Consider the following 144,179-nt stretch of genomic DNA (forward strand, 5'->3'; position numbering starts at 1 on the left):
TTTTCATCCTTAATTATCCACATTACTCATGTCGGTTTTAGAATTAATTTGGTTTTCTGATTTAATTCAGAATTAGAGTTTGTTTATGACAAAGGAACAACTCAGGGTTCCATATGTGAATGATCTGAAAATAAAAAGGCACTGTTCTGCTGAAGGGGAAAGAAGACCTATCTTGCTTGTCCGTTACAATCTGCCTGCCTATGGAAAGTCGTCACAAATGCCCTGTTATAACATTCTGTCACTGCTGATAAGCACAAAGGGACTTCGGCTTCAAAGAAAATATTAAAGAATCTATTAAGAAACAGCTCCTTTTTCTTTTGCAGCGATACAGCTGTAGATTCTTGACAGAAAGTTTAAAGACTAGTAGACAAAACAAATCAAGGATGAGTGCTGAAAGAACTCCTATTCCTGAGTGACTTTGTGTTATTATTTTATTCTGTTTAAGGATGGCCAACAGCCCTAACCGTACCAGGACTTAACAGAATGCTAATAGATGTAGCACTAAATTATTCTCCTCTTTAAAAGAGTTGTGTTAGTGACATTTTGTTTTTATCAAGAAATGCAATTAGGCTTCAGCCTTAATATCTCTGAGGCTGTCACATCCCTGGACTGCACAGCAGAGCTTGCCAGCCGCAATCAGAAATAACTCTGTCCCTTCAACTTAATGAAAAAGAAGTACTTGGCCATAAACTTGTAGTCATCCTCTATCCAATCACATTGTCTTGAGTAATTAAAATGATTAGCTTAATTAGCTTAATTAACTAAATTTGACTACAGGACATGGCCATATGGTGAAGCAAAACAAAGATGGGAGCTAATTAAAGTTAAAATAATGCAGGTTTTAATTAACTCAACCCCTAGGCATCAACATTTTCAAATTTATCCAAGCTGATAATTAAAAAGTCCTCTTGCCCAAGCAACATTTCTTCTCTGAGCTAATTAAATCTGGAAATGAATTAGCAACATGAAGCTCCAAATATTAATTCCTGCTAGAAGATGACTTCACTTCCTAATGAAATTAATTAGCTGCACTGGACCTTCAATCAGACGCCAAATGCTGTCCATGAACATAGACCTCATGTAATCTAGCACTGGGCTAAGGGCCCTGGGGCTGGAATTTACAATTGTAATGAACACTCTTTAACTATGTGCCTCTCTTAATATACCAAATGAACATGTAGATCTATTTGCGCCAAGGGCTTCTCATTTAAACCAGGCTAGTATGAGCGGCTAGTTAAAACAGTACGAGTGCACAGTGCGTATTAACTGTCTTGCTGCTGAAACCCCCAGTTAAGCACTCACCGGCCTGGGTAATTTTCCATGGTGAGGGCAAGTGCGCTGATTGCTTTCTGCCCTCTGGTTTTGCATTCTCTCTCCTTGCTTTGCAGCTCCAGGGCCAGGGTAGTTCCATCCAGAAGCATGGCGCTGTTAGCAGAACAATAAGCAAGGAAATCAACAACATCCCATAGAAATTCTGCTTTCATTTGCTCCCTCACTATACCTGCATATTTAATTCCCATAATCAAGCCTTACAGGAAAACAAACTTCATTAGCTCCCCAGTTAAAAGGTTAATTAAAAATAGGCTACAATGCTGTGTAGTTGTTGTTGTTTTTTTTAAATTATCACGCAAGAATGGGTTGTTGCACTGGAGTAACTGGATAAGTAAGGTTGGTATCAGACACTTTCCCAAACCAGATTTGAACAAAACTGCAGGGTCTTCTAATAACTTAAAGTCATCATGTTCCAAAACATTGACACTTACAGTATATCCTCTTTGTGCAATGTGAGCTATTATAGACCTGGATATCAGGTTGTGGTTAACATTGTTCTATGTGTCGTATATCAGGATCTAGGAAACATGAAATTCACACCACTTCAAGGAAAGAAGGGAGCTTTCTGAGACCTTCTTATCAGAATATCATGTCTCTTGGCTGAAACAAAGTGGATAAACCTATTTTCTATGATTTTTCAGCTTTATTGTGAAACTAGTAACAGCACCACACAATTATGCTATTGTGTGTGATGTAAGAAAAGCACAGCATTTGTAAAAAATGGGAATGATTCTGTTTACTGTGCTGGATTTGTTTCTGCAATTAATCTTTTTGTTTATTTTTAGTTAATAGTGGCATAAAACCACAAAGAGAAAGCTTGCCTTTTGATTTTGTAGAATGTCAAAATTGAACATTTTCTCCTTCTTACATCTTTGATCCAATACAGTATATAATTAGTGGTCAATCCCATTATATAGCATACCATCAGAAATTGCAGAACTGATGGTCAAGCTCACTATAAAAACTGTTCTAACCCCTCCCCCCAAAAAAAATCACACAGTGCACTAATAAGCTGAAACTTTAAAGAGATCTCCACTGCAACATTAGTGCATCAAGCATTAAAGGTACTGCTGGCATAACCTACTAAATAAGAATGCTCCAATAAAGGGAATAAACACATCAGTCAGTCTGTATACAAAAACTAGCCAAAGCTAGTTAGGCCTCACATCAAAGAGACGTCAACATGCCCAAGAGCTATACTTGCCATTTATGTCCCAAGTCTATCCTTTTTACATTTTGCAGTATGTTATTTGGAAGCTTTGCTTATTTAATGCTCATTAAAATGGAAAATATAATGTGCTTTTCCCTTTTCGCTGGCTTACAATATTTAAGAGTCCCTCTCTTAAAGGAGCCCATTTTGGTAAATGGAGCATAATTACCAGGTTCTTCAAATGGGCAGCTTCCCCAGTGGCAGTGCAGTGAGAGAGACAGGCCTCCGATACGTCCACCTGTCTGAGATTCCTCCAGGAGCCACCAAGGTAGCCCCACACCCTCGGAAACACAGCTCCACACAGCTCCACAGCTCATTACATGCAACTTTGAAATGGTTTACAAAAGGCGTGTTGAATGCATATTTATGTGTGATTAGAGCAGTGTGGGTATGAGTGTTGACTTCTCACACAGAGATTCTTCTGAAGGAATCGTAAAGCGTGGGGATTCCTGCTGTTGTAAAGCATTGGTACTAAAGCATTAATAACATTTAAAGAGAAAGAAATATAGATTAAAGTAGGAAATTCAGGCTTGTTTAATTAAATATTTAATATTGCTTAATTTGAACTAGAAGAAAAGCGCATTGAATTGGGTTAATGAGCACAAAGGACAGTTAAGCTGCAGATTAAGTGCATTGTTTAAAGGCTGTGTTGTTGTTGCTCTGTGCTTTAGATAGTTAGTTCATATTTAGGGGACGCTGGGTGCCAGATACCAAGCTCTTTCAATGTACTCCTCCACTTGTACAGTAAACAGCAGGAATAAAGGAAGGAGTCCCTTGCCACAGCCATTATTTGAGTTATTTCAATACAGTATTATTGCACTGAACTTTAAAACAGCATTCAAAATGCCTTTTCTCTCCCCCATGGAGAGTACATGTTAAATATTTCCAAGTGACGCACTTGGATCTACGAGGACTGCAGAGAGTTTGTTCACTGACCCCAAAAGACTCATCTCAGCTTTGAGGAACTTTGATTGGGAGGTGCTGTTCCACTTGAGCCTGTGGCCCACAGACCTGTCCAGACTGAGCACTGTTCAAGTTGTTGTCATTTCAAAATTGAATGAACTCTGGCTGCACAATTCCAACTGAAGGAACCTGTTTTTTTCTCCCTCTTCATTGTTTTGAGCTTTACAGTATCACACTATAAAAATGAATCAAAGAACTCCATTAACTTACATGCTTTGTACATAACTTTTAATGTCAGTCAATTAATCTTCTTGTTCATTTTCAGGCATAACACAGGCTATTTGAAGCATCGAGATAAATCACTGTACATCAAACATTCCTTTATGCTCCCTGTATGAGTTCAGTCACTATGACTGTCTGTTGTGATGTCCTCTCACCTCACTAATGCCTGCACTACAGAGTTGATCATGAGAAACATCCCTGGATCTCCACTCACACACAAAAAACATTGAAATAGCCAAGCAGAAAAATGTCTCAATTGCTGAGAGCTTACACAGTCACTCAGAGATGCTTCTGCTCTCGCTTTGCCCTGTTCCTGCTGTACAGGCCTGGAGTCTACTGCATGCAGACAACAGCAGGGTTAAAATACTACAGGGTCTGTCTGCTGCTCTTGAAAAAAAAACACACAGAGTCCTCCTAATTACTATCCAAGCTGTAGAAAAATACTACACATAAAAGTCTGTCTCAAAGTAAAAGATAAGTTCTTATCTTAATCTAATGACTCCATAGGCTTAATTTGTCAGACTGGGCTAGTTGATAAAAAACAGGTTTCTGGTTCCCAGTGTTAATAGGAACATCTTTCAAGTGTTAGAGTTGGCTGGCAGAGGAGGAAGGATCATCCTGCAAACATTTTGTGACTAAGCCAATTTGATTTTTTGTTCTTCACTACTAGTATTGCAGCTAAGAGAAGCTCATTAGCAGTTCATAATCTGCCAAATTGCTTGATAGATAGAGCGACACAGTTTCTGTGTATTCTTTAATCCCAAACTCATGATTATGTGAGCATTCCCTTCTTAAGAAGTGCTGTAAATGGTCTGAGAACAGTTCCTCAATGTAATGAGCACAAACCCATGACCTAATGATGCAGACATCTTATACCTCAGCCAAGAGTGACAAAAGCTATCCCTGCTTTTAATTCCAGTTTTCTATGTTTCAAATACTAGATGGTTCCAAACGCTTAAATTGAATTTTTATATATCTTTTGATTGTGGTGTGTTTGGAAGGTGAAAATATTTTAAAGACTGCGTTTTTTTATTTGTATTTTAACATGCATGAAAAGCTCACAACCTGCTAGTGCTCTGATGGGAGGCTGCTGATCTTTAAAATGCTGTTTATTGTAGATCAGGCAAAAGCATGATGCAACTGCTGAGAGAAATAAAACAATTAGAAAGCCAGCTTTTCAAAGCGATAAAAATGGCTGTTTGTTTTTCACAGTGAAATTCCATTAGGTTATAATGAGAATCAGTGATTGACGAAGAAGCAAGGATTCCTTGACCTTTAATCTCCACACAGAGCACTGTGCAAAGCAACCAATTAAACTTAAACAAAAGGCGAGGTTTATGAGGCTTCGGTTTCCCTTACAAGAGACGTTAAACTACAAGTAAATAATGTAACATCATGGCTTTGTCGGGTACTAAAGCACAGCTTCACAAATGCGCTCACTGCTCTTTGGGATGGTAAAATTCCTGTACTGCTTAATGACCCGTCCTTTTCTTGAAACTGATCTTATCAGGGTAGCTTTGCACACATCTTTCATTTTACAAGGCTGTGAATGATATTAAAGTGACATTATGAGCACTTCTATGTAAATACCCAGCTCATAATGCTTGCTTGCTACAGTATGTGAGTGTCCATAGTCGCTTTGACTGCTCCGCCAAAATAAACTAATATAAAGCACACCACGACGCACAGGAATGTGAGCCATGTTTTTGATGAGATAAAAAAATGTAAGTGTAAGCGCAGCACTAGAGTAAGTCTCAACAGATTAATTTGAAGTGTTCACTGAATTATGATTCCTTTTTAATTAATTATAGAATTAACTGCTTTGTTAATGCATTCCTGAAGGAATTGAGCTGCTGGCATATCCACAGTGAAGGAAAATAGAACATGATACATTTTTTTGTGACATTCACTTAACTTTCTATCCATCACACTCAGGGAAGGACTCCCTGTGTGTGGTGGAATATATCTGCTGAGAATACTGGGTTACACGCTTTACATCCCATTTTGACTAAATAGGAAATAGAATCCAAGGTGGGAGTAGGACAGGTTAAACACTAGTGGTGTTAAAAAGGGCTGGAATCATTTCCTCAACCTACCTTAGGATGAACTCCTCACTTCTAATAAGGTGAATTATGTTAAAGAAATGGCAATGAGATCAGACTGCAATCAGCAACTAGCCCTGCAGTGGATGTAGCCAGGATCACATGGTCCTTCCTGAGGTGTGGGCCTAACAAGAGCTGCCAGTGGCTGAGAAGTGACCTGCATTGAGGCAGATGTGGTACGACAAGCAGCAAAGACTTTTGTTGTGCTTATGGCCGTGCTTTCTCTGACCGGCCGCGTGCCGGCAGAGCTCTGAGATGTCCACGCTTGGAACGCGAGCCGGCTGACATCACATTCACCCCTCGGACACAGAAACACCGGAGCTGCACCTCCAAGCTGCCATCATCCACCCAGGAGGGACAGAGAGAGGAGCGGATGGGGATGGGGAGGCCACTCCAGAATCCATGCTTTCCTCTTTGGGGAGGGGTTGCCTTTAAACACGTTTGCACCTAACCTAAACCACCCTGAAGTGGGTTAGCTGGGGGCTCAGAGGCGCTGCAATGTCACTCCGAGGCGTGGCAGGACGGTGGGGAGGTCAGGGCCGTCTGCTTGTGCTCTCACTGCCCTGAGCCGTCACAGAGACACCCTTTAAGCTGCAGCTTGCCGCCCATGAAAGACGGACCTCATCCGGGGGAGTGGACGGACTCCCCTCCGTGCTCAAGTTGAGCGAACCAACACAGGATTCTCAACACTACGAGAACGAGGAGCAGCAATAACTCATTGGAGGTGCGGCTGACTTTTCACAAGGCAGGAAAATTACCGTAAACATCTGTCTTTGAAAAGGGGTTCTTTATCCCACATACCTCAGGCTGGATTAGTGACGAGAACAGGAAATGTTAGAGTGCCTCTCAAGAGGTGAAACATTGGTCTGCAAGAGAGAATGTAAAGCAATAAAATAACTGCTTTTAACACAGAGCCAGCAGGTCTGATATATGTCATCAGTTTCCCACCCTGCCATGCGTGTCAGACAGATCTTAATATGTGCAAATTTATTTCGGGGAAAAAGAAAACAAAATAGAGCACAGAATCTAAAGCCAACGAGCTACTTACCAGGACTGTCTTATATGATGTACGGAACAGGGCAGTATCTCTTCCCGCAGAATCCTGATTGTTTTGATATTTTTATTAACATGTCCCGAAACATAAATCATCCGAGGACTGGAGCTGATCCTTCTTCCCATCGCTCTCCTGTATCAGATTAGAGGGAGAAGACCAACCTGCCTCCAGAGTGCCGTGCTTCCGGTGTTGGAATGCAGTGTGCTGCTCCAGCTCCTCGCGCTGTCTTTCGGAATTGAGCTGCCCAGCTCTCTGGGTCTGCGAACGTGCAAGACGTTCGGAGGTGTGCTGTCTGTGCAAAAGGAAAGTGAGGTCTTGTTTGCAGAGCAGCAGCAGCCATACACACTAGCTGGAATCCACAGACATACACATTCGGTTTACGACTTCTCTATGGCTGCACTTTCTTTAATGCTCAAACAGAGGTCTGATTCTTTAGTAGATTTAAGGAAGAAAATGAGACCCTTATGCTTTCATAAAGCAGATTCAAACTGCGGGTCCTTACTCACTCAGAGAAAACACCCGGAAGAGGCAGTCAGCTTCACCGTCCTGTAATTTCCATCTTTGGGGGGTCCGGCACCTTCTGGGAAATATAAAACTGTGCTAGTGTTAGTTTTACAGTGATAGAGGCATTTCAGTACTGTCATTCTCAGCATTTCTGGTGATTCAGTTTTGTTTGCAGGACACTGTATTGACCTGTCTTTTGTTTGCAGGGCTCAATGGGTGAAAGGCTTCCTGTTCTTCACACCCTTTTCGTTTGCTTTCTTCCTGCTACTGGAAAAAACAATTACACAAATCAAAGCAGTGCATCCCAGCTAATGATAATGTTCTGATACATGCACTATTGTGGTCATGACAGTATGCAATGAACAGTATACAGTAGCAAGTGTTTAGTTCTTGTATACACTTTTTATAATGAATGAATAGCAACTATTTTATATTTGTAAAATGCAATAGATTGTTTTGCATTATTTATTCGCAATATTTTGCAAGCTTGAAAAGTTTTAAACATCATTATTTTGCTGACTGTTGTTCATCTTTGCACCGTACATCAACAGCTACACAAGCATGTGGAAATGCGGAATAATCCAGTGTAGCTAATTTAATAATTTGACGTTAACCGCCAGTTGCTGTTGCTACAACAGGATAACCCGTCAGCATCGGTGCTGTGATGCAGTGAGTCATGGGCACCACTGGGCTGCGTCGGTGTGCCGAAGGCCAGGGCTGCAGCTCTCCCAGCGGCTTTCTGACACCCTCACCTTTCAAGGGTTCCAGTAACTCCACAGCACAGCGGAGGGATTCCTGGGAAAGGCCTTTGACTTTGATATGTGTGATAAAACGCAGATGACAGGCTCTAGGGGCTCCTTCTCTATTTCTAACATTCCTTCCCCAGCGGACAGGACATCTTTTTTTCCCTTTCTTGGGCATCTTCAATCCTTATCTTGTTGGACAGTAAAAATGATTATACCGTTAACCGCAACATGAAGACAATTTACATTACAATAGGGCTGCATCCTTCAATTAGTAATAGCCTGCAGTCTGCTATACAGCACAATGAAGGGACATTGCATTTATGAGCTGCTATGCTGCCACACACATTTCCATGTCAGAATAGCTTGCCACAGTGCTCCCAACTGTCACATTATCTTAAACGGCACAAATGCAATGCTGAATTCCTTTAACATGCAAATACACAGATATTGCTATCATTGCTATAATGATCTCTGCATGCCGCCTCACATCCACAGAGTTTAAATGAGGAAAATAATTCATTTAATTTGTGATTTATACATATTTCAATGTGCACATTTTTTATTCAATTTATATGTCTAAATCTGGGGAGAGATGCAAAATGATTTTTGATAGTTTCTCATTTTATTTTTATACTGAAAATGTGGCCTCCGACATCAGCAAGCAGATGATACAACAAGCACTCCCAACAGAAGGCACCAGCTTCACCCTCCAGTAACGAATCACACAACTTTCTTATAACGCCGGTCCTCCACTCACATACTGTATGGTGTCCCCTCATGGGTGAAACATGAAACCTTTGAACCACCTGATATTCCTTCTCTTCCAAGAAGATTAATTGCACTTCCTTTTGACTCATATTCAGACATCTGAAGAGAGTGCCTCGCAAAGCTTGGTCATCTGTTTTTCTGTGGGAACAAAGTCCTCACGTTTGTACTCTTCTGTGTAAATTGAAGGGAGATTGTAACTTGAACCAAGGGGCTGGGATCAGTTATTGTTAAAGAATTCTATTTTTTTTTCAAAAAGGCTCAGGCCCAGTGAAATGGTCTTTCACAAGCTAAAGCCTTGGCTGGTTTTGCCTAATATTTAGACCGTATGTATGATTAATGTATCACATTACAGTGTCTCTTTCATCTAATTCCGAAGGGTAAAATTTACCTTGTGAAACAATAATAAAAGTTCAATTATATCACTGACCAGAATCTGTTTCCCTTAGCCCTATAGGTCTGATTTAATCATGTGGGCCACAAAACTAAACATCTGCAATTTTCCACCAAGTCTCCATAAATCCTATATACTGTAGGTGCTGGATCAAGAACATAGGCTTGCAAACACCATCCCACCTCGGGCACTGAAGGGAAGCCAGTCCTGTTAAAGTTCAGCCTCTCCTGTGGAGAGGGAGGGGGAGCCAGAGGGGCGAGGGGGAATTTTTACTTTGTCTTGTGCATAAAAAAAGAGGAGACTCAATCTAATCTATAGCGCCCTTCCTGAGGTTCACCCTAGAACACTGCGTCACAGGCATCAGAGCTGTTTATTTTATTTTTGTTGAAGTTTTGTTGAAGCATCACAAGGTTCAGACAAAATAGGCCTGTGTGCACAGCCTGCCGAAAACAAGACTGAACAGCTAAAGGTAGGTAAAAAACAGATTTTGCCACTGAAGTCAGGTTAGAGCAAGCTGATGGGCCTGGCTCAGTTCTGATGTCCAGCAGCCTTCGCTGGGCTCTCTGGGGCCGTGGCTGAATGGCTCAGGCATGGTTTGCACAAGGGAGAGTCACAAAGCAGGTTTGCAGGGCTCTCCCTGAATCTGCCAGGCTCTCACTTTGTTTGGTGACTGTTTTTGAAGGCACTCTGTTCTCCCACTTTCATCAGTGCCAGCTTGTTGTTTATAAAATGCTAATGTTGCTGGACCAGTGCTTAATCTGCTCAACAGGTAGCGGAACGGGAGATCATTGGAGCTGGAGATCAAAAACCTCCCACAACTGGGACATTTGGAGCAACAGACCTGACCGCCAAATTTGTGTTGGTTCATCAAAGATACCTGCTATTTCACATCTGATTAAAGCACAGCAGGCCCGTCCACCTGGGCCACAGGGAGGAAGAAAAGAGAGACATACTGAATATAAAAATCATGTACCCTGATGTACGACTAATTTTTTTTTTCTTTTTTTTCTTGCAAAGGTTGACTTTGACTTATTTTAATATTTTAGCTTTGTAGCCCGTATATACATACATACTGCTGTTTAACTTTTAATGACAGTAACTGTTTAATTCCATTTTGTCATCACACTATTCTTCATTTCATTGTGATACTTATGATGTTGTCATTAACAACGGATTGTTAAGTGGTACTTTAAATGACACTACGTGTATGAGAGAGTGGACATAAATTATGTTCTTTCCACCATATAAAGACCATGCGTTCATCCGTCCACTGTCTAAGCACTTCTTCCAGTTCAGGGCAGGGTCAAGGTGGAGATAGAGACTATCCCGGCAAGCAAAGGACACAAGGCAGGACATCAGTCCATCACAGGGCACACACTCACAGCAGGGGCAGTTAACCTGCTCATTGTGGGAGGAGACCAGTGCACCCAGGAAGACCCAAGTGAAAACGGTGCACACGCAGTACAAACACCATGCAGTTAGCAACCTGGGTCAGGAATGGAACCCAAGGCAGCCATGCTAAACACTGTGCCTCCATGCCAACCATGCCCTGTTACAAAAACACAGTACTTGGGAACATATTAACTTTCTGAATAGTAATTGTAATAGTAATAGTAATTACTCAAACAGCAATAATGCAACATACAATATTTAAGAATAAAGGGCTCTTAAAAAACATCCCAATCCCAAATGCTTTTTTTTCCAAAGAAAAGCTAAGGGAGCTCACCTCCTGCAAGAATAAAAAAGAGCAGGCGTGGCTTATTCTAGTCATGGTCAGAGGAGTGGAGTCCTCTCCTGCACTAAAAGAAACAGAAGCAAGATAATCATCGCTGGGTCAACTGCCTGACCAGGAGAGATTACAGACTTGACTTTGCAGTTAAACAATGAAAGCATTTTTGTTATGTTTCCAAGGGGTAAAGGGAGAATGTGTCCTGAAATGCACACATTATTTCTGAACTAAGAGCCACGTTGCTCATATAAAACATTACATGTCTCACTGAAAACAGAGCCCTGGCAATGCAGCTCATGTAGCTGAGATACAGTGAGGCAGGGGAGTGTTTGGGTTGTCCACTCACAGTAAGAATGCTCCCCGCTAAAACAAATTAAATTAGAAAAATCAAAGTGATCGCTGGCTTTTGGATACCAACACAGCAGCACAGGTTTTGTAAGTACCTCTGCAACTGCAGTGAAAGATTTACAAGAAGGCTTTCAAAACATTTAGCTCCAGCACACAATTTGATCTTGCTTTGCACACTCCAAACAGAGGCCAAATGGGCGCAAGGCAGGGTACACCCTGGACGAGACACCAGTCCACTGTGGGGCAGACTCACACTAGGGCCAGTTAACCCATCACAGGTCACCTGTATCTGTCAGAAGCAGAGACAAGATTTATCCATAGAAAACATGGTGTTTAGAGAAGAATAGCATGACTGAACTCTCCTCATCTCATGATATTTTCAAGGCACTGGTCTTTGATGACTTCAGCAGCATGAGGCCAGTCTGTTGCAGAGATCGGTGGGAAGCTGTGTGTACAGCACTGCTTGCCAATCCAACACTGACAAACCACTTTTCTGTCACAAAGCCACTTTACACCAGTGCATGTCGGAGAATGACATTATTTACATTTCTCCTTTTTAAGGGACCTCCTTAGAAACCAGCTGAAAAAGAGCTTCAAGTTGGGATGGAAATAGTTATCTCCCGAGCACAAGGAAAAGAAAGTCACTTACACATCTGGAGTTTCACCTGATTCACACAGGTCACTTGACTTTTATTTACAAAGCAACAACCATAGAAAAAACACTACAAAACACAGAAATGAAAAGACAAGTTTATGACAGCTAGGTTACTGCCACAGAGCACTCCAGTCAGTTCTGTGGAAAACTCAAAGCAGTTTCACATGAAAGCAGACCGGAATTTGTCGGATTTTGATAAAATTTCAAAACTAAAGTACAATCAACGGGGGGGGACAAAATACACAAAACAAGCAAAGACCGTGCTGTTGGAGTACCAGGCGCGGCTTGCCTGGAGCTGCGGCTGGACACTGCTAGAATTTCAAGCAGCGATATTTCAGGAACATTTGTCTTGTGCCGGAGCCCAGGCACGTAACCTTTCGGATGCCATTTGTGCCAGCGCCTCTGCCTCACTCCGAGATCAAGAGAGCTCCCCGGCGAAGGTACGCTCCCCCAGCCGGCAGCCTGCATAGCTCTCCAGCAGCATTCTGTGTCGCCATGTGGAGTCCCAGATGTAGGAAATGAAATAATCCACGCTCATACAGTCATGAAAGTGCCCATCTGGCACATCAGAATATTAAGCCTTGAAATCACACAGGCGTGGGCTCTCTTTTTGCTATGGCATTTCATAACAGCTATGGAGTGCGTTAGCCCTGTGATCCATCCTGGAGATAATACTGATGCTCTCAAACGTACAGCGGCTGTTAAAAAGAGAGAAGCTTGCTGCGAACGAGAAGATGAATACTGCAAAATGGAGCGCATTAAAAATCCTAAATTTATGATACATGCGGTAGTGGTATGAGAATAATAAGAATGGCACAAGTTTTCATGTTTATGTCGACTTAAGCATGGTACAAAACAATAAAGTGCTTTTCTGGGAGTCATCATAAGAAAAATACACCAACACTTTTCATTCCAGTTCAACGAAGGTGCAACTGCTGCGAGGAAGTCAAGCTCACAGCAGGAAAGTCCAGCGGAATTAAGTGACATTTCCTCAGTTTTTCGCCTTTTTCATTATCTGTGTTTTTGTTTACCGGCTTTATCTAAATGAGCACCCCTCCCCCCTCCTCCGCCCTTTCCCATTCCTCTCCCCTCTGCAGCCCCTTTTGGTTAATCTCAGCTTAAAGGATGATTCAACAGAGCCACAGATGTGACCAGTGCCCCCTCTCACTGCCTCTTCATGGGCTATTTAATTAAAAAAAATGCACTGAAGCTAATGGCTCTAATGAGATGCACAAGGCCGAGTGAACCTAATTAGGGAAGCAGAGGACTGTCCGTTTCCATCCGTCACAGACGAACAGGATGGGAGCTGTTTTACAAACTTTGCTTTCTGAGATGGTTCGCCACTCATCGTCCCCGCAGGTGTGATATTTAGGTGAAGCGCCAGTTCATTTTCCGTTGTTTTCTGTCACCCTGTAACTAATGCTACATCTGCGTCTGGTCTCCCAGGTTTTAGAAACGATTCCTCTTCAGGTCTTGGCAGCTCAGACATGACTTTGCATGGTGTCTGTAAGCAAGTGTTCGTGGAGAACACTCTCGTCTGCTTCTGAATCTTCCTCTGATCTGACCTTCTCTCATTCTTTTCCATGCACACTCACTCGGTCTATGACTCCAGCAAGCAGTAGCTCTTTAAGGGGCTGAAGGCTGCTTTGCTGAAGGTACAGTATGTAAACATTGTACAACTGGATCAACTGCCTGGCCTTCTCCTGTCGAGTTAGTTAGCTTAGCAAATAATCTGGACTAATAAATTAAATTTATAGTGCAGAAATAAAGGAGCAGAAAGGTGCTGATCACGTCACTTAGAAATGAAGAACCTATCAGCATTATGACATTCTCGGGTCTTGTCACGAGTCTTTTGGTTTACACACAACATTGTCAAAACACAATGACAATGCAAATAAAAGAAGCACAGAATATCCTGAATTGCCTGCCTGCCTATTGCTGCTATCCCAAAAAAGAAACAGGGCAGTGTTTTACATTTTTCACCGTGGTAAAATCATCACATCCACCCAGTTCGGTTGAGAACACCTCCATGAAAATCCTGCAGGAAGGTGCCTTCTTCAGCTTAGGCATGCAGAAACACATTCCTCTGTGCAGTGTATTGTTTATGGCTACAGCAACTGGTATTTTCCTGATATAAATCTAAATTCTGAACAGAGAAGGACAATGGATCCCATGGAAGTTACTGGGCAGAGAAACTCATTCTTCTGCTAGAACGTCCGGTCAGCCATTGTGGTCCTGGAAGTTTCCAGACAAAACTCTGACTGAAAAGATGGACTCGGGTATTGTAGCACTGAGTAGTCCTGTTCTCTGGCTCATGTTTGTCACTTTGGTTTAGCTCTTCTGGTGACACGGGGAACCGGTGGCTCAATAAATCAACAAGCACAGCATCCCTCAGTCTAGCGCACATTCCTAATGGCTACAGAAAAGGTCAGTCTGTACCCAGGCAAAAGTACAGTCTGGAACACAGGAAGATATAAACCAGGATAATGAGGGACTTGTGAGAATGCTGATAGGCTAATTAGAGGCAAAGCATTTCATATTGGCTGGGACCACCCTAGTAGCAAAATAGACCTCCTGTCTTTTCCAAGTAAAATCAAAGGGCAATCTAGAAAGTTAATCTATATTCATAGGCAACGCCAAAATCATTCCCTCCACGGCTTCTCAACTGCTATGCCAATTAAGAGGAAAATAGGGGTTTGCTGAGCTGTAAAAAAGGCACTGTTATGTCAGGTGCTGGTGTTTTTTTTAAAGGGACTGTAAAAACACCTGCATCCTATTCACAGACAAAGGGAGGTGTCCTTTTTCTTTAAGTAAACCAGACTCCTGATAAACACACTGCCGGCTTGATAAGCAGTTCCCTCCCACTTCTGAAACCTAGTCCCATTTTTTTTGCTGTTAATGTGTCACAAATAAGATGGGAAGGGAGAGGAGTTTGGACTGAAGGCAGTTTCTAATAATGATAGTGGTGCTAAAACATACTGCACTAACAGAGCAGCACTTGGAGCTGACTGTCTGAAGCACTCGCAGTTTCAGCTCCATACCTTGTGCCAAAAGTGTGTAGGAAGCAGGGAATAGTTGATCTGATTTTATTCTTACCCTTCACAATACCTCTAGCCCATATGCTGTCTCTGAAACACTGTGGTCGATTTTTGCGCAACTCTGACTGTTGAATCTGGGTTGAGATTCTCAGGCAGAGAGGAGCAGACGCTTGAAGACTTGCTCTAAGGTTGTTTAAGAGGCTCTATGCAAAATGGAGCAAGAGCTTGCTATTTCTGATGTGACAGTACTGCCTGTTGTGTTCTAGGCTTTACCAGAGCTCTGTGAAAGGGTAGCTACAAGCACAAATGTATCATGAAGCAAACAACTAAGCCATGGTGAAGCTGGCACCCTGGTTTCTTCTCATTCAAGAAATGACTGGATGAGATCTTTGGATCAGGTAGCTACTAACCATCCAACAGACTAGATGAACCAAATGAAACCTTCCTTGTGTTCGTGTTCTCCAAACTCACCACACTGCTCTGCACACTGCAGGACTAGTGCAGACTCACTAAGGTGAGCTTTAGAGGCAGGCAAGGGTTAACATATTCTCAACATTAGAATGATTCCAGAGCTACAGAGGGAACTGCTCCCTTATTTTACTTTGGCAATATACTCATACAATGGCTCTGGGCCTTAGTGTGCTGCTGTCAAATGATAATGGAGTCTTGAATCACCACCTGACACCGACTAAGGAGAGATATCATTCATTTCTCAAGCTGATATGAACAAAAAAAAATAAATAAGTGAAGGCAAAGAGGTCTTTAATTGTAAGCTTTTAAAGGCTTTTAAATGTAAGGAACAGGAAAAAGCAATTTAGTCCACTAAAGGCTGCTCTGTTGTTGGAATGACCCCAGTGTTCTTGCAGCAACTTCACCTGACGCGCTATCAGTGGAAGAGTGCATCCTTCCCTTTTTACCCATCAAATAGTAAATCTTTATAATTAATGAGCAATTGCACGGTTTATAGCATTTCAGACATGCTTAGCTTAAATAATGTCCTCCTTTCTTTCCTTCCCATCCAATCCCTTTGCTAACACATTATTTTGTTCTTCTGTTTCGGCAGAAACCCAACAAACCCTGATTCCAGGAACCCACCCTTATTTTCATTTCAGACTTACCAAAAAATGTTTTTTTCATAGCTGAATATGTCTACTTGAATTCCAGATGGTACTGAACACTGTGAAAAGGACAAGGCAAGAAGAGAGCTGGTGGCGTGTGGAGCAGGGCGAGGTCGTCTTCCCAGATCGGGACCTTTTCGGACCTCCTGAGTGGGGCTGGGAGCAAGACTGAGACCTCATGCCCTCAGCGCGGTACTCTGCCAACTTTCAGGCTGGTTCGGAAAACTCAGCCGTGCAGATGTGGATCAGGCTGTGAGGGGAAACATCCGTTTCCAATCGGCGTGGAAGGCGGTGTTTTCAGCAACAGTCAAGCTTGTCGTCACACACTCCTCACTGCCACCTGACTGACCTGCGGCAGACGGAGGCTCACTTCACTCAACAAACCTACCTACGCTAAAACCACTTCACTAATCACAAACTGCTCCGTCTTATTACCAGCAGCCTAATGTTGCCTTTAATTTAATCTCACCGAAAAAAAAAGAAAATCCACCCTTCCTTCTCTGCAGCCTCCCCCCTCTCCAGCCTCTCCAAAAGCCAACAACATAATTTTCATAAGCCACCTCTCCTCTTGGTGGTGTCTGTCCCGTTGACACATGGCCAAAGTCGCCAGCAGGAGCGAAATCTGTCCAATCCAGAAGCTAAATGAGTCACTGAGAGTCAATCTGTTTTTCCTCCACGCGCTGCCGGGCTCTCCAAGGGGTCGGTCCGCAGTGCGCCGGCTCCTGCTCAGAGCTTGCGGCCCCAGCTCCCACTGGCTTTGGCGCTCTCCTGCTTCCTCCCGCCTGCGCAGCTCGCCGCGGCCGCGGATGGGTGCCCTCGGGGGCCCGGGCCGGCGTCGCGCTGCTCTGCCGACCGCTCCAGCACGGAGAAGGAGGACGCCTTGGCCGCGCTGTACCGGCTGCTGCAGTAGCTCACCAAGCATCTGAGGGAAACAAAAGGCCGGAAAAAGCGATTTTTCAGTCACAATAAGTCAGTTTTATCACCGCTCTGCAGTGCCATCTCGGCCTCTCACCTTGTTTATCTTTCCCTTTCTGCTGTTTGTAAAACCTGGGCACATCACGTGTGTGTCTACTGTGATGTGAGCTTCACCCATTGCTGGACTGTCCATCTGTGTCCACAATCCCCTTGCTGGGCACAGAGAACTTACCTGGAATCTACTGACGACTCCAGCGAGATAACCGGTACCCCTGTAGCAGGCTGTGTCAGGAGGAGATGTGTCAGTAAGTCTGTGTGCAGGTTTATCTGGGGCACCCATGAGCGGAGGCGAATCGTCCAAAAGAATTATATCCACTGTAGCTACAAACAGGGTCTAAATGCCACCAAATGCTTAAACTGAAGCTCAAATAATGAAGGTCTTTTTAGATTAATAATCCGAGACATGTATAAAATGATACTTCTAACTCCAAATATTTTATAGAGAGCTTTTCATACTAAAAGATCCCCAAGCGTTTTACATATGAAATGCTTCATCCGCCACTGATATGCAGCCCCACCTGGGTGACACACAGAGGGCACTCTGCACCTGCACAGCAGGTCAGGGGGAGGAGGGAGAAACTCATCCACTCATTGATTTTAGCAGCCCAGAGTGGAAATTAGTCAGGAGTTAACACACAGAAGAGAAGAAAGTAAACAAGAACTCAGAGATCACGGAATCTTTTTTTTTAATATTCCAAAGTGCAGAGACAGGCACTTTGAAACAAATTGAAACAAATTTAAAAATTTTTCTGATAAAATTATATTTTCATTATTTAAGCATGCTTCAATTATTTAAGCTTCATTATTTAAGCAAGGTCTTCAATTTCACAATAGTAAATTGTGAATTTTTGCCATGTATACAGGAGCGGTTATACACATTAAATGTCAGGTATGTAAATACACCTATTGCAATGCAATTGTACACCATAACTATATACATCTTCAATCTGGTTTTTACATACAGCTGCAGATAATACCAGCTTTCAGTGAAGTTCTGGCAATTGTAGTGCAGTTACAAAATCACTCAAGGTTACACTTTGATTAATTCAGTAATAAAATTCAGAAGCACCATGTAAAAAACTCACTCAAGTGTCTTTCGATTCAAATATTCTTGCATTTCAAACCGTCTGTTCTAACAGTGACACTTCTCTTTTGTCCAGGACGTTACATTTCATGCTCTTGTAGGGCTCAATCTAACAAACACAAATTCGAGACCACTGACATAAAATGCATGCATGCCATATTATTTAACTCCTAAAACAGAGCCACAAACTAAACACTTTGACAACAGCCCATGCGCACAACCACATCAGTTAAATTCCTAAACATATTCTTTCTTAAATCTGAGCAGTTTCACTTTTTATTGAAATTGAGCTTGTAAAACCTGCTTTACATATGCAGAAAATCCCTACAAAAAAACTGAACTGAACTGAAGTAATGCCCTGGGTTTCTGAAGACTACACGTATCTCCATATTCTACACTATAAACATGAAGGCACTGAGAAGACACATAAGATCAGGTCAGTCACTATGACTCATCTGGGTCACTCCGCAATTGCGGCCACAAGCTCCTTCTGTCCAGTTCAGTTTAAACTACAGCATAACCCCTGCCTTCCCTCCTTATTCCCACAATTCTCAGCAATCTGCAGGAAGGGAAGCAATCCATCTGAACCTAATTCCTTGATTCCACAGCGGCCTCGGTGACTGTGACACTGCAACCTTTCAACCATGTCAAGAGGTTGCAGTTGCAACAGGACAACATCTGGCAGTAATTGGTATGGAACTTCATAGGAAGAGAGATTTCCAGTGGTCAACAGAGCTGTAATCATGAAACACACCACAGAAAATGATTGTATTGACTGGAGGACAGCACACAAGTCTTCTCGTAAAGAAAGAAGAAAGTCCTAGGGCAGTCAGCACCTGCAAACAGCAAAAAAAAAGCCCTTGTAGTGCACAAAGAACTGAGACCATATGTCAATCAGGGCAAACAGGTTATCTACCAAAGCAAAAACATTTCTATAAAAGTAAGAAGCAATTCAATAAATTAGATAAGCGCACCTCTACTCCGGAATGTGGGCTGTATGAATTTGCCGTACACAGAGCTTCAAGAAAATTCTTGACCAGCCAGGTTTTGTCCACAGATTATTCTTTATAATAAATTTAGCAACACTTCATAAAAGACTTTAGAGGATAAACTCAACATGGGCTTATCTTTCCAAGGAATTAGACTGGCGCTCCAAATAGTTCATCAAGTATGAAAAACAAAGGCAGTTCATGACTGCAATTCCACAGTCACTCACCACAATCAAGAGGTGCTTGATGTAAAGTGTCAGGACATTGTCAAGGACCCTTCAGGTTGCTCAGCAACCTCCAACTCGAGTGGACATGTCTAGAATGAACACTATCTTTGTGAACTTTTCACTTCTGGGTTCCTGTAATAACCGTATTTTCATGGTTTCCCCGGCGATCGTCTCGATTGATAATGCGATTACAAATAGCCAATGCTTTTCAGTGGCATGACATTGCACAATAGCCGGAAACATCCACTCTCAAAAATAACTAGGTGTCCCTCTTCTTCATGTTTAAGATTGATCCCATTACGAAATCAATCTGTGATTGGGAAATGCTTAAGAATGAACTTCATGCCGTGACAAATCATTAACACAGCAAAACCTTTCCTTGACAGTGTTGCAAACGAACAGCTGGCCTGAAGCTGTCAGATTCATATTCTTTCTGAAATTGGTGAGCACCTCTCAGACACCACTAGGTCTTTGCCGCCAAGATACCATCTGAGCTGAGATCCCAGAGCAGTGTGAGGGGTCAGCATCTGGGTCTCCCACCAACAACTTGCTGTGGCTTGGAAGTGCTGATTGGAAGAGAAGAGCCCCTCCTATCGGTCCAGCAGCCACTTACAGCAGAAGCTAGTTTTCATTTTCTAGGCTTTCCTCCCCAGCACTGACCAGCTCCAGCCTCTGCCTGGCTTAGCGTCTGACTCCTGGCATCTGAGGCCACAAGGAGGTAACGCAGTCGCCATTACAGAGAAAGGGAAACCGATACTGTATCAGTGCTGAGGACCTGGAGGACAGAAGGAACATCTGAGACTGGGACAAAAACACAACTACTGGCAATATACTGACATTATTAATATTTATGAGAAGTCATCTGGATTTTGAATCTATTTCCATTTTCTTCTGTTATCATTACCTTTACAGAGAATGTGTCTAATTTTCAACATATGCACAGACATCTCTTTCTCTATATGTGTGTCCTTTAAACACTGTCTTCCACATTAGTGTATAAACCTTAGATTAGGGTGATCAGTTTTTAAAGGATTTTTATGTAAATATAACAGGATCATTGTGTTAATGACACTTGTCAGTGTGGCTTTTCAATTCTAGTCACAATAATTGCAATGAAATGCATCGAAATTGACTAAGTGATCTGAATTGACGCTATTTCTGTCACCATATTCCTGCTCTACAACCATGGCTACTTATAATTGTCAGGAATTATCAGAATCATTTGCAGTCCATAATTCAGGTTGGCAGAACAAAGCTCTATTTTTAGTGAAGTCAAAAACACACTTCCTGTGCTTAACAGTAGCTAACCTGTCGACAGATAAAAGCTCATAAAGGAAGTTCACAGTATCAGCTCAGTTATAAGCCATCGCAAGAATGGTCTATTGTATTTTTCAAACAGCTTGGAAATATGGTTTGAGGCCTTAACCCAAATGTCACTCCAAATGTTTCTTCCAAATGCTCAAGGAATAAAAGATTTTGAAGTCATGAATGTGTTACTAAGTCAGTAATGGAACAATTGAACAAAATGTTCTGCCAGTTTTCCAATGGTGCTACTCAGTGAAGAGGGCCTGTATGTTAACCAATATTCATGAGGAAATGTTATTTTTCCAGTTCAAGATTTTATAAAGAAACTGAAATACTTCTGAGTGTTGGCTTTAACTCCTGAAAAATCTGTACAATACTGAACTCATATCTCTGATTTATTTGTTACTTCCTGGTACAAGTAATGTTTTCAGTATTTGGACGGAAACCAGTCTCCATCCACTTAAGACAAGTCACACAAGGTCTGGAGAGATGCAATATAGACCAGAGAGCAAACACTTAAAAATCCTTCATGAAGTTTCTGTCTTCATTACTGCCTGTGGTTTATACTGCATTTCACTGTCACCAATTATTTCCATTTAACCACACAGAGAGCTTGAACTTTTCCTCATACACATAGCCTTATCTGTCAATGCTACTTAAATAATGTAATTAATGACTTAATTAACATTTCCATAATCTATTTTAATAAATCTCACGCAGCGTAATGAGAGTTTCTAACCTCGAGGCAGGGATATATAAAAATTCACAGCGTATACTTGTTTCGAGCAGGGCTGCCACAGTTCTGCTCATGACAGGGGAGAGGAAGTTTGGTCACAAGGCATTCAGAAGGAGCTGGATACTGACGACCGGCCTCACGACCGGCAGTAGAAACGGACCTGCAGCAAGACAGTAGTCTAGCTGAAAGTTAGCTGAAAATTAGACCAGTTTCAGTGTAAAACACAGTGCTGCAGTGCTGCCTTCTTTGGACATTTATTCCTATCAAACTGATTTTCTTTTGTCTTGACTCCTGCCTTACCTCCTGTCATTGCACTAATAAGCTCATTACTCCTATACAGATAGATATATATATATATCCTGTTTTTCTTTAATGGAAACTTGTAACAAATCATGCTCATCGTTTCCTTGAACTGTCTTTCGATATATGATGAAGTAAAACAATTGGTTTCTCTCCACACAGAATTACTTTGTGATAGGAACCAAATGCATAAACACCAAAGTTGTGCAGTGACTGTGCATTCACTCTAAGGAATATGCAGCTAAAAAAATTTCAGCCTGCTTCTCTATGAGATATCCATGATTGAAAATAAGTATGGGGCAGTGGATGGGGCATACCTTTAAGGCATCGCAGAGAAATCATAAATAAATGTTATTACCTTATAGTAATTGTTTGCATACATATAAGAGTACACAGAATGTTAGTGGCTGGCCAGCAAGAAGGTATGTGTCCAGGTATGTGTATTTTTGTGACAGTCATGGGTGGCATGGTGGCACAGTGGTTAGCAATGGTGCCTTGCGGCACTGTGGCCCTGGGCTGAATTCTCGACCTGCGGTGCTGTCTGCATGGAGTGTGCTTCTGTTTCTTCCCACAGTCCAAAAACATACTGGCACGTTAATTGGCGTCTGTGAAAATCAGCCCTGGTGTGGGTGTGAGTGTGTGTGTGTGTGTGTGTGTGTGTGTGTGTGTGTGTTGTGTCTGTGTGTTTGTGTCTGTGTGTGCCCTGTGGTGGACTGGCGCCCTGTCCAGGGTGTACCTTGCCTTGTGTCCACTACTTGCCAGGTCAGGCTCTGGCTCTGGGTCGCCTGCAAACCTGAATCGGATAAAATGGTTAGAAAATGGATGGATGAGTGAAAGAGGGCTCAATGTTGCCAAATCAACCCTTAGAAACCAGGATACTGTTAAATTCTCCTGTGGCAGGAGACCTGGTCTTTGGCAGAAGCAGTGCTGAGTGGTACCGAAACCAAACTCCAGTGGAGAAGAGCTGCACTCGTCACAGTTAGTTGGAAATCAAGGCAGCGATGCTTGAAAGGCAGGTGGGGGAAGCTACGCCGATCTGCTCAATCTAACTACATCTAAAGGGTAACCAAGTATTCCCAGATAGGAGGCAGCGTGCGCAACACCACCACTGCAAACTGTAAACTGACTACAGCCGGAACAAAATGAATTTAAACTCTAACCAGAAAGACACACAAATCACACAACAAGGCTACTGTGTTATAAACAGTCATTTTACTGCTGAGGCTACGGTAGAAAAACAAATGGATCAGCAGCTACAGACAGGTGGTTCTTAACATGTTTAAATGAATACAGAAAGCCTGTTGCGGAGCAAACCAGATGATAATTTTCATGGACAAATTCATAAATCCAGCACAGTCTGTTCATCACAGAGGGTCACTACCTCCTAATCACTTTTATGTTAATCCAGAATGGGCAGTTGGAGAGGAGTGGAGGGTCGCCTTCGACTGCTCCAGTTCTGCCTGACTCGCTGGTACAACACACACAGAGAAAGAGACACCTATAAAACCTGAGTCAGCTGAGCTCACAGCTTGGTTTTTCACATCTTACTCTTTGTTGTTGGTTTTGAAGGCTGAGCATGCATTTGACCAAAAAAACATTTCCTTAAACAAAATTTAATACTTTTACCCATGTGAAACAATATTGCAGAAATATACATGCACGTTGATCTAAAAAACAATGTCTTTTTGCACGCTGCATAAGGAAATGAAATAAACCTATGACTGCAAGCGGAACTCTCGAATGCAGAAAATTAAAATGATCCAGGCACCAGAAGTGTTTGGACAATCCCTGTCTGTTGAAGAATGCAAGGAACCTTCTCAGATTTCAGCCTGCGTATAAGCAGCTGAGGCTCGCTGTCTGCAGCTGCAGGTAACGGTAGAGATGCAAAAGATGAACTGTTTTTATGCATTGGTTAAATTAATAAATCCACTGAATATGAAAGTGGAAATACACTTACTTGAAAGAGAAAATCTAAAATAGCATGAGGTGCTTGTTAACAAAAAATATTTTTAAAGATCTCTCTTGATCCACGGATTCCCTGACTCTGAGAGATCTTTGAAGCTGTGAATGTCTTGTCACCAGTAGAACTGCTGGTTACCCTTCATGGCACAGCTAATGGCCTCCATGGGTGCAGCCTGGGGGAAGAGACCAGCACCCTCACAGGTAAGGCCTATGGCTATAGTGTGCAGACAAACAGCAGCAATAACGCTCATGGCAGGGCTTGGGCAGATGGAGAGTAACATTAACCCTCGCAGTGTTGATCAAGGGCTGGCAGAAACAAAGGATCAAACACAAATAAAGAGAACAACACAGATCCCTTTCTATAGAGTCTCATCTATATATGCAGGCTGCGACGGAGATAAAGGAAGATGAAAGCACGTTGTTTATGTTGTTACAGCACTTGGGTGTCATTAGTCCCCCAGTGCTGTCTTTGATTAAAAAGCAACTTTAAAGTATGCTGCTATAAATGTGTATGGAGATGCTAAAATGCACACCTAAGAACATTCATTATTAATTGATAGAACTACAGTGAATGTAGAAATAAGGGATAAGGGTTGTGGGAGTCTGGAACAAGATACCCAGCCATGTTGTTAAAGCTGGATGAGATCATGGGATCAATTAACTACTAACTACCAAATGTCTAGATGGCCTGAATGACCTCATCTTGTTTGTAATGTTTCCTATAAAACATTATAAAAACAAGAATCAACTTGTGCAGCAAGCAAATGCTAGAAGAATAAATGGGGATCTTCTGGACTTTGGAACCTGCTGGGTACCAAACTGAAGCTCTCTATTTATCTGCAGCTACAGGCTGCAGAGAAGAACAACTTATTTTTGTAGTGTCAATTAAAATAAATAAAACAAAACAACAGAAAAACAACAGCAAAAGGTCAGGAAGGATTTGGGTGTTTTTAAAATGCTGTCTGGGAGCAGTTTTCAAAGGTTAGGATGTCATGTAGTCTCAGAGCTGGTGTGCAGCTGCTCCTCGGGGTGCAGTCTGACTGAGACGTGCTGTGACAGGGGCGGCGGGGCGCCGGCGTGCCAGGGGCCATCGTGCTCAGGCACCTCGCACCCCTGCACCCTAGGGCCCCTCAGCCCGCTGAGGACCGCCGTGCAGAAACACCCCTTCTTCTCCCGCAGCGCTGCAGCAGAGGCAGAGCTCACTGGCATCGATGTTTTTGGGCGGGAGATAAAAGACTCCATTGTAATCAACAAGAGGAGGAATACGTTATGCAAACGCACCACAGTCATTTGCTAGTGGTTTGCATTGAATCTGCCTGAGGTATAATGTATCAAAAGCCACTTCTGCCTGCGACACTAGGCTATTGTTCACACACACATGGGCTATCTTGCCAAGCTTAAATATATCTTGACTCTCAATAATGAGCAAGAAATCTTAGGGGGTTTTGGCTTCACCTAAAGTGAGAGAAAGTACGTCCATAGTATAGAATGTCACAATCTCCCGATCAGCTGTTGTTAGTTCTATAAAACACTAGAGACCTGCCTTGCAATTGGCCTCTGGTCTAGCCGGGTGAAACCCTCTGCAGAGAGCGGTGGGAGGGAGTCGCTGGTCTCGCACAGCGGATCAGGATGTGAATGCGCTGAGTGCTGGCAAGAGCAATCGGAGGACATGCCGAGGCTGTTGAACTCCGAAGGCAAGGAGACAGACCTTCCGGTGATGGAGTTTCCAGCTCCACTGCTGCCTGATACCGACAACAACAACCAATGGCTGTTGAGCAAGCTACAGTCACTGGTACAGTGTCCGCTACAGACACCTCCAGTCTCGACACTGCTGGAGTCTCTGGATCGCTAGTTCCATATGCTTACGGATCGGGAGAAAGCCCTGCCTTCATCCGGGAACCAGTCTCCACTCCGACAAAATAGACCAACAAGTTTGGAATGACGTGCTGAACGATTCCTTTTTTCTTTTCTTTAAACCCAACCTGATTTCTTGATACAGTAGGTACATCGCCTGTGCCTTGTGACATTATACTTTACTGAGTGAATTATACAGGCATCTTAATTAAATAGCCTCACAAGAGAAGTCAAAGATATTTCTTCACCCTTTAGTTTTCTGTGCCTCAGAAATTTACTTGAACAGGACATTTAGCTAGATGGGAGAATAAGCAGTATAGCAGTATGGTGGACTTTGCTACTTCTTTTCTGCGATTTGAAAGAGGTCTATTTTCCTGACACCGATGGTAAAGGGTCAGGTGGTGTATTTTTAATAAGTAATTGAAATAATTCTAAAGAAAGCATAGTGACTGGGGACCAGAGTGTGGTTTTCACCAGTTACAGTCAGGGTCTGCCTTCTCCGTAATATCGGGATCACGAGTACATGACAGCAAGCTCAGCCCCACTATCGCAGCAGAAACTAATATGACACAGGCCAGATTCATCTTGCCTCCATTGCAGATATTGTTCAGTACCATAATTCACTTTAAATAAGCATATAAGTCCTTGGTTTCCTAGATACTGTTACTCAAAAGCACTTTTAATAACAGCAAGCTTGAACCAAGTAATTAAGGAAGAACACAGCCTTCAGTCCACATGATGTCCCTCTCCAGATACAGTCACACCTCAGCTCTGGGACAGACAGCTCTTCTGGACACTCACCTCTGTGGTGAAGCTACTAGATGTTTTTCATGGGGAGACAGACACACAGATTGTCCCTCAGTGAGTTTAAAGTGTCAGGCCCTTGCGATTCATGCACAAATGTTCTAACTGCTGTATTCAAAAAGGTTTCTTGGGGAGCCGGAGTGCATCCCGCTAAGCAAAGGGTGCGAGGCAGGATACACACTGGATGGGACACCAGTCCATCACAGGGCAGACACGCAGCAGCTCTACATTTCAGTTTCGACTTCACCTTGGCACGTGAAGAGAACTACAGGTCATTGGGAAATACATTAAGAGCTTCTGTGAATCAGTCTCTTTCTTTTTGAACGAATGCATTTAAAAAATAATCTTTGGCCACGTGATGAACCTTGTGCTTTTTGTGCAAAAATTTGTTGAAGCTAACAAAACTGCCTTGTGTGTGCTTTAAACTCACATTATCTTGGCACATCCTGCTCTTGAACACAACCAGGACAAATAACTTGTGCAGAAAATCCCCATTTCTGAGAGCCAGCTAGCCACAACACTGCAGTATGAGAGTCTTGAGGGAGTTCTGCCTTTTACATAAACCTTTTTAGATAAGAAGAAATGACACCTTTGCCAAGGAAGCTTTTAATTGGGAAGAAACGACCCTTTAAAAACAGTTGATAGTAGACCCACTATGTCTCTGCACAGATAAGAGATTGAGCCTGCAGATTCTCGCTGGGACATGAGCAGCAATTCTATCTGTCCTGGACCAGTCCAACAGTTACTCTCAGACCCTCGTTCTCTGTACCCAAAACAGCAAGAGTCCCCTTAAGTCAGGCCTAGCGGGGGCCTCTCTTGCTATTTAATGTGTTGTTTAAACATAAACCAATTTCCTACCATAAAATTACAGCTCATTACCACGGAGAATAAAGGTTTTGAATAACAGCATAATAGCACGTTTGCAAATTACCAGCACAGCCACTATATTAATTAGATGTACGTGTTTCACATTCCTCTCAGACTGGTTTAATGGGGAAACCTGTGAACCGTAATGCTTTGAATACAAACAGTCTTCTTTTCTTTGTGGCACTTTTGAGCAACTTTAACAAAGGGGGGCAGGCAAGGAAGAAACACAGTACATGTTATAAAATTTTAATTTCCATTGTTAGCATGGAAAACTGCTCCAGGTGATTTATAATTGTATCACCATTTCCACAAATATCATCTGTCACATTGAATCTGTTAGAATTACTTCAGTAGAGAAGTCGAACAACATATTTTTTTCATTATGAATACAGCGCAGAGTTGATAATGTTTAGGCCAGGCATTTAATGCATTATTTACAAGTTGGATGCTAATAAAAACAGACTGTTCATTTACTAATGATTTAAAGTACCTCAGGCGTTATTCCAATTAGTTATATTAAAACTGAAAAACACTCAAATAAAATGAAGAAAAGCAAAAAATGAAGGATTATAAAAAGAAAAGCAAGCTTTTGTTTTGCTTTTCAATTTAATTGAAATTGTTGGGAGAGAGTCTTTCTCTTCTGCAGCATTTTCAAACACCAAACTCTCCATTCCCCTGGTGGGATGCTGCTGGAACGAGACAGAAAGGAAGCCTGTTTTTCCACATGCACACATCAGTCCAGAGGAAATACATTGATCCACAGCAATCCACAGGAAAAGAGTCTTAGTGTCTTCTATCAGAAGACCACATGCTCTCCAGGGGTATACTGTAGGGTTCCAATGTCAATGGAACAGTTCAGGCAGCTCTGTACCTGTAAGAGTCTGCAGTCAGTGCCAGGAAGCAGAGCATTCTGACCGGAGGAGCAAGTTCGCTAAGAAGCTTGCTGGAAAAGGTTTAATCAAAACCGAGGGTGGCTTGGAAGATGGACAGCTCTCTGCAGAGGCTTCCTTTACTGCAGTTCTAAAAAAAAGTCCTCAGAAGCAAATTTCAAAAAGTCACCTTTGGTTTTGGAGGAGAGGTTTCTCAGATCACTCCCAGGATCCCGTCCTTCCCTGTCTGAGAGCATTCTGTCGTCCCCAGGGAAGCCAAGGGCTCAAAGAGGGACTGTGCGAGTGTGAGAGACACAAAAGCACGACTTTCACGTTTTTGCTGACCCTTTATCCTGTTGGCTGCAGCCAAATCCTTCCGTTTTCACTCATGAAAATACACTTTATAGCACTGATGGAAATGGCCCAAGTGGGCCGAATGGCTTCCTGTTTGTAACCTTCCTTATGACAGAAAAACACCAGTGGCCACTTGCAAAGCTGAAGGGGCTTGGTGCTCAACTCTGTCACAGATGCTGTCTGCTGAGAATCAACAGATGTAAAGTAATTACCATTAAACAAGTACATTACTACGCTTTCTGCTAAACTCTTAATGGGAAAGTTACGTCAGCCTGAATACTCTGTCTATGGTCTTTATATTTCATGTTAGCAGCTCATTTCTTTTCCAGACCTGCGTTTGAGATTAGATAGCAGTGCCTTTCTACAGGCCTTTGGGATGAGTAAGGTTGTCTCAGCTGCTTGAAGTATGAAGTGAATGACAGTAAATATGTCTGACTTATCACCAGACTAATGGGCATTCCTCATCTACCACAGCCATCTTCTCCCAACGACAGCCCCTGCAGACCAGCTGATTTACTGTTGCAGACTCAAGCTCATGCGGTCCAGCCCAACCTCTACAGGAGACGCTGCCTGGCCATGAGGAGCAGGCACAGGTGCACTCTGCCTCACGTGTGGTGTGTGACTCTGCTGTGCCCTTCTGCCATGGAGCCAAGCCTCAAAACTCAGCAATGGTTCAAAAAACGTATTTGTCTGTCTCTTGCAGTTCATCACAAGGCAGGACAGAACCCTGGACAGGACACCAGTCCATCACAGGGCACAATACAGGACCACACCCTGGACAGGACACCAGTCCATCACAGGACACAATATAGGACCACACCCTGGACAGGACACCAGTCCATCACAGGACACAATACAGGACCACACCCTGGAAAGGACACCAGTCCATCACAGGGCACAATACAGGACCACACCCTGGAGAGGACACCAGTCCATCACAGGATACAAGGGAGGACATAACCCTGGACTGGGTACCATTCAAACATGATATGGACAAGATTTGTCTAGAACCAAAACCTTTCTCTCAGAGAAATCCCCTAAACCAAACAGCCCGAACTGAGCTCATCTTAAACCCTTGGTTACCTGTAAGGGTCTTACTGTGGTGAGGCAATGAGAACAACATGTGAGCGATCCGAGAGTCACAAACCAGTGGGCTCAGTACTGTTGTTGGATGTGGTCACGTACAGTAGCCCTGGTTTCCCACTTGAAGGTGACTGGGTTTTTTTGCACAGTAATTGTAATCGAATGGATGGCATACGAGTGTTTTTCTCTACTCAATCAATCAACTCGTCAATGGATCAATTCATCAAATTATTGAATGGACCGTTAAAAAACATGAGCTCTCATTTCTACTGTTTGAATGGGGCATTGCTTACTTCCAAAAGCATTAAAAATGAGGAGGTAATAATAATGATAAAATGATGGATCAAAAAAGAAAAACACAAAACCTACTGTGTATGGGATTTATTATAGATTTCAAAGAATGGACTGAAAAACATTAATATAGAGCATGCAGAGCTTCAGATGAAATTTCAGTGTTGTGAGCATGGGTTAGGCAAAGCAGTATTGCTGCAGTACATCTGTATCTAGATCTGTATTAGGACTTTCACTCTTCCTGATCTACATCACTGACCTTGACTCTGGTACAGCTACTACACTTGAGGGATTTGAAGATGACACACAATCGGGGGAAATACTGCAAATCCTGCAGACGAAGTAAAGGGAATTCAAAAAGATTTAGACACTACATTGCAGTGAGAGTGTGAGCTACCACAGCCTCTCATTTTTAACCCCTCTTATATTTTTCTAAACACACAGTTGGGATGTTAGAGCATCTGGGTTCTTTTCCAGATGCTCTAACTTTCTATACATGATGGAAGACGGCTCTGGTTTAACACCGATTGCCGAATACCTTTAACACTGCTGCTCAGCTCACACAGTGGCAGACTTGCCTGTGGTTGACCATGTCACTTGCACAGTCACAGAGGAGGACACAACACACAGGAGTTGTGCAACAACAAGCAGAGCTGTGACCATTCTTAAAACTCCCAGCTTCAGTCTTCATTGCACAATAAAACCATTCAAGTCACCTGTCAGGCTCCAGCCAGATACATTCTTCCACTCATCCTAAGGCACTGGAGGGAGTTCAGCTGTATTCACATTGCCTCCCAGCTATCTGCTGATAAGTATTGAAAGAAGTGTCTGCCAGAGATAGATCTGCCCTCTGGGATCAGTTAAACAGATACTTAAGGTCTGCACAGGTATGCTGATGACAAAAGGACAAGTGGTCTCTCAAGGCAAGCCGGAGACATTACAGTTTCTGTGTTTTCTAAACATATATAATATAATTCCAACATTCAAAATCAAGCAAAAATACAACTTTTGATTTTGTAGGACCGTCGTTTCAACACCCGCTGCTGCCAGAACAGAATCTAAATTCTGGGTTTTGAAACTAAATGTGCTTTTCTGTGGCTTTGCAAACAGCCAGATTGAGTCATTATTATGCACAGAAATGAACAACGACCAACTTAAGTAAGGTACTGATGCATTTAATTGCATATTATGCGTTTTTTAATTTTCAGACTTTTTTGTGCATTATTAGCACATTCTGTTCATTAGGTGCCAAGCCAGGCATGGCTGCCGACTCCGGCAGCGGCCCGCCCAAGGCCCCCTCCCCTCCCCTCCTCCCCAGGTGTGTGGAGCTTAGCAGCGCAGCCCCGAGAGGCGGGGAGCCTGGGGAGGGGAGAGGCCCAGGCTGAGCTGAGTGTGCAGAGCTGCCTCTGCAAGGGACAGACTTCATCGATTTCATGCTCTTTCCCAGGAAGAAATGCACGGGCAACATTCCTTTTTAATTTTAGAGCCACGGTTTTTGTTGAAGTGGGAAAAGAATAATGTTAGCAAGTAAATGTCATTTGTACTGTAAATGCAGGTCTGCAATTTCTCCTCACCCCACCCAAGTCTTCCACCGCTAGCCGATCACATCTGCTTGTCCCCTGACAGCAGTGCTGGGCATTTTGGAAGTCACCCTCGAGAGAAACCCTGAGATTATATGGTCTTGAGGAAAAAAGCAACTGTTCATCACCTGTCAATGTGTCACTATAAGAATTATGTTTTCACATCCATATGAAAGCTATGCAGCATGTCCCAGAGTAAGTCCAGCTTAGCTGGTTTTTTCCTAGGCTACAGAATTTTAAGTCTTTCAACTTCAAAAAGATTAAAATTAAAAATAAACCAATAAACGACATTTTAATATGACGGATAGTTTATTTGCACAAAAAGCTGTGCTCAGTGCTTTAAATAGTGTTTCTAATAAACACATTAATAAACTAATTAGCACATTTTCAATCAGAGAAATGCTGGCTGTTGGAAAATCTTGATAGGCAGGTTGCAAAAATTAAAAATGGAATATCTAAAAGAAGGATCAGGAGATCTGCAGTTCACCAGTTTCAGAGCTGGATTGTTTGAAGAGAAGATTGAAGTGGAGGTTTTATTTTAAAAGACCACCAGACAATCAGTGTGTTTCTTGTGTGTGGGTCTGTGCTTTGTCCCCTTCAAAACATTTCATTGAGCATAAGTGCCTTTGTGTTCTATTACGTTAACATCCATTTAATTAGCCTGTATTATCAATTTAAAAATAAAAATTAAGTATGCTCAAAAGTGACAGACATTAAATTACTTCAGTGGGCAAAACGGGAAAAAAAATCAATAGAGCATTTAATTTTACTCATGATTGATTATGCCAATACTGTGCACACCTCTTTCAATCAAAAACAGGCTCCTTTTATATAATACATTTACCACATCTGTTTGTGTAATGTATCAGAACGTTCGACTGGCCTGGATTGACTATAAACAGAACCCGCACAGCTCCTGCAGGCGGAGGGTGGGGACTGGAAAAATAGTAAACAGGATGATGTATAAGCTCCAGCCACTGAGTGTTTAAAATCAAAAATAATTCTCTTCATGTGCACTTATCTTCGAGTAGCTCGCTGATTGCTACTGAGCCCTTAATAAGCAAAGAGGTTTTAAGAGACACACAGAAATCACATCGCAGTCCCCACTGTCACTGCTTTAATGGGACTCCTTGATCAACACAAACATTGCCGAAGCAGACGGGACGCAGGCTGTAATTGATTCAAACTGGGTTTCATTTCTTAGGATAAATGAGAGTGAAGAGTTTTTAATATTGCCCATGGTGTTTTCATTATTTCATCCCAAATAATTTGCGAAGGAACAGCAGACAGAAGAATAGGGTGCGTATCTGTGTGCTTGCTTATGTGTGTGTTCGTGTGTGTATTTGTGTGTGTCGGGGGGGGGTTGTCTCAGACTGCACTGGGGTGAAATGTTTAAAAATGATTTAAAAAATCAAATTCAGCTTAATCAAGCCCCTCTGAAGACTGGAGAGTGCAGATTCCTATATAAACAAATACTCAGACAAATTGCAGAGCCATATGGTGCCAGAGAGTGTCAAAGCTCCACTTTTCTCATATTGCTATTATCCCTCATCATCAATTTGTTTTCCCTTCATTAACTTCTGAAGGGGTTGAGGGGTGTTTTCTGCAGTCTGGCAGTAGGGAATAGGCTTAAGAAAACACACACACACACCTTTTTAACATCTGGCCATCACAGGTACCGTGAGTGTCCCACACTTACAGCTGTGACAATGGAGCAGGTCCCTTTCCCCCGACTCTGAACAGGGTCAGATGCTTAATGAAGTCGCTGCAATTAGACAAGTGCAGACGTGCAAGCCCCTAGTAACACCGAAGTAACGACTCCTAAATTAATTTCTGGAGCCTCCTTTCTCCAACAGGTTGAAGGGCTCCCCTGGGTGCCTTCCAGGTGTTTTAGCAGTAAAAGAGTTAATTGAGTACAAGACACCTGACAATACTCACTTAATTAGGAGCGTCTCTGCAAGCAGCCCGAAACAGATTGCCGCCGCCTTGAATACGGAGTGGGGAGGGGGGTCCTGGAACGCTGTCATCATCCGGAACACCACGAAGGGCACCAGGGCCAGCAGGGCGAGGACGGCTGCGGAAACCAGCCAGGCCTGCCACTGGCACGCCACCCGCCTCCACGCCGAGGACCTCCGCAGCTCATACTGTCGGGAGAAGCACACACAGCGCTGCCTGAGCATCCTTCGGCACCGGTTGAGGGTTTCCAGACACCGCGCTGGAGAGCGGTCAGCGGAAAGGAAAGGCTCAGCTAGACCCATCGGGCGACAGCACACCAAGCACCACCGCGAGCCCGTGCTGTGGACCAGCCTGGTCCATTTGGGTCTGTCCAGACTCACCCTGTGTTGGAATAATCTCTAATCGTGTCTTTTTTAGAAATCACGATCTGGGCTGACTAATGTCGTACTTCCTGCTACCGAGATGAGCTGTAAAAATTGTTTTTAGTTGTGTCTGAACCTGAGGGAAATGTGTTTCTTCATGCTGTAGGTGGTGTTGTACACCCTCTACCGAGTTCAGCAGCTGTGGCTTAAAAGGAGGGAAGAATGAGCCCATCTTTGGATGTGGTTAAATGAGATGCCTGACATTCAGAGACATAACAATTTTTGAGGGACGAGCAAGGAGTCCACATTCACCGCAAACAGGAGTCGGTCAAATCTCACATTTAACAGACACATTTCGGATGAGCATGCTGCAGGTCCTCCCGACTCACATTGCTGTGCACCTTGACTCAGAATGACGCTGCACAGGAGGGGAAAGAAAAACTAAGAAAACCTCCTGTGAAAACTCTCAGAGCACCGCTCCTGTGCTCTCCATCAGGGAAACCAAACAGCTTCTGCGTGATATTTGAACAGCGTATAATTGGTGCCCAGGATTCATCTGCAAATGCACACTGCTCGTTTTCTTTCAGGCTGCTGTTCATTAATTAGATTCTTTGTGGCAAGTGCCATCGAGCTATCTGCGATGTTTAAGGTTACATCAAGCCTCAGTAAATGGCTGCATGATAACAGGATGCATCCATCTTCATTACTTAGCCATCGCTGTCTGTGCCTGCTCCGCCGCAAGTAAGGGTGATGTCAGTGGGAGCTGAAGAATTAAACGTTTTATTCCAACCAGATTCTGAACTTTCGCCTCTTTTTATTTCATGAGTAGTTCTAATTAATTTGTGGGGAAAGCCGTGCCAGCTCACATAGAACATTCCTTTTGAATGCAGGGCTGCCAATAATGATTTGAGCTCTTAATGTCTTACATACTCAGCTCAGTGTGGTTTTGCGCTGCTTTAAATGTTGAATTAACTCAGTGTAACTACAGGACAGCTATTCCACTTCACTCTTATCTTATCTAAATCACACCCTGCCTACTGGCTGCTAAAAACGGCCAGATACCAGACTTAACCAAAACACAAGCCCACTTCACACTGGCTTCTTCCCTGCCCTTCAGACAGCGCTCCCTCCAAAGTGAGAGAACAAAACCTCATCATGAACCACCCTTTTGTGCATTCTTTATCCTGAGAAATGACAGCATGGATCCCCTCTCTGTTTCTCCCCCAAACCTCTCACTCCTGTTTTCCCCCGCCCCAGGGTCCTGGATTTCTGGATGTGGCCATGTGGCTGCAGGCTGTCCAGACACACCAGTCTGAATGCTACTTTCCACACCACAGTACCTTTTACCAGAACAGGGGGAAGCCCCCACTGTATCAGCAAGGCAAGGGTGTCTATTCTTGTGGCCCAGTACCCTGGAAGAGAAGGACATGTCCACTCTGCAGGTCCCCAGAGCAACTGCAGTAACAAGGCACACGGAATAGGGGAGCTTCCTGACAGCATGTTTACTGGTGATTTCATGGTGCTGTTGTTTGAACTAGGGAAACGGGGTCGGCACTCAGGGTAGGGGCAACTGGTGACCTCAAAAGACACTTGTGTTTTGAGCACACCAGGTGGTGTTTACACTAACTCTTAAATGTGGGGTTTCAAGGGGGGCATACTGGTATTGCGGTCCATTAAGACCACTAATCCTTTGTATTTCCAGTTGACAGTTTTCAACTCTTCATCACCATTGCCCTGCCTCACTCATCCCTGCTGCCCCGGGGGGGAGAGATCTCTGGCAGGCTCGGCAGACAAGCTGGGCCCAAAGCACACCTCTGTGCTGCAGACTGTGTGAATCCATTGAGGAACTGAAACTGAGATCTGAAACTAACCTTCACCATTGCTATTTCAAAATCAATCCAGAAATTAAACAAATGATGGTAGTGTTGTTCAGCAGTAGGGTGGTTAGAGTTAGAGCAAAAAGGCCAATCTTCCACCTACTACATCCCCCAGAAGCCCAAGGAAGGTTACCAGCTGACCTATCTTGACCCATCTCCTATTCTGTCCTGCTCCTAGTTTCTCTGTACTTTTCTTGTCCTTCTGGTGTGTCTTTGTGTGGGGCTATATATTTCCTGGTCACCTTTTCCTCCTGGCTCAGCATTGAGGGTTCGGGTATCTTCAGACCAGCTTAGGACCAGGTCCTCTCCTCCATGGCCTGAGGCCATAGGTTTCTACCCGACATCGCCTGACCTCCTGACCCGGGTTAAACCCTGTTTTGCCGCTACACATGGGGTCTTTTTTTTGCTCTCCTGGCCATTCCACGGCATGCCTCTCCGACATCCATGACATATCTGGCAGTGATGATTGGTCAGCTGACTATATAACCAGGAAACAGACACTTTTCGGGAGCTCTAATTCCAGAGATCCATGCCCCGTCAGTGTCACTAAAACACCAACATTTATGATAATCTTTTGTTACTTTTTGCTGCTTTGGCAACTTTGCAATTCATCAGTCATGACAATATAGCTCTTTGAATATTTAATCTGGCATTTGATAAACTAATTTAAGAATTTCCAAATCTCTAGATAGGCGGGGAGGGGGGGGGGGGTGAGTGTGGCTGAATGAACTGTTAAAGGACTGTTTTCCTGTTTTATTTTGTCAAATGGCCATGATAACTGAGGGACCAGAAAGAGTTTCATCTTGAATTCATCTTGAATGTTTTGTTATAGCACAGTACATAAAAAAATACTGGATGCTGGGGCTGAAACTATTTTGCCTGCCTGTGGTGGCATTACAGCAGCATTTTGGCAGTGCATGACAGAAGTTTGGGAAGTCCAGTTGCCTCTGAGTAACTTCATGAAAAACAGGACAGCAACTGACAGACTAGATAACTGTCTTCTCTGAGCGAGAAATAATAAACCTCCACCTCATGGAAACTCTCTCTTTCTTTCTGTAGATACCTTTTTTTACGAGGAGGTCAAAGTTCATAACACTTAATGACCTGAAGCCTTACCAAGGCTGGGAAACCAGAGACATTTTTTAAGCCTCACAGAGATTAGAGTTATCCATATTTCCCCTTTTTCTTGCAAAATGAAGTGAAGCAACATGAAAAATTGGTTATTGGCTTGTGTTGGAGCCCTCAGCAGGGAAAGCATGGAGAAGTTCATTAAGACTCAGTGCTGAGAACAGGACCTCAGGAATTCATATTGTGTGATGCTCATGGCTAAGTGTGGGAAGAATTTTATTATGTAAGGGAGACGGGACAGCTGGCCGAGTGAGGAGGAGGAATATATATGATTAGAAAAAAAACTAGAAACAAACCAATATCAGGGGCTTAATATTAAGAGCTACAGAATATGACAGAATGTATAGAAACACTTGTTGATCTAAGGCAGAGGATGTTCACCTAGGCCACTGTGTGAGAACGTAGATATCACACATCTTCACGAGAAAGTGTTACAGTACTTTACTGTCTTTATTTCTGAGGTCCCACTGGACAATCTCTGGAGACCATCGAAGACATTAAGTCCATGCTCTGAAAGCACAGATGCAACAAATATAACATCAGCTCAACTCTCTTATACAGCACTATCCCTGTACACACCAGCATCAATGCACGGGCCAGTGGGTGGGGATTCTGAACTGGATGACTTTCTCTCTCATTTCTGCTCACAGGGTAGTTCTACACTCGCAATCACAGACCCAAAACCACCTTTTAGCAGGTCTGTACATATTGTACCAAAACAGGGCATTCGCACCCCCCAGCTATACTACTTAATATCATTCCGGTGTGCATACACCTGCCCTGTGCTTTCTGCTCTTTGCTCTTGGAATTCAGTGCCGCTTCTTGCCCAGTCGTGTGAAGATCAATGTGTAATAAAACATGAACAAGCATGTGGGAGACGAGTGCGTTGCTGTCCCAGGATAACTCGTGGTGCTTTAATAAGTGCACTGCAGAAGTCTCTTCGCCCAGTGCCTGTGTGAGTGCAGTCCAGGAACTTCATGGAGCTGGCACATGCACTGTGCTTGAGGTCTTGTGCTTCTGAAGGGTTAGCATTGTAAAGTGACAAGGAAATATGCCTATTGATGGGTACCACCTTGTACCCTTCCTGTCTGTGCCTTTACCATGATTTCACCAGACTTTATCGCACTTCACTGCTTTCTGTCACAGTGCTCCACAGGGAGCTTTTTCAAGGTACTGCCAGTTAAAATAAAATACTCTTTCAAGGGTATTATCAATGAATGAGCATACAGATGTATGAATTATAATCTGGACAGTGAGGAAACCTGCATACCTACAAAGAGAGACACGTTCATTTTGACTGAATGCTTACTGGAACCTGTGAAATGAAATAAATCTCCAGTGTCAACTGTCCTCTGTTCCCTGTGTGTTCTTTCATTGATGTATTTTCAGTCGGGCTTTCAGTCATCAATAATGCACTTTCAAATGCTTTTGTCATGCATTTGACTCTTGAAGGTGGGAGTTTTAATTTCTGTATTACAATTCCTCTTAAAACAGTCACATGTGCTTTAAAGGCACTGGGAATTTCATTGTTGTATTCCTGAGTGGCCACAGGATGTGGAGAAATGTCTTTGTTAGCAGCAACATACACTAAGTCTCTCATGTCCCTGAACAATGAACTGAGCTCCCAGGGATCTAGTTTTAAGATCTAATGTGTCACAGTACAATGGAGGTGTTTTTATTCAGAAACTGTTAAACTGTTGTGAGATGGGAAAAATGGACATGAAGAGTCTTAGTCAGATTGAAAGGTCTTAAATAATCAAGGGTAGTTGGTAGCTTACAGAAGATTTACTAACATTTAATTTTCTTGCAAACTGTATTTCTCATGCATCCAGTCATTTTCAGATTGCATCACATCTTAAACCATGGGCTTGTCAGGGTGAAGACGACTCTTCAGAGGTTAAAGCAGTACAAAAGGTTACTGTACCCTCAAGGAGAATTAGATTACCGCAAAGGACCGGACAGAAAAGCAACATAATTGAGACAAACCATTGTGACCTGAGTAGAATCTCTCTCTCTCCCCCTCTCTTTTTGTAAAAAAAAGGAAGAAAGTACAGTAGTCTGGTATTTATATCAGGCAAATTGAAAAGGTCTAAAATGGTTTAGTTGAGAGTATCACATAATGACCAATTTTATCAGCTGAAGAGGCCATCAGAACAAAGGTACTGAGGGTTTTCTATAAGGATCATGGTCTGCGTGGACATCTGAATGAATCTGTGAGGTTTTCTGAAGCAAAAGACATAGACATGCTTCTGTTTAAAAGTGAAACAATTCCTGTAATTGTGCACGAGGACTGAAATGTGACCCCAGTCTGCACAAGTGCTTTTTCACGCTCAGCCACCGAGAACCTCACCAGTCTTAGACTTTGAACCACCATCATGGTCTCTGCTGCTAATTCCAATTTACAAAAACCTCCATCACTTTACAAGTTAAATCAAGGTTTGAATAAATGAACAACTGAGTTTCCCTTGTAAAGAAAAAAAGAGTGATTAACCATTATTTTTTAATCTTGAAAATGTTTATTGTCGAATAATGGTGTCAAGTCAGGGTAAAGGTGGAAAAGCAGTTTTAAGTCAGCACGTGAGTGTGTGCAGTAATACATTTTGATGGGAAAACCAGTGTGAAACTGCCTTATTTCAACAGCTCTCTTACATCTGAGGGAAAAAAGATGGGCTACATCCATCCATTACTAGAAAGCTGCATATTCCTAGGAAGAGTCACCACACCATCACACTGGCCCCCTGCCACCAGCTTCGCTTTGCCTATTTACAGAATACTTCTTAATAACCAATTAAAACGCTTATTTTTTTAACAAAACAATATTCTGTGGCAGCCATATTTCTTAAAAAAGCATATGGAACAGCAAATTCTAATTCAATTCTCTCAAAAGCCGAAACCCCTTCTGAAGATTACCCACCCTAGAATGCTATGCTTTTTGAAGTATTAATTCAGCTGTCTATTCATTTCATACAGCAGGCTCTTTGGCAGCTGACAAGGCCTCTAAGCCTGTTTCATTCATCTAAAAAGACTCGGGACAATTTGATGCGGCAACAGTCCTTCTCTCCTGTCCGTGATCCTCACACAATCCCACTCTGCCGCCTGGCCTCCCTCTCGTGTGACAGGCACGCACGCCTCTGTTTCCTTCTCCCATTCACGTCTTTACCAATACAAAACTTGTCCAAGACACAACAGGGTATAAACGAATGCCCACACCAGATGGAATTCCTCTCCATTCAAGTCAGAAAAGACACCGGCAGAGCTCTGCGCTCCCACTGGACAGAGAGCCGCTCTCCAGGGTGGGAAAGATCTGAGAAATCGGCAGACTCGAGTGACCTGCGCAGGGCCCCCAGCGCACCCCAGCTCTGACGCACTGCGAGCTCCTTCAGTTCATCAATCTGCTCCGCGGCCCAGCCCCGGCCTGCGCGCCTTCACTCCTCCGCGCCGCAGTCATCTGGCGGACTGCATTAACAGGCCCATTGTGCAAATTGGTTATCTCCTGACCCAGGCAGCCAGATGTATCCTGTCATGATTTTCATCACGGACGCAGGCGAACGGGTCTGAGGTTAATACAATATCTGCAATACCCGAACCACTGTCCCTCTGCAGCTGAAGCTTGCCAGCACATTCACTGTCAAAGGCATGATCGAGAAACTTACATCGGTGTACACTCCTGCAGTCTTTTCTTCTCGTAATTACCTTTCCCCCTTCACATCTCATCTTCTGTTTCTCTCCCTCTCATTTTTTTGCAAAGCACACGCCACACAGAGACTACAATTATTAGGGAGAGCAGAAAGTAGAAATATATTTAAACTTCAGTATGCAGGCTCAAAACCCATTATTGATTTAAAATCCGTTTTGTTCCTCAATACATAAAATTAAAGACAGATTCTAGTCTTACTTTTTAACTTGTTTTAGTGCCTTTTACTTTAGTCTTACTGTCTTGGCTTCTCCTTTGTAACTACTTATGCATTTGCAGGAAGCCGACTGCGCTCAAATAAACGCAAGCAATTGAAATTAAATACTATGAAGCATTCGGAAAATGTCTTTATATTGCCTTCCTTCATTTCAAACATGGCACAGGCTGTTTTGTCTGTGAACTCAAGTGGAACAGAAAGCTACAGAATGCAATTTATGTCAGGAGCTCGGCTACAGAAGGACAACTAATTCTAATTAGTCAAAATTCCCCACAGGCCAAAAGGAGGCCTACTGAGGGAGCCCACAGCCTCACACTCCCCCTGTCTTCCAACAGGTGGGTAGAGGCCTACCCCACGTTGTCATGGCGATATCTCCTGCTAGGCCTTTAGCTGGACACAAGCAATTAATTGACTGCGTGTCCACTCTTTAAATGTGATACTTTCAATGTACTTCTGAAGCAAGACAAATTAATTCTTCTAATTGGATGTAATTAAAAATAGCAGAATGGTTTCCAAGGCCCATAGTCATTGGATATCTTTGCATATCTGCGTTGTTTTTCTCTATCCTTCTCAAGGCCTGCTGTATTCAGTTACAGTGTTATCTCCTCTTTGTCCCCATCATTCTGCTTGAGGACGCAGCATTGCTAATTAAACCTCCGAGAGGGACAGGCTGCTTTGATTGCAAATCAGATAACTATATGTGCTGCTATATATATTGAGAGGCATTAAACACACAACAAATGAGAACTGAAACACCAGTAACATTTGTAGCATTTTTAAGGCCTTTCAGTATATATATATTTAGCAGAGCATATCTATACACACAGTGTCCATAGTGTATATATAAATTATAGTGCATACATAATACATACATAATTACATAATGCACTTGATTTTGAATTTGACATTGTAAACTTTTACACATTGTTAAATTTTTTTAGCATTTAATTTTTTATTTTTTTCCAACAATGTACTGCATGCATATCTGTAGAATAAGCGTATTATTAAACACTGTGGTTGGCCCAGCTCTCCTCTTCCATCATGCAGAAGCTTTCTGTACATAATGGCAATGTTTCTCATTTATTTTCTCTTAATTATATATAGCGAATTGCAATATGTTTTATTGCAGCCTTGCTGTATGTGTATTATTATATTTTATGTATGAAGGAACTAATCTAGAGTACATATATAATTAAGCCACAGGGAAGCACATCTACTTGCACATGAAGCTAATAGGAAATGCCCCAGTTTGCGCTCTGCCTCCTGTGAAGTCCCGACACAGCACAGCAACACGAGCCCACAGAACCTCATCAGAGCCTTGCGGACACCAAAGTGTTAACGATGTGCTAATGTTTTATGAATATGACCTTTAGGGACCATTCCAATCAATCAATAAAGTGAAAAAAAGCCTATTGGGATTATTTAAAGTCCAACATACAAAATGTAGGGCACCATTTATCTTCATACAATCATTATTAATGAGTGTTCAGTTAACCCAAATACGTTTCCTACAGCTGTGTAGCGTATATGCAGTGTTTATGTTTCTCAAATTTCCCTTCCAGCTCACAAAAAAAGTTATCCGCCGTACTGCCGCAACTCAGGAAAGTACCTAAGTCATCACAAAGTTCTGGAAAGAGGGTTAAAAAAGCTGTGGAATCGAAGAGCATCTGCACCTTCTATCCACGATCCTGACGACATGAAAGAGATGTTGCACTAATGATTTATTCCTGAAAGGTACCAGAACATACGGTGAAATATATTTCTCCTGTCTTTTACTCTGCATGCAAATGCACTGATGTGTAATACAAGCACACGCACGTATTAAAAATAATCAGTCCTGAACACTTAATACCGTAAGAACACCATGCATACCTTACCCTGCTCCTGTCTGAAGTACAGGAAGATATTCTTCACATTCCAGACATTATTCTGGAAAGATGTAAAATACTGTACTCCTTTTTCACTAGGCTAACCTATCCATCCTACAGCAGCATGCCTCGTGCCAATACTGTGGTGAAAGTGTTGAGCTGTGTCGGATGAATCCCGTTGTTCCCCATGGATTCCCAAAGACATCACCCCCGAGTGGTCCGCATGAGTCCTGCAGCCTCCCCCGACACCGCAGGGGCCAGGGGACACACACAGGGGCACTCGCCGTGACCTACCGCGCCCCCCGCTCCTGGAAGGCTGGCTTTCTCAACACGCCGCGGAGCGTAGCACGATGGCGACAGAGAGAGAAAACAACTCGGGAAACAAGAATCGGGCCTGAACCAAACCCACAGCCCCCTGTCTGGGCACCGGCTGCTGCTAGAGGAGCACGAGAGAAAAGCCACATCCCTAGCGAGGGGCTTGCACGCTGCAGATTCCTGGGGCTGGGCCTCCAGCAGCACTGGCACCAGGGCTTCACATGGCAGCAGGCAGCACGGGCGGCTGGGACCCTGCAGATGATCGCTGTGCAGTAAAACAGTAACCATGAATAATGGTCTGCGGCGATGAGCAGGGGGGTGCCATCATACAGGGAAGAGGGGAAATTCAATTTCCACCTCCTGACAATCTGGAATATTGAAGTATGACCATTATTTTTTATTTTCCACAATTTTGGTCAAAAGACAGTTCTGAGTAATTGATTCCCATAATGAGCTATGGTTCGTTAGTCAATTTAATTTATAATTGAATTGGATGGATGTAACTCTGTAAAGCTGTCTCGGAAGGATCTGTTGTGTTCTTTACTGCGTTTGCAGCAGGGGCTCCTACTAACAGAAAGCACCATGCTGGGGTTTTGAGTGGGGAGGGGGTCATTTCCAGAGTCTGCTTTCTGTTAATGAAATACTTTAGAATACTTTAGAAAGTGGTTAAAGAGTACGGCGAAAAAACTAAATGTCAAAGAAGAGTGCTTATTTGTAAAAAAAAACAGGCTGAATGAAATTCCTACTGAAAAAGCTTTTACAAGATTTAAATGTTTAGAAGCTTAGAGCCATTCCGGTCTGAGTTAGGATAAAGGTAGTGCATATACCTATCCTCCTATCCTTGCTGGTTAATAGTTGTTAATAGCAATACAAATTTACAGTATTCATTTACTTCCTTCCTTTTGTAATACATTTTTATGTAGACCATAAGCTACATTTTCATTGTGCTTTTGAATCTCACTTTTCTTGTTTGTAAAACACGCAATGACTGTTCTGAGCCCTGTTTCTAGGTGAATGGATTTTATAAGGATGTGGCTCCAAAAGGCCATACTGGCAAACACTTTAACCCATAAAGATTAGAGCCCTGAGCCCTGACTCAAATGCAACTTTACCCCCTTAGATTTCTGTCACTGTGGGAGCTGGGAGGTGATTGATGAAGCCCATCAGTCAGACGGAATCTCCTCCTTTAATCTTTAATAAACGTTCTTTATGTCCTGCTTTACCATAGAAAAACAAAATGAGAGAGTCCCTTAAAAGATAAACATACAAACTAAAATGTTTACCCTGTATAGTAATCTCTCAGAAATTTAATTTTGCCTTTAATTTTTGAGAAAGAGAAAAATCGCCTTGCTGAATTGAATCAGAGAGCACAAAGCATTTCTGTGCTCTAATCTTCACACTCAGTAAGCTCGTTCGCTCATGGGACTCGCTGGATTAATGATCCCAGAGGAATGGTGTTTTGGGAGCTGCATTAAGTCCTATCACAGACTCAGGCAGCTCACTGTACACAGGCTCAGGCATATGGGCTTAATTGCTGCTGATGGTTTGCGGACCATAGTGGAAGAGGCTGCACGCTTGGGCCTGGTGCCAGCAGACAGCGATTGTGTCTCTCCACACTCTTCAGCCCTCCCCCAGACGTGAGCGGCCTGGAGGGGGGCGACTCAGGAGCGCAAGGGGACAGAGTTACCCCGCGAAGGGGGGGGGCCTCACTGACAGGGCAATCGGGCAAAAACGGATCTGAGCGCCTCACCATCCCTGCACTGTTGCCGCTCGCCCTGATGAGCTTTTGAAAAATGAAGTGCGAAAGAAATTGGTTTCTGTGCGAGAGGCTTCAGATGTGTCGCTTATTGGGATTATTGCCACCTGTCTTCATTGGCTGCAGAGCTGCGTTTATTAATCTGACTCACCTTGCGGCGCCGAAGAAGAGGCCCTCTGGTGCCACCACTGATGCAGCTGGCGCTGGCAGTACCAGGCCAATCCGGTCAGCAGAGTTCAGCTGTGGATCTGGAGGCCGACCTGCTCGTCACAGCCCGCCAGATACCACATTTAGGACAAATCTGGAGCTCCAGGAAAATCACCAAGCCATATTAGAAAAACCTCATCTGTTCATCCCTTTCAAATTAATAACAGCACTCTGCAATAGAACAAACCTCCCTAATCAGATAAGTTACTCAATCCAGATAATGACAGCCAGAACCTTTGTTTTTTGAGACAGTGATATCACTCGCAATCAATCACTGAGTAGCCAGTGCGAGTTAAAGATTTACTCCAGTCTCTTCATTTCTACAGCAATAACACAGAAACTATTGTTTTAAGCTGTAGGACGAGATCAATAGATTTGATCAATAGACATCTTCTCTAACTATGCCACATTTACAATGTGGATCGAGGGATCAAGGGTATTGGTTTCAGTAAAGTAGCTGCACTGCACATTTCTGTGCCTGCTGAGAAATATGTGGAACATGTCCATTTCCAAGAAAAAGAAACAGAGAGGGGGAGAGAGTATTCATGCTAAATGGTGAAACTGGAAATGAAAGACCAATTGAAAATGCCCATTTCCATCTGCGTCTGGACTGGAGACATGCAAAGGGAAAAGAGAAGGAGATGCCTATGGTGAGTATCAACATTTTGCACAAAAGGGTCCCATTATGTTAAAACGTACAACAATAAGAACACAAGGAAGATTACAAATGAAAAGAGGTTATTTGGTCCATTCAGCCCTTGTGTTACTTAATGGCTTCAAGGATCATATGCAGACGCTTCCTGAAAGAGTCCACGGCTGGGTAGCTTGCTGCGTACTCCCACAACCCTTGGCATAAAGAAATGCCCCCTGTGTCCTGTTACAGAGGCATTTCTATGTAGTTTCCAACTGGGTCTTGAACAACCTCAGATGTTCCACCTCAATTCAATTGGAGAAGAAGTTCTTCGCTCTCCCCTCTGCTGTGCCGCGGGGGTGTACTACCCAGGCGGGGCTGCATCTACGGGTGAGGCGAGGTCCTTCCTGTATGTAAAAGGGTCTTTTTGGGTTCCTTCAGGGTGAAAAGAAGTTTGGAAATGTAGGGAATTACATCAATTAAAATAATGTGTTACCATACAACTGGAGGCCCAGCAACCAGAGCAGCTCTATCGCAATCCGAAATCTAAGCCAAAGAGTGCACTAGTACTTAAACTGTGTGTCACAAGACAGCATTGGTATCAGCTTGGTTTTACTGTGAAAACTGGTCTTGACTCCTTCTCACTGCTTCTGTTTCAGTTTGCTAAAATTCCCTGCATTGGCAACATCAGCTTCAAAAACAGATGTCTCAAATTAGCTGCCAGGAAGTGCATGGGGGAAGGAAAACAGTGTTACACTGAGACCCCAAGTCGCATGTGTCTGTCATGTGTGGCACCCAATTTCTTCCCACAGGTATTTTCTTTCTTTGGGTTCTAGAAGTGCAGTTTCTCCTTGAGCACAATGAGAAAGTCCAACAGGAAGCACAGAAAGTGAAGCTGGAGTACAGATGTGCTCTGTGCCCCACCACAGGAAGCACAGCCAGAGACAGAATTTCTGAAGACAGGGAGAATCCGCGTGTGCAGCACTGACAGTCACCTGTGCCGAAACCTGAATCCTATTGACATGTCAGGAGCGAATCTAGAGAAAGACTTGGCTGCCAAGAAGGCCACAGATTTAAATATGCCCAAAGCTCCTGGCATCGAACAATAGCAGAAAAGAAATCACAGGACAGATGCCGACAACTCATCCACAGCCACAATAAACATTTGCATGACAAGGCACTGCAGAAATTCAATTTCTTGTGTATTGTATTGTACGGTCTGTTGCAAATTTAAGAGGATAAATACACTAGATCACATTAATAAAAGGATAAGGCTGATGATAAATGATCATCAAAATTACTAGTGGACTCAAACATCAAATCTCTGATCTCCAAGCATATCACATCTTCACTGTTAGACTCTTTGTATTTACAATTTCTGTAAACCCACATTACATTAGGTGCAAAACAGGTCCTCTGAACTGCAGGCAGGCGGGGATGCACAAAAGATGGATTAAGAGAAGTGAATTAAAACATGACAAGGGAAGGGAGAGGGAAATCAAGGGGATACAGTACAGCATTCCTTGATTCCATGCTTAACAATTAACGGGACTGTGGTCAGATTCACCTGGCTTCTGTCTTTGATTCACAGTCCTTGTTCATTTAGTCAGGTAAAAAGGAATTGTACTCGAATAACTAAAATTAAAGTAGGACTTTGGTTATATGTTGTATTGGGTTTAAGCAACAAAAGTATGTAGACCTGTATTTAATACTGGTGTTTTTTTCAAAGCGATTAAGCTTATTTGGAAAGAGATTGCATAGACTTTTTTCAATTAAATGTTGTTAATATTTGCTCAGTATATTTATGAACATGAAGAAGGTCAAGAGAGTATTAAAAAACAAAAATTAAAAACATCATTTAGCAGGACTAGAGGATGGTTGCTGTGATTTTATTTCAAACCACCACAAGGGCCATTTCTGAGATGTTATCTATTTTGCAAGTGCACCTTAACTTCTTTGAGTCTTTATTTCTAATTGATCTGGCCTAACATTAGTTACTGAATGGCACCACTGATTTAAAGGCAGCAGTAGATTGCTTTCTTATTTCATTAAATCTTATTAAAAAATGAAATTGATTTTAGAAGCTTCTGTGTTATAATAACATATGGATTTATGAGTCTAAGTAAGGTGGTGCATTAAGAGTTATGTACAGCGCAGAGGTAAGGAATGATGGGAACTGAAATTGCCCGTGCATACAAACCATTTTATCAAATGAGACATACAAGTGCGTTCATGTTTTATGACAAACTGTTGAGTAAAAAAAAAGAAAAAGAACAATTCTGGTTACTTTTCAAACGCAGCTTATTTCCCAGTGCAAACTTTACACAAAATAAGTAATTATGTTCATAAATAGCAAAGCAAATAATATTTAACACGAATTTCCCCAAAGGACGTGAGTGCCCTTAATCAAACTCTTTTAAGTATAAGTTGATTAAAGTAAAAATTAGTTGTTGTTTCCTAAGGGACATTTTTCTTATGAAGCTGTTTTTCTGAGCCGTTTCTATTCAGAGCTTGTTGCCGCCCACAGGTATAATCATCGAGAAAATTAATAATAATTTTCAGGATGACTATAAATCATTGTGCTTTGGACAATTAATGTCTATGGAGAAGTGCAAGATCTATAATCACAAAACTCATGGTGCATATCATCAAAATCTAAATCCAGCACGCTCCCGTTTAATACAGGTTACTGCCCATTTGAGGACTTTATAGCTAATGCTGGGTGTTAAACATTATTGCTGTTTTTACCATATGAGGGGAAGCAGTTTCACCCAGGGACAAAGATAGCTGGATTGGTTTTGCAGTAAATTCACACAGCCCAATCTGGAGAATCATTGCTCACTTTGGAGCTATCTGCCAGTTTATTTAGTAGCTCAAATTACACACCCACATGTAAATGATTCAAAAGGTCCAAAGGCCTTAATTTAGAGGTGCAGGTTTTTTAATACAAAGGGATGTGTAAGATTTGTAAGCATTGCTCTGTTATCAGGGAAGGGAGCGATTTAAAGTAATTTCAAAGTCAACAGGTTAATGTTTTAACAAAGTTTATACTTGTTTACATTTGCAAGTAGAAATCTTGGTAATGCAGGAGTAAAAAGCTCTCACCTCTCCTTAAAACATGAACTCTTATCTACTTGACAGCTTTGTTGTTGTCACAGGACTCTGGTATAATAATGCACACATAATTCTGAATAAAGCTGCCTCACACACAGACAGACACAATTGGCACATCTTAAAACGTCTTTTTAAAGTAATAGTTACCACAGTGTACAGAACTGATTTTGCCCTTGACCTTCATCTTCATCTTCATTCTAACCTTCAACCCAGAAGCAGCCTCAGCAGAACTCTTCACCTGACTAACCCTTTCAGAACTGGAACTCGAAACCTTTTCTTCACCTTTCACCTTTCACATTCATGCCATAGACAAAACAAGAGGACTATTAGTTCTTTAATTCCAGAGTACTCAAATACAAATACTCAGACTAGGGACCACACTAATTCAGGGCTCTAGAACCTGTAACTACCTGACTGCCCGACTTCTTGCTACACCAACAGCAAACAAGCAAGCTGGACTAGAGAATCCTCCTGTGCGATACAATGAATAGTCCAAGCCTAGGTGATAAACGGTGCACTGAAAGTGTTTGAGAACAGCTGCCACAATCTTTACAGACATACCTTCTGGGGTTCTCCTGCATGTTATCAGCTGGTATAGCAGGAGAAAAGGCACAGGATCAGAGCTTACTGTTGCCTATTGAGAGGACTGTCATGAAACACCACATATCAGGAGATTTCTTCTCTACAGTATGGGAGAGATCTCTTAATTAAAAAAAATGTTTGTTGTTTGTTGTTCCTTTCTCAACCAAAAGCAGAATAAATGGAATCACTTATATCTACAGAAGGCTTGTTGCAGCTTGACCTGCGTTGTTCATTATTACAGAGATTATCCTTTGTAAAGCCCTAACCAACCTCTAGTACAGCACAAAACATCTGTGGTTCAATAAAACAGAATGCCACTTAAAAAGAGACAGCATGTCGAGCAAGCAGATATTTTCATTTCCACTCATCAGACATCATCAAGCTGATATTTCAAATCACGTCATTAGGCCATCATGCTGGATTTCTATCGTTTTATCTCAGAGATGGCCAGCAGTAAACATAAACATTAGAATATCTCTTTTTAAAACAAATGTGGAAGAAACAATAAGTACATCTAGTCCAGTGAGGTTCCTTTATTACCATTTAATAATTTTATAAGAAATAAATAAAAAACTATCCTCAGCCTGACAAACTCTAGCATACAGAGGGTGTGCAGGAATGTCTGGGATATTTATTAGCAACAGATAGTATCTGTGCACAAACCAACATCCATACTCACCACAGCACAGACAACAATTGAAGTATTTGTCCTGGTCTCATTTGAAGCAGTTACAGTAGTGTGGGGCACTATCTGTATGACCTGACACCATGTGTGTATAATATTTAAACCATTTTTCCAGCTAGTGAGACAAGTAGAATCATCTAAGCATTAGAGACAGTACATAATAATTGTAAAAATAATTGTTCATCTGGCTTCTCAGACCATGGAACAACCTGCTCAACTCCAATCTGTCTGCCTGAAGTCATCAAACTGATGAGATTAATGTCTGTTTGACTCCTGCCTACTGCCCCTGGACCACGGCTGGAGGACTCCCCAGAGTGCGCGAGTTGGCTCAGTGAGGCTTTGAGTGCACACCATGTCCAGCCAGTGGAGGTCACCCCAGGTTGTCTCCAATTGGAAATGTACAGGATCTCTGCTTAGACCACAAAATATTTTTTAGCATTAGAGCCAGGGACACGTGGCTTCTATTCTGTGGGATGCCAGAGAATAGAAACATGCCTGCTTTGGAACATAAAGAATTTCTCCAGTTGTGCCCATAGTGCCATGTCATGTAAAATGCCACAGCAAAGAGAAACAGCTGAGAAGGCAACATGCTAGTTACAGACATGAGCACTGGCCTCCTTCTGCAAATCACTATTCATTGTTTTATCAACTGTAAGAAATACCACTTTGTCAATGACAACCTTTATAAAAGTCTAAACAGTTTCTCACGTGGGTTGATCATGCTTAACCTTCACATATTGTTTGCTTTGTTGTGGCTTCCCACTCTTAACTCTGTAGAACATGCTGCTGCTATTGTTTGCTCTGGGTTTACTCTGGTTTTACCTGAATGTTCTAAGGGGCCTGGCCTCTTATAGTTTCTTTAACCATTCATTCATCTACAAACAGAGTATCAGTAATCACTGTATATTGGAGAATACACAGATACAGTACACTTCAGTGCTCATTACCTTAACTCATTCAAACTTCCCTTTTTTAAAATGCATAAGCACTGCAGTGATTTATGCCACACGAAAATTATGACTTAATTTCTGCGAACAGTTTTTATACTCCAAGCTTCTGCAATATTTTCACAACTAGGCTGTGCCCGCAGTACTTAAAGCTTGTATAGCAGTACATACTGAGTTGTTCAGTAGACCATGGTATCTGTGTTAACATCATTAGGCACAATTTTAGAATGATAAAGATGCAATTAATAAGTTCACCAAAGCATTTAATTTATTGAATAGGTGCTTTGCATGCCAGATGTTAACTTTGAAAGAAAAAGAAAAAAATGATTTAGGAAAAACCCAGTAAACCAAGCCACTGCAGTAATTAGGCAAGTGATTGCTGTTTTTATGTGCCTCATTCCTGTTTCTGTAGCTGTATTTCAAGGAGAACAGCTTGTTGGGACAAAAAGATTGAAATCGTCAATGTTTTTGCAAACAACAAATCCTCCTAAATATGGTAAGGCTATTTTGGTTCTGTCTGGATTTTTCTTAAGACGAGCTGACAAGCATCAGTAAAAAGAGTTTTGAAAGAAACCAGCTCTTCATTCCTTTTGTAGATGGCTCCCTTCTACAAAAGGGAGCAGCCGGGGAATGTTGGTTTGGCTCAGAGCTCAGGAAACCATGGAGGAGATGAGCTCAGAGGACTCCTCCTTTTGAGGGACTTGAGCACACAGTCCCGGCCTTTTACAACGCCAGACGTGTTTCTTTGATCTCTAAGTGGTGGGCGAGCTTCTCATCATAACTCTCAACACCAGGTGCAGGACCCAGCATCCTCCAGAATGAACTGCTGTCCTGAACGGTGTGCTCCCCTCACCCTTTCACCTCCAGCACAGCAGCCACACAGCCACGCCCCTGTCTTTTACAACTGAACCACAGCAACATGGCTCTAGACGGAGAACTACAACACTGGGCATCACAAAGTGGTGCAGCAGACAGACAATTGATTTGAACGACAAGGTGCAACAGAGTCAATAAATCCCTAAACGTCACAACACTCTGCCTGCCTCTATTTCCAGTTTAGACTGACTGTCCTGGGGGTCTCCAGGTGTTGAATTACTGGAGCAGATTTCCAGCAGGCACATCTATGCACAGTGATGTACTCAGAGCTAACACTTTTGCAATGGTTAATTTCTCTCACGCCATGATGACATGCTGTCAGGGAAAGAGGCTGCTTTATTTGTGGAGCTGATAACAAACTCAGACTCTCAAATGACTGATTGATTATTTGAAACTGTGGGGTGTCAATACTTATGAGTGCCCCAGAGCAATGAAGAAGAAAGCAGCTCTTCTCCTGGTCTATCATGCAGGCTGGCTCTGTCCGCCTGTCTATTAGAGATGTCAGGTTTTTTCCTCATCAGGTTTTAGTTTTTCTTAGCCAGTCTCTTTTTATTAGAGGGTGTCTTCTTTTCTGAGGACTCATCAGAGAAGCGTTTTTCAAACACTTCTTGTTCATTAGGTAAAGTAAAACCAAGGAGCTCAGAGTAATAACTGCTCCAGCAGTTAATAGATATGTTGGTCTCGAGTTACCAAGGGCGATAGGAGACTTTCATTTGGCCTAGTAATGCCTGCTGCTTGTGAGGTCAAAATAGAGATCTATTAAGACTAACTATGGTGCACCACTGAAGTGAGCCCGTGTGCCTGAGTGATCTTGCAGTAACTTGAGGTGAGCCAGAGCTGCTGTTTCCAGGTAGCCCGCCTGCTTCAACCTCTCCCTCTCTCCAGACCGTCAGGTAAGACATCTATACCTCTTAATAAAAGGTCTGTTTCTAGCCACCCATTTGTTTCCTCTACGAGATTTCAGCAAAGGGCCTGGCTGACCCCACTGCACAGAAATACTGCTCTGCTCTTGTTGTCAGATTGTGGAAAAGCTACTTCCATGTCAAGAACAGACATCTCGGGCAAATCCCAGCATGAATCTGGCCAGCCAATTAGCCATCGAGGAGTGCACCCCAGCCTTGGGGGAGATGCAAGTCAAATTATCCCCTGGATTCATAGCTTTTCTTTATTTTTTAAATATTTTTTTTATTTCCCAGATAATGTAAGGAAAATCACTGCAGAACTTTTTTCCAAGAAGTGTGTCATGTCATGTAGCCCCATGGCATGTATATTCAGTTTACTATAGCAGATCAAAGTATTCCTAAATTTGTTCTGTACATTCATTGCATTGTCATGCCTTTGCACTCTAAGTATTGTAGTTCACCTTAAACTGCCTCGATTCTGCACGCACTACCATGATTTCACTGTGACACAGGACAATCAGCTCTCGTGCTACAAGACCAAGTGCTCGTAAGGTCAAGAGCCAGGAGAAAACGTTCCACAGCGGGAGCTGGATTGCGCGAGCATCACCTCCTTGCCCCCTGGATTAGCAGAGGTCAGTCAGTGGCACTGAGGAAGAGCCCGGCCTGAAGACCAGGCGTGCAGACTAGATCAGCATCAGCTCAGGTCTGAGGAAGGGGGGCTGGAAAAGGCTGAACGCGTTCCCTCCCAGGACTCGGGGATTGTGGAACTCTCTGCGCCAGGGAGCATATGCGCTTACACACGGCAGCTTGACAATCTCAGGGCGATGATTTATACGCCTTAAGTGTATTACTAGCCTGTCGAAATTTGTCACTTTAGAGTTTTAATTAAAACTGTTAATCACAGATTCCTGTTTGTTCAGCACACCACACAAAATGAAAAATGTGATAAAATTATTCACTAATATTGGCATTCAGACAGGTAAGCCTACACACACTGGAGCGTCAATATTCCGAGGTTTTCTGCAAAGTTTTCCAAGCAGCAGGGGCCTGACTCGATGGTTCTCGTCCTTCTTTCTTTTAAAAATCTCAGTTTCAAGTGCTTGAGAGCCCTGCTCGGTGAATCCCCTCCACGTCCTGCAGTTTCTTGTGCAGCCAGGGTGTGCCCAGGGCAGGGGGCTCAGGCCACACCGCACTCTGCGGCAGGCCTGCAATGGCTTTGTGAGCCAATAAACAACTTGAGTTAAAGTCCTTTTTTTGCACTGTTAAAATTACCTTCATGATTTTAACACTAAAAATAGATTACATTATAATTTTGGGGTCTACCTACGGCTTAGAAACAAATAAAAAGTGAGGGACAAGATGAGTTGTAACACACCCTGAATATAGCATTAGGAAACAGGTATCATTTAATTAGCCTGGACTTGACATCAGAGACGGTGTCCTGGACATCCTGTTCAGGTTTCTCACAGAACTACCTGAAGTACAAACGCCAGGTCTATTCATGCTGAAGTCTCCTGCTTGCAGACCTGCAAAGACACCTGATGGATGAAGCTGTGGCCTCCTGGGGTGGCCCCCCAGCCCTGCCAGCACCTCAGTTACAGTGTGTTCCCGGAGGCTGGCCCTGCATACTGAAGAGGTACCTGTCCTCCGGAGGGGAGGGAGAGCAGACGTTCGACATTCATATGGATCCAAACTAATAGGACCCCCCTGGCTAAGGTAGGAGCCCCAGAGGGAGAGGGGGTTTTGGGAATTTTTTTTTACAAATTTACAAATTCAGAGGGGTGATCTGAAGATGCTGTGCTCTTCAGAACAGCACAGACATGCTGGTGGAAAAATGTAAAACAAGATTCTGAGGCAGTGTTTTCTGAAACAGCTTTGTTGGAACAAACTAGTCAGATCAAGGGTCTCTCTGATAAAAACTGCAGAGGCACTTTGCAGGATGGCACAAAGATGACACAAAGCAGGAAAACCGAGGCAAGATCTTCTCTCAGATTTTAGTTCTGTGGCTTTCATGCTTCAGTGTGATTTTATTTCATTATGATATAGTGCCTCATTGGAGCCATAGTGTGATGAGGTTGTCAGGACTGGACTTCAGGGCAGAAGGCTGTGGCACTCTTAAGGAAGGAGAAACCACTCAAGTGCCCGGCTGTATAAATAGGTCTCGAAGCTATAGAGAATAAGCTAACTTTAGTCCACGTTCCTTCCTCCACAAAAGCCCAAGATGTATTATTATTTATTTACTACATGGTGCATGATAGGCATTGTTGGAGTGACCCAGGGATTTAGATTTAAATATAAAAATGCATGATCACCGTGGGCCACTGCAGGTTCCAGTTTGAAGGAGAATGTAAAGCAAAGGTCAGGCAACAGGACCCTTCTGTATCTGCCTTGTTCCATGTGTGGAAAACTAACGACCGGAAGATGTGGCTGTTTTTATTTTCGGATTTCACATTTTCCCCCTGTTGTTTTCTGGAAATCACACACAGGCCTGTCAGTCTCTTTCCTCTGCTCTGGCGAAAGCTTGTGGAGATCAAACCAAGGCACAGCCCAAGAAAATAGGGTCAAGGAGCATCTTTCTTACCCATCTGCCGAGACAGGAGAGAAGGCAAGGAGTCCTGAGAGTGCCTGAGAAGGAGGGCTGGGAAATACAAATTGTTCTAACGCCTCCTGCTGTGGAGACCCTATTAAAACCAATGAGAAAAGCAGCAGGCAGTCAATCTGCAGAATGCTACCGACTTCTTTGATGTAGTTAGCAGATAACTTGGCAACAAACATGAAGTAACATCATGAAGAAGTTTAACTCTGCAGCTGTCGTGCCACTTTGGAAAAGAAAGACTCCCCCGACATTGATACTTCGCATCTTCAGGAAAAAACACAGATTTTAACCTTGTGCTTCTGTGCTACCTTGTCCACTTTATTTCAGACGTAAAACAAGTGAACATATGTAAATGAAACTCAGCAGACACAGACTCATTTAATGAAATTCAGATTCAAATTGGTATTATTGATTGTGACTTAGTTCATTCTCATTATTTTCTGGTGTCCCATTGAAGGGTGTGTCCTGACTTGCGCTTGGTGAGCCAGATTCTAATCCACCATCACCCTTTATTGGGTCAGCTGGTTACTAAGAATGAATAGATTATCTATCCACATTCTGGCCATACACTGGTCTGCACACACCGACTGGCACACACTCACTGACATTGCCAAAACAGAAACAACACACAACATTGATTTGTATGATAGGAAATATTAAACAGCTGAAGGTTACAACTAGAAAGAAATGCACAATGATCAAATCAGTGGTTTTGTCAGAGCTCCAGACTAAAGTGCAGCTTTTCTTACTGTCTGTGCAGGATCAGCAAAGCCCTGATTCTTATAAGCACTACAATGCAGAATATAGTCTGAATATGCTAAAAGAAGACCAAGCTAAGCAAAGTCCACAGAAGTCTGTGTTTCAACGACAGCTCTTTTAACCCCCTGTCAGGGCTACAAGACAGCAAGCACTTTGTTTGATAACAGGCACCATGCAGCATCCAGTCTAGAACACAGAACCAGCTAGCCTCCTGGGCTTGGCCGAGAAACAGTACATATAAAACACAGAAGAAAGGACAGGGAGGGGAGATATCAGACTTGCTAATAAACTCTAAACTATTCTGTGCTTTAAGGAAGAAAATATATATATATTCACAGCTTTGAACTCTGTGCAGGTGTGAGAGAGTCAGAATACAATTCATTTATCTGGCTAATTAGGATGAAGACAAGCCCTACATTTCACCTAGAACGTCTACTAATGAGCAAATTCCAGTTCCTATCTAACTAATTAATTCTTGTTAACGTCCCCCTTTTACAGAGGAGCCGCTTTCCTTTCTTCTGAGGAAGCAGAAGAGCTGCTACCAGTATTTAGTTCCCACAGCGGATGACTCCTTTTCAGCGAGACAGTAATTGCTGGGCACAGTGCGTCTCATGGTCATTAGAACCTCATTGGGCCAAAGCCTAAATGAGCGCAATTTCCTGGTTTCACCAGCTTCTTTTATGCAAGATGTCAAGAAAGTGTTAACTGAGAAGGAATAAACAGCTCGCCCTGCATTCACGGCAGACAGTGTGAAGCACCTTTTTCACACCAGGAATCAAGACAGAAGTGGGAAGCTATTTCTCTACAGCCCCCTGCTACCACCCCTCCCTGCAAAAACAAAGAGAAGGAACTCCTGCTGCACCAGCTACTACCATTTTAGCAGGCGTAAAAGCGATTATATGGCTCCTGTAATCAAGTGCAATGAATGTATCCTGGTTAGAGCTGGGGATAATTGTTAATTTCAGCGAACAGCTTGCTGTTCAGCTCAACACTTCCTGACTCACAAAAGAAGAAGAATTCAGGAATTTTCTACCAGGCCGTGCTAATGGAGTTAATTAGCCTTAAGTGGCTGCTTTATAAATACATACTTCTTTAACTTTTCTGTCCTTTAAAAAAAACAACAACCTCAGACAGGCGATTATTTTGTAATTCAGAAGTCATTTTCATTGCGGTTAATTAACACTTTCAGATAATAAATAGTGTTTCGTAATCACTGAGCCCAGTGAGCTTAGTCACTGCGTATAAACACTGGCATGCAGTGGACAAATGGTGTGTCTGCCACAGTCCCACCCCCTGCCAGCTGTGCCGTAGGAGAACACCGGACCGACAGATTAGCTCCTTTAGGTAAAACAATATTTTTCATACAATTACACACACTTGGAGTTCAGGACTTACATCGGCCTATTATTTTCCTCACATAAATAAAAAGAAACATCAGATTTTGTGTCTATGTTTTCAACGTTCCCTTAGGGTCGCCAGCCCAATGCACCGTCCCTGAGTAGCAGAGTAGGGAGTTGAAAGACACAGCAGTTCTCCTCAAGCCTCTGATCTTCCCCTCCTTGAAAACAAGGGGGTGAGATAGGATTTGATTTCTTCCTGCCCAGAATACTAACCAGGAGTGTGACAGCAGTGTGCCAGTCATCTGTGTGAGCGGCTCGTGGTCTGAAGGGGTGACTGAAGAAGAGACCTGTGTGGACTGGTTCACACTGTACCCATTCACGCCGAAATACAAACATGTGACCTTACTCTGTAGTAGAATCCACTTTATTAATAGTCTTTTCTTATTGTCCATATGACTGAGCTGTTTCCAACTACTCAAAAACAAAAAGGTCTTAAAGCACGTTCAGTTCAAAGAGGGCTGTTGCTGATGCAGCTGAGCACCTGAATTTGCTGCACATGTGTCTCATGCACCTTTTATAAGAAGCAGCAGTGTGGAGAAGTGGTTAGGGCTCCAGATGAGAGGTCTGTGGGCTCAAATCCCAGCAGTGTTGTACTCAAAATTGTCAGTCGAACATCCTGCTGCATAAATAGGTTTCCAGGATATCGCTGATTGTTAATGAGTATGAATGCCAAGACGGACCAAGAAGGACAAAACAAGGCCTTCAAACCACTGACTCAATAGTCCATCACACTGGTATGAAATAGCATCTTTAACAACAGTATTTTTCAGACTTTCCTCCCATGAATACTGTATATGTCCTGCATGACTGACCAAAGAACATCTTCAGGACAGAGTCTGGCATCTTAACCCGTCTCTCACCAGCAGCCTCCCTGTCTGGAAATGCACAGAACAGGAGAGCAGCAGGCCTCCACCAGCCTGTGAGGAGGGGGCAGTGGCTGGCTGGCAGCGGTGACCTTTAATTCCAATCAACTGTGTACAAATTACCTCAACATGCCCTCTCAGAAAACAGCTCTGAAAGAAACTCTTGTTAGATTGTTGCCCCTTCGGTTTCACTGCGCCTGCATTATCTACTCACAGCTTTAATGACTTCCTGCTGAGAGAGGCTCTGTGAAAGTCTTGGCAGTCAGGCTAAGAATAGCATTAAATGCAAGGTTATCTGGGCATTACACTCACTGTAACATGCAATTAACTCTCCTCTTCCATTTTCATTACACAATTATTCATTAATGTCAATTTAATTTTATGCATTGTTCTACATGACCGAAGGCTGATTACGGGCCTTCTCACTCCAATATCCCAAGTCAACTGGTGCCAGGCTCACTTGGGGCTGCCTAATTGCAATTTAGCCCAGACAGTACCTCCCTCTTCAGTCCTCCAGTAATGGAACAACTAATTCCAGACAGGTAACAATTCCAAAGACAAAGTGCTGTTCTCCTACATGGAAAAGCAAATGCACTACTCAAAGGCTGCTTTCTCAGCACTCAGAGCAACCCTATTTATACACAGCCCCAAAAAACATGCCAATATGCTAGGGACTTAAAAATTAAAGTTTATGGTATCTGCAGTATCTAAAGTGATTCTGCATGATTGCTGTACTGCAAGTAAACGATTCAGAAATTACATCTGGTCTATATCTGAGTACACAGATAGGTGTAAACAGATTAATTTGGACATTAACTTCTTTTTAAAATCACAAAAGTAACAAGTTCTTAACAGCTTATTAAGGGATGTTTGCTAAGGTTGAAAGATGATGGTGAATGTGAGGATCTTCCGTGCCAAACTGAAAACATTTCTTGTTTATCAATAACCGGTTAATTTAATTAGAAATTGTCATTGTCAGAACTTGTCATTTTATTTTGTCTGAAATTATCAATAGGATTTTTGAGGCAACCTTAATTCTATTTTGAAGTATTATTCATATCTGAATGTATAATTAAGATAACATTAACCTGCACTGGTGGTGTTTCCTTGAAGGTTTGACCTTCAGTTCAGTTGAGTTTTCACCAGACAAAGTGAAGATGGAAATTCGGTGTCGTTAAAGGGTTACAAGCCTCTAGGCTATCAAAGACTTTCGGAAGAACATCAGGTTAAACCATCAAACAGATACTCTATCCCACTGAGGCCAGGTAACCTTTTGTCATTCCACCCAGGTGTTTAGTTGGCAACCGCAGAAAGAAAACCATAGAAAATAAGAGTGGTTTTGATCCTCAGCTCAGCTTGCCTCCCTCAATGAACAGGAGCTATTGTCCCTGCATGTTCCGGAGTCTCGTCATGATTCCTGTCCGAAGTCCAGCGCTCACTCCTGCTCTCATCTCCCACTGAAGATCGTTTGCATCGCGGAATGAAACGTGCGGGCTAGTTCTATTTTACAAAATGCTCAAATGTAAATATTAGTGGTCATGAAGTCTTGCGAAGCAAGAAAAGGGGAATCACAAATTTTACCAGTTGAACATATTGTTTCTTTTTGCTTGTTTGAGGTGGGTCTGCTCCGTGCCAGCTAATGACTTCTCTCATAGCTTCCCTGCTTCTGAGGGGTCGTCATTACGTTTTCAGTCTCATCCAGCTGACCGGAATGAAAACCTGCCATCATGGGGGTTTATTAAAGCATTAGAACAACAGCTGCTCAAATGTGTTTCTTTTCTTTCCCTCCTTCTTTCTTTCTGGGGCAGGAAGGAGGGCCTGTCTGCCTGATAGATAATTAAATCCTCTTTAGGAACCAGGAAATCATTTCACACCAACCGTCGCAATAAGTTAAGAGATGCCTTGTTTAAAGACAGGGAGGCCTACACTAAGCACACACCTGGTAGCCAAGGGATGATTAAAGTGTGTAAATTTGAACACCACCCCAGGCCAAATGGACTGTCTTTTATGAGCTAAGATCCACATCAAAGTGTTTCAGGCAGAATCCTTCAGGCAAATCAGTTCAAAGCCTTTTTTGTAGATCTATTTTACACTGGCTGATTGTGTTATATTACTGGTCTCCATGCACAGGATTCACTTGTGAAAGCATGCTAACAGGTTTATCAATCTACAGAGAAAGCAGTGACCAATAAAGGTTGTTATTAATTTCTGCCTTAGTGGTTTCTTAGTGTCATTTATTTTCTTTCAGAGAATTCTTTTTATTACCCTAAATTGTGTAACCATAAGGGTGGCACTGAGGTGTTCCAGGAGAGACAAGAAAAAACCCAGGAAAATTAACCTTATTTCATGCAACAGGGAGATACGGTAACAGTACATTTATTTAACAAGGATGATATATAATAAAATATAATCTTAATAAAAATATAAGATCAATTTCCTACTGAATAATGAAAAAATGCAGTCCTAAGTGCAGTATTATTTATCTATACCTGAGAAACAGATTTCGATATTGATATTAATAAGATTATTTATTAAAAATTACAAAGTCAGCTGTATTATCTGTTACATCTGTGCTCAGGTTTGCTAAGCAGCACAAAGACATGTGATCACTGAAGGAACAATCTCTGAGTTAATATTTTATCCTCACAACTTTCTTCTTTGCTCCCTACTCTTCATACAAAAATCTTCAAAAACAGGACTTTCGGTCTCTAGAACGAATGGATGGCTGTATGAACAGACCTGGGTGGACGTGATTTTTTCATTCATGCCTTTCGTGTGTCAAGAAACTGATTATTATCCTTAAAACTCCGAAAAACTGTGTGTCAAAAGTGTAGCCCGGTAAATATGATCATTATTAACCCAGTAAATACTATCATTATTATAACCCTGTAGTAATAATACTAAAAGTAATAATAATTGTTATTAATACCCCACAGTGGCACGGCTCACGAGCTCACAGCGGTCCGCGCTGCCGCCCAGATGTGCGTTGTTTCTGGACAGATCTGTGGGAGTCAGTGAGGCCTCAGTGGCCAGTGAAGTCAGGATTTGTACCCTCAGCCCCTCGGCCTCCCTCCCCAGCCTCTGTCAGGTTCTGTAATCATGCTGATTAGAGACGCCTGGACTGAGACCTGACCTCAGAATAAACGTTCTTGTTCTCTGGGCTTCGGCGGTGCCCTCCTCTGTCATCAAGCTTCATTTCCATATCAGGACAGTGCCTGCTCCTCACCTGCCCCAGCGCTGAGCCATGAACTCACTAATGCAAACAATACAGGGAGATGGAGGCAGTCAGAGGAGCTAATAAACTTATAGGGGTAACTGATCAGGAACTGGGAGCTCCAGTGAAGGAGAGACAGAAAACGGTTTAGAGATGCTCTGAAATTGGCCAGACGTGTGAGGAGTGAGGTGCCTGCTTTGTGTGTAGGTACTGCAAAGACTTTATTAAATTACCTTTTTCAAATCAAGGAATGAATCAGTTCCATTAAATGTTGTTTTGAAAAAGCTTTTTGGAAAATTAGAGAGACCTGTGACATTCATTTTTAAAAGGCTTTCATATACCTTCAGTGCTATTGAAAGGTTTGTGCTAATCCAAGGTCTGTCTTTGATGTTTTTCATGAATTATTGAAATAAAAAGGGGGCATTATCATCGTGAGAATTAACAGCCCCTGATTGACTTGCAGCTGGACCTTATGAATAATTAAGTAGACAGGACTTCAAGTGCTAAATATTCAGAGGGAAAAAAGATAGTAAAAAAAACAGGGAATTTTGCCTGATTTGAGGAAGAGAGAAAAAATAATCCTGTGAGATGGATTTCACCCTTTTAATCTCTTGAAATGAATCAGTTCTTAAAAAATGCACAGAGTCAAATGTTAAATATCTGTAGTGCAGACTTAAACATCTCCCAAGCCTGTCGGACTACATTTTCAGTGTTTAAAAAAGAGAAGCTTGGGACTGGATTCGTAAAGCATTAGTGCAATAGGCAAGAACTGTCTTTTAAAAACTAATTGTGCCGCAAACAACCTTTTGGGAAACAAAACACAGATTCTTACAGAATCACATTTATCATCTATCGGATTTTGCCGTTTCAATACTCACACAAATTTCCATAGTTCTTTGCTGCCAATTGATAATGCCTCAACAGATTTCCTCATCTTTGGTTGATTTGGTGACTTTAAAGGGACATATTGCAATCTGTTTAGTTTTGGCCAATTGACATTACATTAAAAGGTGGAACTCATGCTACTTAATTACCTCATTTTTAAAAAAAAAACATGGAAATGAGCACAGATGTAGAACAGAATAACTTAAAAAGATTGAGTGTTGCCTTGTTCTCTGTGAACACAGGTTGAGATAATACTCTGGAAACCTAGTTAAACTGATTATATATACACATGAAATAAAAACCACATTAATCTAGAAATTGTCAGAAGCAATCTTCCAGGATTCGTGTGAAGAAGCATTGTTTAAAACACAAACAGGAGAAAAGATCAACAAATGTGTTAGCTCTGTCTGCCTGTGTGTCACTCACAGTATGATAGAAGTCTCTTTGAATTGAAAACACACAGTTTTCAGGCTTTTTTATTAACTGGATTTCTGCAAGGCACAGGTATTAAGCATATTATTTATTGTATGTAGTAGGCCTCCATTTATACAACATGTTTAACCCACAAGGTCCAACTACAACAATAGAATATTTCAGAAAACTGAAAAATCACAACCTTGAACCTTGAACACAATTGTGAATTTTTCACAGTTGTAAAAAAACAAAAAAATTTACACAGTAAAAAAAACACAGCTTTACACAGTTTCTCTTTTGATTTCAATAACGAAAGAGATCCAATCTGGATCCCTCATAGCCAAGTCGTTGAATTAAAAAAATAGCCACTCTCTTAAGAATTTTATAGCCATTAGTTTTCGGTAAGGTCAATGCACAGCAACACAGTGTTTACTGCTAAACAATTACTTCTAGGGAGTATGCCACTTGGTTATTAAAAATAATTAGTCTTTTAAACCTTCTGCAGAAAAAATGGTCTCGCAGTCTTTCCACATTTACTCAGCTGAAACCAATGAAGCAGAGCATCTTGGAAAATGAGTTCTTCAACAGAAACAAATGTTTGGAGAAGCAGCTCCTATTAATTCATTATGTCCTTATGTGCAGTATTAAATGTTCCAGCTTAGAAACAACAATCTACTGCACACCTGTTGCCAATTAATGTGCAAACAGCACATCAATCAGAAAGTGATGATAAGAGCTTGTGATGGGTAGAGAGGCATTGTGGGATGTGCTCTTGGCTAATTTATGCGAATTTCCTCTCATTTCACCCATCTTTTCAGTGTTGTATTGTTCGTGTGGTGTGTGCAAGGCCTCTGCTCAAATACACAAAAATTAGCGCCAGCTTTCTCCAAAAACAAGCCTCTATTGTTTTTTTTGTCTCATCCCAGTCTCCGCACTACCTACCTCCTGAAGTACAAAATCGACAGTCAAAAACTGCAATATGTTAACTCAGTACTGTTGTCCAGAACCTTAGAAGCCTAAATGCATGTTAAATTGCACTTAATTCTCAGTTTAGCTTCCTGATCAACACCCAGCTCTCGCCCACACATGGTATTGCTGTCTGGTGAGAGGATCTCCCATTGACCCCCGGTTTGTTTTTACTGTTCTCTGCTCATGAAAGGAACTAGGCAGAGGGTGAAAGCAGACCGAAAACAAATGTTTTTGAGACTTTAAGAATTTAAGGAACGCACTATTTGGTTTATAAGAAATGCAACTTAAATTGTGAGGTCAAACCCAAAGTGACTCAATTTATGTGGCCATGGTTTTTCACAGATTGTCCCCTCATTGACAGCAATACATTCCTTCCCCCCCCCCCACTGCTGACTAAGCAGTGATTTAGTCTGAACCTGTCTACTGTTACTTGTAGAGAGCTCTGATATCTGGGGATCAGATTTAATGAGGGTACATCCCAGTTGAGATATGAGCTTATCTCTTGATGGACTCTGGCACTTTTGTCTTCAGTCAACATCTCCCCTGGAGGTGTTCATTAGCTCATTGAACTTGGTTACAGGACTCCAATGAAAAAAGGCACACAAGAAAACACCAGCCACATACCTTCTGATAAGCATCGGGAACCCAGTGTTTTCTAATGTAAAGATATTAGCCTCCACATGGTCATTTCAAGTTCAAGTCTTTAACAGCAGGTAAGTGCTTTGAGAAGAAAATGGCAGGAATATTCTTTAAAAACTGGTACTGGATGTCCACTCAGTGAAAAGCACAGACTTGTTGTACTGTGCTGCTGAACTAAAGATGAAAGGCTGATCTACAGACTTTGAGTTCCCAAAGACTTAGAGAGCTGCAGTTCAGTCAGTGTCTGGATTAGAGTCGACTGGTAAATGTTGCATGCCGGCTGAGAACAACACTTTTATACTGGAGACATGGTCACACTACAAGAAAGCTCATCGATTTGGGTAACACCTTGATACTGTTATTAAGCAAGAAGCTTATTTGATTTTGTGTTGCAGAAGTACTCAAAATGTGAAAAATATCCTTTTGTGTCATTTAGTGTTTTTTTTTTCACGAGCAGCACAAATACTTAGGCTGTGTTCCAATGGGAAAGACAAAAGGAACATGTTGTTCTGAGGACAATTTCTTTTTTATTTCTGTGGTGTAATTCCTACATACTTCACACCTACAGCATGCCTTAGATCTTAATTCCAATCAGCTAGATTAAATAATCATTTTTCTTCAGCCTCAAAACTGAGACAAAATCCAAATGTGCAACCAGCTCAAGAGCTCATGAGCTCGTCACCCTACTGTACAAGTGAGCAAAAATCATCTCCAAATCATCATTAACTCGGATTCCTCTCTGCTTGAAGAGACGCAGGGGTCAGAGTGAGCACAGTTAATATCTTCTGCTGCCGTAAATTAACAGGCAGAGTAAGCTTGCATTCCTCTAGTCTACAAAGCCTCGTAACTGTGAGGGTCAATTTAGATCACCAACACTGATGAACAATTCTGCTGTGCTCCCATTGCATTGATAAGCGTGATCCCTATCTAGTCTGAAAGGTTTTATTTTCATTACTGGGTTTAAGCATTTTTTAAAATTTTAATTAGACCCAGTCTAATTTACCCCTGGCTCTGCAGACAGTACTAAACAGTTCTACAGAGGCCTTAGGGTAAAGTATATCTCCTTCAGAAGGATTGTGAATAGTCTAAACATGTCTCTGTAAAACAGTGATGAAGCCACAAATTGGTCATTGCAGCATCCTTCACGCTAAGAGCTATTGGCAGGAGTTCCCTTCTGAAAAATCACAAGTGCTTTATATGTAATTTAATTTTGTTTACCACTGTAAGCATTACGAATTTCCAGCACCGCAGAAGAAACATGAAGTGCTGGTAATATTAAGAGACGTCCAGACATGTGCAGCTCGAGTTCCGCTGCCTGTCATCTCTGAGGCAAGTGCTCCTCACACGTCCCTACAGAGACCTGCTTGCGTGTCCCCCATGTCTGGGACACTAAGCAAATTTGAAGGAATGAAATTCAATTATGATTTCTTCTTAAGTGTTAGGATTTCGTCATATGTTACATAATAATCAAGATAATTATCTTACATCCCCTTTTATGTCTTCCAAGTCCTATTTTTTTCTGAGAAATGAACATTTTGCAGACTTGTGTCTTTCATCTTCCATGATGGTCAGAGGAAAGGAGTTCTCTTTCCTTCAACCTCTTCAAAGCATCTCACTTCAATGGCCAGCACTTAAGAAAAATAACTGATTTGAAATTAATCAATATATCAGAGGTCTACAGATCAGAAAGCTGCCATGCCTGCATTTCTCTGATTAATTAAAAGATGACTAATACGTCCACTCAGGCGCTACCAATTTAATTAAACATAGACAAAACAACGCATGCTTCTGAACAGCAGCTTGGCAACGGCCACTAAATAAACAAACAAAGCTAGAACAAGGCAAGTATCAGCACTAACGTGGCCACAATGTCTTAGAAAATATCACGAGTGAAAGTGACTCATCCAGTTTGGGTGTAGCTCTGCCTGCCCCCTCCAGGACGTGAACAGTCACAGAATCTGGCACCGGGACCGGTGCTGTGTCCGAGACGCTGCGAAGAGTGTCTTACAAGTCAGCCTGAGACATAGGGGCTTGATGAACTTATAAAGACACCCATATACTGTACAAACACACCGTAAGAATTCTAGTCTCTGACTGACAAGAGAGAAAGGAAGGACAAAAAAACCCCAAAATATCAGAATTTCAACAGAATACCAATGCAAAGTTCTGAGTTCAAGGTTCATGAGAGAGAAAAAGACAGAGGGGGAAGGAGAGAGTCCAGTATTTACAGCCCGTAGAAAGGCCCATTTAGGAAAGGGGTTTATTATTTCAGCGGTTGTCAAAAGTTCTTCCCACAGTCTGCCTCTGCAATTGGTGCTCTGATTGTCCACTGAGAGTTGTTTACATTTCTCCAAAAGCTCCATTTAGTTCTCCTGACAAGGTGGAATAAGTGACTGGCTGTGATGGATAGAGGCACCTGTCCTAATGGCTGCTCAAACTGTGCCCACTAGTGCACGTTACATTGATAAATTGACAACAGTTGGGACATGCTCCGCTAGCAGGGAGAATGAGGCTACTAGGACAAACACACGCAGTTCCACAGCCTGCTCCACCATTCCTCTGAAAGTTACACTGACTCATAATCTAGCACTCCAACAGCTGCAGCTAGAATTAGCTTTCAGAAGGGGCTTTGTTATTAATTTGATGCTAGAATAACATTAGCAAACACTGTATTATTTCAGCTACATGTTTCATTCCTAAAAGGTGAAATAATTATACTAATACCAGTAACACCAGGGTTTGAGGCAGGTATCAAAAGTGTGCACACACTCACACACAAGTGATTCATCTGGGCACTCCTATTAAACTGGTAACAGATGTAAATAAATAAAGCACCTCTCTCGTGGCTTAACAATGCAGGTTCTTCGGAAAGCAGAGGCACAAAGAAGATCGAAAATGTTGCTCCAGTGGAGCTCTATTCTCCACATGGAAGCAGGGGGTGAGTCCAGTACTCGGAACTGTGAAGGCGGTATCAAGGGTCCCCCTTTCCTTCAGCTAACACAGCTCTGCTCATGCGAGCAACCTATGGGTTATCCCTGTGCTACAGGGCACTGAGGTCTGCTCACTTTGAAAGTGCTGTGCAGTGGGTTAATGTGGTTAAAATGTGGTTTGTTGAGCACATTTAGTTTTTAACAGTGTTTGTTTGTTTTTCTCTTTAGAGTGCACAAAAGCTCAACTATATCATATTGGATATTGCTCTCTGAAGCGTGTTCAATGGAAAAACACTGTAAAAACATTAGAGGAGTATTGCATGGTATATGTGCCAGTAATAGGTACTGTATAAAGAACTGAACTTGTAAACATTTTTTTTTCATTCAAATCTAAGTCGTCCAAATTCAAACCCCTGGCACACATTCCCTGTCGTCTGTTTTGCCTTAGTGTGTTTAGGGTTTCTGAAAATCAGGAATGGGCTAATTAGTTCTGGCACTCAAACTGGCTCTGAAGGAGTAAAGACCAAATTAGGGACCTTAAAAAATGCTTTTGCCTTTTTAAAGAGCCAATTAGTAAGAATATCATTGTGTACTCTTGTATTACTTGGCCTTCTACTACTTTTCAGTAAAGAAACCAATTATTTACAATTACAGAAAAGTCTTTTTAATATGTGCGTCACAAACCTGGCTCTCTTTTGACTTCTTTTTTGTGTGTGTAAATGGTACTGCTGTTTGAGGCTGTCTATCGTGACTTAATTTCCCCTGGTGAGGAATTAGCAGGCAACACTGTGGTCTTTTTTAAACATTTTGAAAGATTTCTTTTTGAAAACCATTACGTTTTACTTAGCATCACTTTATAGTAAACACATTTAATGTATCGTTTTGGCCTAGGCATCGCAAAACACAAAACAAAAAATAATCAAAATCTGATTAGTGTTTGCTTAATTGTTTTTGCAGGTTTTAACTGTTTCTGCTCTTTTAAGTGTCAGTATACAGTTTTCTTTATTGACAATGACAGGCTGAAGGAGGTTATATTATACGCCATATCCATTTTCTGCTATGCTTTGCTTCACCCTGAGAACATAAGGGTAACTAATCGCACCCAGATCATAATGCTGCATATCATAATGACTGTGACTCACGGGTGGCTACAACATCACTTAAGTAACACATGGTACTTTTGATGGTGCTCGTAAAAGCTATACATTCTCATCTATTGTCTACGATGGAGGCTGGCACACACCTACAAATGTGAATCCCCTGGGCATGAGGGCTTATTCCCACTATACAAGTAAGGATGTTTTTTTTTCTTTTTTTAAATCTTTGGAAACTGTCATATACTTCAGTACGGACCTAAAAACACCGCAAAGGAAAGGGCCTGAAACCATAATAACCTTGACCCTTCCCACTTTGGTGATCTGCCTTTGTTCTCTGATTCTGCTTTTACGAACAAATGAAAATCAAATGTTCATTTGTAATAAAAGCAGTGACTGTTTTGAACCATGAGGCAGATTTCTCTAAAAAAAAAAAGACTTATAGAAATGTTTTCTACAAAGGGGCTTTATGTATCTGCATTTTTTGTGGAGTTCTAAATAACTAAGATATAAGCAAATATAGAATTCACCTTCAAATGCAGACAAGCTCCAAGAATGGGAGGGTGAGGATAAGAGATGTGTTTGACCCGAGCCTGGCCTCATGGGCAAGCTGTTTGTGAAATGATTAAGCAACAACTGGGCAAGAACATCTAGTATCAGGGGTGTTCTTCTCTCGAATGTGTGTTATAAACCTTCACTTACACTGATGGGCATGCAATGCACTCAAATGGGGGTGTCTCGTGAAATCTGGTCTGACATGGCCTCTCCTTTCCTTCTAGACCTGGAAGGACAAGGCCGGATTTAGGAGGAGCACCATCAGGTCAGCTTCCAGCAGTTGTACCTTCTCAGCTCCTGCCCCCTGCTGCCGCTTCAGTACAGCTCAACAAACTTTTCAACACATTGTCACACATGTTGTTTACCCATTAACCCAGCAACTCAGACAGAGTCATTTGCAACTCTTTCAAAGTGTGTTGTTCTGAGAACAAGTCCCGATAATTATCTCACATCTGTAACAGATTACTTAAGTGACGTTACCAATTGCTTCATGACCCCCAGACAAAAAACGCACATCCAGCTGGTATTGTTTGTTAACTGTCAGACAAGAAATTGATTCCTAAAGGTTTCAGATTCCACATTCTCACCTTTTTGTCATTAGAAATTCTATACCACACTGTTTGCTGTTTCCACATCTTGCAGTTCGAAATCAAGTACAGATACTTTCTTAAATAAATGTTCTTTTCTTCAGAGCAACAACATTAACGCATTTTAACATAGAACCAAATCAAACCTTTTTGAGAATCCTTTTATTTACCCCTTGACAGTGAAAGAAAAATGGTCTGCCTTAAATGTTTTTAGAAAATAGAGCCTGGCATTCAGACTATCGCAGTTGTACAGCTATTGGAGTGCTCCCATTGTGAGTGACCACCCTGAGTTTACCACTTTAGTTTTTAACTACACGTTTTACTTGCAAATACATTTTAAAAAAGTAGTGAAATTGAAATATTTGGTTCAATATAGCCTTTATGTATTTAAAAATGATCTGTTCAAACTCAGTTATGGTAAGAAATGTTTACATCATGAAGAGGCCATTTGGGCCATCTTGCTGACTGGGCAGTGTAGTAATGAATCTCAGTCCAGATACTCCTCCATGGCCTGACTTTCCAAGTCATCGATGAAGCTGTTCCAGGCTGATACAGACTGTGTCAGAGTTGGCCAGCCCTGGTCCTGGAGAGTCTTACAGATTCCCCTTAAATCATGCGTTTGGACAGACTGGGAGCACATCTGAGTTATAAGAACTTTAGTAAGTTAATCAACTCAATTAAAAGCCAGGAATGGCCAACGGTCATCCTCGAGTGCTACAGGGGTGTTGTTGTTATTGTCTCAAACCTACTCTTAACTATGGAATTGGAGAAGCTGCATGCCTGAGTGCTCAAAGCAGCTCTTCCAAAGGGTTAGAAATTGATGATGTGAATGCAAACCATAGACCCTGCTGGGCTGTGGCTCTCCAGGACCACCGGTGGCCAACCCAGGGTTGCGCTGTTTCATGAGAGGGGAAGGAATAATAAACACTGCCAACACAGGTGAAGGGGTCTCTGTGATCTACAGTAGGTGTCATGGGTTCGAGCCTGGGTCATGCTGATCCACAACTGTCAAATACTAAATAAAAAAGCACAGGTGAAAGCTCCCCTCACATGGAATATGCAAAATATCTCAATATCTTTGGAATGTTTTATATGCTTCACTTAACTTTTCCCATATTCAAAATCATTCTTTACTCATGTGAACGGCTCCAGGAATACAGAACGTGCAGCTACCGACTGGGCTGGTCATGTGAACAGACCCTCAGAAGGCAACCTGTCATCATGTTGGAGGGCAATCAGAGATCTGAGGCTGAATCGGGCTCCGAGCAGCAGCCACACGCCACTCCTGCTCCCCTGCACTGACGGCCGCCTGTGGAGGAGACATCCTCAGAGGGAGGAAGAGTTAATTAAATAAATTAAATTACAAAGTTGATTAAAGTTGATTATCTTCAGGGCAACAGAGGAGCTGAAACGAGCTGCTGGGCTAAGGAGCAGGAGGAAGGAGGCCAGCAGGCAGCAGTTAAAGCTGATTTATCTCTTGTTTAGGGTGCAAACAGAATTCATATGCACCCTCCTATAATTTAAATCAAGGTCATTAGTGGAAAAGAGGAGATAAAAACTGGGACATTAATCCCTGGGAAATAGGTACTTGGCATAAGATGTGTGATGGGAATAGAATACGCAGTGGGCCTGACTACAGTCCCAGTCACATCCGAAACTTCAAAAAACACAGTCAAGTGTGTCTGTGATTCATACAGTGCTGCCTCAAGTCTAGGCTAGAGGCAGGAAAGTTAATACCTCCAGTGTCTTGAAATGCACAGGTTTATGGATTATAATATGCTGGGGTCAGAAACATATTTCCTGTTTACCTGCAGAAAGTGAGGTACAGCCCAACATGATGTGAGATTATTTTCTCGTTAGGGCTAGAAGGTCCTGTTGTGTGTCACTGGAAGCCAGGAATTCTCCTGTGTTTTTCCATTAGGATTATTAGATTTGTCTAGGATGGAGAAAGCGGTCCAGGGGAAGGAGCAGCACGTTCCGGCTTTCCCCAGCGGTACAGAGAGCAGAGGTCGGCCAGACAGAGGGGAGCTCTTCCTCTGGGAGTGCGGCTGCAGGCTCTGAGCTGTCAGGGCGATGGTCAGACTCCTCCCAGAAAATGGTGTCTAATTTGTCCCATTGATGACCAAGCAGATAAACCTGCAATATGTTGCGATAACTGCAGTCCCAATATCTATTTTTCTGTCACAAGTAGTTCATACACATGCTCTGCAGCAGATAGATGATTTTTTAAACAGGTCTTGCTGAGATGACCCCACTTCAAGTCCCCAGTCCTCGTTGATCACTACCAAAGAGCTTCCATTAAAGCCCATGACTGCTCATACTGTATGTGTGTGTCACTGGAAAGCAGAATCAGGTGACTGGAAGGCTGGCATGAGAAACAAGTTAAGTATGCTTTACTGTCCCAAATGGTATATATAGAGCAAACTAGTATTCCAAGGCTTATAGACAAAATTAACATTGATATTAGTAGACCCAAAATGGCAGACCCAGGAAACCTCAGTTACGTCATTCAGGTAACCCTGAAAACAAACCCAGGAGGGCAGGGCACCATCCCTGGGCTTTGCAGTAACTGTTCATTTGTTATAATTAATTAACCACAAATGAATTGACTAGACAGGGGGAACCACTGGGCTGGGACCCCCGGAGGTTTCTTCTCTCACTGGGGGTTTTCCTTTCCTCTCCTCTGTGCCAAGTGCTCGTTTACTACTGTACCTCTGTCTATTCATCCACCCAACCACACTCTCCTTCCCTGCACTGCTGTGGTAGAAGCAGATATCTGGGAGCTTTATGATCATCCAGTCCCTGTTTCAGACCTGCCTACTCAGACACCTTGCACATTACTTTATAACCTATTGCATTTACAAACGCAGTAGGTCATAATTACTTGTTGCAATCCAGTCTTTACTACGCTGCTGTACAATACATGGTGTCACTTTTGCACTGAAGGTATTACAGTTCAGAAATTGTTCTGAATCTAAGATGCATTGAAGTATTTATATATAGTATATGCACAGTGTATACAGTGTATGTGAAGGACTGTGAACTTCATGGCTCTTTGGTAGTTTGTTCTTTGTTCTTTGTAGCAGGCTGTGAATAAAACACTCTGGGATGAGCAGGAACAGTGCAGTATACACACCGGCCCAGCCTAAAGGCCCAATTTACTCCAGCACATGGTGCTGTGTTATAGTCTGCAGGCTACTCGTGTCAGTGGTGCTGCAGGGGTCACAAGACTCAGCCTGGACAAGCTGCTCCAACAGTCTCCCCAGCGGTGAATGTGCTATTGAACAGTGAAGGCTACTCTGGCACTGACAACCTGACCCTGGTTCGTTTAAATAAATGTGGCAAGACAGCTTCCAGGCTCAGAGCTTTCCACTTCCAGCACTATTTAAATACAAAGGAACTATAAAAGGCATTTGAATCACTGGTGTATCTGCACTCTAGTAGTTTGTCTCATTAGATTATCACACATTTTATGATGTTTTTTCACTCCTCTCTCTTTTTGGAAAATTCGAGACAAGAAAGGTAAGTTCACTAAGGACCTGTGGTTCACAGTTCCTGTTGTAAGTTCAACACAGTGATGTTCTTTTTAATTAAACCCATGTGTCACAGGGTGTACAAGGATATACTGTACAGAGGACAGACAGTGGGTATATCTCTGTTTGCATGTGGAATATCTCTTCTTACCAAATACACATTCTCCAACTTTCTTCTCATTGTAAATTAGTAGTAGATTTCACCAACTTGCCCTCAGGCTGTGTATGGAGCAGTGGTGCTCCTTTCCTTCCACAGACAGGAATCATGAAGTGTAGAAGAGAGTAACCACACGTGTATGGAGAGCACTGGGTCAGTGCCTACTGGACACATGTCTGTCTCAGAGGGGTTACAGGGAAGGGACCGTCAAGATGGTCACCATGATCCCCAAGTCTTTTGCAGAGGCAGTGCACAGCAGTCTGACAGTTGATACAGGGATGATAACCTTCTACACACAATTCTAACAGCTATATTCTGCTGCTGCTACCATTACCAACCAACCACACCAAGCCCAGACACAAAGCAGACACCAGCAGGACCTGGCCACTGAGGTCCTCTGCCCTCAAGCTCACTGAACATGCCTGGGATGCTACTAAAGGCACTGTGCCACTGTCAAAGCCCCGAGTGAAGATGGGAGAAGCATGCAGTGCGAACATAGCAGCTGCTGGACTGGGAGCTTCTCTTGTCTGAGCTTATCAGAGATTGTGCTGCAGTGTTTCTCAGTCTTTACACGGCACAGCCCAAGAGTCCATCTAGTACACATGATACACATATTGTTTATATAAACACTCTACATTACAGAGGCTTCTAATTGTGTTTCCTTATTTCTAGGTTGAGTGGGAGCAAAGATCAACAGCTGAAATGGTTTATTGGTACAGTATGACTAATTGGGTTTTCGTACAATCACAGCACTATAAGAGACAGAACTCTCTAATGGCTTTTCATTTCATTTTTTTTGTTCATTTAAGAGCTATCCACAATAGATCTATCCCCTGAAATCACCAGACAACTTAACATTGGTCATTCCAGTGTGTTTTTGCATTGTGCAGAAAAGGGTGAAAAAACATTCTAAAACATCTGTTGCTCCTTCCTTTTTGCACCATTATTCATTCAGCTGGTGTAGTGCCTGGGGCGTTGTCTGAGCCTCCACTAGGATCAGATACCCATTCATAAGTGCAAGTCGTCACCAGTCAAAAACATTCCTCAGCATGTACTTTTCATTAACTGCTTTCTGCAGCGTGTTAGAGTAATATATTCTAGAGACGCAGAAATGATTTATAACTGTTTTGATTTCTATCTAGAGATAAAAGACAGTTTAAGGTCTGAAACAATTCATGATATAGGTGTTCTCAATAACCTGGTACTGTGTTTTATTGCAGCTCAAGTTCAATTAGCAGAAGAGTCTGCTTCTGCAGTTCTGGCATGGAATCACACAGTGTCTCCAGCCCACAGAATCTACCTGCACTGGGCCAGGAATGGTTAAACACCACGAAAACAACCTGAACGAATCAGGACCAACATTGTGAAACTGTCACAGTAAAATCTGCCCACATACAGTACATACAGTAACTAATGGTGTCCAGCTCTCATTTCCCCTGTATATCCAGGCTTGGTATGTAGGCCAGAGTCAGCGGTCACTGCAGGGTTGACTGCTGTTCATCACCAGCCCGGGCAGAATGTGTTCTGTTATCAATCTCCCAGTGTCTATTCACTCAGCCAGTACAATTAATATCATTTCTAGTAGTGAACAAATAACTCTGTGCACCTGCTGGAGAAAATAATTTACTGCCTCTGAGCTATTGTAGAGAATGTTATCGGTCCTAATCATTTCCTTAAAGAAAGATGGACAATTGAAGAGCTGTATATGCATCCCAGGCTTGTACTTCAAGATGCTGCTGGACTAGGGTAAGCCACAATTTGCCTTTTTGCTGTCTGCATTTCAGAATGGTGCTCAGGATTACTGCTTGGTAATGCTTGAGAGCAGTGCAGGACTGTCAGACAAAGTGTCTTACTCACACATCATCTCGCACTCCTCTTATTCCTTAGGCTGCCGATCGGTACATTGTGATGTCCGACATGAAACAAAGATTTCAGAGGCCTAGTGAGTGAGATGGGAAGCTTGCTGGAGAAAGGGACAGGCAGAGGAGAGCTGTTCAGGCTGAAATATCGGCCAGTGGCCTCACACATTGGGATCCATTGCCATTATAATATGTCAAAGAAAAAGAACAATTCCCACAAGTACACAATGTACTGCAAGACCAGAACCTTGTACTGTAGAACCTCAGGGTACTTTCTTCCACTCAATGAAAGCATGATTGTTTGGGAAGAAAAGTTAGCTACCAGCGTACAAATAACTGCTCATCTAACTCTCAGTTCCCAGACATGCCTAGGCCTCCGTTCTGGCTGAGGTGGTGTTGGACAGCTTTTCAGCCTTTGTTCGGCATTAGTGCACATAGCTGCGCATTCTGTATTTCTGTGCCAAAGTGATTAGAATGTAAGCCAGATTTTTTGCTCTGTTATTGTTGAAAAAATCATTCACCATAGAGAAATGAGGCCTATAATGACAAGCAGCAATATCTGAGGTCAACCACACAGAACGCGGGCATACGCCACTATGTCCGGCGCTGGACACTGGTGGTGCCTGAACTACCTGGTGCCCCTAAATTACATTCACCATTTTTTTTTGCAGTAGAGTACAATGGATTTATAATAACCTTCTGTATTTTGGGTGAATAGATTTTTATTTCCAAATTATCAAACTCAATTTCAACCCACAAAAAGATTAATGTATTTAAGCTTACTTTAATCTACACATTTTTTATAATCTACATACTGTAATTCATTCCCTTCAATGCGTCAAGATAGAAAATTCACCTTTCCACAGACTTGCAGATGGGATCATCAAGGATCAGCTAATGCTCCTATGTATTTTGATTTCCTTTTCTTCCTTGTAAAATAGACTTTAATAAAGTCTTAATTTCCTTACTACATCATTATTATCTTCTGATACAGAGGGCCATCTGGCAAACACTCAAGCAAAGGAGATAAGAATTTATAATGAGAGGGGCTGATTTTCCCTAACAGATTTTAATAACAAAGCAAGGCTGCAATGATTACCACAGTGGTGCATTTGGGTATTCAATGAATATGGTCTGCCTGCTCTTGCTAATTAGAAATCCATACTCCCTTTCTGTGGGCATGTTATTACTTCAGCACAGCCCAACCAGTGATAGCAACTTCAAACAAAAGGTCGCGTTCAGTTCATAATCAAGAACAATAGAGGCAACAGTGTCTCTTCTTGATATTAACCTCACAGTCTTTCTTGCTTTGGACTTAAAGGAAAAGTTTACAGTAACTCAGATGTGCATTTCTGGCAGTAACTGAACATGCAGACAAACCATGCGGACAGTATAAGGCAGAGGATTATATTAGTGATACTGCTGAAACTCTGAGAAGCTGAATTTCAAAGTGTATTTTTCAATTTCCTGATGTCTTCCCATCATGCTTTAAAATACTGCTTTGTGCTTCACTATTTAACAATGGTTTTCAATTTCCTTTATTACACTTCTGTTCCAACTTGAATAAACTCCTACAGCAGGAGAGGTGACGGTGTTGCGAATTCTCATCCACCTGTTTTCCGGTTGTAAAGAACTCGGCACCCACTCAGCTGACATACCAGCTTGCTGTTAATATTTTATGTCCTTGAGCTGCAAACCAGCACACACAACCTTTGAAACCAGCCTGCCTAGTAATACCCGGCACTAGATTTATGTGCTACCATTTTGCATAACGGAACTTAAAAACCAGGTCTTCTTAAGGCCTGCCAAGAACAATACCACCACCAGCAATTAAGCACATTGAGAACAGTCACACATTATTTGTAATATTAGTAAGTGGATTATGTTTGAGATAATCACGTGTATACGATACTTATGTAATACATGTTGATGCCATGATGTCATACTGTGTTATCTGAGATGACGACTGAGAGAGTCCAAGAGCCATGCACAGTACGTTTCCAGAAAAAAAATAATTTAACATGCTTCAAATGAACCACAGCGAGCACATCCAATTAAATGCTCCAATTAAACAGCAAAGAAGAAAGGCTGTTCTGGTGTTATATGCTAAGCAGGACTGCTATTTTTCCAAATCTCCAGCTCTGACTGTGTTATGGGTTTTGTAACACAGCCATAGCATGGTTTTTAAGTGAGTTCATGCTAAAATTATGTGTCATTAGTAAATTACACAGGTGCCAAAGTGAGTTTATCATCCTCCCTATGTAAATCTTCCTAATAACCTAAGGAACTGCTTACAAAATTTCCTATCTCTTAAGCCTAATGAGCAAACCACAGTGATATGAGATTACTGTGTTCTGGTGCAGGCAGCCCTGCCTGAGGGCGGAGAGTGGTTAATACAGTACTCTTTTGTAATCTTAATGCAATCCTAATGAGGAGAAATATGCCCTGATAAGTCATCTTCCAATAAAAGTTTCCAACACCTGGGCAAATCCAGAATGAGGAAATGCAGTGCCTCCCCCCGCCGCCCCCCATCTACTTGTTAAGGTGGAAATGTCGGTGTTGGAGCTGCTCTGTGTGCTGTGCAGAAGGAGGAGCTTTTCAGCCTGCTGGTGTGTGGAGTGGTGCCCACCAGGCTTCGGATCAAAGGTACGTGGTGGATTGTTTATGGCCACACGTTTGTTCTCCACGACACTGAGTCTATGAACTATCAGCACTTCGTTACACACCACCACACGGCGACGTCCATCACCCCGTCACCTCCTCACCCCAGGGCTCGACGTCCATCACCCCATCACCCCCTCACCCCAGGGCTTCAAGCTCAGCTCCCTCTTTGAAAGACGCCAGTCCCAGGACTGAGCCTCTCAGGCCCGGTCCGGATTTTCCTTTTCCAGCCCGTGGCCGTCCAGCATAGTGTCGTGTGACCAACTGAGCCATTTACTGCTGGACAGGGCTCTCAACGTTTGCATTCACAAAAGTATTTTTTTCAAACATAAAGGAGCATAATGGAGAAATGGCGAAGGAGGACTGGATTTCTTGACATTGAAATTCCACTTTTTTATTGTCATTGCTTTTTTCATAGAGTGAACAAGAAAGAGCTCACTTGAAAAGCACCTTTAAAATGCAAAATTGCTATCTTTGTGATCTGAGGCTTTGCAGATTTCTGTCCTTGTCTTTTGGGAAAACAGAGGAGCCTTCTCCAGTCTCCATTCATCCTGCGTTCCCTGGGTAGGACTCCTCCTGACCACATGCTCCTCTCCACTGACCTTGAACATAAGACACCCCAGCCAATACCATGCAGTTGCCCCTAATAATGCAAATTCCAGCACCTGTGATTGTAGATATTACTTCATTGGCCCTACAATAAAACCAGAGATTGTCATTACCTGTGTTTATATTCTGCGATAACAGAAGAACAAGATATCAATAGGAAGGTGATAGGGGATTATAAATAGCATTAAAAGGATGTCAGTCAGGGAAGAATGAATTAAGTGGGACTGGTATAATGGATGTTTATAAGGTGTCCTTGTGGAACACTCTGTATTCAGGACACCAAACACATGAAAGGAGCCATCAGAATGTATCTCAGCTAATTTGACATTAACAAATAAAAAAGCTGGAGCTCACACACAATAAAGTCTTGAGAAGCAAAAACTCCACAAGGCTGTATGAATTCTAAAGAAAGCCTGTTTCTATAATCATGTCCATAATATCTCTTTACAAATTTCCAATCATATTTAATCTCTGTTCGATATGGAATGAAAACAAAGTGTATTAACTCCAACTGTATATGACAATGGCCATTTAATTGTCAGAAGGCAAATGTGATATTTACAGGAATTACACATTAAATGTTTAGTAAAAGAAACGTTGTGTTTTCTTTCTTTTTTTTCAGCATGGAATAAACCTATTACTTGTTCCTACTATAGAATGTTGCATACAATTTCAGGCACCAAGATACAAGAAAGGTGTTCTTTCTGAGTGATTCCAGAGAAGTGCAGCAACATGCGTTCCTGTGCTCAAATGAATGTCTGACACTCACAGGCTGAAAGAGCTGAGCCTTTTTAGTTTTATAATAGCAAAAGACTATGAGGGGACCTGGTTTGAGTATTTGAAATTCTCAGAGACATTGACAAGTCAGTCCTGCAGAGCTATGACCTGAGGACCCAAGGGGAAACAACAAGGGAATACAGAACAGAGAAGATCACGTCACAACCCGGCTTCTTTCAAAGCAAACCCACACACTCACAGGCTACAAGGGCAGATGCTTCTTCTCATTCCAAACCTCACCTATGTTCCTGAGTTCAGCCCTGGTTATAAATTATTATTAGTTCATATGCTATTCTTTTAAGTATGTTAGTTATATTTACAGTATTAGAATAAAACCACTCTGGGGCAGAAATGGAACAGTGGTCAGTGCTGTTTCAGGAGGTGTGAGGAGTGTTTGAATGATCAATCTGCAAGCTCGTTTACCAGGTGGAGCTGATCATGTCTGGAAGCCTGAGGGTCATTCAGGAACCTATTAGATGTTGCCCTGAGGCTAATGGTGTATTACAAAGGGGCTGAGTCTTGATAGGAGACCCTTAAAATTGCCTGTGTTCGCATGTATACAATTTACAACAGTCTTTAACATCAAGAGACTCCATTAAACATAGAGAAATGAATAGAGATGAAATACAATTGCCCCACTCACACAAGCCCTTCAAAGTGTCTTTAGTTTTCCGCATTCAAACAAAGGCCTGTTATACAGGCTGGCTCACAATAGCCCCCTCACTCAGCTCTGCAGTCAGAGCTGTCTTGTACAATGTTATTTATTACAATTGCCAGAAATTTGAGGACAGGCCTCAAACACACCCTACTTTTGAAGTAAAAAATGTAAAAGTTCTGCGTTGACATACAGTAATCCTTTAATTGAATACAGATATGCACCACCCCTCTGGGAAATATCACTGAATGGCCCTAGGAGTGAGAAATGATACAGAGCTGAAAAAGCTCTGCATTTAAGTAATGGAATCTTTTGTTATGAACTCGCTTCAGAGCTCTCGCTGTATTTACAATTTAGAATGTACATGTTCCACCCACAAGGCCTGAAGGTTTCATGCCCCAGGTTTACTAAGTTGGAAAAAATGCACAACAGAGCACTGACGTCTCACATCTGCTGCGTATTTAATTAGGAAAAATGATATTGGTATCTGTTGCTTTTCTATTTAATTACAAGAAAAGAGTTCCAGGTCTCCGCAGAGGTATGATGTGTTGAGAAGAGAAGCAAACAAGCAGACAGAGTGACAGAGTGGTTTGTCTGTGTCCACTTGATTTAAACAGCCGCTAACTTTAATCATACAGTGGCACATGCAGTAATAAAAGGTATAGCTAGCTGTTAATTTGCCCTGGCATCCTCAATAAGTGTTTACACATAAATTTGCTCACACTCACACTCAGTAATAATGATCTAGTGGAGAAATGACACATGGTAACAAGATTTGTTGACAAGGCATATGTCTTATTTTCTCAGATTTCCTTTAATTACCAGGCTGCCCTGTATATTAAAAAAAGAAAAATCTCCTTAACCTTCTTCTTCTTGTTATTAATGCTTCATAGAACAAATTAGAAGGAAAAACCACAGACAGCACGTTTCTTCCAGACACCAAGCAACCCCAAGTTACTGGGACAAACAATCTCACAGCTACAATCAGATACAAAACAACCACACTTGGATGTACCCATAACATGTTGAAAAACATCCCCTCTGCAAAGCTGGCTCCTAACCTGAAAGAGTGGACCCAGGTTCATGTGACACTGTTTACTAGGAGTCAAATGCTCTCTGCAAAGGTAATTTTAAGTGCATCATTTATGGAATAGGATTTGTGATGGCCGAAGTTGGATTATGAAAAATGTTGTCCCAGGAACTAGGCTCAATTGCAACATTCAAGTCCTTTTTTCCCACAGTAACTGCTGATGAAGGTTTGTATGAAGCCTGTAATAAAAACCTGAATAGAGGAAGTCAACCCCTATTTTTTTTTTACCCGAAGTAAAAGTTTTTGAGTATTTTTTTAACTTAAAAAAGAGTTCAAAAGTTAAACAATTTTAATTCTTAGTATTTTTTTTTAACCTGAGGTAAAGAAAATGCAAATTGTACACAGTTTTGTGTGTATAGACAACTCTCGTCCCCCCACGGGATGCCTTAGATGCTCATTACAGAGTGGAGACACAAGCACAGAAAGAGAGAGGAGCCAGGGAGGCAACTAGTGAAGCTGCAAGTCCTGGAACAAGTGAAAACCATATAAAAATACCTGATAAAATACGAATCACTTTGTAGCTTCAATGAGAAAAAGAGAAAGGAGAATTATTGGCAAGAAGTTTATCATTATAGAGCATAAGACAATAGGAATGCCATGTCTTCTGTGACTTTGTGAATCTTGTTGCTGAATGCCAAATCATAATTTACTGCATAATTATGGGGCCAAAGGAAACCCAGTATGAGTATCAGACCCTGAAGTCAGACTTTCTTCAACTCAACATCAATACACAGGAGTGTCAGAGCACCGCCACACAGACAATGGACGCCAAACAAAGAAGTTGAAATAAACCGAATAGCTGGCAAAGCCAAGCCTCCTGCAGACCTTTCGCACTGTAGAGAGGAAACTTTAATACGCGTCCATTTCCCTTTCCTTTTGAATTTCAAACCTCTACAATGTAATCTATCCGAATAGCCTCGGGGGAGAAAGAGAGAGGAATCGCATAACTGAAAAAGCCCAAGCAAGGAAGCACATTCATTTTTATTATGGGGATGCAAGCTTGAAGAAAATTGGGAAAATGAGTCCATCTGTTAAAGTCAGCATCTGCCTGTTTAAAACACGTTACTGGAGTTGTGTTCTGCTGCATGAGAATCAGAGTAAATCTCAATACCACGGTATCTCAAGAGATCGTCCAGTGGCTCAGTCAGAGGTAGGCCATTCCACTGTCCACTACAAAGTTTACAGACAGTAATGTAGACCAGGACCAATCCATTTCAATCCATTTCATACCCTGATAAACTAAGACCATCAAAAATAGCTAACAGATGCCAGGGGGCTTGGGAGGTATTGTCTGTACATAACAACAGTAACATCTGCATAGAGTCATAGGCAACATTGAGTATGAATGGAAATAATAATAGAAGTAGTTGACTGTTGAGCTTCAGGTCCCAAAGACAAGGCGAACACTGATGTGAAAGAAGGCATCTCTGACAGGCTTCCCTCTGGAAACAGTAAACTGGGAGGAAATACTTGTTGCTGAGGAGCTGGTGATCTTAACCACATTAATGAAACCAGACCTTAACTCCACATGATCTAGAACTGACCATAGATATTCCAGCCTAAGCTTATCAAAACCCTTCTTGGCACTGACAATCTGACATTCTCATTCTAAGTGAGAATCTGTTTCTAACTGAAATATCTGGTTAATAAAGGATTTTTATATTAGCAGCCGTTTAATAACAACCTACCAAAAAGTAGCTCCTTCAATAGCAATGTGTGTCATGCAACAGAGGTCCTCACTGAGGCCAACCCATCAGATAAAATTCAGCAGTGATGTCATTGATGCCAGATTATCTACTCTTTGTCCTGCCTTTCTGCAGTGCCTCTTAGAGAGAGCTGATCTCCTCCAGTACAGCTGACTCTCCTGGACTGCGATACACTTTAATTCCCTTTGCTGGAGCAAAATCAGACTCATATATACATACAGTTACAGTCCAGCATGACAAGAGAAATTAGAAACCACTCATGTTCTTGGTATAAGCTGGAGCTTTATTTTGACACATGTTGATCATGCTGCTACCAGATTGATCAGATTGCTTGAAACACTTTCAAGTTTCTTAGCAAAACAATTGCTGTTCAAGAGTAGCTTCTCAAATAGGATGATATACTATGGACAAGAGAATGAGATGCAGTTTGTCCACTCGTTAACTGTACCGTGACTAAAATGATACCAGTCGAGGTTGGAGTCAGTTGGCCAAACAGTCCTTTAACAGGAGCATTTTGCCCAAAAATTTGCCAAATGAAAATTGGCACAGCAACATGTGAGGTCACAATCAGAAGCAGCAGTAGTTGTTCATGAAATTTGCCAGGTTTCAATTCAATCGGTGCAGCAGATCCCAATGAGGAGCCAGCAGAAGCTGTGAGTACAAGATAGTGGCCATGCGGCCATCTTGGTTCACACAGGGATGACTGTGTTAGCTGATAACGGCCTGCTCTCTTGTATGACACACCATTTGGAGTTAATTAGCCGGCTCCCTTTAAAATAGGAGTGTGTGTAACAGGCCAAGTAAGAATGACAAAAAGAACAAACTGGCAGTCAGGAGGTCATGTTTTTTTGCAGGAACCCCATTGTACTGTTTTTATTTCTGCTTTACTAGAATTACACCTATTACATTTGGAGTTACTTGGTAAAGCAGTTTACATGATGATATGCTTTTCTGAAAACGGTTTATGTTTATGACCCCCTTCAGGTCTAAAATGATCAGGGCAACATTTTAGGGGTACATGCTTGAAAGAGCTTTAGTGTCTAATGACATCCACTAGATGTGCTTTCGGCTGGTGCAAAGTTTCATAAGAAGCTGATTTTGGAAGGATTTTGAAATCTGCAGGTCGGGTCACCATTTCGGTTGATGTGAGACCCCAGCTTTTACATCTGATTTAGTGGTTTCTCTGTCCCGGTGTATCAGCCTTGTACAGAGGTGCTGGTGCCGAGCTTCTGAATATGAGCAGTTTCAAAAGTGGAAAGAAGGAAAATCCTGATAGTGACTACAGGTTTCCACTCCTCCGAAGCCTAAAATGGTTTTTAAATTAATCCATAAAGACTGAAAATTGACTAAAGGTCCGTTTGCAGAGTACAAAAAAATTAAATCAGTAAATACCATTTAAAGTAAACTAAAATGCCAAAGCACACAAATTTACAGTATATTCTGCAGTGTATTAACATGCACTACAGCTGAGCCTCAATTAAAACTCTTTGAATACCATTTATAGAACTTTATGAGCACAGGGGACATTTAGGATTAGGAAGCTGTCAAGAAAAAGAATGATTAAAATAAAAATGGAGATAATTAAAAGAAATGAAAGCTGGAGAGAAAAAATTTAAAATTGCAAAGAAGCACGCCTTCAGTCTTATACATACATAAAAAGTACTGCACCTGGAGATTTGCATGTACTCAAGGCTCTACATCAGATATACAAAATCACTTCTTGGCATTTTATTAGGTTTTTTTTACATCCACATGTCAATGTTGGTGTCTTCTTTACAAGATGGGGATACCTCAGCCCAGGGAGAAGAGAAACCTGGGAGGTGTTAACCTTTAACTTAGATGTAAAGAACAGACCTCAATTAAAAGAATAAATAACACTTGTAATCATCCCTAGCCAGGCATTTATCTGGTGTAAAACCCCATTAAACGAGCCTACTTGATGTAAAATTATTTCTAATTGAAAAACTTTGGAGATGAGCTGAAGCCCCTCTCAGGAGTTCGCCCTCCTCTTCTCTCCTTTATGGTCCTGAGTGGGTAATATATAATCTGCAAATATTAGGTCTCCCCCATTGGAGAGGTGAGCTCCTGTAATAGATCATCACAGGCCAGTTTCCTCTTTCTCATCCAAGACTGCACATCTTCGCTTATAAGACAGGAGTATATTTGAATAAGCTTTTCCCCCACTCACACCAGGTGTAATAGCACTTCAGTCATAGAAGGAACTCACATACTGAGAAAGTGATTGTGCACATAGCTATACAAGCATATTAATAAGCTGCAAAGTTTTTTTTCCTTTTGCAGTAGATTGTATCACACTGATACAATAATTCTTAAAATATTCTAATTTAAATTTTCATTTCCTTATCCACCTTTTCTGCAGCTTTTCTGCTTGGCATTCATTCTCCTATTCATTCTGAAATTTCTAAAACTCAATTTGAAATGATAATAAAAAAAATAAAATCAGAAACCATAGCTGGAAACAAATATTTGCTGACCCCAGGAATGGCAGGAATGGTATTTGTGTTTATCTTGTTTAACAGGATCACCAAAAAGAAAGAGAAGTTGCACTAAACAGCCTTTTTTTTAATTTCCCTGACAGTTTTTTAAGTGACAGTCTATATAAACTACATACACCTCCCTAGACAATAGTATTAATTTTAACTGTCATATACTGTATATGTGTTTATATTCATATATGTGTACAGTATATACAACAAACAAATAAATATGCATATAAATTAAATCTGCTTCTTCCTAACCTCATAATAATAAACCATGCAAAACATTCAGATTTTCAAAATTAATTTCAAAATATTTTTCTGTGTATCTGTAGAAGCAAAAACAAAATATTCTGTGTTTTGCTTTTAGATTTTTTAGCCATTTATTTAGAATCGTGTATTTTTCTTTCCTCTGAAAATGCTATCAGGGATTTATTTCTGTTTTGTGTATCTGCTTCAGTGATGGGGAAGACTCAGATCTGTCTGCAAGAAGAAGAGAGGGAATTATGGGAATAGAGACGGACACAAAACGAGGAGCTTACACTTCCCTTTCTTCTCGGTTAAGAAACAAACGACAGCAGTTTTTGCAATAGTTTCAATGCCGTTCTTGTTTGCAGAATCTGACCTAAATAGAACAAATAAGAGATCCACCTTAATACAGGTCTCTGTTGCTCCAATGATAATTTGATGTGACAACATTGCAGAAATAGCCTGTAGGTCTTTTTATTTAAATAACATCCTCTAAAACAATGTCCCCTTGTCAGTCACCACTAATTTACCAGAAGCCATGTTATAAATCTGTCCATCGGCCAGCAAAGCACTTAACTCAGCACATCCCTAATAAAATTAGGAATGCAAGTTTATTACACGCACCTTAAGTAGTTTTTGTTGAGATATTAAGATTTTGCTTGTGGCAACCATGGCTAATGTGGATTGGTATTTTCATTATAATACGCCCCAGAGCAATCCTCAGCTGTATCTTTGGGTTCCAAATTAAGCTATAAATTCCGAAAACATCTGACACTCCACTCTGGGTTACATCAGAATACTAACTACTCAGCTACTCCCCTCAGAAAACTTTCAGGATTTACTCAGCTCACTAATGCAGAGGCCCCAATATATCAGGATGGGAACCTCACCTAGTAAAACTCACAGCATAAGACAACTCGCCATGTAGCACATTTTAAGCTTCTCTCCTTCTGCACAGCATAATGAATGAAGCCACTTAACTTGGATTTACTGCTGCTTTAAGGCCTGATTGCCAAGAATTTAAGAATTATTCATAAGACAAAACCATCATTCGTCATGAGAGCAGAGCTGTTTTGGTGTAAATAAATGGTTTCTTTGCAGTTTATCAAACATTAATTCCTTTTTATCTTCCAATAAAATATGTAACCTTTCGGCAGAGGTATGAATTCAGGGGTTTTAATTAAGGAGAACAGCACCAGCACTGCTGAACAACCTTGGTCTTCATCACAATAAAGTTTGGAAATCAAGCAGTTGTGGAGGATTGGGGGAAGAATATCTAATTATTTACTGATAATGTGTTATATGACAAACTATATTCAACAAGAGCAACAAGATATTTTATTTTAAATATGCATGCTTTTATTTTATGACTTACTCTGGAAAGCAAAATGGCATAAATTTAATCTTACTCCACCTGCAGTTATGTTGTACAACGGGACAGATTTACCTTGACTGGAGTCGAGAGAAAATGTGATAATGAAACAGAACTAAAAGGAAAAAGGCGTCATTATATTTCTTATTTTGTTGCTACTAATAATGAGAGAAAATGATGATGATAACTACAAAACTTCCTTCACATTGTTGTACATCTGATAGATTTGGTGATGGCATGGACACCCAGCCTTGGCAGTGCCCACAACTCAGTTTTAGGGTCAGGTGTGGGATTGGAATTGTCAATCGAGCCCTGTCCGGAATGACTCTGAGCTACAGAGTCTCTCTGCCTTTTCCTGCTCCTCGAAAGAGGGAAGAGCCATCACATTGAAAGATGGGAGCCTGTGCACATTCACAGAGCTGCACCCCACCAGGCTGCCAAACTCTCCTGTAGGTGCCTTGCCCCGCCATGTCCCTCTCCGTCCCGCTCCATCCCAGTGTCCTGCTCTGTCCTGCTCCAGGGCTGCCCGGGATCATGCAGTGGTTTCACAATGATCACAGGTCTCAAAACATCAAGCCCACTCCACCCAGCTTGTCTGCCTGACAGCAGTTTGATTAAAGGGTCACTGCAAGCTGCAGGCCAGAGGGGTTAGTGTACACTTACCCCTGGCTGAAGAAATGCCAGATTTTTAGGATGCTCTCCACCTCATCCAGCTCTATGCCAGTCCAGGAGGGCCAGAAGGTTTCTGACTTTCCATCCTCCTGAGCCCTTATTACCAAACTGAGCTCATAATTTACTTTACTGGACATGTTGTTCTTGAGAAGATGGAGATTTAAAGAGACCTATAAACACTGCTAGACCATGGCCCTCGAAGACCAGACACGGACTCCCCAGTTTGGGCACATTTTGCTTCATGGTCCAACCATTCATCTGCCCCCGGAAGAAAAAAATAGCTTCACTACTTTGTTGTTGATAAAAACTCATTCAGTTCAGGTGCAGAGACTTTGACAGTCACTGTGGATTTCCGAAGCACATCCGGATAGCCTGCAGACAGATCTGATTGAAGATGAAGCCAAGATAAAGATCTGCTGTACAGAAATAAAACTTTTTTCGTTGCCATTCCTATAATTACAGTTCCCACTGCACATTTAAACTGGCCTTTTTCACTCATCCAAGTATCTGAAAGACAACTAGGTGACAAATGTTGACCCAGGTAAGTGCAGACGGCACTAAAGGGACTTTTTTAAGACTCCACTTCACTGATGTAAAGTAAATCACCTTCTGAGGTGGGCTTCCCTCGTGTTTGACATCAGTGAAAATCTGTGGAATCTCAGGGACTACCGACCAAAAGCCACCTTCCCACCTGCATGATCTAATCTGCTCATTGCGCACATTGACTCAGAACCTACTGATTTAATTTACTTAGGCTTCCTATAAAAATATGAGAATGTTTCAGGGGGTGTTTAATATTATTTAATATAAAATCTAGCAAAGGTACATACAGTAGATGGAGAGAGCTTTCATAATCAATCTGATGTTTTAAGATTAGATGGTGTAATGTAATGGATATAAATATTGAATAGGATTTGTGATTTTTTTCATTTTTGTTAAAATGTGATCTGGAATGTGGAATTATTTTTTTTATAATATTTAAGTATGATATGATTGCATACCATAAGTGAAAATTTAAAATTACTTTAGAATATTCTAAAATTAATCCACAAATCCACAATATTTCCTTTTTTATTTAAATTTTCTCTAAAAGGACGAGACACTGAGTTTTCATTTAAACGATTAACACAAATTCTTTGTTAAAACCTCTGTTTGTTATACACATCTATTTAGATCACAAACAGTTAAAAATTACTAATGCATTCCCATTAGTCAAAGCTTTCAACACAGCATTAAAACTCTATCTAATAAGAAGCATTAATAATATGCTGTCAGAAATCACAAAAGGTGCCTACTCCACAGTTTACTCTACTCAGTACTTTGAATGAGCTTTTTACATCTATCTGTATTTATGGGAAATTACAAAGTGCATTAATTTTATCATGCGTTACAAAATTCCTGTTTAATTTCTTCCGGTAGCAGTAATAGCATCGAGAGTTTTTTTTAATTCATTTTTCTTTTTATTATGTAATTCAATTCACATACCCAATGAGGTATATGGGTCATTTTAACCTCCATAATGTAGGAGCCAGGAGTGACAAGGTATAAAAATGTTATTTATTATGGAGTCTAAGCTAATAGGGCTATCAAAGGGAGAAAGTCATTTGGAACGTCTGCATAACCCCAGTCTTGACATGACTTGCAAAAATCTGAAAATTGCACTTTGGAGTTGGAAATAAAAAGAAAGCAGTTAGCGCTACAGCTTTTGTTAATTCCCATCTGAAACACAACCCGGGGACTCACAAGAGACCGGAGCACAGTGTTGTGCTTGACATTTCGGGAAGCATTCAGGAGGAGCGGTCCTCTGCAGGCCTCTAAGTCAGCCTCGGGCTGAGCTCGGCCAGGTCTTAGCGAAGACGCCTCTCCCCAGCGGAGCGGTCTGGTCCGCACCAGCTCCGACTGATGGCTCCTCCACACAGGCTACACCCGCCCGCCAGTCGCCCATCAGCTGCTCTGACACTAAGCTTTCCACCCATTGGAAGCAAGACGTCTCTTGAAAAAACAGCCGGACTCCAGACACTTTGAGAGGAGGGTGAGGTTTTGATACAAGCCCGGCCATCAGCTGCAGTACACAAAACCGCCCGGTAGTTCTGTCATGCGTTGTAACAGAGTGAAATAAAGTGTGTGCATCTGTTGTTTTTGCATATCTGTGTATCTGTGTATCTGTGTATTTCAAATGTTATTTCTTCGGAATGGGGTGTTTCTGCAGGATTGAACGGTGCTTAATTTCACATAGAATTTCCTGCTACAGGAAAGTGAAGAGACGACTTGATAGCTCTTTATTAGAGCATGAATTAGCCCACAGTAGCAGGAGATGCTCTCCCTGGTTCAGTACGGTGAAGTGACTCTCTAAGGGGAGCCAGGCCTGGCCCTCAGGTTATTCCAGGCAAGCCCTTTGACTGAAAAGCCAGTTACCTTATCCTGCAAGTCGCTGTTCTGCAATTGGCTTATGTTTATTAATTATATTTATTTCATTTTATGTGAGAGATGTGGGAGTAAAACGCTTTTAGTAATCTGACATTTTCTTGATGTCTAAGATGATGTTCTGGAAAACCAGCAACAATAAAATCTTATTTTGTTATGCATTTGTAGCCGCAACGAAGAAAGGCATGCTTCTTAAATATTTGCCCTTAAATATTAAATATACTGTTTTCAGTGTAGATAGAAGCACAGATGTCAAATTATCTCTTACCACCAGTAGACAGTATATACACTCCTAGTTTTCAGGCTAATTCTTTTCCCAAGTGGATGAGTTTATAGAGATATTTAACTTCAAAAGCAGCCTACGCATAGGAATGTTTCATCCTCTTGTCTTTCTTGGGGGCCTTGCTTTCCAGTGTCTGGTATCAGCGATCCTCCCAGTTTCAAACCCGGAGTTCTGAAGGTGAGGCGAAGGTGGCGGTGAGATGTGGAGGCGGAGGGCCAGAGAACTTGAAATTCACTCCACAGGCCTGTCATCAAGCTGCTCTGACAGCGATACAATGCAAATGAGACGGCGCGAGTATTAAGCCCTTCAATATCCAGTTTGCAATTAAAAAAGTTGTAGGCCCGCGTGCTGCCCAGTATGGAGTTTGCGGGGTTTCCAAGGTTACACCACTATATGGCGGCCAATTGCAGCCGTTATTAATTCTCCATCGGTTTCAATTTGAATGCCTCAGAGCCAATTAAAAACCGGTTGATTGAATCAGCCCCGGGACCTTCCCAAGCAGGAACTCGACAAATGAATTCAGCCCGAGGGAAGCATTAGGGTTAAATAAAAAGATTGAAATTACCAGAGCTCAATTCTGTGCCAGGAATAATGGTTCAAGACTGGCCTGCTATTGATGTAAATTAAATCTCGTATCTGACCTTATCCAACTAGGCCGGCTGGCTGATTCGGTTGTTATTCCTTTCGTGACCTTGCGGCTTCTCTGCTAAACAAACTCTACCATACAAACGAGATGCAGGAACAGTTCAGTCATCCCTTTGACATCGAAACTTTCACATAAAACTGCAAGAGATGTACGCCATCACTTTGAGAAGTAACTCATTTTAAAGCTGTGCTACAAATGCCAGAGAAGCAGACTTTGACGTGCAGGCCTCAGTCTGCATCCCCTGAGACACACAGAGAAGTTCTCGCATTCATGCCCAGATAACTATTTCCTACACCAAAGCAGCAAAACTAAAATGTGATAATTGCCAGAGTGAAGGATTCAAAGAGAAGATATATTAATACCCTCTAAAGAAAAGGCAGTGTATAAGAATCATTCTGTCCAAAGTATTTGTGGTTAGAAACCACAAAGCAGGCTAATGTGAGAATCAACACTCTAGCATGTGGTTATAATACTTCCTGCTTTTGTGTTGAGCAGCTAAACGAGCAAAGAAATAGCTACAGTCAGATCACACATGGTCAAACGCACTTGATTTTGTTGTTTTTTTTTTTGTTCTGAGATCTAAAGAAATGGATTTTATTACCCCCACATATCTCCAAAAACACAAAGTTCATTGTGTAGCATTTCATACACATGCTACACAGAGCTTTCCACTAACAAATACCCCCAATTCCATTCAGGAAAAGAGGATCCTGTAAAAAATGGTAGAGTTTTTAAAAATTATGAAATAGCGGTAGTCTGTGATTCAGATGTTTTATAGAGCACAATCAGGGGATGAGAGCTTCACATCTAAAAAGGATGTCGCAAGACCCTCTTCAACTAATCTGGTGCACTTTTCATAGCTAAGTACCTCCTAAAGTGCAGGTTCATTCAGCTTTTACTCTGGCAAAAAAGCTCTCAGTGCATTTTATATCTGAAGTCGCCTACAAAGCTGCTAATGTTTCAGAAAGTGATGTAAACAAGACACATAATGCTAATGCCTCCAAATTCAAGAGAGATGTCTCTTGCTGTTTTTCAAACACTGGCTGTTTTTTACTCTGGGAAGATGACAAAATTCATGCAGAGCACTGAAGTCAGAGGCAAATTTGATCAAGAATGCAACAGCTCAAAAAGAATAGCTCTTGTTGTGTTCTATGTTTTAGTTTTTCCCCCAAAAAGCATCCCTGTGATTTACGGTCTCATTCTTCTTTACTACTGTAAGAGAGCTTATTTTAAACAAATGTATTTTATAAAAAAATATTTTATAAGCAAGAGATTGGAGAGACCAGATGAAAAAACATATTTCTGTGTGTTTAACATTTCTAACAATTTTGACAGTTGCTCTTCAGCCTAGATTAAAGATTTTCTAGATTCAGTCTAGAAGTCTAAAAACAGGTTCATTTAACAAAATTGAAGACTTCATTGCTTCTGGTATTTTTTTCTTTTTATATGCAAACTTTAATCTCATCTCAGACAGATGTGAGGAAGACAGAAATTAAAAGAAGAATGAGATCTGCATTAAAAACTGAAGGGTTTCATTCAAGAAGCGGGGTTTTGACAAACAAGGACAGTACATTGTCCTTGCAAAGAGGTTCTGAAAACTGTTCCCTTTCATGTGTCGTCTTCCCTCACAGACCTGTCAAGGCCAGGCTTAGCACACGGCAAGCACAGAGACAGAAGGTCCTGCTTTCAGTGAAATGATGAGGCTAATGGCAGCGGCCTTCATTAAAATCAAAGGATAAGGGGCTTTTCGTCTGAAATCAAGTCATGATTAACATTTCTTTAGCAGGGGGGAGAGAGAAAAGAAGGGCTGCACCTTTAAGGAGACACTTGAAAGACAAGGGAAGACAAGGGTTTAGGATTTTGTTGACGGATTAAAGTTCTGGGAATAACCCTAAACCCAGTGAAGGTGCTCGGTACTCAGACATTTTCATTTCCTTTGTGGTTTGGTCAATATCTTCGTCACCCTGAAGCATGTAAAACTAGCACCTCTGTGAACAATACACCCAGCCTCTCGATTGAGATGAACCCAGATTCTTGGCGGATTAACCTCGTATCTGCATAACCGTCACCAGACTCATGTTGTGCTAATGCTGAAAATGTGTGAACAGAATGCACACAATCTCCTTCACTTAGTCACCAGACTTCTCTTCTTTGTGACCACTATTGCCTTTTCACTTGATATTTCATCTGGAATTTGTAAATCAATTACAATTAACAATTAATTCATGTATTATATATTAAATAGTATTACTATCTATACTTAATTTAATTCAATTAATATTAGTAGGTGTTAAGAAAGATCAATAACTATGCCACTTAATTTAATTATTAGTTGCAACACAGAAAAAACCCTCCAATTCGGTCGTGTCCCTTTCAAATCATAACTGCGGCTGCCCAGTGAAGTGTAGAATAGTCCGATCCTGCTGGAGAGTAAAGGCAAACTACAATAACGACCTTGGGAAACCACGGGAATGGAAAATAGATGCATGGATGCCTGGTTTCAATACAGTAAAGTTGAAAGTTCATAATGCAAATGACCTTTGATCAGCTCTTCAAAGGTGATGACTGTTCAAAACCAGCTTTTTGCGACAGTCAAGTCCTTTTGTCAAAGTTTGCACCCTGAAAATTAAAAGCTCACCAATAGGTACAACTTGCCTATTAGCCTGACAAGAACAGACTTCCCCAACAGTGCTATTAACCTTTGCCCCCTTCTGAGTGATTACTACTAAAGGCCCCAGGTAGGCAGTAAGTCTCCCTGATGTCTGTTGACAGCCGGCACTGAACGCTCTGCCCTGACAGGAAGCCAAGTCTTTGTGTCAGGACAGAGCAAGCCAGCTGCTGCAGCCTTGTGCGTCAGGGTGCTGTTGTGCGCTGCACTGCGGTCGGCTGCGAGAGTGAAGGGGTTAACGATTCGGAGGGGCGGCAGTATCTCTGCTCCTGTCGGCTTGAGCCGGTCCAGAGCGGAAGGAGCCGCCGGTCCCCACTGATCTCCATTGTTGCTGAAAAGGCTGCCCCCCAGCCCACGCACCGGCAGGACCACCCTTTCCCCAGCTCACAGAACTCCAGACAGTACTGAAACAGCCCGTTTAAACTGTGCAGGCCCTCCTTCCTTCGTCATTCCACACTCCGGATGCGATGTGTGCTAGGCAGCTTAGTGCCGTTTACAGTAATGAGGTCGGAATGCGAGCTGTCAACATGTACAATCCGGGCCCCTCCTGAGCAAACAACGAGCACCTTGCTTTTATACTGTACGGAACCAGCTTGGTTTTCTTCAGTTCCTTTTTTTTTATCTTGGCTACTCTCATGTCAAATCTAGGTCCCTTGGAACAAAATCTTAATAATTAACTGGCAAATTTTAACATGATGGCTTGTGACACACCTACTCTGGTAATTACTGCTTTGAGGCCATTTGCTAATGAAATTAATGCATTCGTTGCCCTAACAAATTAGCATAACTCATACATAATGGCCCACATTTGAGAGCTTGATGCAGAAACAGCATCACCAAATACCACAAAATGAAATGGCAAGGGCACTGAATGGGAATGTGCATTAACTGAAGTGCTCTGAGTTTCAAGCCATAATGGCTGAAGGCTCTTAATTTTAACCACCGGTGAGCATAATCAAGTATTAAGAGTGATAGCAGCTTAACACCCGTGATCGTTATTATTATTATTATTATTATTATCATTATTAAAGTCCATGCTTATCTAGAAATGCATCTTTACAAAGCATTTTTTAAATGTGCCTACTATATAAAAATTAAAATGCCATTATATTGATGCATTCCCTATCAGGAGAATATTAAAGCACAAGTTACATCAAATCAGCTCAGGCAGATAATCATACTGCTATCCCCAAACTTTAGCCAGCAGCCAGGCTGCCTGCTATTGGGCTGCCTACAGACACAGCAGGACGTCTCCCAGAACAGAGGGCTGTCCATGCACACTGGATTGTGCTGGGCGGCGATCTGCACGGCACGCTTAAAAAAAGTAACGAAAACGCACGTTCCCGTAAAATTGGTTTCCCAGAGCTGCAGCTACTCTCCTCACACCCAAGGGCCACTGCTGTAACGACAGTACAAAATGACTCATATTTAAAAGGTCTAAGTTTACATTATTGTCGTCAGCGGCCAAATCTGGAAGCCATTAAGAAAGCTCTGAGGTCACGTGCTTACATGGGGCAAGAAAGGAGCACGCCGGCTTGGGTGCCCCAGAGGAGCCCAGCAAATAACATTTCTGGCAAAGGGGCCATAACACGGGCACATGCGAAAGGCAAACTGACAATAATGCACTGATTTAACCAGGCTCAGTTTCCAGGGCATGGGAGAATGTAGGCGATTTAGAGTTTGAAACCGCTGACAAACACCTGGCCAACAGAGGCAAAGTGAGAGGGAACACAGAAAAATCTAGGGATCAGGTGTCAGCTGAGGTTGTATGAGCCAGTTGCCATCTGACTACTCAACTCATACTTTTTTGCAGAGAGAAATTGCATTGATACAGAGTATTTGCTTCAGTCCAGAAACAGCTGAAACTTTTTACTGACTGTCTTTTTTTGGTATAACATTGCATGTTCCAATAAAGTTCATTGCTTTGGGTTGTAAAATTGCTCAATAGCATAAACATGTTACAGTTCTGTTTGTAGTTAACATGCAAATGACTATATCCACCCTACTATTACAAATATAACAAAATTATTTTTCACCATTGATTTTTGCTTAATTTTGTCACATTTTACATATTGTTGGGAAGACGATTTTCCTAGTTTTTGAATGTCTTCCTTGAGAGAAGCATAAAGATAAACCTGACGTCTGGGGCAAAACCACTTGTCTGCTTCATGTTATCGGAAACCACAAGTAAAACAGAAGGCTCATTCTCCCAGTGTATCATCTGATCTTTGCACTATACTGCACAGTTAAGTGAAGGCAGCAGCTGCTGATATGCGAGTTTAAAGCACTTACAACAGGAATTGTCATTTGCTCCTGCAAATTCAAGTTTTTTACTTCTCTGAGAGAGCTACAAATGTAAGTGTGGGGGGAGTGGGGGCAGCCTGGACTGCTCAGTTTCCAGAAATATAGGGGTTCAACAGCAAGGTGTGAGGACAATTACAGTATATTGTGTGATCCATGATTGTTTTAGTATAATTTCAAAATAAAGCAGACCCGAGCTAAGGTTAGTTCGGACTGCTTAATGGACAAATCTGACTTTTTGAAAGGACACAAGTGCTCTGAATAGGAATAAGTGTGATGAGGTCAGCTGGTCAGTTTTGGTCACCTCTATATGTATAATGCAATCAAACACAGAGAGGCATGCTATACAGCATTTCCTGAGCACACAGAATCAGCAATGGATTGTTCCTGCATTTCCACATGGGGCACCTGGCACACTCTCTCTGTGAGGTGAGCCTGTACTCTTTCCCTTTCACAGGGTAGCAGGGCCTGGCATTCAGCAACCAGATTATTATACAGTTGACCGTCCAGAACTAATCTGAAACAAAACAGTGTCAACCCCTAAAGATAAATCAAGTTGGCAGTGCTGTGCTGTGCTTTTCAAATTAAACCAACTTGAAACAGAGCTTCTTTCATTCCTGGTTAGAAGGATGGCTAATTGTACCTCCAGCAGTCTTGACTGATATGTAGGATTTTTTGTACATGGTAGACACGTTTGTGTTAGAGGCTACAAGGCGTGTGGAGGAAAGGGGAGGCAGAGGCTTACTTGGTCTGTATATGAAAAAACCTAGACCTTTGTGATGACCATGTTTATATGTTCTACTTCTCACAAATGAACCTGCACACAGAACTGGTGAAGCATCAGCTGAGAATTTGCATCTGCAATGCACTTCTAAACCCTGATAAATTTTGGTTCATGAAATGAATAAGGAATTGAACATTATGCAGGGAGCATGTGATGCTAAATATTCTGGTTTGTCAAAACCTTTCAATCAGCAGGGTGCTATGGTACATTAATAAGGTATAAAACCAGCTTAAATCATATTACCAACACGGTTACTTGAAAATCTGCAGAAGTAAATGAAAAACAAACCACTAATTGCTCATTAGAGAAACGGGCCCTCTGTAGTTTGGTATGTTTCATGAGTTTATGTTTCTTTTTAATGAGGTAAAGGGTCTCTACTGTAGGAGCAGCCAAACTCAGTTAGGGAAGCAAAAAGAACACTTTGCAGTGACGTGTTTTAGTTAGAGCTGCCTAAGCAATCAAACATCAGTGCTCAGCTCAAAGTACTGACTCAAAAAAATGCATTCCATTAGCTATAGCTCTTCTTTGTGGTGATTCTACGGGTTTGTGACTTGCGAGACTGAAACTGACGGCCACATGCTTTCAGACAGAAGTCCCACAGTTTCTCCGGCGGCCCCTGTTTCCCACCCTTGTGATCTCCAGAAACAGTCAGGGGCTGTGATCCTCAACATTACAAAAGATGCTCAGGGAACACGTGCTCTTGCTTTACCACACCTCTCTGAATTATTGTTTCTAACCTCCGTGTAAAAGCATGTACAACAACTGCTAACAACAATTCTAAACTAGCAGTGCTACCACATGGCTAGAAGGGTCAGCCTTTGCACATGGAACTAGAGCAGAAGACAAACTTTGAAACTGCCAGATAAGTGCTGAGAGTGAGATTAAAGAAAAATACTATAAACAGAATATCAGCCATTTTGCACAACAGTCCATTTTGTTTCTTTCTTGTGCCACTAATGGGTTTAAAAGAAACACTACATCCTTCAAATAATAATAATATTAACATTCACAGCACACAGTTTTCTTTGGCTTAAGGAAATGAACAGGAAGAGAAACGGAGGCCTAGATTAGATGTGTATGTCAGAGTGCCTCTCGGACAGAGGCAGCTCCCTTCTGAAACGCCAGCCAACACCACAGGAAGAACCGAGGGCAGCTGGCCCAGGGACGCGAGACGCCAGGAGGGCTGAGAGGCTGATATACCTCCTCACCCCAGCAGAGGGTGGGCCCTGGCCTCTAGCAAGAGCACAGCACTCCACCAGCCAGCCTCTCTCTTCCGCTGGCAGCAGCACAGCCAGGAAGGACAAGCAGGAGCTGTGGCATCTCTGTGTGAAGGCTCTTACCTCAGCTTTGCAGACAGTGCATCTAGGACAGCTTTCAGGTCCAGGGCCCTGGGGAAATAACAGCACGGCAACACGTTCAGGAGGAACTCATACGTAAAGGCTCAACAACATGCGAACATCATGTGCAGAGAAAATATTCTGTTGCTGTGGCAGATAAGATGCCTCCTATAGCAAGTTGGCACAGGATTATACTGGAGTTTGTCCCTTTAGATCACTTCCCTTGTCTTTGACACTCAAGACTTGTTGTAATAAGCTCGCCTGTAAAATACAATATGATGTGTGTCTTTCTCCTGATGCCAGGTATTCTGTAACTGTAAAGGAATCTCTACTTGAAAGAAGAAAAGTTAATAAAGGCAGTTTAAAAAACTAAATAACTCATCATTGGCAGTGTCTCTCATTTTGTTACATGATGTGGAGGAAGTTTAGCAATGTGACCAAAATTATGTCTCATTTTGAACAGCTAAACAATCTCCAATAATGCAAAAGTTAAAATATTACCAACAACCAGCTGTCAGGAAAATAGAAGCAAACACATTAAGTCATAAAAGACAATCACAGAGAGGAGCTACACATTAACATGCAAGGTATGGTATATTTGTACAAGTCTTTGTACTTTGCTAATCAACAATGTAGTTTATAGCTTGAGTGTTTCCCCTAAGCATAATGTCTCTAACACCCTCTGAGTGCTGTGTATATAATGTGCCTGTAAAGTTGGTGTATATTCATCTGTAGAAGAAGGCTACCAACAGCCCAAGAGAGGTGGATGTTGCGCCTAAATTTATTATTCTGACAACTTGCAATTAAAAAAAGACACACATACACACACACAAAGGAAAATGTAGACTGAAGTAATTAAGGACCTTAATTAATAAAATCACCTGATGTCTATGTGTGGGTGTTGAGCACATTGTGGAAATGTGCTTCAGAAATCTGTTCGAGCCTCAGTGTTCTGACATTCTGACACCCAAATTACCTAGTGGCCTGCAAAATGACAACATTTGTTCGTGTCCCTATTTTAAAATAAATCTAATTTAGTTAGTGTTAGCGTTTTAAGGATTTTTTTTTCCTTCAGGCAAGCCACATTTTTTCCTATAACTCTGCGGCTTATTTCACAGGGATAGGATTACTTTTGTTTTTGGAAAGTGTATTATTTTGTTCAGAAGATAATTTCCATTAACTGCAAAAGACTAAACCATATGGCACTCTTTACTAACAAATGAAGTACATATTTGGATTTTGGTTTATCAAAGAATTGACTGTAGTGGTTTGACAAAGTAAGAAGGAGATGGACTTTCAAAGCTGTTATACATGAGTTATCCAATTTCTGTGTACTTTAAATATCCTGCTCTGTGTCTCCTTAGAAGAAATGTTGGATGTCTTGGATATAAATAGGGATGCAGGCAGTATCTTCACCACAACAAAACTTTTGAAATGTTGAAAAAGATTTTTCTGTTTTCACAAAAGTAAATCTTCTAGTTGTTAGAATATTTTTAGAGCTTTTTTACCAACTTTTAGCATTAAGCAATATAATCCTGTACCTCACTGTATTGTTCTGCATTGTACTGGATTAATTTGCAATGGACACAGTTAGATGCTATAAATGGCCTGGCATATGGGCACCTGGGCACCACCCTTGGGCTGCTGGCCGTAAGAAAGGTCAAAGGGCATGTGGCTCTGGTGCCTCTGGAAGTCCCTGATGGATTCTCCAGCTGCTTATTGTATAATAATGTATTAATATAATAAATTATAATAATGTAACATTTATCCTGGAGGCACGTGCTTTTCAAAGGGCCTTTTTTTTAAACGAGATCTTGATTGCTAATTAGTTATGTGCTGTACTCCCAGGCCTTCCAAGCTCTTGATTTTTCACACGACTACGCTATCACCTATATGGTATATTTTTTATCAAACTTAAAAAAAGGAGTTTATAGAGGTGAAAAAATCCTAACAGCTTTCGATTTCAAGAAAGAAGGACCAATAAAAAAAGAATGTTTTGCCTGAAGTACAGTTAGGAGAGCTGGAACTACAAGGGTAACAAAAAGAGATGGAAAGCAAGCTATCTCAAAATGATGCTGATGTATCAAAACAGCAGCAGCAATGTAATTTACTTTAAACATTATTTCCTAAGTTTATTTCCAGCAAAATTAGATAAGAAAATGGAATTTATGTCTTTTTTGTTTAAACTGCTTTTAAGAGTAGTACAACACTTGAAATTGCTCCCTGGTGGCTAGCGAGAAGCACTTACAAGTAACAGTGTTATTGGATTACATTTCTGGCTTCATAAAATGTGGTTAAGAAGCACTTTAGATGTACATGCATGACCTGCTCTGGAGATGGGTATCAGGCACAAGTGACAGGTCGGTTGCTGATTACTTTTCAACAGGGCGGGGGGAATGGGTTCCATAGCACTTAGAGAAATCACTCGACTGCAAAAAAAATCTGTTCTTCAGCGATCCAGCAGCTAAATGTATACTTTCAGATGCATTTGGAGAGGTACGATCGGTACACATAATTGTATATGTAGATGGAAATGCACTCAAGTAAAGAGCCTGCACGTCTGAGGAACGTCGGGATGAGTCCTCTGTCACTGGGTCTCCCTGCTCCCCTGCAGGGTATCACAGATGAAAGAACTCCTATAGCTGTTATCTGCCACCGGTGTCTTACGGAGACTGCTGGTGACCACGCAAGCACAGAGCTGTCAGACTGCAGGCAGGCCAAGCCTGCTGAAACAGTCCTGCCCATCCTGGCAAAGCAGAGCACAGGAAACGGTCAGCCCCTGGCCTCCAACACGGAGCCTGGAGGGTTCTCGTCTTTCTGGTTATTGCTTTCTCAATAATAAAGAAATAATACTGGTGGTAAATTGCATTTGTATTAATATATAACAACTAATGATAGCTTTTAAAATGAGTGGCTTGACTCCCAGCTTGGCTGGGAGTGCTGAGCAAGATTAAACACTCTTGTGTTATTACAAAAATCCAATAAGCCGAAACACCAATAAAACTCGTGCAAATTTTAATAAGAAGAAAAGCAACAAAATGGAAAAGAAAATGAACAGAATGTGAAAAGTGAGTATGAAAATAACCCAGATATAGGACTGATTCACCTGGTTTTAATCATATTCAGAAAAATAAAGCAAAACCAAAAAAGCAGAGCTGGTTGAGGCTTTATTAGATCTTGTCTGTTAGATTTTATTTTTTTGAAACAAAAAACAATAGCTGTGGCTTAGACTACTGTGCCAGTTTGTATGAGAAGGGCTCAGAGGGTTTGTGATTCCCAATCAGTACGACATCAGAAGAATAACTAACAGAAAACCCATGCAAGGGATCATATTCAGCAGTCAAAACAATTAATCTCAGCACACGATTACAGTAAAAACAAATTAGTCCAAATATGGATCAGTTACCAGCTGGAGACGGGAGCAATCAAAAAGTAACACAAAAATGCTGGCATGTTAAAGTTTCTCTCTTTTTTTGTCTTGGGCAATTGGCTTGATGAAATTCAAATCCAATCTCTAAAGTCTATGCAGAAATAAACCAAAAAATAGAAAATTTTGACAAGAGATTTCTGCTGGAGACATGAATGACTGACTTTGTGACTGTTTCTCACCAGTAAATCCCTGCCTTTACTGAGGAGAGTGTATGTGCTTCACAGAAACACACAATGGGTGGCACACATGACCATGGAGAAGTGCAGACATAGCAGATGCTGTATCCTCACATTCCCACTTCCTGTGTCACTGCAACTTGAAATGTGGTTATAAGGAGCAACAAGTCGACAGTAATCTAGCTGACAGCACATGTTTCGACTTCTTATTCTGAAGTTGTACCAGTCACTGTTTTATGTTTGCTGATTAAAAGCACTTGAACCTGTTTGAAATTAAAAACCCCTGCCAAGGGGAAATCACGTACTGTTCATAAGATCTTCACAACAGACTCTGACATTATTAATGATGTGTGACACTGCGCACAGCCATCTCAGAGCTCCGCTGGCAGTGACAGCATGCAGAAGCTCGTACCTTTGAGATCCAAGTGAGCAGGCACCTGTGATGGGCCACCAGGCTCTTACAGTCACAGAAGTTTCTCAGCTCATCCTGGTCAGACACCTCCCCTTCTCTGCAGATGAAGCATTCCAAGGAATCTGATTAGTAGGAAGAAAACAACAGGAAGGTCACACAACCAGACACCTTGCAGTTTCTTCATGAATGTTTTAAAGACACATCTTAACCTAATATCTCCTCTTTGCAGCATCATCACTACAAGACTGCACAGTTTCTGTGAATTGCGCAGGAATCGTGGGGCGAATGGCAGACATTCACCTGCTTTACCATTTAAAAAAAACTCCTCTTCTGTGATATCATCATCATCATCATCTTCTTCTGACTTTCCCGTTTGGGAATCCAGGTGCATCGTACCTAGAGCCAGAGCTCACAGATGGGAGCTAGTTTGCCAGCAGGACAGGGAGAGACAAGGGCTACACTCAGGTTATTGACAGGCCTGTGTGCCCTTTCGCTCACAGGAAACAGGAAAAGTTCAGTACAGGGAAATTTCACAAGGACAGCACTGATCCACATACAGTACAGTACAAGAGGAAAACACAAATACCTCTCCACCCTTCCCAGTCGTACCATAACATGTCTCCAAACCTTTTAATCCCCACATGAGACAGCTGGCGCCAGTGACCCAGGACAGACTCACTGTGAAATACACTATAAGCAAACATACATATGTACAGTTTATCATAGCTGCCAACCAGCACCACAGTCTTTCCAAACTGAACCCATAACTCTTCAAACAACCTCTGTGTTTGCTCAGCTGACAGTTTTTAACATTTGTGCTCATTGGGGGTGAAAAAGTAACAGCACTGTACCCTGTTTCCTGATCGGCAACAAGGAAGGAGTGGCTCTGACTGGCTCAGCTATTGCTTGAGGAGTGACGGAGGTAATCGGAAGAATATCATCAAGCAGGTGGTAACTCGAGCATGATCTCTGGCCCCGGCAGCCACTGTTTCTAACGGGCAAACCTATGTACACAGCACACCCTCCTCTCCAGAGATCTCCTCCACAGAAGAGGAGGATTGATAACCAGCAGGTCAAGTCCATCCATGATATGCACCCAGTTTCACTCACTGCTTTCTTAAACTACAAGGGGATCTTCCGTCCAGCCTCATGCAGAAGAGATGCATATGATAGTAAGCACACGTCACTAAGAGACAATGCCTTAGGGGAGAAGAAAAAGCAGACAGGTGATTAAGGCTTTCATCTCCGACATCTAATTATTAGTCCTCGTCAGTGAGAAAGTGCTGTTGGCATGAAGGTCAGTCTCAGAAGGTCTGAGAACTGGAGTTATGGATCAGGATGTTTCCCTTTCCGTCTGGCACACACCTCCTCCCTGCAGAATTGGCACAGTGAAGCTGGCTAACTGGTCCCCCTGCCAGGGGCCGAGCCTTTAATCGGATCTGGCACCTCTCAAACCCATCAATCCCCTGCTGTGATGTCCTGGGAAATCACTGCCCTCTGCCACACACCGACAGATCACCCTAGTCACTCAGGTCACATGTCCTGAATCTTAAAACTGAACCAAGACCATTCTACAGAAGTACACCATAATTTACAGTAAAATATGCAGATATACTGTACAATGAATGAACGTGACATACAGATAAATATGCATATATAATTGCAAGTTTTTACACTTGTTTTAACAATTGAGAGACTTTCTGTAAGTAAGAATTCCATTGTACCAGTACATGTACCAGTTACATATGGCAATAAAGTTCAAGTTCAATAATTAAAACACAAGGTATGCCACTGCAGGGAACCAACCATCATTGTCAACTATATTTCTGCTAACAGAAACATGTATATTGTCAGACAGAAAGTGCAGATACAATTTTTACTTCATACACAGTGGTTTTTAGCAGACCTATTCTACTAAACTGGAAGCCAGACTAGACCACAGCCTGGATTACATCTGACCTGTATTTGCTAACAAAGCTCATAAAAGTGCCTGTGATTGTTTTTTCAAAATGCTGTCAGTTCTGCCGCGTACAGGCTGACCCTCGACTATCATGGAGCACAAGTCAGCTCACCCGGGCTGTGATCTCCCGCAGAGAGACAGGGTCACGGTCTGAGCAGCAGCACACACACGCACACGCCTTGACTGCGAGATGACCCCTTCCTTGTGTGGATTTGAATTCATCACAGCCAAGTTTGTTTCACAAGGTGTTTATTTAATGCAACCGTGACTGAAGCTTTTCTTAATTATGTTAAAAACTGTCAGATCGTATCAGCGGCAGTGCTGTCCAGTCGCAGGTCTGCAGTACAAGTTCATCCCCACCCACACAGTGACTGAGGACTCCTGCTGAGCTGTTCCTGTGGCTCCTGACTGTGGGTGGTAGAAACATGCCAATATCTTGCCCAAGTCTCAGGAAAGTCCCCCTGACAGGCATCTGAAAACATTCCACATCTTCAGCCGGCTGCTGGGGGCTCCTAGAGAGCACTCTGCCCTCACACACAACATGAAAAACTGAACACAGAATTAAAACCCTTAAACCACAGAAGCAAAAACGTTTACCAAAAACTTCCTTTCCTTTGTAGAATAACACCTTCTTGCAACGTAAAAGAACGTATAGAGTCTAAAAATAAATTAAGACCTCACGAAATCAAGATTGGCTGCCCATTTCAACAGTTAGTACTGTAGAGGTAAGGCAGTATATGTATTGCAGATGGGGTTATTTTATATATGGCACTTATGTTTTTTATTTATATTTTGTGTTATTTAAGATAATCTATGATCTGATACACGACTTCCCAAATGAGTAACTTTTCTTATGTTTTTAAGACCACATTAACACATGTCATGACTTGTGGATATCACAGTGATTATCCTGTAATAACAAGACCGCCAAACTGGGTTTAAAAAATAAGGAGGATATTCTGCTGCAGATCTACTCGTTTGTAAAAAGAGAATGTATTTCTTTCTGACTTGGAGCTTGGCACACTTTATACTGATTTTAGTGTATAGCATATGGATCCCACAATGATTCTTGAAGGAAAAAATTAAACAAAACTTGTAGATATTCTATGTTTATTTTGCCAAAAAAAAAGTTTGCTTAACTTCCAACTGTTGTCCTGACAGAAATGTGCTCTTTGACTCAGTTAGGTATGGAAATACAGTTATCAAATATATTTGTAAAACCACATCTATCTCCGTTTTGCCTATTTACAGTATATAGTTCTTCTACATTCGATTCTGTACAAAACCAGAAATACTCTTGGTTTTTCAGGGGCTTCAGTGGGGTGGAGTGAGTAGTGGATTTAGACCTTGGAAAGTCAGCATATTCAGTGTCTGACACTGTTTGGATAGATAAAATTAACAGCAGCCGCATTTGTCTTTACAATAAGAAAACAAGTGTCAAAGAGTATCAGCCTCTCTTCTGGCCCTCCTCAGCCCCACTGCGAGAGCCAGGGGAGGGCAGAATGAAGGGTCTGAAGGAGGAATACTGTGGACTGACTGGAGACAGTTGTATTTTCTTGTATCACCCATATTGGAGTCAAATTTGTAGTCGAGTTCTTCCAGATTCCTGGTAAGTCAGCTGATAAATCTGAGCAACTTGATGTGGCCTAAGAGAAAAAGCCCGTTCACAAAGAATCTTGCCTTGTGCCAGGACGATCTGAATTTGACGACATCTGTGAAACAGCACATTCAGCACTTAAGGAAAGTGAGAGATGAAAACATTGTATGCTGGGAAATTTACACACATCAGGGAACAGTCTAAAGATACACTCTCACCAACAGCAAGTTCACAAGGCAGCAGAAAGCATGCTTTGTTTACTTTGGTGTTGTACACACTCATTTGTGTTGACAAAGGATTTAGATACTACTGCAACAGCCCTAATACATATCTCAACTAATACAAAGATAGCTTCTTGTTTACCTAATAAAACTTAAATTGATGAGACCTGGTTTGACAGCAATGACATCACAAAATGTGACTCTTTCCAGGCAAGCTTAAATATCCATTTTCCTTACAAAATGCAAATTAAAGCCGTCACCAAAAATGAATATGTTAACTGACATTACAGGCAAAGGATTTGTTCTTTCCAGAGGGAAACAAAAGGGCAATATACAATGATAAATTAATGCTTGTTTGCATTTTTGTACCTTAACAAAACAGACCGATGTTCAATTAACGTATTGATTAATTTAATAATTTTATCCCTATTCATCCAGAAGGATCACAAAGCACTTTACAGACACAAGAGGAGACCATTCTCATCTGGGGGACACTGGCAGAGCAGGGGAAGAGAGAGAAAACTGATTTTCCAGCTGAACAGAAAGGAAACTTTTGGGTGGCTAAATTGTACTGCTCTCCTCTTACAAAAAGCCATTAAATCTTTAATGACCAAGAAGTAAAGACTTCAATTTAATACCTCTGGTGAAGAATGACACCTCCTACAGCACAAGATTGCCACCAACACCACTGACAGCAGCCTACAGTACATGTGTTCAGCCCACAGAATGGTCACATTCTTACCGTACACCTGACACCATGTTCTCCACAGCTGCTAGATTTTAAAAGCAACTTTGCTGCTCTGTCTTTCTAAAAGATGACAACAAGGTTAATCCCTGCCATTAAAACACATCTCACAAATACACTTAGAAACAAATTTAAGGAACTCTTTAGCTTTGTCTGTTTTGAACTTCCGTTTTAATATATGATTCTATTTTCTGATGAATAAAATTCAAGCTTCAAACTAGGAGGAGACTTTCATCATAACTTCTCATGTGACTTCTTCAAAAAACAGTGAAATAGAGGACACAGGTGGAAATTACAAGTTCGGTTGTCCTGTCAAATTCTAATAATGATGAAATGAGCTGATGAATACATAGATGGAGTGCTCAGTACTTTGACTTTAACTGGGCGGGCTGAGGAAGCATGAGCCAGATAATTGCTGCAACAGTGATGCTGGGTGGATGGGTAGAGAGAATGCACCGGGCTTAGCCAGTGATACTCTGAACAATCACAAGAAGAAAAAATACATGAACATACAGTTGCATTGTTATGCAAACATTAAATAAGAACCTTAAAAAATGTATCACTGCAATCCTTCCCTGTCTTAAGTGTGGTCAAAACCCCTTCTTACTCCAACATCTTGTCCGAACAAACAATAAATGTTTCAAGGTGTAGCACAAAGTAATTTTCTTTTTTAATGCTATTTTGAAAAACTAGATAAAGTTTTTTAGTTCGAGAAAAAGACTGCACGAATCGCCCCATGTTTGTCCTGTGTTTCTTTCCTCCTGTCACGCCCCCGTGCCACGCAGTCATTTTCCAGCCTAACTCCTGTCCCGCGAGAATCCAACAGAACACTGTATTTTCCTTGTCAGTAGAACCTTGCTGTTTCTGCAACACGTGTTGTTGAACCAGGTTTCCTGAGTTCCGGAGTTTGCCTTTCTGATCACACTTTCTTCACAAATGATAACAGTTTACTGCTCCTCAGCTTGGTGCTGTTACCAGTCACCTCCCACTGCAATATTTCCTGGTCTTCCAAACCAGATTCTCTTGTAAGGCTCCTGTTTGCTGTATACACCAACCTCCAGCCTTTCTGAGAAATCTCTCTGAACTCCTGCATTGTCTTTTGGTCTGTTCATCACATACTGTACTGTTATGCAGGTTGACTTACTAGGGTGACAACATGAAATACAAGAATGAACGCAATGTATTCTGAACATGGGGACAAGCAGCTGTGGAACAAGGAAGTGTCTTGGGACAGGGAGATGTTCCTGTTTTTGAGTTGCATGTGTGATGTTGAAGTGGGGAGAGGATATCCCTGCTATTAAACTTTATCCCACAAACAGTATGTGTGTGGGTTACCTTTTTTTTAATTTTGTTCCTGAATATTTTGGTAGAATGGAATTGCTTGGCAAGTATATTTATGTTCCCTGAAATTTGTTTTGTGAAATGCACTGCTTCATGTAATTAGTTTTTTATATCTTGTGTTTTTATGTAGGTAAGATTAATAAAGATAAAATCTTATTTGCCTACTGCAGCTATCTGTCTATCTACCTTTGCTTGGAAAATAGGGGGATTTGCTTCCAGCACATTTCCAAGCCTTTAGTTTCACGATCACACTCATAATTAAAGCACACATATAAAACAAGATCAGATTTGTCAGATTCTTCATTATCAGCAACTTTGAGCTTGACTCGTTTACTTTTAAACCATGTAATTTCATGATCAAAGTTTTGATTTATCTTCTTGTTTGGTTCCAAACTTATCTTCTGATTTCTCTTGAAACGGCACCCCAAGACATTGCTCGGCACAAGGCTTCAGATCTTTGGCTTTTATTTGAGTCTGCTGGCAGGTGCAAGTCAGTAACTTACTGATCTTTAAATCTGGAAGTCAATTAAAACACTGAGCAGTCAGCGCTTTTAAATACATCAGGTGAAGATCTAAGCTTAATGGGGAAACTCACTCCCCAATATCCTAGTTAGGAGCTTGGCAGAAGAGAAAATGCAAACACTAATGACACCTCTAGACTTACATACTCCTGCTTCAAATAACCTTGAAAAGAATCTGAAGCCTAAGGAGTGAATATACACCCCATTGGACACAGGAGAGGAGCAGTTTTAAGGTATCATGGCTGTCAAGCACAAGGTGCAGACTCCAGGCTACACTAGGCCCCTAGGATACTTTTTATGCTGTGCCCATCATCTTTGATTCAATTACTGCTGTTCTCCCTCATCTTCTTATCTTACAAATTCAAATCACAGGACTTTGAACCCAAATATAGGACACTAGCTGGAAGCCTTCTCTTATTCTTCAGAATAAGGCTTGGAGGCAAGCAGCGGTGCTCCTGGATGTTAATGTTCTCATTTTAAACTGGCTTCACTAGAAATGTTTCCAAATCGCACTGCACGTATACAGTATCACTGCTCAAGCAGCTAAACTGTTTTGTGCTGTCACTCCTAAAAAACACATTTGAATGTATTATTGAGCTATTCCTACAGCTAGAACTATGAGCAGAAACGCACTGAAAGTCTTCTTCAGCAGGCAGATCACCCCACAGGCCAGGGGACAGAAGCAGGAGAGCCCCAGCTGTGGTGACATGTGCAATCTGATCAGAGAGAAAGCGCTTTAGTTTTATCAACAAGCGCCTCCTTCTGGGGCTGGAAGTGCCACTGAATTGTCCTCAGCTAGGGCCTACTGTATCCCGAGACCCTGCGAGACTGGAAACACGTTACAGAAGTGGGGTGAGGAGAGAAGCAATGACGTGTCAGCTCTCACAGCTAAGATGCTGTGGCAGTAGAGGTGTGTCATCACTTTCATCAGCATCAGCATCACCATTTTCATGCAAATGGTGCAAATCACACCCGAGTGACATCCCAACACACTTAGCATAGAAACACGGAAGGCAGAGCAAGCAAGTGAGCAATAAAAAACTCACATTACCAGTGGCAGAAGGAGACACATTATAACAATCCATTAAAAACCTCTCTACAAAGAAATGTTTTAACTTAAGGTCTAAACAGTGTAAGAGAAGCAGCTTGTCTAGTGGCTTTAGTGAGAGAGGTTTAGCACAATGGCTTATAAATAAAGTGCCTCAGTATCAGACAGAAGGTGGTAAGCTGTGCTTTCACTTTGGTGGTTAGCCAATGGACCTTAAAATGACATTTAAACCAGTGTTATTCAATGCATTGTTGGGTAGGAAAACAATGCTTTCAAAACGAGAAGGGGAAATCCCAAAACATTGAAAATTCTTCAAACAAAAGTACAGTTTCCACAGCTGTGGAACGTTTTAATGCGTGTCAGAAATGGAGCCTTTGCTCCTCTTTAAGCAACACACACACTCAACCAGTACAACACAGAAACAAAGGTGCCGGCATCAGCAGCCACGTCCTTTTAGAACTGTTTTACGGACACGCTTGGCCACATAAGTTTGGAGCACATGACTGTGCACAATACTGCTGTCATCAATGCCATTGGCAGGCAGGTCTTGGGCCTTAGAAAGAGTACACCTTGCATCACCCTGGAAACTCAGCTCAACAATAATCTGTCAATGCACCTATGAATATGCAGCTTATCTGACAATCATCCTGGAGCAGATCTACAGCTCTGATAATTAGCTGTCAGCAGTGCCAGTGCCCTACAGTAAACCTGTAAGAGGCTGGCGATGAACTGGTGAAACGCTGTGCTCTTACATTGAGCACCTTTAAACAAAGAGCAGAAAACCCCCTAGTTTATGAAGCATCAGAAAGGTTTCTTCTCTGCTGGGGAAAAGCTGTCATTATAAGCACAATCAGCTTATCAAAGGCTTGTTGTTTTAAAAAAGTGTTACACGAGGAGAAACTTTTATCACTGAAATCTTCAGCTGTTAACACATCAAACTCTTAGTGCTTGAGCTACATATGTCAGTCGGCCTCTTCCATCTCTCAAAAATGCCAGCTCATTCTCACAAAAAGGGTTAGCAAAGCACACAGTATAATAAATGCTGTTGACAGAACTGTACATTTCTTACTGTGCTATTACATATAATATAATTGTCTTTATTACAGAACTAAATGTTGGGTGCCCAAGTCTAACAAAATGCAGATTTGGGAGTCAATATTTCTTAAAGCAGGAAATGGAGCTCAAACTGCTGCAGAATCAAAAAAGAGCTGCAGTCACATACTGTAGTTTTGTGCTCCATCTGCTGCACAGCACAAAGGCGTCTGACCACCATCATTTAAATTTCACCTTTTGTTCTGGTTTAAAAAAAATACAATACATCTCACAGAGACTCTGTCCAGCAGCTGGACCCACACTGGTCTGTCTGTGGTCTCCACTCTGCACACTACTGGCCATGTGGCCTATAAGCACCAGAAGAGACTGACACATTTTAAGTGTTTACTGTAGGTGTGGCCTCTGGAAAGGGATAGTCAGCTCCTGGCCTTCTGTCTAGCCAGAAAGGACACTCCTGAGACCATGAGCAAGGGTACAAATGAGAGGAGAAAGGCATTCAACTTCTATGATGTAGCTGGGAAGCTTGTTCCATACTCCCACAATCCTTTGTGTAAAATGGGCTCTAGTTTTCCATAAGAGACAAAACCCTCATGCAAGTGACATGCTGTGCAATCAGATGAGGGATTTTTAAATTTGAATACCAGGATTTTTTAATGACCTCATTAACACTAGCCTAGAAAGAGAATAATAGCTTCTTAACTCGGTCAGACTGAATTACCAGTTGTGTGACAGCCATCTGGCTCTGCCGAAATCAACAGGATGGCCACGAAACCATTGCAATCGTGATCCTTACTGGGATCCTGCCAGATGGCAACATCAAGTCTCATGTACCCAATAATCTGGCGACATGGCCCAGACTGGCCATGGCCTGCTGCCAGTCCTAACATCACACTGCAGTTGCACGACAGGGCCAGGACGATGCTGCTGCAGCTCTCCTACAGCCCTTTTGCCAGCTTAGAGTCCCATATTGTCAAACCTGGCAATGACCAGGGGCGCATTGATGAAAACAGCTTGCTAGCACAATGACAAGAACCTCCAGTGGTAGAGCCATTAGCAAGCATTAACACCCTTTCAATTTCCTAAAAGAGGCACCAGTTCATTGGCATCTAATCTGGCAAATGATGGAGACTCTTTTTGACTCATTCCGGCAATGTACTGTTAAGCTATGCAGGATCAACAGCACAGGTCTGATAGAGGGAGCAGGCTCCTGCTTCAGTAAGTCTGTCCATCGGATGGGTGAGGTTATCATTCTAAAAGTTGGACAAAGTCCATTCCTCACCAGTAATCACCTTGCTGTCCATATCGAAAGACATAATTGATTAAAAAACAATCAGCATTGTCTGTTAAAGACACTTAGAGTTTCTTATACTTCGTGTGTGGCATGGTTTTCTGTATTATTTCAGAAGCATGATATGTTTGCTCAGAGTACTCATAGGAACCCAATAGATAGACAACCTCAACGGCCTGATTGCATTTCTAATCAGAGGCTTCTGAGATAAAAGGAGGACAAATTGTTTTTGAATGCCTAACCCTTACAGGTACTGTGACTGTGACCTGGCAGGCAGTGGAGGAATAATAACTGTTCCCAGCACTCAGTCCAGCCTGCAGTCCAGCCTGCAGTCCAGCCTGCAGTCCCACTCTGTGCCCTGCACTTCAGGGACAGGCTCCAGGCCTCCATGGCCCATACGAGGAGTGAGCATCTTTCTGATGATGGATGGAGGGATGTTGCGGGTTGCGGAGGCACAGCGGAAGAATGGCGGGGGGCTGCAGTGGCGGAGTGCAGAACTGCGCTTGTTTCGTTGTGCCACGCTGCCCTCCCATGAAGGATGTTCCAGCGAACCTGCGCCGGGGCTGCAGCCCCCCGAACGCACTCCACATCACCTTGAGCAGCCCGTGGGCACCAGAGATCGTCCGTTACCGAGGCCTGCTCTGCTTCTGACATGCATATTAATCAAAGGAGCCAGGAGGTTTGTCTGCGACCTGCTGGTCATGTCTTTATTATTGCTGCACTCTGGTAAGGTGCTCTGGCTGGCTAAAAATAAATACAGAGGGAAAAAGAGGTGATGTACTCTTTTAAAAAAAGGATGTTAAAGGAAGAGTAGTGCACTGCTGGAGGAGAAGGATGGGCCTGTGCACAACAGTGTTGGGACAAGTGTCTCAGCACTTTTTACCCAAAGAAGCAGGAGCTTTAATATAGCTAGTAAACAGCGGTGCATGAGCCAGAAAGGGGATTTTAAGAAAGGAAAAAAACATTGTGATAAGATACATTCCAGGTGTTTAAGATAACAAGCGCGAGCAGGACTCTGAAGAACTGGTAATTCCAGGCCTGTGCTATGAATAAATACAAATATCATCCAAAACCACCAGGTAAAGAGCAGGTTCACTTTGCTGAGACCCTGCTTTGCAGGAATGTTGACAGTGCTGCTCATGTCACACAGTCCATTACTTCACGGCACGATCTAGGGCAGGTGGACACCTGTATGTATAAGATTCCCATTCTACACGGCTGCACTCATCCTGTCACCATCATGAAAGGGAATACTCAGAGGAAATGACAAACAGAACGCTCCCCGCATTTTACAGCTTCCTTTGCAAACAAATTACTGTCCTTAATCAATAAAAAAAACTTAGAACACTGTAGCGTGACTTTGTGACAGGAGTTCAATACTGTATGTATACGTGATTATGCACTGGAACATTACTGGCTAGGCTATTATGTTGTTTGGTGCTCTGTTGCCTGCCTCTCTGAAGTTTCACAACAGCGCAGATCCCAGCCCCCTGCTCCAGCACACACAGCATGTCTGAAGGATCGCAGGCGGTTCTGCAGCACCTCATTCGCGACTGATGCAGGACATGAGGAAAGGACAGCTGGCGTATCCGTTTACAGCACCAGCTCCAATTCCTCCACTTTCAATACTGAGGTAGCGAAGGCATGAAACTGCTTGAGCCAATTTGCACAGTGAGGTTCAGTGTCAGGTGTTGTGGAAATTCCTCCACTGACATTAGTCTGCCACCACATTTTAAACTTAACACAGGGGCAAAAATAAAGAAATGCAAAAATGAAAGTGAAAATAACAGCACACATACACTCAGGGTTCCCACCCTGAATACCTACCTGATAAAAAAACTTTACAGGAGTCAGAAGCGCTGCTGTTAATTAAAACCTCATAGCCATTGTCCATCATTCAGTCTATGTGTGTCTTTCAGAGCGACTCCACTCCACATGCACAGTTCTGCCTGCTGCTGGGTGTTGATGAAATCCTAGGAATGCCTTCCTGCAGAATCCTGCCTCCACTTCCTACTGCATCCCTGGGAGAATTCCCTCACCGTCGGCAGCTTCCTCGGTTATCCAACCCAGCTTAGCAGTGTCCCACCAGCAGTGTCCCCCCAGAGCACAACTTCCAGACCAACGTGCCACCACATTCGAAAGCAGGGCAAGGCAGTCAGCTGAGGAGGCTGTTTTTGTTTATTAAGGAAGTTGAGCAGCAGTCAGCCAATCACAGCTCGGCCAGCTGATCGTTGCTGCAGCAGGAGGAAATTGTTGCTGAAGTTTAGCTGCTCTGGGTTTTGGCTGTCTAGCACACTGCCTGGTTTCAGTGACAAAGGCAGCGGAGACTGTCAGAGCTGCAGCTCTGCTCCGATGTAAAACACAAGCCATGACGCTGCTCTGGGACACAGCTTTCCCACCCACAGTCATTTTGCACTCATTTGAATCTTTAGAGCAGTGAAGGTGCCACACAAAACACACAGCAGGTCACATGACTTCTCAGAAATCAACTGTTGGAGCCTGATAAAAAAAGAAAAAATGTCGCAAGGCCCTGGTACATTTCCTGAAACAGTAACTCACTGAGGAGTAGGTCTCTTTTAAGAACTGCCCTTAGAAAATATTTTCAATCAAATCACATGTAAACATATAGTATGCAATGTGATATTTTAACAGAACTCACGAAGGAAACTGCAATGCAGGCACAGATGGCATAAATCACACACTAAAATTACAGAAGCATTATTTCAGCCGGAGTCCGAGTATTGCTAAACACCAGACTCAAGCGATGGCTTCATATTATATTTTGGGCCGAGCCCCACTGTGCTGTACTTTCCTGTTTCAGAAATAATGTACATATACACGTTTCACAGGTGTTTTATTAAAAAATGACTAAGATACGACTAGGGCACAGTATTACAATCATAAAATATCTTGTTTTGCCCATATTTATTGTCAATTGTCAGGAACTTTAATTTATAAAAGCTTTGTTACGGTGCATAATGGTCAATGATGTGCACTTTTTTGTATTTTGTAATTACTGAAAGCTGTCGTGCAAACTGTATGTGGCTGAAAATGAGATGCAGTGTTTTTTAAAATAAATGTTAAAAGAAGCATTCAGCGTACATCATATTACTAGAAAAACAACAGCATTTCGGCTGCTTTGCCTACAGTGCTAAAGTAAATTCTATTTATTTCAGTGTTCATGTGTAATAATTTGTCAGGGTTTTTTCAGCACAAGCATCTTTTCCTAGCTTCAGATGGCTTCTTTCTTTAAAGAATTAAGCTTTGCTTTAGTGAAAGAGCTCAGTTATAATGGAGAGTTTATAGACAGTTTTTTAAAAAAATAGAAAGACCAGAATATCATATCCATCTAAAACATTCCAAAAGGTTGTACAAGAGCAGTAGAGTTGCCAATGAAGATAAGAACATTAAAGTACAATAAAGTAGATAAATTAAATGAACTGCATGGGGGAGGGGCTGTGTCTCAGGCAAACATGTGATAAAGGCTGGGAGTGCTGCAAGTACACTGCCCAACCGCACAAACATTTCCAGATCAGGGTCTCTGGGCTTATATATTGTATATATCTTCCTGTGTGCAAATATGTTGGTGTGCTAAGGTCTTTCACAGGTTGCACTGTTTAATTATTTTCATTTAATTATTTTTCTTCCGTATATTTTTGAGGATCTTGTTCTGCATATTTTACCATTTTGTTTTAAAATACTAGTTAATTCAGATAGATCTGTATTTTGGAGCAAATGAAGTAGCCTTTTAGCTTTATAGATGTGTACAGAGGAATTAATGGTGTTAGTGACGAGGAACACATGATGATCAATTCCTGTGATGGAAGAATTAATAGGTGGTCTGGATTGCCTCCTCACAGCACTGGGGCGCTGTCTGTGTGGAGTCTGGATGTTCTCCCTGTGTTTGCGTGGGTTTCCTCCGAATGCTCCGTTTTCCTCCCACAGTCCAGAAACATGCTGGTAGGTTAATTGGCTTCTGAGACAATTGGCTCTAGGTGTCCATGTCTGTGTTTGTGTCTGTCTGCCCTGTAAAACACTGGTTTCCTGTTCCTGTCCAGGATGTAACCTGCTCTGTGCCTGGTGCCTGTTAGGATAGGCTCTGGCTCCCCTGCAGTCCTGAATTGGTTAGAAAAGGGAGGGGGTGGAACAGCTAATACATTACTTTTTATTGCTGTAAAACATTATTTTAAGTGTTGTCTACCTTGAGTTGTTGTGGTCAGCTTTTTGGAAGATTCTGATCAGTGTGGATTAAAGATTGCTGATTGACAAGCTTGGTGTCTGTAAATCGCAGTTACAGATATTAGAAGAGTAGAAAACACTGCTGAAAGTTGTTGATGTATCCGATTGGTGATCACAAAACACACACACAGCTAGTTAGGCCTGATCGAGTCTACTTTGTCTGAGGTGTTCGCAGAGTTGTACAGAGGTCACTGCAGTGCCCAGGCACAGTATTCAGTCTGCAGGTCCGGAGTGCGTCTGGCAGGATGGATGCATGGTGTTGTTCATACCTGTTGTGGAAGGAGCAGGATGGGTGATGAGCTCCAGTGATTTGTGCAGCACTGTATTAAACATGCGCTGTCAGAAGTGGAGACATGAAAAGCTGAGCCATAATTGCTGATTTTCAATTCAATCAAACCTTAAAAGTAATGGAAAATGCCTAGCCCCTGAATCTGTGTGTATATACACCCTCTAAATCAAATCAGCTCTGAGGAGTGGGCGTTATTTACTCTAGGACTAGCTGGTAATCAGACATCAGGCATTCTATCCTTGGGACTCAAGGAGCTCTTTGATGCATTCACATCACCAATAAAATCTGTCAATGGCCCTTTACTTTTGTATTCCACTTAGAAGGCAAGTTTGTGTCCTCACCTGCCCCTTTGCACACAATAATTCTCTGGATGAGTCACATAATGAAATAGTCCACTAATTGGTCAAGCTCTTAAATTTGCAGTTTTAATTTTCTTCCATTTCAATGTTAATCAATCAACACACAGTAGATAAAAAGATGCAATGTCACAACATTTTCCATTCCTCGGGAAGAGAGTACTTTTTTGCACTGTGTATAACAGTGCTGTCTCGATTACTGTACCCAGTAGGAAAAAAATATGCAGTGGAGGGAAACACAAATTTTGACAACTATGGGAACAACATTCATATAGTGCTATTTCTCGCAACAGACAGATCAAGACCAGTTGTATAGAATTAGCAAGCATGACTGAGACAGAAGCAAAGACAGTTATATGTTAATTCCTATAAAGCCAGCATGCTCTTACATAATACATTAAGCTATGGGAAACACTTGAATCAAGAAACTGGACTGAGTTTAAAAGCAGAGTCTGCAGCAGACAGGCGTCCCCTCCAGACCTGCCTTTTGCCCATGAGGTCAGAGGGCTGGCTCTGGCTCAATGCCACCTTGTTTTAGACTTAGTGGTTGTTGAAAATAGGTGGAATGCAGTATAGGAGCAGAGAGTTATAGTAAACAAAATACTCAAAGCATTCACTTACAAAGCCAGAAATGAATCTCCTGAAGTTCACAAGTTGGAGGCCACTAGTCCACATCCAAAAGCCTCAGCCTGAGTCAGCTCAGCTGGGCGCCCTCTGGACTAAAACATTGGCACTTCCTTGTCTTGTTACTTCCTTTAGAGTGCATTGTGGGAGTTTGATCCAACAAATTGTTTAATTGCTTAATTGACCCTTAATTGCTTAGCTGACCTCTCAAGAAATTAAGGCAGATTTGGAACAAAGACCTTCAGATGCAGCTTTGGACTGTCTAGATGCAAAAGATTGGCAGAGGGATAGAGCAGGAATCAGGCCCTGCAGCTTTACTGTGTCTTTAATTCGTGCTTAAGGTCTGGGAAAGATGTGACTAATTAAGGAAATAATTAGCTGAAGTGGTTAAAGAACTCAGTCTGGAAGACCAGATTTCTAAGCTCCCCTGGGAAAGCAATTATTTTAAAATGTTTCAGTTTTTATTATTATATAAATTGTATTTACACATCTTAACATCAACAATACAGGGTGGAAGTCCATTAAATCAAGTCAAAGTAAATATTATGATGAAGAAATGGGAACCAGATACATTTGTGAGACAGCCTGCCTCTCTCTTTCAGAATTTCAGACAGATCAATATTCCTGCAAAAAGCCATTTAATTCACACTGTGTGCGTTCTGTGGGACTTGTCTTCCTAGCATATACACAGCATGTTGAAACTGAGCACTGCATTCTGGGCCACCTGTTAAGCTTGTTACTGTTGTCCGTGTTGGTGCGGGGTGTTCAGATGAAGAAGAAATGCTATGAGAGGGGCTTCAGCTCATTTCCATTTAGGGACTAACACTAAGCACTAACGAGGTTCAAGGCCACAAATGAATCTTCGTTAGACATTTACAACACGAACACTGGTCGGATCCGTACATATCAAGTCTACAACACGCTTATGTTCTTGTTATTTGTGAGGGTTACTAGGACCCGTGTTCCCTGAGCCGGGAAGAGGATGGGAAACTGGAAGGGACTCAGTTCTGAAACGTGGTGCCCCGTGAGAAGTTGTGGCTGACAACGTGACTGAAAGGAAAGGAACACAAACTTATGGACTTGTCCTCGAAAAAGCCAGGAATTCCCAGAGTTATTTAAAACACTAGACATTTGCTGTACTGTATATTTACTATATTTGAAGAATTTATGTCAGGGGTGTCAGACTCGGCTCCATGAGGGCCTGTTGTCTTGTGGCTTTTGTTTCAACCTGAATAGTGAATTAAACAATTAAACTAATTATTTTCTTTGACCTGAAAGAAAATAATTAGTTTAATAGGATGTTCTCAGTTACATAGTTGCTCTATTCATTTAATTAGCCACATGTATTTGTAGATAACTGTACCTTTAGAGAGTGAATATTTTAAGTAAACAACAGCAGAAGACATGAAGAAAAGCCCATACATGTCTAAGGAGATAATTAGCTTAATTGATTAATTGGCTACAGGGTTGAAACTAAAGGCTGAAGACACTACATGTACAGGAACTGAGTTTTGCACCTGACATAGACAGACTAAAATTTTTAATTCTTCAAATGCAGTAAATATATATAGTAAATAAAATAAAAAATAAAAATATTTTATCTGAATAAAATTGCCTGTTAATTTTCAATAGTTGTGTTTTTGCAGTATTTTGCATCTTAAATACAGATGACCAAGAAGGAAAACAAAACAATTTTGCTTTCTGGATGCAAAACCAAACATTTAATGCAATATAATTATATATATATAATTAGAAGAAGATTTTAATATGTGATACCAACATTATACTATACTTCATTCAGACAAAAGGGAATGAATATAAAAAGCTAACAACATGCCTAAACAATATAACATCTAATGCTCTTTATCAGATTTAAAGATTCTTGAAAAAAAGTACCTCTCTTTATGGTATAACATTGTGGTTAACATTTTAGAGTTTCAGGGTAAGTCAAACAGACATTTACAGCTTTACCTGTTGGTACCTGATGTAACGATGTCTAAATGTAAGACAGCAATAGACTCAATGCCACGATTTAAACAAACTGACTGCTGATTTAGTGTAAATGACCATTTAGAATCCTGCCATTTGCTTTAAAGCCAATTCCAATAACAGGCATCAAAATAGTCTTTGAGAAGAAGAAATTGTTCGACAGATGGGGTAGTGCAAACTCCGAGCGAGGCATTGCGCCAGTCTGCTAATATTAATACTGAGCCAGGAAGCTGTGAATACATCAGATATGCTAGCACCTAGAGAACGGAGACCACATGAAGCACTTTCCAATGTAATAAAATAAGCAGATTATTAACAGCACATTCTGTGTGTGAACATGTTAAATTGGTTAAATTTGAAATGTATCTTTGTCACTGCAGCAAGACTGAACAGTTTGTGACTATTTAAATTAAGGCAACTTAAAAAAGTTTTTTCTTTGTTCTCCCATTTATTATCTTCTTATTTAGTTTATTCTTTCTGCTACAACAAAACAACAGACTTTATAAAGGTCTGCTGTGGCATGCTCTGCCTCCTCATGTAACTTTTCCTCAGTGTAAGTTGCTGAGGCTTCCCATGAAATCTGGAATTGAGTGGACACTGACCAGCCTAGCTCCACATTATATAAAGATTTTTTTTTTTGAGTAAAGTCCAAGTGTTCATATGAAATCTGTTGATTCAGGCCTTCCATCCAGCAGCAGCCTTATTTTTTCCCGGGAGGTCTCCCATCCAGGTACTGGCCAGGCTCACAACTGCTGAGCTTCAGTGGGTTGTCAGTTATGAGTTGCAGGACGATATGGCTGTTGGCTGAATGTAATCTGTATCTCCACCTAAACCAGCAGTCATTTAAAGTATACTATACTATACTATACTATACATCAAGGGTACTGATTCTGTCTGAACACTGCATGTTGCTTCACCTGGTTCTTTACATATGCTATCTGTCTTAGAGGAAACCTCAGTGATGATGAATGTAGTTTATTTGCAGATCACAAGTTAAGAAATTTACTCATTCATCCCCTGACTGTACAGTTACAGGGCCAAGCTTGTGTGATGAGAGTAGAGATTTTCCACTGAACATTTCACACATTTTGATATTAAACATTTTGCAGTCTGATCAATCACATTGTACTGGCAGCAACCTTTTAATATTTGCCAGGTTCTTACAATTCCTTGCCTTTATTACAGCCCCATCTCAAGCTAAGGCTGTGTAACTGATAGCAGAGAGTGCTATATTTTACTGTGTCCATAAAGAATAGCTACGCTAACATCATTAATTTTAAATACGACATGTATAATAATGTATTCAATCTACATGTCGTATTCCACCATATGTTATGGGGCACAGGAACTGGAATTACCTGGCACTGCAGCTTGATTGCTTGCTGAAAAACTGCAGTTTGAATTATGTGTGACTGGTGGAGGAATTAAAAGTACATTTGTGAGAAGTGGCTTGATAGCACTGAAGCAAGCTCTCCTGATCCTCTGTCACATTCCCGACGAGGCGACGGGTTAAAATCTGTATGCTAATTGAGCAGGAAGGCAGGGCTGAGCAGCCCTATTTGGAAAGAAGAAAAAAGAAAACGCGTGATTCTGGAACATGCATGTAGAGCCAGGTTTTCTGTGCCATTGGGCCTCTGAGGAGGAAGGGAGTTGTATCTCCATAAAGAAAGGTACATTTTTTAGAACACCTGACATAAACAGTTACGGCTTCTTGCTCGCCACTTCCTGTCTTGACAGAAGCTGATTTTTAAAATCAACATTTTACACCAGTTACATGTGTTTAATGTGTCAGAATGTACTTCTGACATGAATTTTCATTAAAAAACAAAATTGGCAGGATTGTGTGCTGTTGATCCCTCTCTGTCAGGATTACTGGAATTTCTGGAGAACTGGCTACACAGTGGCTCCGTGTAATTGTGGATCTTGATTTTATAGAAATAAATGTTAGCAGTTGTTTAAAGCAACTGATATGTGCTAGCAATGTCAGACAAACACAAACTTTATACTGTTCTGCCTTCATAATGACAGCAATACCAAATATGCCTGAGAAGCTAATACAAACAACACACAGCAAACTGAAACAAACACATGGCTCATACATACTGTATATACATCTCTGAGCTGGAATACCCATATGTTTCAAGAAATGAAAGTTAATATTATCTTTTATCAAGTAAAATTATTTTAACTATTTTGTAATCTTACGCTATTTTAAAAGCTAAGCGACAGCACATAGACAGTGATTGAAGACGTTTTAGGCACGAGGGCCTGAAAGTCAATAAAAAGTGACAGATCAGGAAAGTTTAATTAGTAGATTTCCACAAACATACTTGCAAAATCCAAAGGCAAGATGTTTTAAAGAACAGTTTGAATTTATTAATACAGCTATAAGATGATCTTGTTAAGAAAGCAGCATTACCTTCACAGGGGATTTTGAATAGCAGTGAATACCACCTGGCACCGACAGGAACAGATGAGAAACGTGACAACCACATGTAGGCCGTACTGTCCGTGTAGCCTGTTGGTAGCTCCTGTAGTAGTTAATTGAGTCAATTGATCTCTTCTAACCATTTCTTGAAAGGAGCCAGAGTATTGGCTTCAACAACACGACTGGGTACCTTGTCTACACTCCCACAGTCCTGCGGAGAAGCATTTTCCTCATGTTGTCAGCTTTAAATGCTCTTCCACGTGGATTCCACCTGTGCCCTCTGCTTCCCGCCTCCCGCTGGCTCATGGCTGACATTGTCAGTGCCTGCGAGCAGTTTCAATGCTTCCATCAGGTCCTCCCATCGTCTTCTCTGCACAAGACAAAAGGCTTCAACTCCTTCAGCTTATCAGGCTGTTTCTCAGAGCTGGCCAGTCCCTTCAGCCCTGGAGTGTGTCTGGTTGCTGTTCTGTGGACTCATTCCAGGGCTTTAATAACTTTTCTATAATGTTGTGACCCAAACTGTGTACAATATTCTGAACGAGGGCTTACTAGTGTGTTATACCATTTTCACAGACCATCGTTTGATTTCAGTCCTATGCTTTTAACTGTGTATCTGTACAATCTGAATCAGTTTGAATACTTGAATTAGGTCCCCTTGTGGTCTCTGTTCTGTAATTGACAGAACTGAACTGAGGTGGGAATGAAGCTCTTTAAGGTTTCCTGCACACACAGTGTCTGGATGCAGGAGGAGCCTGGCTCTTCGTTCATCAGCAGAGCAGGCCGCGTGCTCAGGAACATGCACTCCATCTCATATCGAGTTTATTTCATTGTGTAATGACACATTAGAAGAGCGTCCCTTTAATATGTTTCTCTCATAAGAAGAAACATCGGATTGTGCACTTTGCAAAAGGTTATTCATACTTCCCCCAGAGGAAGGTTGAACTAAAATCAGATCACATCATTACCCTCTTGTCTTTTCACTCCGTGCTTTATTTTACTGATTTTTACAAAGCTTTGGAGCAAATTCGTTTTTCTAAGAGTTGTGTTTTGTCATCAGGAACAATGTTTACAGGTTACCGCATGGTGACCAAGGCATCCTACCCATGCTGCTGCTGTGATGACAGGCAGGCATCTATTTAAAGATGTGCAGCATTCGCAGTGCTGCACAAGCACGGAGAGCTGTCTCCTGCGCACACACTTGTCCACATCGGGGAGTTTGGCTCCTGCTAAGCAGTTTGTGATGGAACTTGGCAGCAGTGGAAACATCAGCTGTAGCAGCAGTGTCCATTGTATTTACTACATTAACAGCAAATAAGAGCCCCCTGACGCTGTGCATTAACACAATGAGCCTCGTGTTCTCAACTCTCTCTCTCTTTCTTTTTTATAACATCCAATGACAACAGCAGAGGTACTGTAGGTGAGCAAGGCTTCTACTTTATACAAATGTGTAATGAATATTTAAACGTAAAAATATTTAAAAATTAACCAGGTGTCCTTTCAGAGAAATCTGCCCCCTAGGCAACATGAATGGAAATGCAGTGGGAGGGATCTGGGGAAAGAGTACAAATTTTGAAAAGGATATTTTTCTTTCTACTTTTGGAACATTTTAAAACACTAAACATTGTTTCTCAAATAATAAGATACCAGAGACTAGATACAACCAGCTGCAGGTTGGGAAGCCACATCTGTTTATTGCAAGAACACACACAGCGCTCGGGGAGAGCAGGTGATCGAGAGCTGCTGCCTGCTGCCCAGAGTGTAGTTACACCAAGATCAGCTGCCCTCGTCTGTGCAGAACCAGTAGGAAACCTGCGCAGGGACTGGATGAGGAGAGTTGTGACTTGTGCAATGTGGTTCATGCCTAGTGACTGGTCAGGGAGCAGAAGACTCGCACAGTCTCCCTCTTGCCAGGACAGTGGTGACTGCCTCCTGGCTACAGCACAAACTGATGCTTCCTGCAGTCTCTGGCTTCTGTTTCCTTATGGCTAGTCTCTGCCCTGTATGGAAATACAATATAGAGTGTGCTTTTGCATTTAGGTGCCCAAATGTATTAATTGTAAGAGGGCAGTAGGTGCAGACAAGATGTACTCTTCTGCATTGGTGGAAAGGAACAAGTGAAGGTTGATTCTACTAAAGTAGAAAGGAGAGATGCAGATTTGAACCCTCAGTCATACATCTCAGCCTGCCCTCAGACCTTAAGTGCCTATACCAGGTGAGCTAGTCAGGAATCTAGCACAGAATCGTTTTAGTCTTGAACAGCGAAGACTATGAGCGGACCGGTTTCAAATATTCAGACTTCTCAAGAGCACTGATGGTTGTCAACCCAGTGGACGTCTTCAGAGGATAACGGGAAACAATGGGAAACCTCAATACACAAAGTAGAAACCACTTGGAGGTCCTGGAAACACTGACTTCTTTCAAGAAGATCCTCAGATTGTTCAACCACTAGGAGTCGCCTGACCTCCTGATCCCCTGTTACAGCTCTGAGGAGGATCGGGGGGGTAACTCGACTCAGCTGTCTGCCCTGTCGAACCCTAGCCCACCCAGATTCCATTCACAGGTCTCCATAGGCTGCACATGACTCACGGTCTCGGCCAGGCTCTTCCCGAAGACAGGTAGATCGACTTCCCTCTTTTGAGATACCGTACAAATTAAAGCTAAGCTTCTTCATCCTCATTCTGCTGTGAGCTACCGATTTTTCTGCTTTCCATGTGCCACGACAGTAAAGTACTATTGTGCCAGAAGGTCAGGCAATCTCATATCTAATCTAATTCTTACATTGTTTACTTAAAGGAAACATCGAACACAAAGAATGGGCTACGTCTGCTCGGCACTGAGAACATCAGTGGGAATGCTGGCTGGCAGGACAGATAGATAAACAGCATTATTGGATGCATTTAAAGGATTTGTATCAGCTTGATCTCCATCAATAACTTTTGAAGAGAGCTGATGCGTTACGTTATTTAACGTCAGCTAAAAGAGAGGTTCTATAGTGACCACACATCACGACCAATGTGGATGGCAGGGATGGGGAATGCAGTAAGAGGTTCTTCCCAAAGCACCCCACAAAACAGCCACACTGTGTGTCTCCACGGCTCCTCTCTGCCACAGAACCTCATCTGCCTGGGTTCGTCATTAACTTAAAAGCCACTTCTGCCACAAAGAGGTGCTGAGCCCCCTTGTGTCCGGATCTCCGACTGCTTCTCTGAGTGCTTCCTGCTTCACATCCAGGGATGGCCTGATACATTTCTAATATTTTCTTCTAATATTAGGAATCACCAATATTTTCCCACCCAGAATTAAAAAATAAATGAACGCCACACAAAAAAAAAAAATCAACCGGCGAAGCCGTGCCTTGGAGAAGTTTCCTGTTCATGCCTTGAGAAGCCTCTGTGCAGCCATGTGTTGGCTCTCTGGAGCCTGACAGTACAAAGCACAGCACTAACTCCCCGGCACTTCCTTCTGTAAACACAGTTGCAATAAATAAGTCAGGAGGCCAACCCCACAGGTGTCACTAATCAGCTGTAGTGTTTGCAGGACTGGAAGTGGAGTTCGTGGAGGGGAGGGGAACTACAGCTGGACACTGATGCAAATTCACAAAGGAAGAAAAAACAACTCGCAGAGCCACAAAGTTAAACAGGAAGACCTCTTCGTATCCCCGAGAACTACATGATCAAGAGCGGCTTTCACTTCCACTAATTAAATGGCAGTCCCCTCCTTTTCATAAAGCACACTCTTATTAAAACAAGCATCTATAGCCACTCCACTAGATAAATGACTTTACACCAAGAGCCATAAAGCCCATTAAATACCTTCTTTAGAAGTGGATCGGGTCCAAACACACAATCAAAGGATTTCACTGGGATTATCTTAGATTAGAAACACTGAGAGAAAAATGAGGAGATGACAGGATATAAGACATTGAAAGGATAAATTAGCAGCTACATACCAAACCAAAACTTTGCGATGCTTATTTAAAAGCAAAAAACAGAGAAGAAGGCAGAAATACAAAGGTACATTAACTCCCACACCCAAATTAAACAGTACATCTGCAAACCTTGTGAAAGCTTTCTTCTCAACCGGTTCTCCATATGTAAATAAAGATTACATGCGGTCTAGAAAATAAGAAAGAAAAGACAAATAAATAAAACAAAGACTGTCCTTTTGAGCATGCAGTAGGCTGCACTAACCCTTTTCTCTTTCTCATCGCAAGTTTTATATAGACAGCAAAAAGCAAACTGCGCCAAACTCTGACAATTCAAAGAAAACCATGAGATGCCTTTGACAAACAAGACAGTTTCTGGTCACATAAATGTGATAAAAGAAGTGACTGCGCAGTGATAAATTCTTCAAAGTGCACTTTTCTTATGGTTTACTAAAACTTGCTGACTTTTGAGTATCTTCTATTGAGTAACACACTTTAATGACTCTAATGCTCAGTAGTTTCTTTCTGAAATATCACTATAAAATAGTTTGAACTAATTAAAAGCCTTTAAAAGTCATACATAAGCAGTTGTCTAAGTGATCAGTCGGTTTTCACACCTCTTTTCAATCAACTTTAGAAGAAAACAACACTTTCTTCACTCTAAGAAAAGTTGAAAACTTCACAGTACTCAGAATGTTGTGCAATATTGTGCAAGACTATTGAATTCACATTAAATAAATGTGATTAAAGTGCCTAGCACGGTCAAAATACTGTATACTTGCAGTTATCAATCACGAATGGCAAGTTACATGAAAGTGTAATTAAAAGAAATAATTGATGGGATGTAGCTGATAGGATTGACAGCATCAACTGGTTTCTGTTGCTCAGTATAAAAGCCTTTTTACATCGGAGACCTGACACAGCTGCAAACAAACTCTGACAGACTCAACCTGTGTTGCAAACACTGAACTTTCAAAACATGCAGTGCCTCTTACTTCAAAATTGTTTGGGCAGTTAAGTCAACAGAAGAAGAGGCTGTCAAGTTTACAGAGACATGGTAAGATTTTATTAATTGTCTTCTTTTATTTCACTGAAGTCAGAAATTCAAAAATATAGTATAGAAACTATAAAGAGCTTTTTTTTAAAAAAAAGAAATGAATAGGGTTCTTCTTAAGCTTATTGGAAGAGATTTAAAATTATATCACATTAGATATGTAAGTAATCGGAACTTCTTTACATATTTTAAACAGAATTAGAGGCCTTTTATCACATTTTATGCAAGGCTTTGAACTTCTACCAGGGAGTAACAAAGACAAGGCCTGGCTTCCACAGGGTTTTGCATGCTAAACACCTGACCTGTATACAGAAGAGAATTTTAGGATCCACATTTCACAAAGTTTCCATTCAGACAGTTGTCAGACTTGTTCCAATAGACAATGAATCCCTGAATAAATGCAATACCTACAGAACCTTTTCAGACAAGGAAATATTCCTTTCAGTGCTTAGAGTTTCTTCGCTTTCGTTTTAAATCCAGCGGTCCTCCTTCATTAATCAGCTTCTGGGAAGTAGAATAGTGCCTAGATGTTGCTACATCTCCGCTTGGAAAGAGCGGAAAAGTCACATTTGAATGTTCTTTTCTTCAGTCAGATTTTTCTCGAACAAAAAGAAATATAAGAAAATTGTTCAAAGCACATCTCTGCAAAAGACAAAAATAAACCAGTATCCACGTCAAGGGGGTTTTAAGTCTCTTTTACATTTATAATTTATTTCTTAAAACCTTAAAATTTGTTTCATTTTAAGACAAACCTTTTCAGTGTATTTTTAACCTTTTATTCTTTCTACCAAAATCATCTTTTTGGAATTATATTCATAGGTGTAGCCTTACTTGTTCATTCTGATGAAGCACTGTCAGACTCTCAGGATAAGCCTCGTGACCAGTTACCGTTAACAATAGAAGAATCTGCCAGCACATGCTGGAGAAAAAAATAATTGCACGGACTTTATGTTGACAACAGCGCACTGTGTGTTCAAAGCAGAAACATCTGCTTTATTTCCTTTCAAAGAGACAGCTAATGAATTACATTTTTTTCTTCTCTTGAGGGTCCTGTAAATGGGAGTACAAGCAAAACCCAGGTTTAGAAAGTCTATAGAAAGAAAGCGTTTTGTTCACTGAAGAAATCCACCATTTGCGTATCTTGTTAGCATCGTGTTTGTATAATGCTATGTGAAAGAGTTCCAATGTTTTTTAAAGGCTTTTTTTTTCATCACAAGGCCTGTAAAGGCTTTCTTCAATGACCTACTTCTCTCACCTTTGCTGTTTTTGTTTCATTAAAGCTTCACATGTAAATAAAAACCATAAGGATGTAGGAAAGGTTACAAATTGGTAACTGCCAAAAACATTTGGTTGCTCGTAATTTTCTGATCCAAGACTCTCATCCAAACATCTCTTGCCAGCAGCAAAGTCTGGTCCCCGTGTGGTCCGTCTCTGTTCAAGACTAAAAAGGTTCAGTCAGTCTATGTAGGGTGCTCTTTTGAGTTTGTGAATGTGTATGATCTTCCAGCAGTATCCTCTTTGTAAAGTGGTTACAAATTTGCAAGCAAAATTCTGAAATATATCTCACTAGTGCATTGTACAATTTTAATACTGTAGAACATCCCTTGATTTATATTCAATGTTTCAAACATAGAATGTAAATTTTAAATAGACTACTTTATATCCTAACATTCTGTGAACCTTTTTTATTGCTTGCCCTCATTGTCCAGAAGATGCGTTAACATGAGTACTTTCTTTTAAGTATCTTTTTCAAGCTCTGTGTTTCCTATGTTATATTTATAGCTTATGTTTCTGCTACCTGCAAATAACACCCTGCTCTTGTCTGTATTAAATGTCATCTGCCATTTATCTGGTCTTACATTTTTCTAATTCTTTTTCATTTTCTTTTGCAGGTTTTATAGTGTTTGCTAAACCAAATTATACATGGTTAGGCTGGGTTACATGTTCTGTGTGGCATAATATACTCTCAATTCATACAGAACTTTCCTGATATTTATATATTTGAACAACCCATTACAGTATTTCGCTTTACCGTTTGTACTAAAGAGTTCCCTCTAGACCCATCACAAAGCAAACGTCTCCATGTCCTCTGAGTGCTTGGATTAGGGATTGTGTAGTTTTGCAAATGAGCTTCAAGACTGGAATATGGAAACAGACCCCAGACTCAAACGGCAGTACTGCACAGTATTGTCACTTCACAGCACCGTGAGCAAATGCCTTCCCAATCCACTCAGCCTAGTCCCATTGACAGCGAAATCATGGAGGATTTGAACAATTATCTCGGGCACGCCTGTGAGGTCCCTTGCCAGACTGCAGCAACTGGCACAAGCCCGTAGCAGGAAGAGATCGGGGAGGCGAACAGTATCACAGGGCCCAGGGGAGCTGCTGTACTCTTGTTGTGCATATCGAGCACCGGGTGCACAAGATCTTACAGTCAAGCTCTCTCTTTGAAAAACAAAATGAAACAGCCTGGGGAGAAAGAGGACAACTTTAAAAAAAATAACACTGTCTGCAGGTGACAAGTCTGAATCACGGGCAGAGATCATGTGGAACCGAGCTATCTGCCGTTGTGTGGGGTCCCTGGCCTTTGGGGATGACTGCTTTCACATCAGGTGCAAGGCTAACGGCCCATCTGTTTCAACCTGGGCCTCAAATAGTCCCACAGCATTTTCTAGAGGAGACACCGGCCTGGGGCACATTCGAAACTGAAATGAACTGCTGTGCCCCCTCATGTATCTATATAATACGCGCAAAAAGAAAAGAAACAAAACTGACTTGTTCCTAGTCTCAGAAACAGAGGGATGGTCCTCAGATAGGATGGACATACACTGGCTTTTGCTCCCGGAGACTGAAGTCACTGCCTACTGATTCGAGGAAGAAGAAACCGTGCCACGGACATGATGACAGCACAAGGGAAGTCTTAACAAAACACTTTTTAGAATAAAAAAGCAAAGCCTCTTACTGTTCATTAATTATCACCACCCTAACAGTGCCAGCTCCCCCCCCCATCTCAACCCAAACTACTTCCCTTCCTGTTACAAATCAATTTAAAGATGACATGAAAGAATTACTCACAAGCTGTGACGAAGAGTGATTATTCTGGACTGCGGCAGATCTCAGCTGCTGCATGCACGGGCTAAGGAGACGGAAAACTGAAATGAGTTCTTCCCCCCTTTTTTGTCAAATTAATGTCAAGCTGAACGCCATTTGACATCAGCTTCATTAATGACTTCACAGGTCCTACAAAATTAATGTCAGCTGCGATGTCCTCTATTAAGAAATTAAATATTTAGACTTCTAGGAAGCCATTCTAATCCTTTTCCCAAACCAGAACGAGCTCTGCCATGTTTTACTGTTTGCAGCCTGTCCCCAGGCCTACATGAACACCAACAAAATACTCCAGAATTGATTTACAGCGGATTGCAATACACTCACACTGCTCCAAATAGTTCACAGTGAGGAATCCGTGGATATTAGAAGCCACTGAATCAGGTGGCGCATGAAATGCAAACACAAAGCCTCTTTACCTTAAGTCCAAGCCATTGCGGCTGGAGCGTAAAAGTCGGCACACGTTGTCTTTTTTTTCTTTCACGTCTCACAGCTTAGTCTTCCTACCTTTCCAAAGGATTTCATGACCCTGTCTAAGACTAGATATTTTTCGGTCCCAGATCAGCCCTTCGTTCGTTTCCTTTCCTGTGTGAAGATTCAACCCCAATCCTTGCTCCTTCCTGGCCACAGAGCACCATAGCGCCTGTTTTCCTGGCTCCCTATTCCAGCAATAAACCCCCTCTTCTCAGGATGTGGATCTCCTGAGGTGTCAATATGGTGTTTTTAACGATGATCAGTTTTAGCTACTTTTACAAACATCACAAGAGTGGCTCCTGTGCCTCCAACAATTATGGGAGTATTTGTTCAATGCAACAGTCACAGCTGGGGGGCAGAAGACAGTCAGTTCAACATGATAGATCTTTCATGTGCGAGATCTGATCGGCTACTTCAGGACAGGACATTTCTCAATGAAAAGCTGCCCTTGTGGCTCAGACTTCAGAGAGGTGTCCAGTATTCTAGACAGTGAATCTGCAGATTATTTTAAAAAACAGCTGTATGGGGACAGCCAAGAGAATCCTAGCGGTTTTTATGTTAGTCTCGTGGACAATTTGGGCTTTGGTTTTTGAACGTACGATCTCTTCGATAATTCAGCACTTACATTGGGGTTCCTATCTGGCTGTCGGGATCAGTGTGCCGTCCACAGCCAGACAGCTCCGGTGTAAACAGGGGAGAAGTGAGCAATGACAGCCCCCTGCTCTGGCTGTCACACTCATGAGCTCTGGCGTGCAGGAGAGACAGCTCTGTGCTGCCTGACCTGCCCTGCCGCTGACCGAGACGTCCTCTGTCCTGCCTTCCCCGAGCCGGGGCTGGGATCCCTGCGCGCAGTACGTCTGCTCCCCTCTCCAGACCTCAGTCACCTCCTCTTCCGAGTCAGGCAGGTCAGCTTGTCTTTTCACTCCAGGTTGGGCCACTTCGTGTAAGTCTTTTCTTTTTGTCCGATCATACCGTGAGACACTGGTCCATAAGTTTTAGCAGCTCCAAACCAAATAATTCAGGACATGCAATTCATAGTATTAAAATTATTATAAATTAGTAAAATTATTAATAATATTAATTAGTTACTAAAGCACCGTTTTTTTATTAAATCGAGGTCACAAATAAAGATGGGAAGCCAGGGTGATCATCAAAAATTAAGTTTAGGTTTATAGTCTGAGACGTGTTTTCCTTTTCAGACTATTTGAACATTAAATATGTGGTAGATATGAATATTTAAAGATGGCCTTTTAAAAAGGACAAATGAACCTTTGGTGTGAACCACTAAACCATTTTCAGAATTTCTGCATTCAGGTTTGTCATTATTAAGAGACCTTGAAAGGTTAAAAAGCTCAGCCTCACACAGCAGGTATAAAGTATAATAAAATAAACCACAATGTTCAGAAAAACCAACAACAACTTAAAAGCATTGCTGAAAAGAAGAAGCACTCAAATCTAAAGCCCAAGACTGTGATTGATGTGGAGTATTAAGTCCTGGAGCTCTGCTATTGGCAGGTAAGAGTTAGTACCACAATGATAGCTTTTTAATTAAGATGAAAGAGAAGGAAGTGCAGACATGACGTTCTGATGGCATCTGACAGGCCCCTGGTGCTGCTTTGAATCGTCAGGGTTGATTATCTGCAATCTCATGTTTGAATTTACACAGCTCTTCCCAGCTTCTCTGAGCCCATGGGTGTTCCCTGGCGGGGGGCGCAGGAGGGGTCTTCTGCCCCACCCCCTGCTGCCCCTAAACCGGCCACAAGGTCGTCTCGCACAGAGAGAGCTCCTACAGTGTGCATGCACCTGACGTCGGGGCGAGGAGGACGTGCGACTGTGTGTAGGGTTAGGGTTAGGGTAAAGCCCTTTGTTAGGGTCAGGCAAAGACATTTTTTTGTTGAGAAAGTTACATGTATCTCATTCCCTTAAAGTCTCAGTTTCAATAACACGTTGCAAAACGAAGTGGCAGTTCCCTGTTGGAAATCAGGGCTCGTAGCGAGTAGCCCTTGGATTTTTGTTCCTGGCACAAAAACAAGAAAACCGATCTTGTTAAAACAAAACCAGAATACAAAGTGGTATTTTTGGAACTGGCACTCCTTGTGAGCATATTTCAGGGCGAGGAAAGATGCATTGGTTCCTCGAGGAAGAAGAACATTTGTGCGCGGTAGAAGTGTTTATTTTTAGGTTTTATTAGTTTCATCTTCTCTGGTGGAGCCTGGACGGATGTAGCTTTTCCACTCCCTCTTTTTAAAGAAATTGACTCTTTAATCTTTAAAATAGATCTTTGACTGAATTCAGCCACAGTGTATCCCAGTACAGCAATAGTAGAGCCTCCTCGGGCACAGACACTTTGTCCCTCACCTGTGTCAAAGCTTTGCACGCTGTTCCTGAAAAGTCCTCAGATCTGAACAAAAGGAAAGTATATCTATTTAAAAAACTGAGATGCAGAAGGCCTGCCCAGGTTTAAAAGCACTTCCATCCTCTTCCAGCTCTGACACCTAGCAGAGAGGGCAGTGCTGTTAATGCACTGATGTCAAACACACTTCCTTCTGGCAGGTTGCTCCAGGTCCTATTGAGGTCTTCATTAAAAGCAGCCAATTTCTCTAACCTTTTAGCAGCATATCTTATCTGATGAACATGAATTAAAGTCTCTCAAATGACTAATAATCATATCAAAGCTGCCATGTCAGGCAGTAGATTTAAATAAGAGGGGTTGAAAACATTTGCATGCCTCTGTGTGCCAGTGCTAAGAAGCTAATGTGATAGTGCAGTCATAAAGTACTGGAAAGACATGACTTAATGTAATCTGTCATGTCATATGCTAATCTTCAGCCATTACTTGAGTACTGTAAGGAAGGAGAAAGCATTCAGGAAAAATCCTTTCTCATTTCACTGAGTACCACTCTCTGTGTCTGGTCACCTCAAATGGGTTCTTGGCATTAAATGCAACTCTACAGTCAAGTTGGATAAGGTCACGACTAATTGCTTGCCCCCAGGCCTGTTCCTGTCCCTCTCCTCCCTCTCTCTTTGTCCAGCTGAATGTTAGACCAGCTGTTTCTTTCAGGATATTGCATTTCAGACAAACTCTGGCAAGCTGGATTTCAAACATACCTTATAAAAGACAAGGGCAGCTTGATAGGTTGGGATTTATGGTTATAAATAGCTCTTACAAACTGCTAATCTACTTCTCGGCCTCTTAAGTGCCTTTTCCTTTCTGAACTGCATTCTTGCACAACACTTTCTCATCAAAAAGTCAAACACAGAGGCTCGAGATTTATTTCAGGGCTTACTAAAAAAATAATAAAACACAGAAACTGTCATTCCCACTCATTCTGCATTGGTGGTAAGTGGATTGTATCCCGGGAAGTACTTCTCCTGGGCACAGCCTGCTCATTTGAATAGTTTGCAGTTGTTTAAAAGGGCCAGATGTGTGGGACTACAAGGTCATTGTCGCTCACTAACGGCACCAGAGTTCAGCCTGCTGCACTGGTATTTTCCTTCTCGGGAGCATTAGAAGAGAATTAGAACTCCTGCAGGCTACTGCTCTTTGCATATTGATTTTCTTTAGCCACAACAAATTGCAAGACAAAAAGTGGAAACCTAAAGAATTGTATTTGAAGGCTTTCTTATGCATTTGCACTACTTCATACCATAACTTATCTTTTTAAAGTTGCTGGCTCCACCTAACTAGTCAGCACAGACATTGCATGGCAGCAATATGACCTAGGATCTGGAATATGTGAGTTATCAGTACTAAACAAATACATTTCCACCGTTGTAAAGTCTCCTTGCATTCACTTTAACTTTTTTAAAGGCAGTTGTACACAAAGGAAAACACTGAACAGATCAGCAGATCACATAATTGTCCCATATGGTGCCCGCACCAAAGGAACAAGAATTCTCCTTGCCTTTGATAGAGACTTAAACTTGTCTGCTCCCTTTTATTGCACATTTACTTTACAATTTAGTGTCTCTTTCTAAAGGCAAGCTGTATCTGAAGCAGCACATAGTTCTGATTAAATTTATTCATACTTTCCATCCTGTTTCGTTGTTTTTTGTTCTTTTCTTGCTGAAACCAAGGCCCTGAACCTAAGTCAATTAAAATGTTTAGGCAAGCTGGTCATCCAGCCTTCAGCAAAGTTCTGTCCATGACCCAGCCTGACTGTGAGTAACTGGGCAGACGGCACAGGCCAAATGTGAGGAGCTCTTGTTCCACCAAATTCTTCCCTTACATCTCACAGTATTAACCATCAAGACCTTCTGCATTTTTTTCTTGTTATGTTTTCATTTTAATAATTCATTTGAAAAAAGTTTTGCACATGCTCTATTTTTGCATGAGGTATATTAAACCAATGCATCAATTGATATATTAATTAATATGTAAATCTGTCCACTATGCAAAGCGGAAAAAACAAAGTAGTCTGAGCAACATTAATATAAGTTTGATTTAAAACTACATTTGTTTAAAAAAAAACAGGATTAATAATTAGACAGGCGGCTTGAATGTTAGTGTACCTTGTGTTATTTGTTGCACTACAGGTGTAAAGGGACAATCAGTTGTTAAAGCAAGTGGGCAGAGCAGCTGTAATAAAAGGAAACTCCAGCTCAGCTCCTTTGCACAACTAAAGGAAACAGGCACTTGGTGACATCCTTGAATGTCTTTAGAGCTGTATTTCTGAGATAAACAGAAAACTCTCTCCACTCTAAATAGCATGCTAAGCATTGTATTTATTTTTGGTGATTTTACTATTTGTAGTCTAAAACTGCACTAGTCAGTACAATATTCGCAGCAGTGAATTTTCATTGCTTTTTCAACAAAAGTGGCACTTTTTCTACTCGTCTATTATCTGAAAGCCACTTGATGTTGATGTTGTGCAATTGTGAAGCCCACCCTGGTAGCAGAAGACACAAGTCCATCACAGTGGCCATTATTAGAATTTCTTCAACATTTTAATATTCATGTGAGGTAACATTTAAAGTTCCTGCTAAAGTTTGACCAGTCTTGGCTGATCCTGCTTCATCTGCAAGAAGATCCTGAGACTAATCTTGCCACTAGTCAGTTTGGCAGAAACTGGAGCTCTTGTCTGCAACAAGGAAGACATAGCTGTCTGTCGCAACTCATGAAATTAATTTAATCAAAGTTACCCTGAGGATCAGAATAACAGTTCTTTCTCACAATCATATTGATTAATGAGATTAATTAATGATTAATTTATTAATGTGCACAATGTAACTTTAAATATACAGGAGGTACAAATTATTTTATCAATCAGTGACAGGTAAAATAATTCACCTTTCTACCTGCACGTCTCAAAATGTTATTCATATAAGACTAAATGTATTAGTGTTTTTACATTAAGGAAAATCACAGTGATATTGGGACTGGTGATCAAAACCATCCAACAGCTTCTCAGTTCCTGAAAGCTGAACAAAACATTGTGTCTTTGAAGTACTATGGAGAGTGTATGGATTCCTACAATGAAAGGGGGATTCTGATACAATGTGACTCAGAAGAGAGACTTTCTTCTAATGTAGTATTTCAGTGCATATTCACTGTAATTGTGTACTTAAAATATGTAAGGTGTCCTTAATTATTTTGAGTTTTTTTCTGACTTGGCACATACAGTATGTTTGCAAAATTAGTTATTTTTAAGCATTAAACTTTGGGAGGTGACACAGAATATCTATAATGTGATACTGGCTGTTATAGGCCTCATCTTTCACCTGCTTTTAATTAAGAGACATTAAATAAATCCAAATGGAAGTCACCTGTGCTGTTGGTTATAATAAAGATCTTTATGTGGATGGAAATGTTGACGTCTTTGTGATCACATATTCTCTTTCACTGTGACTTTTCAGCTTCCTTGACAGCCACCTTACAGAACATGGTATTTGGACACTGCCTGACTGACCTTTTCATGACAAATCAGTTTTCTTTCCTGTTGATTCTGTTTGTTACTTGGCTGAACAAGAAAACTAGATGAGTTTGCAGTCTTTTTGCTCAACCAGCGTCTGTAGTGAGATACTGTACGTTCCACCCAAACACATTTCCTCTCTGCTTTTGTGATATTGCTCTGTCTCACTCCTGTTTCACGGCCTTGTCGGTTCTGGCTCATAGCTGTGAATGAAATGGCACATAATTTAGGATAAATCCAAACTTCGTCCCACGCGCCATTTTTACACTCACAATCTAGTGGCTATCTACCGGATAAAAGATGGAGCTCATTTACACAAAAGACCACCAGGTACAGGGTTTGTAATTTCTGACAAGTAGGTGAGTTGCATTTTTAATTTAATCTGAGTCATGTTAAATGTAACTGGTGGCCCTTCTGAGTTTAATCAGTGTGTCTTATGGAATGTCTGGGGTGAATCTCTCTCATTGCCTGACCAGAAAGGTGAAGCAAACTGCACAGTTCGCTGATCTTGGCAGACAGGGAAGAGACACTAAGATAACTCTGATGCCTTGCTCCTATTTTAAGGATAATCATTTTTCACTTCGGACTAATATTTGTTCTGCTTCTGAAGGCAAACAATGATAGCTGAAAACGCCTGTGACCAGACTGATAGATATATGAAGATATAAAAATCTAGGGTCAGATTCTGAAACTGAACTATGGGAGAAATTATGTTTGGGAGTTTTTAAAAACTGTGCTTTCAGGAAAGACAGAGCTCAGGTAAGGCTCTTAGTTGAAAGCGATTAGCATTTAAGATATTTCTGGCCACTTTCAAACCCGCTGCTGGAAGTGCTGAGGTAATACTCCCCACATCTCCTCTCGGCCTGACGATACTTGATTCAAACTGCTGGAAACGCCTCTAACCTTCACCAGAGAGAGCATCAAATTGATCCCTAATTGAATGGAGTATTTCTGAAATAAGAAATAAAGATGACAGAGAACTCCGAAATGAATTGCAAAACTGAACACTCTTGCTTCACAAGAGCACAAGACCTCCTGCCTGATTAAAAAGTATTACAGTCCACAAAGTGCTGCCATTCAGGAAAGATGAAGACTTACCATGCAAGACATTGTGATGCTCATCTACCTGTGAGCAAGCATCATGAAAAGGAGAGAACATAGCTGGAGATAGTGTTGCCCACTTTCATTTTCTGCAAAAGACACAATTTCACCCCTAGGGTTACTTACCCTGTTTTGGTATTTCAAGTTCATGTCTTAAACAAACAAACAAAATGAACAAACACACAAACCTGCAATTGAGAACTGCCACCTTTGATGATTTGTTGTGTGGTTATCGGATGTATCAGTGTCTCAGCAGTAGAGTTTCCAGGTCAGTCTGACAGCAGAAAATGTCTGAAATCCTGCACTTCCCACAGTCTTGTGGTTTAGACTTTTCTTCTGATCCCTGAGCAACATGATCCAGAGGCTATCAGACATGGAAACTGACCAAGACATTCTACAATGCACGAATAAGGCCGCTTACAGAATTGTGTTTATCTTTTAGTCACCACCTTACAAAAAAGTGGTCCCCCTTATCTCTGCTCCCCCCTGTCCTCTGCACCCCTAAAGAGGCTGCGCAGCAGAAACGCTCTGTTTTACCATTTCACTCAAGACATTAACCTCTGCTTGTTCCTCTGCAGCTTTTATCTTTATTGCCCCTCTGAAGCAGTGCGTGCTAGCAGGAGAGCTACAAATCTGACATAAATAAGGAAACTCTGAAAACATTTTCTGTGGCTTTTCTAAGTGAATAATAACGGGGATAGCATTTCACTTCTCCAGCTCCCTTGTAGCTGTGACCAAAACTATTTAATTTGAAATTTTATGAAACACTTCAAACTCAATTTAACCAGGGAGTAAACTGACATGTGATTCACCACTGCAGAAAAAATGAGTTAAAAACGACCTCGAGAAAGATGGCGATGCTCAACCACAGTGGGCGTACCCACTGGTAACAAAGGGCAGCCCTCTCTCTCCAGTTGCCAGGGCCGTGCCTTCACTTTCAGTGGGAGTGAGAAACACTTGTGTGCTGAGTCATGAAGAAGCGTCCAGACTGCAGAAAGGTTCTTGAATATCATTACTGTTGCTATCTTTCCAGTTAATTCATTAATGCAGCCATGTTTTGCCTCTTGGAGCAAGTACTAGAAAAATGCATCGGCCTGCCCTGTGTAAACCACTTTGTCCGTCTTTCAGTTACAACAGGAAGCAAGAGCTGTATTTTGATTGCACGGTGGGTGATGGGGAAAAGTCTGTGATTGTCCCCTCAGTGCAAAAGAGGTACTTACTGAAAAAAAACTAAACTTCTAAAGTTCCAGCTTGATCACCATCATCCAATTAAACAGATATTCAAGTACAATATGGAGCACCAGACATCCCCCAGTAAAAGCCCATCCAAATCACTGATCATCTACGGAAGAGCATACCGCCTCCCGTGTGGAATATGTCAGCTATTCTGTGCCAACACACTACATATGGCTTGAACTTCAGAACAGCTTGAAACACCAAAAGGAGATGGGAAACCAGCTCCTTGAGAAAGATTTCTCAAGTTTTATTTTTTGCACATTGAATTGCAAACCAAAAGCTTTGAGTCTTGAGGCACGCTTTTAATTTTTACATTTAATTAATTCATTCAGGCTTCATTGTGGTAAATAAAAATAGTGCATGACCTGATAAACCAGACTCTTTATGCATTGTATGTCAAAAGAATGGTGATTACCATGAGACCGGAACTCACAGTGAGCACATCTTCCTTTTGAACTGGTTTTCTTCTGCTGCTTACTGTATGTGCTGAAGAACTCAGATTCCCATTGTTGATGGTTAAGAACTGTCAGGTAAAGTTTCTCACATGATAGAAACCCCAGAAATGTTTTGTGACAATGCAACGCAATTGCACTTGCAGTAAAACAACTGTACCATTGCACCTCTGTAGTGGGCAGAAACGAAGGTCAGACGCAGTTCTAGTATCAGCTAGCAACTCAGAGAATGGCACGAGACAGAAGCCCAGGTCCAGCATGTAACCATGTATGCGTGGCACGTCCTGTTGTTGAGTCTCCCCCAACTGATGCAAATGATGTAAACGTGTGCAAATGCTCTGCCTGTGCATCATTATTTCTGTCAGTTAAGAGCAATAATACAGCCTTATTTGAAAAGTTTGTCTTGGTTCATGTCATGCACAACAGCAAGCATTCAGCTGGCTCTGATTTAAACAGGCTTTTTCTGTCCTTAAAGCCAGAACATAAAGTCATTATAGTATAAATATGAGCAGATTGGGATTGGCTTCCATTAGCATATGTTTCCACCACAAGTATTAAAAAATTGATGTTTTCGGCCGACAGAAGGGATCAGCTCCCATTAGCGAGGCACTAGAATTATGGTGTGCCGGTCCTGCATTTCAGATTGCCTCCAGTCCTCTTCCCTAAGCCCTCATGCTTTCCAAGGACTGAAGTGTATTGCTCGACGCAATCTGGGGGGTTGTGAAGATGAATATTTTAGGCCCATGCGTTCAGACAGTTTCAGGGTGCTGCTGCTTTAGTTGCTCTGTCTCGAGAAGAGGGAGGTCTGTTACAGAGCCTGGTGGCCCAGCCCATTCCACTCTCCAACAAGCCCTGGAATTAAGACTTTATCCTTCATTAACCTCCCTGTCCCATGTCTGCTCCATCACTGTGCTGCGTGGCCCCCATTCTTGATTGCAGGGTGTCACAGAGCACACCAGTGCACAAACAGCGAAAACCGCATTTTGTGTATTTTTGCCTCGTTTTCATTTATCTCAAACAAGCTCTTTTAGCATATATAATCTCACAGCACGGAGCAGTCATAAACCAGTGCTGTAATAATCCCGTGCAATTGCAATCAAGATCAATCAGACATTTCATTAAGGCATTGAATCCAGACATTTTGTGAGCAGAAGGGTTAGAGGTTAAAGCAGATGGAGCCACACAGCCCACGCTAATAATACACGCTTATGTGACCAGGGATGTATGTTGACACAATTGCCCTTTTAAAATGTAAAAAGGAGAAATTTCATAATTTTACACTAGTTTTGTTTTCACTGATTTTTGCAACAGCGCATAAACATTATCTTAAGTTTTTTTAATGGCACACACAAAAGATTCATCTCCAGAAGTTAAGTTAAGGATTGATAAAATATTGTGTTTCTGGCACCTGTTTGCTTATTTATTTTAGTTTATGTCTATAAACCTTGACTTTTCTAAAGACTCATTTTTAAACTGTTTTATTTATCTGATAAAATGATTGTCACGAATTTCAATTATACTTTGTAAAGCTACTGTACTTTAGAAGACTTTTTTGTTTTTGAAATTGCCTTCTCTGCTTATGGAGGTAAAATAAGAATGATTATAAAATTCTGAGTTTTATAATCAGTCTTATTATAAAACTCATAATTCTGAGTTTTACATTCATTATTTCTACACTTGTATAATTTTAAAGGAAGAACTACAAGCAGTCTGTGAAATGACATTCAGGTAATGTCACTGTAGAATATACTGTAGAGGCAGATTTCAGCTTTAAAACGTGTAATGAACTGCTTTTTGGGTTCACCATGCTGCAAGCAGAGGAGCTAACAGAGCACATGAACAGGGCCCGAAAGCTGAATGAAATTAACTTTGGGGGCGCACACAGAAAGCCCTAGGAAGTGGAGTAAGTAAAACTAGACATTTACAAAAGGCCAACCTCCAGGAGCAGCTGCTACAGTTCCTAATTTTGTTGCCAGTGTCTTAGGGAGCACTAACAACAATTTAAAGATCACAGGGTGGCTTATTACATCCTCAGGTTTCCTTTTACACCCAAGCAGATGGCAGAATTTAAAATTACTGCAGCGGCAATTGCTACAATAGTTTTTCTGTTTAATCAAAACCATATCCTTGTCCACAGTCTTCTCTGCTCCACACATGCAAAGTCTTTGCAGGATAATCAGAGGGCCAGAGGTCCAGATTGTTTGATAGTTTGCATGTTTGCATACAGCAGACTGGGTTGGGATCCAGCTTACACTAAACCTCTAAACATGAAACAACCACTGCAAATGGATGGATGGGTATTCTGAAGACAATATGAAGTCAACCCAACGGAAGTGAATGACAGACCAGAGAGTAAAACCGAGAACTATTTTTCTGAGGAATAACGACATCCAGGCTTCGGCTCCTGCGCATTCCTGAATTGGCAGAAGCGATCAAAAATCGTACGGATGGAATAATATGACATCCAAGAATCAGATGCTTTGTGAATGTGTTTTGAACATTTTAAATATAATAGCTTTTGGCTTTAACCCGCTTGGTTAAGAGGTAGCCTCCTGGCCAGAGAACAAAATGAAGATGCCAAAAAACAAGCTAACCCCAAACTACCAATGTAGAAACAGAGATGGGAGGAACACACACGCACAGCACGGAAATGTGGACATTACGATAAAAAGTGAAGGCAGGCATTGAAGGTTGTAGGACACCTGCTGACTCAGATGAAGGTAGGACGCCGGGCAGACCCAGGCAGAAGAGGGAGGAACCTGGGTCACTCAAACCTGAAGAGAAACAAGTGAATCCCAAACCAGCAATGCAGGAACTGACAGGAGGAATATGGAAATACGGACATTACGTTAAATGAGAAGGCAGACATAAAAAGCTGTGGGACGCCTGCTGGCTGAGCCAGGGACAGGAACCAGACAAATGTGGCCCAAAGAGTTGGCATCAGGAGCAGCAGGCTTGAGGGCAGGGGGACCCCTGGCTGAGCTGGACACCAGGAAACAGAAATAGAAGACAACGCAGAAGAACGAGCCAAGGTTAAATTGAAGAACATGAAGGAAGAAAGAAGGAGTGTGGCTTGAAATGCTGAGGAGTGCCGTCCATGGATAGATGAATAATATGCAAGACAAATAGATACAAGTAGCATTTTCTCTCTTTTTTGTTCTGTGTTGTCTTCATTCTCCTGCTTGCTTTTTAGAGCACGGTCCATATATTGAAAGTGAAAAAAAAGTAAGAAGAGGTGTGTGCAAGAGTTACATACTGTACATAGCAAATGTCGGAAATGATTGTAAACAGTTGGGTGAGATGGGCTTGTCTGTCACTATCCCTCCTGAACTTCCATTTAACCTGAGAGCCTGAGGGGCGTGGGAGTTTGAAACAAGCTGCCCAGTCATGTTGTTAAAGCCTATACCAAGGCTTCTCTCAAGAAATGGCTTGATGAGATCCTCCAGTCTGGGCAGGAGGCATTACTTTATACAAAGGGCTGTGAGACAATAGAACAAGCTACTGAGCCTTCTTTAGAAAAAATAGCTACTAAATAGCTACTAAAAGCCAAATGATCTACTGTAGATATTCTAAATGTTATTTTTAACATTTAGTGTGTTCTTAAATTCCCTTAATTGTTATTAAAGGTGTAATAAAGGGGTGTTATTACAGTTCTGAAGTTCAACAGATTGAAGGATCCTTAGAACTGCACACAATACTGAATACAAGTCACTAAAGCATACATTAAACACTGAACCTACCAATGAAGTAGCTTTGATACTTTGATAGCAAAGGTGATGATACCAATGCTGTATTTACATTAACATAAGACCTGATAATTATGGGGAGTTAAGCAGCATAACAACCTCACCATTGATACAAACATCACATCATTTTCACATCAAATTAAGGCCGGTCTTGCAATCAGATCATACTGTATCTCGTCAGATCAGAACTCAAATCACTCAGAGCAGAGCTGATCTCATACCAGTTCATCTTATCTTCTGTTCAAAGCTTGCTTGTGAAGTAGCAAACACAGGCAAAAAATGTGGATTTGAATTAATGTCAGCACCCATGATTTGATAGAGAAAGAAAATGGAATGTTATTAGAAGGTGATTCCCTACTTAGAAATACAGCAAACACACAAAAAGGCAGGCAGAGCCTTGATAAAGGTCTCAGACAGTAAAACTGCAGTCAGACATGGCTCATCTTCAACACGATTAACAGGATATAGTGTTTATCAGCTTCAGTATCTGCCTGCTGGCAATTCATTTTCTCAAATACTGTAACGCCAACACTCTGACTGTAAACACTGTTCATTGCCTTATTAGTCACAGGGCTGTTTATTTCACTTTGCTTAATAATATTTAAGAAAAAAATGAACATTTTTGTGGATCAAAATTTAGGAAAAACTAAAAAATCCATTAATAAAGAAACTAGGAGAATAATCTGTCTATTATTAACTGAAATGTAATTATCCATAAGCAGAGGTTAGTTTCTACAAAGTTATTGAGCCTCTCAACGTTGTTTTATTATCTTTAATACAGTATGTTTTTTCAAATAATTTTTAAATGGAATCTGCCACCCCTCGTCTCATACCTTACTGACTGGCAGGTTTTTGCAGAAATGCCTGTTAACAGAGAGGAGCTACAGAATGACTTGAGGGATGGTCCGTGTGAATGTCGGTGTGACCGTTGCACTGCGTTACCCACAGCATGGAGCCGGCATTCTGGTGTTGATCTGGTTGTGCTTCTCATAAACGCCTGTCTGGAAGGAGGAACGCCTTCAAAATGGGGTCCGTGGCTGTACAATAATCCCAGCATCCCTCTTGTGCATTTGAAGATTTCCATCAAGTGTCAGCAGAAGAATCTCACACAATACAGCTGCCATTGCTTCGGTTACCAGCGGACACGTTTCTGCTCCGTGGTCCCGTTTTCATGCTGAAGTTGTCTCTGGCAGGGCGATGCTGTACACACAGGCAGTGCCCTCAGATGAGCTAATGTTGTCACACGGTCACTTGTTGAAAGCAGCAGCAGGTGACGCTGAGCAAGATCAAAGAGTGAGAGAAAGTCACTGCCAGCCATTAAAGCAATTAATGTCGAGAGGGAGCTAAAAGCAATACTGTTGCTTGTCTCCACTATAATTTTACAAAGATTAAACAATGTTACATTGTTTTTTTATCAAAACTAAACAACAATCACCAGTTCCTGTATCAACACCCCCATGAACCGTCAATTTCATAATATTTTAACGCTAAGCTCTCTTTCGCTGCAACAGACCAGGGAAAATAACATTTTCTTCTGCTTTCCAGAAAAGTGGGCTGACTTATAAATACTGTACCTTTCATGTATTTTCAGCATTTATTTCACTCCTGCCCTGAAACAAGTTGTTTTTGGCTATTTATACTTATCGTTTTGGATGTCAGCCATACTCCAACACACTGTTCTGAAGACTCAC

At 41.7% G+C, this 144,179-nt stretch overlaps 1 protein-coding gene across 1 annotated transcript; it reads right to left on the minus strand.

Moving 5' to 3' along the window:
• Positions 1–12,023: 12,023 nt before the first annotated feature.
• Positions 12,024–113,709, minus strand: LOC148823263 (uncharacterized). The gene is made up of 5 exons (XM_088927396.1): positions 113,383–113,709; positions 101,782–101,903; positions 97,767–97,814; positions 33,399–33,604; positions 12,024–17,102 (listed from the first exon to the last, which is right to left on the minus strand). Exons 1-5 carry the CDS (start codon positions 113,450–113,452, stop codon positions 16,907–16,909), a joined length of 642 nt encoding a protein of 213 aa, XP_088783522.1. The 5' UTR covers positions 113,453–113,709; the 3' UTR covers positions 12,024–16,906.
• Positions 113,710–144,179: the final 30,470 nt, after the last annotated feature.

Source organism: Atractosteus spatula, chromosome 11 (assembly GCF_055471065.1).
Source record: "Atractosteus spatula isolate fAtrSpa1 chromosome 11, fAtrSpa1.hap1, whole genome shotgun sequence".
NCBI classification, from domain to species: domain Eukaryota; kingdom Metazoa; phylum Chordata; class Actinopteri; order Semionotiformes; family Lepisosteidae; genus Atractosteus; species Atractosteus spatula.

Coding starts and splice junctions, on each gene's coding strand:
- LOC148823263 (XM_088927396.1), bottom strand. CDS start 113,452: ATGATGGACAATGGCTATGAGGTTTTAATTAACAGCAGCGCTTCTGAC. Junction 101,904..113,382: donor CTGTAAAGTTTTTTTATCAG/GTAGGTATTCAG, acceptor CCTACTAATCAG/ATTCCTTGGAATGCTTCATC. Junction 17,103..33,398: donor GCAGAGACGCTCCTAATTAA/GTGAGTATTGTC, acceptor TGTTTCCCTCAG/ATGCTTGGTGAGCTACTGCA.